Below are 121,237 nucleotides of genomic sequence, written 5' to 3' on the forward strand. Positions count from 1 at the left end.
AACTTGTGTATTATATGGCAACTATGGTAGTAAGGGAGGCATATTTTATGATGTATTTCTTTTTCTAGCAATCCTGACGTATGACGAGCTATAATATAAATGATAAATATATTTTAATTTTAGTTTAAATCAATTTTTAGACAGGTGTTTATCTTGTTTATATACTAATCTGTCATGGAGTCTTAAGCCTATCATGTTAAATGTAAATAAGATAAACATTAGATAATTTTCTATTGACGATTGGCAAATCGGCTAATTCGAACGCTATTTTTGCATTGTCTTTAGGAAACTTTTTCATAAATAACTATGTCTACTTATAATAAACCTTATATGGCTTGAGAAGCTCAGCATTCCATCATAATGAGTATATGTCATATCATTACATTTCTGTATGGCTCGTTTATTATAACTACACATAGTCCAGTAAAGATATCACTTTTAAATCAACCATTCTATAGGTATACCAACAAAGTTTTTTTACTTATTAGAAACAAAATTCGTATGGATATGATTAGATTCAAAACTAAAATGTTGTGATGCAGGTATTTACAGCACGATTTTAGGTATTATAACTCTAATTTTAGTGATAGATATCTTTACTGTTTGGCTGTACTGCCAATGTATATAAATACGTGAACGTATGAAATGTATAGCTGCACTAGGCGGTATGAGTGGCGGATATTGGTATGCCTGTGTTTGTATAGATTAGTCAAATATGTATGACACTCGCGTTCCCGAGACGGCTCTTTAGGATACAAAATCTCATGTTGTAATGTTTGTAAATATATAAAAAATAACGGGAACGTCCGGGCACTCAATATGTCTTTCTTCAAGTGTGACGTACGGCCTTGCCTGTTCATGAAAGTAAGCTTCTACCTAACGGTATCGTACGTATCGGACCAAACAGATTTTCATCAATGTATGAAGAGACGGCGTCGGCAATGCCGATGAAGTGGACGCACTTATGTTAATTTCTATACAAAGAATACTGAATGCGATGCGTCCGTTGCGTAAGATGCCAAAAGGTGGTACGCTTACCTTAAATCAGATTTCAGTAATATAACAACTGCCTTTTGAGGCCATGAATATTTACACTAGTTTGTATTTGGAAACCATTGAAGATACTGAAATCTGTTGTTGCCTAGCATATTCTGTTTCGAAGCTGTTTTGTTACTGTTTTGCTTGTTGAGGCCATATATTCTACATACTATTGTATTCATGACAATTTCATGTGTCGATATAATGCTTTGGAAATACTACGAATAGGTGATGCAATAAGGATGAGACTCGTCTGTGGATTTCTACAGGTGTTGCAAAAGTGGTGTACTAAGCTAAAAGGACGTGACTCAGGGGGTTATTGTTAACAATTTTGCAACACCCTGCCAGTGTAGTACAGGGCGCTATTAAGACGTGACAAAAGTTCTCCGTCGCGCTCGCTCTTGAGGCTGCGCGATGTGAGTGAGCGCGATGCAAAACTCTTGTCACGTCTTAAATACGCCCCGTACTAGCCCTTCTGTATATGTCTATCTGTTGCACTTCCAGTTACGTGACTCTTCATCTTTATTGAATAACCTAATTCAAGCATCGGAGTGGCTTTAACATCAATAATATACGTATAAAATGTATGAATATCGAATGTTTAGAACATTGTTGGTAAACTGCAGGGACAGTTCCACCACTAGAGGGCGCCACTCCGCGACGACACACTATACAAACAAAATTGTACATATTAAATAAATATTTTTACATAAAACTTAGTTTTTTTGACTGTACCTTCTCATAAATATCTAAGACAACTTAGACTTACATGCTTTCACTTCCTGCTATGATCGTCAGTTAGCTTTTTGGTGACTATTGATGGGGTGCATGAAGCACCTATTCCGTATAATATTTATTTACAAAATGTACCTACCTGCCTATACGCAGGCCTGTGTCACTCCGCGCGTGGGCGGCGCTGGCGCCAGCCTGGCGCCTGCCGCTTCGAGTGGGCAAATCTAGTCGGCTGCCGCAAGCGGAAGACGATACACGCGCGCGCGAATTATGAATAGAAAAATGGACATAAAAAGAAAAAAAGCAGCAAAAAGATACTGTGCCGTATTTAATTGCTTAAATACGGATCGTGATCCAAATTTAATTTTTTTTACATTACCAAAAGATGCTGACAGGTAAAACTAATCTAAGTATTTTATTGATTTCTTCTACGTTCCTTATTTGAAATGAAATTAATCCGAACTACAAACCCTTTTTTTCTCCATGTTGAACAAAGTCTATTCCAATATTTTTTTCGTTAAATTATTAAATTTACAGACACAACTACCTTCAAAATGTATTAATGAATCGATTATAAAATGTGCGCTGAGTGGGATTAGTGCTTAACGAAACTAACACGTTCTGTATCATAATATAAATTATAACGAAAAAAAACATGTTTTCACAAAATTAAATGTTTTAGGTACTTAGATTCATACATATTTTATGTACTTCAAAATATCTTAACTATGAAATTGTCATTGTTTTTACTGGTTATTTCCAATAGAAAATAAGTTTGGAATAGCTTTGTATTCTAAATTCAAATTATTTTGTTTTAATATCATGACATTCTTTTTACAAACTCAGTCCGTTGCTTAGTAAACGTTGTAGTCTGTGGTGCTGAGGCAACCCTAAGGTGGCTTCTTTTTCAATGCGTATAACCACGTATAACTTATTATGCACCGTAGTCCAGTGAAATAAGGCGCATATTCCCTCAAAAATAAATTGGTAGGTAAGTAAATAAAAACGTGTGCGGCTGGAGCGCGATCTAAATTAGATCTTATTGCTTATGGGATGGAGTCATATTTCTTTGATAGCCATTGCGAAGATGGACTTCTGTACCTGGTACTAGTTATTATTCTGTGCTATACGTCCAGCAAAACCTGGGCAGTTAGCGACTGACGCAAATCTGATTGACCAATTTTCACACCTCGGTAACCCTAGTCTAACTTTATATTTGCCGCCGACATGATTAGTAATAGTATTAATAAGGTAGGCACTCTAAAATAAAATAAAACAAAATATTCCTCGTGTATAATGCACACTGTATTTCTCGCCATTTCCAAGCTCTCATATAAAATCTAACAGTAGCTGTACCAGCAGACATTGAGCCGAGGGCGACTGCAGCGCCACAAGATGGCGTCATTCACGCGGCCAAAATCGGAACTAAAAACAAACCCGTCAGAAATATACAATCAACACGTAAAAGTAAATATTTAACATGGGGGTGTTTTCTAGAAGCCGCCCGTTGCCGTAAATTAACCAATAAATACAAATTAGATCATACATAAACTATACATACAATAGGGCTAACTCTGAAGACACAAATACACTCGCGAGCAACCAAATCGACTCAAGCCTTCACGGCGCACATATACATTGATTTTCCTAAAACGATAAATGGTAAATATAAAAGTGATATGTCATTCGAAAGCTGAAGAATTAGGCTTTCAATTAAGATCAATACCATAAAAAAAAACTAAGCGCAGATTTAATGACGCATTTTAATTGCCCGTCAGTGTTAATTACCTCATTAGGAATCCACGCCTTGCGCTACCTGATCCCGCTATAAAACCTTTCCACATCCGGTGTACCTTATCAGTCGCTTGTTGCAAGTTGACCGGTACACATCTCGTTGCATTGTATTCCTTGTTTTCGCAAACCCATGGATACCACACCAGAAGAAGCTGCTCAAGTTGTTGCCTTGCTGCAACAAGGGTTAAGTCAGCGAGCAGTCGCTGCCCAGCTCCACTTGAGCCAGTCTGCTGTATCCCGAGTATACAGACGGTTCCAAGAGACTGGTGCCTTCAATCGAAGACCAAGAACGGGCCGCCACCGCTGCACTTCAGAGAGAGACGACCGCTTCATTGTCTCAACCTCGCTGCGCAATCGACACCTTACGGGCGTTGATGTGCAGCAAGAACTGAGACGTGTACGACAAGTGGCTGTCAGCGAGTGGACAGTGAGAAGACGCTTGAAGGAAGCCAACTTGACACCAAAAAGACCTGCATCAGGCCCCAAATTGACTGCAGGCCACCGACAAGCGCGTCTTCAGTTTGCTCGAGAGCATCTCGATTGGAGCATTGCGCAATGGCGGTCGGTCCTGTTTACTGATGAGTGCAGAGTGTGTCTGCATGGCAGTGACAGGAGAGGCCGGGTCTACCGGCGTCCGGGGGAACGATTTGCCCAATGTTGTTTCGCTGAAACAGTAGCATATGGCGGCGGTTCCTGCATGATGTGGGCTGGTATTTCTCTAGAGGGAAAAACCGCACTTGTTTTCGTGCCTGGAGGCGGCCGAGGAGGCGGGTTAACAGCTGATCGGTACATCACCGACATTCTACTCGGTCATGTTGTGCCCTATGCAGAATTTGTCGGTGAAGACTTCGTGCTAATGCACGACAATGCCCGCTGCCACACGGCACGAGTCAGTCGGCAGTTTCTGAGAGAGAAGGAATTGCGCACGATGGACTGGCCTGCGCTCAGTCCTGACCTGAATCCCATCGGACACTTATGGGACGAGCTCAAAAGAAGAGTTCGGGCCAGGAATCCAGTCCCTGCAAGCGTGGACGAGCTGAAGACAGCTTTATTAGAGGAGTGGGACGGCATTCCTCAGGAAACTGTCAAAAAGTTGATAAGGTCTATGAGAAACAGGCTGCAGGCTGTAATTAGGGCAAGAGGGGGCAATACAAAGTATTGATTTAAATAAATAAATTTTTATCTTAACATTTTTTGTTTAATTTGTATAATACGATACCCATACCCTTTTTTCCTAAATTCCCGTTTTTCCTACAATTGCGTTCAGACATCATTTATTTCAAAAATGATGAATGGATTTCAATAATAATGATATCAAATTAAAGCTGACATCTTAAGCTTTTAAATGACATATCATTTTTATTATTTCTATTCATAATTTTACTTGTATTAATGTATGTTTGCGCCGTCAAGGCTTGAGTCGATTTGGTTGCTCGCGAGTGTAGTTATTCAATCAAAAACTGTCCAAACGTAATTCTCACCGGCCAATCATAAAAGCGACTACTTTCCAGTTTTGACAGTAAATGTATACTTTTAGATCCTTTCCCGCAAATTAACAGTGAGAGCGGGACATACAATATTTTTTTTTATGTTTCTAATATTTATATTTATAGAATTTCTTCATTCCTAAAATTACATATAAAAGCGTGTCACTCTCAGCGAATTGGAACCATATATTTATTTAGGTATTTGAAGGAATGGATGTATTATTAAAAGGTCCGGCATTCCAAACTTAGAGATTTAAACAGATATCTTAAATCATGTGGCAGTAATATGGTAATTATCGAGTTTAGAAACCAACAGCCACTTATGTCAGTCGCTCATAGAACTGTTGAAATAAAACATGGAACGTTGTAAACTTTTCTGGAGCTATATTATTATTGATTTCAAAACAATTGGTAGTTATGTAAGTATATACGATATTATCGCCTTATCTAAACATGCATAAGGCACACTGCGCTATATGAGGGTACGAAAAAACAATAAAGAAAGCAAAATGCTTCAGCACGCACAAAATGCATTTGGATTGTGACAAGTACAAACTGATATTTTTCAGGAAATAAGATGTGTTTTATAAGTAAAGTTTGAATTCACATTTATGGATTGATAATGATAAATCATATAAGACATTAGGGCAGTTCTTCTTTTTAACCTACATAACTGTGTCTCCACCAGTTGTGAGGAAAATATCATGAGTTTTACAAATATTTATTTATTTATTTATATTTCAACATGCATTGTACTAAAAACACAACGGCTGTGAACGTTTACAAAAATATAAATTTATATTTTTGTATTTAAAATTACGTTACAGAGTGGTAAATCCGCGTGACAGAGGTGTATTTCATACAAATCTTGGCTGTCTCCTGCCACTTCATCCTGCGTATATTTCATAATGTTAGAAAAAAAATATATGACGAGATAAAATATAAAATTTTATTTAAACTCCAGAAGGTATTACTTATTTAGTAAAACAAAATATATATTTTTAAAATATTTCTGAAATATTTAAAAAAATTGTTGAAAAATTGTCTCTCACTACCCAATGTTTTAGTAGTTACACTCTGTCACGTAGGTTGCCATTTAAAATATTTGTTTGAGCCACTCGTCCTTATTGCCATCGATCAGAGTTTAAGATCACCTTTTCCCCCTTGGTAAGATTTCCCCTTAGAGATCCAGACACCGCGTATCGGCCACCCGCAAAGTGTGACAGGAGGTGCGTGTGTTTATTCGGCGACAGCTTCGTCACGTAGATAATTGTTAAAATAAAATATATTTAAATTATTATTTTGTTATTTACTCATTGGTAATAACGATTACTTTGCAATCAACATGTGAATAATACATTTTATGTTACTGTTTAAATACTATTCGACTTTGCAATACATTTTACCCCTCTGTCACACGACAAATCTGTCACATTCTTACCAAACACTCCAACCTGAGGATATTCATCAACGAAAAATTGAAGAGAAACTACACGTTTTGGTTAAAGTACGAAGCGAAAGGAACGTCCAATACACTTGCTCTGCAATAATAAAAAGTTTCGTTAGTGAAAAGGGTGATTTCGTGCTATTGTTCTCAAGAACAGACGATGAATGTGGTAGACTGTTTAATATGGTGGAGATTGATTTATCGGATGTTTGATGATTACACTAAAGTCCTTCCAGCTTCTAAGGTAATTAAAAAAGTAAAAAAAATAGTTTTTCAAGTTCTAAGAGCCACTTCTGTACTTTTGAAATATGGCTGATTAAAACTTTAAGAAATTACGTAATTTTTCGTTATATTACTTAAATTTTAGTTTGTCGAAAATATTATTTGTGCAGATAAACATTAATTTATGTAGTTGGAACAAATTTGTCCTTTAAGTTCCTGAAATACGGATATTTCAGTCTTCAGAGGTTCTCAAGTGTGATTTTAATTAGTTATACTAATTATAAAGATATCTCCAGTTAATTCTTTGACTAAATTGAAACCATAATGATTTATATGTAAGTTACTAAATTATTCTTATTAAATAAAACTGTTTTATTCCAAAACCCTGCCTAATATTTAATAGAATAACAACTCTGTCACATCGTTTACCACTTTGTAACGATTGGTGTCTCCTGGTAGTCAACTTATTTTTGGTCGTTTATATGTTATGTTATAAATAGTACAACTTTGGAAAAATCATATTAAATTTAGTCATTGATGTTAACGTCTATGCTGTTAATTTTTTACTGTAATTAGCAGCGAAAAAATATTTATAACAAAAACAAGCTTCATTTTAGCTGAAATTGTGACAGAGTGGTAATAACTACTTAATAAATATTTTGTTATTACTAAAAATCCATTCCTTCATATGTTTTCTAAAATGGTATTTTGTTTATTAGCGTATCAAAAAAGTTTCATTTCAAACGACGAAGACTATCTCGTTAAAAAAAAATAAAAGATAATGTGACGAAGGTGTAATTTTTTGTGCCTTATCCAGGTATTATGTCCTTAAAATATTGAAAAAATTGGTAAACTACGCGGCCAACCACCTTTTTAGATAGAATAGACATGAAGCTATCATAAAAATGATAAGAGTTCACCAAAAAGCTATAGTTTTTTTTTTCGAATTTGGGATAATTTTTTACTCATTATGTAGGTTAAAAAGAAGAACTGCCCATTATAAAAATTTAAATACCATTAGGGATCACCAAAAAACCTACGATTTTCAGTGGGTATGAATTGTATTCTAATAACAAAAGTGCGTCTCTGTTTCTTACATGAAAATCGGGGGAACTCGATTGCGTCTTTAGGAATCTCTTTTTAGGTATGTTTCGTATAAAATACATAGGTACTGTGACAAATAACTGTTTTCCACAAATATCGACAAGTTTAGAGATCATATTGGCAATATATCCCTCTGAAGTCAAAATAGTTTCCAACAGCAACCGTCACAGAACTCGAGCTATCTGTTGCCAATCATAAAATCATTCTCTGCTGACAAAAATAGTAGTGTGATATTAAATTTTAGTATAAAAAGTCTTGTAGAGTTATAGTCCGTTTTATTCTGCTCACTACTCGGTTCCATAATTAAGCGTTGCCTCTGAAACAAGAAAGAAAACTGTTTAGTACTCTTGTCGTTAGATTTAACCTCCTAAAAACACTAAACGAGATGTTGTTATTAGGTACAGTAGACTGCAAAGAAATCCGGCCACTCTTAATGGGTTTCGCCCATTTTTAATATACTTAAAAGAGTCAAAAGCGTTAATGGTTGTTTCGATGTTACCTAATCTTTATAGCAAAAACGCTCACTTAGTGAACGACTGTAACAGTAAATATTTACATTAATTAAGATATTTACTACTGAACAGTCAGCAAAAGTTTTAAATTGACCACCACAGCGCAAACACTTTAATTTCGTCACCAACTGACGGGTGATACGTGCCATCTATTCATATTAATTTATTCAGTTCAATACATCGTCATACATAATGTATAATAATAATTAATAATAATATAATAAAGTAAATTACTTAAATTAGGCATGTAACAAATCAAATAAAAACAATGTCATATAAATAAATTATTACAGAAACAATGTCATTTAAAGAATTATATAACCATCTAGCGGTCTATACACACCTGGGCAGCGCACACATGTCGCAGTTGTCCCGCTGCGGAGGGTTGTGAAAGGTGCAGTGCGGACACGTCCACACGGCGCCGCCTGATGTCTCCATGCTGCGGACAAATACGAGAGGTTACGAGATGGGTATTTTGCACTGTTGATGACCATATAGTGTAGTGGTTTGTGAACCTTGAAGGTTAGCTGGAAGAGAATGCTGTTAGCATTAAGTTCGCCTATGTACATATTTATTATTGTGCAATAAAGTATTTAATAATAATAACCTTAGTGGTTTCAATCTCCGGCCGGGCAGACGTTTGTTTAATTACAGATAGATATTTGTACTCGGGTCCTCGGTGCCTGTGTAGATTGGCATCTGCCTCGGTATGAGCTGGCACGAAGTTGAAGGCGTGGGAAATGATCGGTCAGAGTGGAAATCTACTTTTTAAGGCCTACGTCCCTTATTAGGGATCCCAGGACCTGATGATGATCTTTGTAGATAATATACCAGTTGTTTGACCCCCATATTTCAGGCTCTGCCAAGCTTGGGGTCGGATGGCCATGTGAGATGTCCCCAAATATTATTAGTACAAACCTGTGGTTCCTCGCATCAACTATAGCGGCCCACGCGTCACAGTTGGCGCGCCACTCGTCGGCCGCGCGGGCGTCGCGCGCCGCCACCGCCGCCAGCAGCGAGTTGAGCTCCGACATCGGCACTTGGAGCTGCTCTATAGCTAGCTAGCTAACTATATGCGCAATATAGTGACGTTTCGTTATCGACGTAGATAAACTCGTTTCATTAATCAAAGCGCCGTATTTATGGCGAATCATATAAAGTGCCGTTTATCTACGTCGTTAACGAACACGTGCAGCGGGAACTAGTATCTAGTAAACGCATGTGGTTCCACGTCTCAACAATGGCGTCCTCCAAGATACACAGCGCGCGCGCTTCTAAATCAAAGATAAATATTGCAAAAAATCGTTCTCTTTTACCTACTTGCTTCCAGTGCGAAGTTACTAAAACACGTTCCAGTAGCTTCCAAAGTCTCTTTTAAGTAAGTCTCTACCCACCTGTGGTTCCGTGCATCAACTATAGCGGCCCACGCGTCACAGTTGGCGCGCCACTCGTCGGCCGCGCGGGCGTCGCGCGCCGCCACCGCCGCCAGCAGCTGCTTGAGCTCCGACATCGGCACTTGGAGCTGCTCTGTAGCTAGGTAGCTATATGCGCAATATAGTGACACCGACGTCGATAAACGTGTTAATGCGAGTTCCTTAAATCACAGCGCCATATTTATGGCGAATCGCTATAAAGTGCCTGGGCTCGCAAGCAACTTGTACCTAGTACACAGGTGTGGTTCTGCGTATCAACAATGGCGTCCCAATCTACGCAGCGCGCGCGCCTCGAAACCAAAGATTAATATTGCAAAAAAACGTCCTTGTTTGCTTTCTTCCAGTGCGAAATCTAGACTGTCAACAATGGCTGCCTCTCATCTCTTCCAGGAAGCTTTAGGCGCCTTTTCCTTTGCGTCTTCTTATCCTATAGACTCCTATAGACCCACCTGTGGTTCCGTGCATCAACTATGGCGGCCCACGCGTCACAGTTGGCGCGCCACTCGTCGGCCGCGCGGGCGTCGCGCGCCGCCACCGCCGCCAGCAGCGAGTTGAGCTCCGACATCGGCACTTGGAGCTGCTCTATATAGCTAGATAGCTAACTATATGGGCAATATAGTGACGTTTTGTTATCGACGTTGATTAATGCGCATCCCATAAATCACAGCGCCGTATTTATAGCGAATTAACAATGGCGTCCCAATCTACGCAGCCAACCTCGAAACCAAATATTAATATTGCAAAAAAAACGTTCTTGTTTGCTTTCTTCCAGTGCGAAATCTATACTATAGAGTATAGTGTCAACAATGGCCGCCTCTCATCTCTTCCAGGAAGTTTTAGGCGCCTTTTCCTTTGTGTCTTCTCATCCTATAGACCCACCTGTGGTTCCTCGCATCAACTATAGCGGCCCACGCGTCACAGTTGGCGCGCCACTCGTCGGCCGCGCGGGCGTCGCGCGCCGCCACCGCCGCCAGCAGCGAGTTGAGCTCCGACATCGGCACTTGGAGCTGCTCTATAGCTATCTAACTAACTATAAGGGCAGTATAGTGACGTTTTGTCATCGACGCGACGTAGATAAACTCGTTCCATAAATCACAGCGCCGTATTTATGGCGATTCGCTATAAAGTGCAGTTTATCTACGTTGTTAACGAACACATGCAGCGGGAACAAGTATCTAATACACACATGTGGTTCCACGTCTCAACAATGGCGTCCCCCAAGATACACAGCGCGCGCGCTTGTAAATCAAAGATATATTGCACAAACTCGTTATAACTAGTGTCTACAACGGCCGCCTCATCTCTCCGTCATCTCTTCCAGGAAGCTTTAGGCGCCTTTTGCTTTCGTCTAATCCTATAAACTTCGTTTCACCCACCTGTGGTTCCGTGCATCAACTATAGCGGCCCACGCGTCACAGTTGGCGCGCCACTCGTCGGCCGCGCGGGCGTCGCGCGCCGCCACCGCCGCCAGCAGCTGCTTGAGCTCCGACATCGGCACTTGGAGCTGCTCGTTGGACGCTAGGTACAGGAGCACGTGGAGGTCTGACATCGCCTGTAGGGATAGAATAGAATAGTTACAATATAGTTGAAACTGATAACATTACATAAAGAAGAGAGATAGGACAATCGGGTATAATTTAACGGTCTTATTCATAAAAAGTTACGGGAGACCTATAGGCCTGCTATAAGCAAATGTCAAAAAAACTTTATTCATAAACGATCAATAGCGCTAAAGAACTCTCCAACTGATTCGTAAAACCTTGATATGCTAAAGTTGGCTGGACCCTACTAGACACCTTCCGTAAACCTCCTCTTGTACAAAAACATGGCGGCCGGTCAACAGCTGTTCTGCTTTATTGACGATTTGACATTTGTTGTTGTTAGGTATTTACATTTTGTTACAAATATAAACGCCGCTTGTGAGAGGACAACCATTTATTGACAACCGTTGCCATGCCAACGCAAGGCAACCATAAATATATAACATTCCTCCCCACCTAAATAATAAGTATAAAAAAACAACAATAACATTATCCCATACTTAACATTAAAAAACCCCTTTAAAACAACTTAACAATTCATCACCCTATTCTTTAACTGAAAACTCATAAAGTTATAAATGAAATAATATGACACTGGAGGAGCAAGGGGGAAGTTTGAAGGAAGAAACTGACCTGGCAGGAACGGTTGTCCGGCTGATCAAATGCGTTTGACCTCTTCGAGTTTCCACCCGTTCTTCTCCAGGTTGATGTGCTGATGTACCGGTGCGCGGCGTAGAGCTACGTGTGTTGTAGTACGCGGCGGATTGTGCTTCTATCGCGGATTGAGTGACGGGAGCGTAAGGTGCGTCGACCGACTCGAATCGCGGCGGTGGTAGAAGTGGACGAGGGTCGGTCGTTGAGGTGGCAGATGACAGCTAGTGTTCATCTACCTGCAGTTTCCGTTAGGATAGGGAAGGTGGGAAGGAGTTACAAACATCTGTGTACCTGTCTGTCAGCTGTTTGTGTGTGTACCCACGAAGTTCCTTGACCCTATGCCTATGGCCCCAACATAAACCGCCCCCCAAAGAGCCACTAAGCTCTTTAACGTGAAATTAAAATAAAAAAGATGCGTTTCCGAAAAAAAATAACCATGTATGGCGTGGCTTGAGTGGAATCCACAAGCCAGCCCGAAACCCACAGCTAATGTGCAGAGCTCGTCCCAAAGACGGAGGCGAGATGCGAGACAGGAGACCTGCTGAGCAAGCCGCCAACACCACAAGTGTAGCGTCGGGGAAAGCGCCGACAGCAGGACCCGGATGCAGAAACCAATTCGATCAACAGTTGCCTGAAAGATAAGTTCCCTGGGGTGAGCCCGTCCAAAACTTTATTCGATCACTCGACAGCCCGATGTCAAACATCGACCCGACCCATAGGACCAGGAGACGACGCGCGGATCCCCAAGTGAGAAAACTTCCCCGGGGCTCTACCCAACACGATCCCTTCGAAGACTTCACTGCTGTGTCGTGTGCGCTTCGCACCACATGCACCTAGAGCAGAGCTCATGTTGCACTGCCCGTACCTCAGTAAGAGGGCACCCAGCACCGAGAATGTCGACCCACACAATCAAAGCCCATCACGACGGTGGTGAGAGCCGCGAAGATGCGCAGGTATCAGTCGGAACCGGCCTAACGACTGGAAGGTAGAGCAGCGGAGAGCAGCTCCGGCAAGCGTAGAGTAAGACGGGACCTCTGCGAAGAACTTCAATACTGGAAAGTTCCTCGAACAGAGGCCGTCGCAGGATGCATTGATGCACCAAAGATGCTGGCCCAAGTAGCCACAGGGAGCCGTACAAAACAAACATTCGGCAAATCTCCCTAGTAGTGCCGAACGGTGAGACCTGATAGATGACTGTCTGGATCAGAGTCCCACTGAAACCTTATCGCTAGCCCCCAGTTGCCGTTTGGACCTCACCACGGTGGGGCTGCCGTGATGAGGTGTGTAGTATCTGTTCATCAGCAGGCGTGGATACAGTTGCAGGCCGCATATGGCGCTGGTTGGCCATGCATGCGCTGCGTGGGGCGTCTCCTCGCTGGTCTGCGACGCGACCGCTGTGGGTGGGGATCACCGACGGACACTTGGATGGACTTGTTGGGAAGCGCCACCTTATCTCGGTCTATTGGTGCTTGACCCATCAAGATCCATCCGAAGATAGACCTATGTGCCGTAGGTAGTCCTTCACCCAGCTGGTACGACGTCCCATCCAGGATTCGACTGTAGAGGTCCACGCCTATCAAGAAATCAATGGGACCCGGAACAGACAGTCTATCATCAGCGAGCTTGATGCTTTTGCACCGCTCTAACACGCTCGGACACAAAGGCGCACTAGGGAGATCCCCCGTGATGTGCTTCAGTACGACGGCTGTGGCTACCAAGGCAGGCTGGGATGCACCCTGAGGGGATGCGATCCTGCACTCTACGCTGCCATTGGAGCGCTGCTTACCTCCCAAGCCGTGAAGAAGCCTAGAGCTAGTGCGGGGAAGCCGCAACTGCTGCGCCAGTTCCTCTGTGATGACAGACACCTGCGAGCCGCTGTCTATCAAGGCTCTCACCTGGTGTATGTGACCATTGTGGTCGTACACCCCCACCATGGCAGTTCCTAACAACATGGTGTTTTGAATTGAACCATGGCAGACCGTGGAGCCGGGCGATGAGTCTGCGGGTCGACCATCCTTAGGTGCTGTAGATGATGATGATGCCAGACTACATGATGATGATGATGATGGTGGCAGGTGTAGTTTTGTGTGATGATGTCCACCACACACTAGACACCTGCACTTGGACGTGCACCTACTTACTGAGTGTGCACGCAAGCAGTTACAACATAAGCCCTGTTGTGCGACAAGCTCCCTGCGCTGAACAGGTGTCAGGGAATTGAACCTGTCGCACCTATAAATGGTGTGATTACCCCGACAAAGGGCACAAGACACAGCCAGTGCAGTGAGAGTCACTGTAGCGTGTGAAGTCCCCGTTTTGACATTGTTAGAGTTGCCTGACCCCCTGGAACCCGAGCCACCAACAGTCTCCAAGACTCTCAACTCTGTTTCCAGAAAGCCAAGCAAGTCTTGGAATGTTGGGATGGTGTTAGGCGAACCCCCTATACCGAGTTCGAACCTACTACGAAGGTCAAAGGGAAGCTTTCTTAAAATTATATGGAGCAACAAGAAACTCCATGCCTTGACCTCAAAACCAAGCACACTCAGAGCCATAGTGTTCTCCTTTAAGGTGTTGACTAGCTTCCGAAGGTTGCCAGTCAACCCTTGTTGACCGAGTGTCACAGCAAGTATGGACTCCAAGTGTGTGTCGGCAATGAGTCTCTTGTTGTCATATCTTTCCTTAAGGAGCTGGTAAGCTATCTCATAGTTCCCATCGGCCAGCTCCAGATGCTTAACTAAACTAAGAGGTTCCTTGTCCAGAACACTCAGAAGGTAGTGCATCTTTTGCACACTGGACAAGTCCCCATTAGTGTGAATCAGACTGTCGAACAATCCAATGAAATTTGGCCAGTCAGTGTAGACCCCAGAGAAACTGCTCAGACTGATCTCAGGCAACTTGAAGTGAGCAGTTGATCTCACTGGCTCCACATCCGCGACGCTATTTGTCGACACTAATCCCTCAGCTATCACCTTAACCGAATAAAAGATCTCATAAAACTTATTATAGCGCTGGTCAGCCTGCTGCAGCACGGTCTCGTCGACGGGCAGACCCTTCAGGTTCAAGTAAGCGTCCTGGTATTGGTCGCGCATCCGCTCCAGATCCTCGAAACGAACCCTGAACATAGATAAACTAGGCGCATCCGATTTTGCCTGAAGTTTACACGCCAACTCGTAGACCCCACTCAAGTACTGCTCCGCAGTGTCCAGCTGGACCATACATATTTTAATAGGGTCGGCTGAGGCACCCTTAACATGTTTAATTTCAGATTTCATCATTATTTCTAATTTGATTTACGACAATAAAAATATAACCTAAACAGTCCCAGTTGAATTAAAAAGTAATGTGTCAGACGTCAAACTTCTACTCTGTGCTATCCTCGGAATACTGATTGAAGTTGAGTAGTGATGGACACTACTCGACTAACCGATTCTTACCGATTGACCATAGACTAAGGGAAAAAAAACTAAGTGACGTCACGATGACACACACAAAACAGCTGGCTAGAAGACTTCAGTAACGTGCTGAAGTTTAGACAAATGTTTGTAAATAATAAACCGGGATGGACTGGAATAGGGAATATCCGGCTCGAAGGACCATGAAATGGAGGAGCAAGGGGGAAGTTTGAAGGAAGAAACTGACCTGGCAGGAACGGTTGTCCGGCTGATCAAATGCGTTTGACCTCTTCGAGTTTCCACCCGTTCTTCTCCAGGTTGATGTGCTGATGTACCGGTGCGCGGCGTAGAGCTACGTGTGTTGTAGTACGCGGCGGATTGTGCTTCTATCGCGGATTGAGTGACGGGAGCGTAAGGTGCGTCGACCGACTCGAATCGCGGCGGTGGTAGAAGTGGACGAGGGTCGGTCGTTGAGGTGGCAGATGACAGCTAGTGTTCATCTACCTGCAGTTTCCGTTAGGATAGGGAAGGTGGGAAGGAGTTACAAACATCTGTGTACCTGTCTGTCAGCTGTTTGTGTGTGTACCCACGAAGTTCCTTGACCCTATGCCTATGGCCCCAACAGACACCCTACGTCCAGACAAATATTTAAGTAAACAACATAATTTCAACTAACCAACACTTCTTAATATCTACTTATACATCCCTCCCCTCTTAACAAAAACCTAAAACAAAATAAAACTACTTATCAAAAATTTGTTAAATATGTAGAAAGTTAAACAATAAGAACATAGCCAAAAGTAAACTAAAGTGTTAAAAATAAACACAAATGTTAACAAAAGTTTGCGCTGAATAGCGCTGCGCACCATATTTTGGCCCGGGCACGCCAACAGCAGGCGCTTCTGTCGCGTCTTTATGTTAGCGCTGTTAGCATGGCCAGGGTGTATACGCGCCGCGCCCGCACAGCCACTTCGCTCTCCTTCTGTCACGCCGCGCGCAGTCATCCCAAGCGTGCGTCACCTACTGCACCTCTGCTGGCTGGCTGACCCGTGCCGGCGCCCGCAGCAGCCGGAGTCCGCCCCGTTGGCCCGGGCACACCTGCCAGGTGTCCCTGCTATATCGCCACGCCACCCACGACGTACACTTCCGCAGCGTCTTGCCGTGCCGCCCGTCGCGAGCGCCTCCGCAGGCATCTCCGCCGCGCCGCCCGCAGCGAGCACGCAAGCACCTCCACCGCGCACCTTAATGACGTTCCTCCCGCGCACCCCATCGGGGCTTCCCGCGCATCTCCTCTCTGCGCACCCCAGCCGGGGCTTCCCGCGCGTCTCCTCTCCGCGCACCCCAGCCGGGGCTTCCCGCGCGTCTCCTCTCCGCGCACCCCAGCCGGGGCTTCCCGCGCGTCTTCCCTGCGCACCCTATCAGGGGCTTCCCGCGCTCCTCTCCCGCGCACCCCTCCAGGGGCTTCCCGCACGTCTTCTCCGCGCACCCCTTCAGGGGCTTCCCGCGCTACTCTCCCGCGCACCCCTTCAAGGGCTTCCCGCGCGTCCTCTCCGCGCACCCCTTCAGGGGCTTCCCGCGCTACTCTCCCGCGCACCCCTTCAGGGGCTTCCCGCGCGTCATACCTACCTCCCGCACACCCTTTCAAGGGCTTCCCGCGCGTCCTCGTCCTCGTGACCTCCGCGCACCCAGTGCGCGTCTTCGCGCCCCGCGCCCGCGAGCCGCGCCGGCCCCTCCCGCTGCGCCGCCCGCCGCGTGTCCCGCGCGCTCCACCCACACTCCTCGCAGGTCTTGCTCTCCACCTCTCCATCACACCCTCGTCTTAGATGGCCCCGTTTTCTGCACCGACTGCATGTCCTTGACTGCTAGTCCTTGTACCGGCGCTGGTCCCAACGGTGGTGGCGGTCCCCGCAGGCCGCGCAGCCGCCGGCGCCGCGCGCGCCCGCACCGTGCAGCGCATGCAGGTGCCCGCGAGCGCGGCCGCCCCGGCTCCTCGCTGACCGCCTCCGCTTCCTCCGCCGCCGCGCCCGGCTCCGCCGTCTCTTACTTAGGCACTTTCCCCGACCTTTGTGATCGTCTTTTTACACAATTTACTTGGGTAAATCCACCTACGTCGCCACTGTTAGGTATTTACATTTTGTTACAAATATAAACGCCGCTTGTGAGAGGACAACCATTTATTGACAACCGTTGCCATGCCAACGCAAGGCAACCATAAATATATAACAGTTGTGAGTTAATATTTGCTGAAAATAAGTTGCCATGGTAACGTAAAAATTTAATTTTTTTTTTGTGGGTTTTGGCTTGGCCAACTGCGCCTTTAAGCCAACGTAAACTTTTTTAAGTGCCGCGCCGTGGCTAACATAGATAATAGAGATTGATAAATGAATGAAAGTTTTCGCTATTTTTGTTTATGGTTTCGTCGGACCGGCAACTTAATAGGGTAAATGTCAAAATGTTTGGTCTGTGAAATCTATTAGCATCACTATAGTTATTGAAGGTCTACGGAACTATTATGAATAGAGATTTTTACGAAACCTCAAATAGGCTTAATGTGTTCCGTAACTATTGAGCTCAGTAAACCTACTTTAAGGTTTTTTTATGAATAAGACCGTAAGTCTCACAGCAGAAGGCCTAGTGGGAGTTGTTAATATTTAGTTAAACCATTCGATAAGCGATAACTCAACGCTAATCTGTATATATCTAATATATAGCATGGCAAGGGAAAGTCGCCAAACGCTAAACAGAAGTGTCTAGTTTTCGTTGCTCTCAAACCTGTACATTTAGATACAGCACACCTAGATGTGTGAAGCCATCAACAATGACAGAATGAGACTTACTTAGGAACATAACCCATAACTCATAAACCAAGACTAACGCTAACCCTATTATAAAATTTTCATTTCATCTCCATTTCTCCTTCTCCTTTTTCTTCATAGTTTTTCACCGTGATGAAAGGATTAGCCAGTCTGAACACGTACACAGGTGCACCTCTCTCTCTCTCTCTCACACACACTCACCTCTAAAAAGCTGTCGCAGTTCTCTATATGCTCATGCAGCGCCTGCAGCGACTGCAAGTGGCTCTGGAGCGGGCGGTGCGCGGGGGGGAAGGCGGCGCGCGGGGAGAACAGCGGGGGGGAGGTCGACGACCCCACCGGCACGTCAACCAAGAGGTAGGCTACGGGGAGACGTTTGGCGGAGACGTTGACTTCGTTTCCGTATGCGTCGCGCTCCTGGGGAAAGAAAAGAAAAGAGTGTTATTTATTTGCATTTGCTAAGCTCAGGAGCGCTCTGTCAAAAAGGAAATGGGCCAGGCGGGGATGTCTTGGGCGGATATCTCTGAGCTGGCCCAAGATCGTAAAGAATGGCGGCGCTTCACTTCGGCCCTTTGCTCCCCAGCGGAGATTGGGAATAAGTAAGTAAGTAAGTAAGCTCAGGAAACTTATTTCTAGTGCGAAAACCAAATTTCTTCTAAAGAATGTAGACAAGTAGGTACCTATATCTAACCCTTAAGATATGGAGGAAGCTAATGTTCAATAGTAGAGATAATGAAAATGAAAACTAAATTTGGCTTATTTCATAACGCGTATAGCCTTAATTGGTTTACATGCAAATGAAACAGGTATTTGGGAGCCGAGAGGCGTGTTTTGAAACTATACAAGGCCAGAACGCAGAGGGTGGGACTACTCACGTATAGTTTCAAATTAAAACGGTGCCATGATTTACTTGAAAGTATACAAGGCCATTACGCACTAATCGCGTATATTTTCAAGTAAGTTGGGCCAAAATTATGACTTGAAAATATACTGCAGCAGTTACCACTGCGTACTAATCGTGTATATTTTCAAGTGCCAAGCGGCAATGCGAGCACTTGAAACTATACGTGATTAGTTACCAGGTAGCCCTCTTGAATTGTTGCTCTCTTTTTCTTTCATGCGAAATAGTAATAAGTCTATTGCTTTCTAAACATTGCATCATCATTCCGCACTCGGCATTGTTTTCGTAACGTGTTTTTTGTTAACATCGTACAGTTAAAAAGTAAATTGATTTAAATTAATCTGTAGAACTGTTGTTAATAGTAAAACTGATCTCAGAAGAGGGTGTGGAACAATTCATAAAAGACAATTACGGTGAATTCAAAACTTCATGAAAAATATGTCTGTAATAAGTCTATAGGGTAATACCTACTCACAAGCAATGAATAAGTCCAAGTAGCAAAAAATCAACACCAAATGACCCCAATTATTTAAAACATTTAATTTAGAATTTGTTAAATGTACTTTATTATTGCCGACAGCGTCATTAAGCTAGTTTTTTCCGTTCAGGAGCTATCGACACTGAAACTTTTTCATTGCTTGTGAGTGTATTTATTTATTTATACACTTTATTGTACACATACACAAGCAAACATAAAAGAGAACAGTTACAAATCAAAAAACACAAAACGTATACAAAGGCGGGCTTATTGCCAAAAAGCAATTTCTTCCAGCCAACCTTCGACTGGATGAAAGATAAATGCCATTAGATCCCTTAACTAATTTGAGTAGGTACAATTATTGAGTGTAGTAGATATTACTCTTAATTCATATAAATAATAAGATATTAGTAAGTATTGTTACTTGCAAGTATGATTGCTATAAATTTATTATAAATTTATCAATCAAATTAGAGCTGGTTCATCTTTATTTATTAACATTCTATAGGTATGACAGGCAGAACAAGTAAATTGTAATCATTTACATTTACTGAAATAGTTAAGTAAATCAGAATCAGCATGTAGGTATAAATTATATGCGACAAGTACGCCAATCAAGCAATGTATATTTTCAAGAACGATTTAGTAAATCCCAACTTGAAAGTATACGCGATTAGTACGCACAAATCGTGTATATTTTCAAGTAGAATATAATTTTTTTCCACTTGAAACTATACAGTGCTAGTACACTATGGGTGCGTTCTGGCCTTGTATAGTTTCAAAACACGCAGCTGAGAGAGTAATTTAGGCTACATTCCTAAAAACCTTTAAAAAAGCCCGCGTCCATAAGCTAGTCAATGTTGTTTTGAACAACAATGTGAGAAAAAATTGATTGTCACGAACAATCATACTATCACACTCGGTCGTATTCACAATGGCCCCCTATCCCTTACATTGACACGTTTACAATAGATGCATCACCCAATACACATCACATTAAGATGAATAAAATTATGATATAGTAGGAATGTTCAATATCACTGTTTTAATATTGGTGCCAAAAACCAACGATAAAATCCTTTACATAATCCCTGATTTATCCGTAAGCACACTTATCTCAGTAAACTTATGTAAGCCTGATGACGTGATGAGGCAGGGAGGAATCAATATTTTCATTATAGATGATTAGGCAACAGATCGCCGATATTTATTACAATCACTCTCTTCCATCCAAAGGTTGTTTTGTCCCGTATTCAACCGCTGGCTAACTTTTTAACGAGTAAAAGTTAAAGAGTTTTCTTTTCCTCAACTTAAGTAAGTATCCGAAATCACATAATTATTTGATGTTGGCACTTCTTTCTGTTGCTAAGTTATCTTTGTCGGACCCTAGCAACATAGTTACAGCGGAAACCGAAAGTTATACAAGTCACATAATATCTGGGTACTGGAGAGTTACTCTATACTGACGAAATACGAACGAACGAGAGCTGTCGAGCAATCGGCACGTTTAATACAATGAGACAGAGTCCGGGCTCTCGCAGTAGCGCTCCGAAACATAGTTTTTCGTTATATAGAGTGACCCACCTGTAACGATCGAGGATTCAACTAGGTGACTGGGTAATAATATAGTTTCGAGCTTTCGAGCTACGACCGTGACCTAACGCAAGCTGACCTATATCCCTAGATGGGTCGGTAAGAGTTATCATTTTATAATATAAGCGGATATACTCTTAGTAACTGGATTCTACATAAATCGTGATTATAATAGTAGAGGCTCCCACATCATTTTAATTCGTTAACAGAAGGGTCGCAACATTCGGGCTATAGTTAAAATACCTTACATGAGACTCTATTATAAGGCGTGAGTGCTTATGTTATCTTGATATCGGGGCCCACATAAAAAAATCATGAGTATTTAAGTGCATTTCGCATAAGTGCCACTAACAATCGTATGGACAATCATTACTGTTTTGTTATCTTATCGTAAGTTTGCAAAACCTAATGGTTGAAAGGCTGAATTTTAGATGTAGGTAGAGTATGAATGTTTATTCCATTCTACCACCCACCGTATACTACATATTTAACTGTGGCTATGGGTTTCTGATCCCTACGAAAAAAGGGGTGTTTGATATGACTGTGTAAGTGCGTATTGGCTACGTTGCCGTCGGCGTCGTGTCAGAAACTGGTTGACCGATTCGAATGGATATTCCCATTTTTTGGGCGATCTCTGCAGGGTTTTTTTTTTAAATAAGCTATTCTAACTATAAGTAATTTTATTATTACTTAATGAATTTAAACCTTAAAGTAGAATACGAAAATATACACGTAAGAACATCTAGCTATAAATATGAAATTTTCTCAATATATTAGCAACACACGTAATTGCGGACGTTCATAATATCTTTAGCCTGTATCTTCGCTCGCGGGATGACGGCAGATCGATAGCGGATGCGTCACATATGCACGACCCATTCTACAATATTTACAGACGCGAAGCATTCGATACCTACTCAGTAGTGAAATATCAGAAGATAACTGGCTACAGAATATATTAAACGAATTATTCTGTAGCTAATTATCGGATATCCAAAGTTTCATCTATTGCAATAGTTATTTGAAGACTGAATTAAAAAATTAATAATCTTTACAGTATTTTCAGAAATACGAACCTGAAACCTTCAACAAAACATACTACCATCATCAATCGCTGCTAAAACTCAACAACAACTACATTCTCTCGTCAACGAAAACATCTCAACTAGATTTCCTGTAGCGCGCAGCAATGTCAAGGTCTAGGCGACCTGGGGCTTAATGAATTGTTAGCAAATATGGGTCCTAGAGGCTTGGAGGTGCGCAGCCCCCCCCCCCCTCGTCCCTCGCAGATAATGATAACGTGGGGAGTGACCGCGCCGATATCAACAGGGCTGAATGTAGCCGCGGCCGCGCGCGGTGGCCTTGTACGGGCGACGCGATCGATAGCTTTAGACGGGGAAATGGAAGTGAAAATGTAAGCGAGTAGTGTGTAAGAATAGGAGATGCACGGGAAATGGTTGGATTGTTAATGATGAAATTCGCAATTACAGTATGATCGCAAGCACGCTTAGAAAGGATTAGGTGGAAAAAAGTCCATGCCGTAGCGATTTCAGCGTAAAATAAGCTGAAATCTTAGAAAACACTTTTAACAATTGCAGTGAAGTTCTATAATTTATTAACTGAAACGCTGAACACAAGAACAACATACGAGTAGAAATACCTATGTCTGTATTATTTATGAAGAATGCATGATGATGTTTTTATTTATCCATGAAGATATAGATGTCACAAGTTCTTGAAATTTCTTTGTTTCAGACCTTCAGGACACAGGACGGCGCCGCTACAAAGCCACGCCGCGCAGAACTAATCTGTTGATCGAGCGGCGTGAAGTGCGGCCGGAGACGAGAAGCAACATGGCGATTGTGTACAAAACGTAAAATGATGTGGCACCGCACATCGATTTTATTTTAACCATTTACGTTAATTAATAGAGTTTAGATCGGTGCTAGCGGTCGGAAAAGTATCGCCCGTGTAGTAGGTATAGTCGGCCGGGTATGATGTGAACTGTCGCCCGGAGACAGAGCGGGCATGTCGCTGGCTAGCTGGTCGCCGGTGGAGGACGAGCTGTGCGCGGGCTGCGGGCGCGGGCTGGCGGGCTGCGGGCGCCCGGCCTGCCGCCGCGCCTGCCCCGCCTGCGCGCTGCCGCCCGACCCGTGCTGCGCGCACTGCTGGTCCCCCGCGCCCCCCGCGGCCCCCGCGGCCCCCGCGGCGCCCGGCGAGGAGGCCGAGCTGCGCGCCGAGCTGCGGCGGCTGGCGGCGCGGCGGCGCGAGGCCGTGCTGCGCGCGCTGGACGCCGCCACCACGCTCAAGGCGCGGCTGGAGGCGGAGCTGGCGGCGCCCGACGGCGGCGACTGGGCGGCGGGAGCGGGCGCGGCGGCGCGGCTGCGGGCGCGGCTGGGCGAGGCCACGCTGCAGGCGCGCGTGGACGAGCTGGTGCGCACGGCGGCCGGGCCCCTGGACGCGGCGGCGGTGCGGCGCGCGCTGGCGGGGGCGGCGGGCGCGGGCGGCGCGGCGCAGGCCGACCCCGCGCTACTGCTGGCCAACCACTGCCTGGCGGGGCTGCTGGTGCGCGCGCTGCGCTCGCCGCCGGCGTCCCCCGCGGCGCCGCCGGCCGCGCTGCCGCGGTACTACTTCGAGCTGGCGGTGGGCGGCGCGGCGGCGGGGCGCGTGGTGGTGGAGGTGCGCGCGGACCTGGCCCCGCGCATGGCGCGCAACTTCGGCGCGCTGGCGGGCGGCGAGCTGGGCGTGGGCTACCGCGGCTGCAGCGTGTTCCAGTGCTGGGAGAACGAGAGCGTCATCACGGGCGACTTCGAGCTGAACAACGGGCGCGGCGGGCGCTCCGTGTTCGCGGAGAGCTACTTCCTGCCGGAGGACACGGGGCTGGCGGCGGTGCGCGGCGCGGTGGGCATGCGGCGCTCGCAGCGGCGGCGCGACACGCTGGGGCTGGTGGGCTCGCAGTTCCGGATCGTGCTGCGCGAGATGCGCGGCTTCACGGCCATCTTCGGCGCCGTGGTGGAGGGGCTGGCGCTGGTGGAGCGCGTGGCGGCGGCGGGCGACGCGGCCGGCAAGCCCACGCAGCCCGTCACCATCGCCGCGTGCGGCCGCCTCTACTAGCCACACACACACACAAACACACAACGACCTGGCTCTCGTCTACATGTACCTAGATCGCGTTTCCAACGGACCAACTATATTTTCCCCTTCCGCATATTTTTGTAAGAATTTCTATGTAGTTATTTACTGTCGTGTCGTCGGTGCGTTTACAGGGTCCGCCCCCGGCTTTGGCGGTCTTTAGATTATCTCGATTCTCGTCGTTAGTAGTAGCGGGCCTAGATGTTTGTTCCGTCGTGTCGGAGTGCGAGGCGCGGCTATACGGTCGCCGGCGGCGGCGATACGGTCGCGGGCGCCGCGTCTCCGTGTCGGTAGCTTAGGGTTAACGTTTTCGATCGTCTTCGTGTGTCGATGTTTGTTGCAGTAGCGGAACGGTAGCGGTCGTTCGTTATCGACGTTAGGTTAAGGCATAGTTATATTTACAATCGACGTTACCTCACGAGAAACGGTATTAACGGAGCGTATAGTTTATATAAAGTAATATATTTTTGCGAACGGAGGGAAGGGAGTAACGAGACTGTGATGTAGGGTGAGTGCCTGACGGAGTATATTTACAGTAGTAGGTTGTATCGAGGCTCGCGCGTGGTAGCGGTAAGAGGCGGACGAGGCGTGATTTTACCATTTTTAAGCGAAAAACATGTATAACGCATAATACTTATTACGATGTAATATGTTAAGTTTATTTTTCTATGTTGGCAGAGATCGGTGTGAGCGTAGAGAATTGTTGTCCTCATCTATTCATATATTCATATTCATTTATTCAGTTTAATACATCGTCATAAATATCATTGTTATTAATAATAATATAATGAAGTACATTACTTAAATTAGGCATGTCACAAATCATATAAAAATAATGTCATATAAAGCATATAAATAAAGTAAACAAGAATACAATGTCACTTAAAAAAAATAAAATAAATAATAATAATATAAAAACAATGTCAGAAAATATGCGTAGCATAATATTTATTAACATTTATCATTAAGATAATCGTCTACTGAGTAGTATGCTTTCTTGCTCAAATATTTTTTTAGCTTACAATTAAAACTAAAGTAGCTTTGCGACTCCCTTATGTCATCCGGGATTTTATTGTAAATTTTAGGACCCATTATATGCACGGTTTTCTCGGTTTTAGCAAGGCGGGCTGTGTTTAGGGTCAGGTCATTCTTCCGCCTATTCTGTAGCCTCGCAGTGGTGGAGAGGGGGGTGAAGTGGGCGAGGTTCTGGCGCACGTATTTGGCCACCTCCAGCACGTACAGGCAGGGCGCGGTGAGCACGCCCAGCTGCAGGAACAGGGCGTTCTAATGTTATAAACGTGTTGAGTACATTCAGATATTTATGGTAGCGTTATAATTTTCTGAGTACAGAGTTTATGTAATCGTGTAGACTAGTAATCGTGGTGGCTTGCTCGGCCTGCCTCACAGGTCACTTGATATGCGCTATATACAAATGTCCTATGTGGAACGTGATAAATATAATAAGTGTATGAAGCATCACATCTATGTTTTATTATTCAAAAACCTATTCCTTACATGACTGTGTTGTCCTTTCAAAATACGATAGCTTGTTGAAAATTTGTCTAAGTGCCAATTTCTCCATAGTCGGCTATCTAACCGACAGCGACAGGGATTGATTTATAAATTCAACGTCAGCTCTATATAAAATTCATGACAGATGTGTCAAAAGTCAACCACTACTCCCTGGTTATGCTCTAAACTCTAACCGGCTATGGAGAAATTGGCACTAAGACTAGGTTTTGGTGGCTAGGCTAACTATGAACTGATGGTTTTCATATTGACACTTTTCAAAATTCAAAAACAAAATATGTTTGCAATCTACCATTGCACATATTTAAACATACATTGGACTGGACAAACTATTACCACATCTGTTTTATTGTAGCGGTTAAGCACGACCGAACTAGAACCGTTATCTCCTGAAATATTTCCTGCATGCATGAATCATTAACATTATGTGCTCAACTACATGTTTCATGACAATACACTGTTATCGGGAATACAGTTCATATAATTTATCAGCATTGTCTGGGTTTCAGTACATATTTAGGCATGCTTTACTTTGTGCAGTTTTTGGGTGGTATGCACACATTTTGTATGCAACAAACAACATAAACGACTATAGGGTATATTATAATAGTTCTAGAGAATGGTGTGCCCTGAGTGGTAGCCGAAAGATGAATCCCAATCGGACAGAATGGACAGGGGTTTATATATTCGGGAGTATGATAAATAGGCCTTTGATTCGATGATAAGATGGTATGTTTAGAAAAACAAAGTCATAAATTAGGTGATAGAAACTTGTTTGTGACAGTTAGAAAAATAATTTAATTGAATGATAGCAACAATGTATTTGAAAAATAGAGTTAATTGAAACAAGGGTTATCATAGGTTACGAATTTCGTAAGATTCTAATGTTTTTCTAGAAATTTGGTAGCGATATGGCTATGATTAGAAATAATAAAGGGCTGAAAAAATAAGGTTAAGATAAATTGGGATCAAAGGGTATGAGGGCAAGATAAAGAATTTGGACAAACAACTAAGATGTCGTAACGTAGTCACGTATGATAGGTACATAACACTATGTACTCTGAACATACCATCTCTACGGGCGTCCATCTTTCGGAATCATAAACATAGCATCAAACGGGTTGTCCGAAATGTAAAGTAAAGTGGCAAAGCCGAAAGGTGAAATATTATTATTTATTTATAAGGAGGTACGTGGATAAGGATAAGTAGAAAACGTAAACGAAAATGTGGGATACATAAGGCTTAAATATCATCCAAATGTGACCCTATAAAACAACAAAACATTATCTGACCTTTGACATTTTCATAACGCTATTTATAGGTTGCCGAGTACCTATCATATGTACGTAGAAAGCAATTTTACGGAGAAATTTCAATGAAAGGGATTCTCAGAAGCGCTCGTGTTTATTGATTGAATATTCTGCTCAGTGAATTATTTTCAGCACTTAAACGAAAAAGGATGTAGATTTAGATGTTATGAATCTGAAAGCCCTAAAATGCATGTCCAATCTAAAGATACTTATTTCATAAATGTATAAATTGCAAGGATTGTTTCTGAATAATCCCATGGATAGAAAATATCCGGGACACTCTGAAAACCGACAAAAAATAGCGAATTTTATTCATTTAAGTATTTATTTTAATAATAAACCGTAATAGCCCCGTTTCGGACCTTTATAAATATGTGCATTAATCCTGCCTGGATACGTCACTGTAATAAATAAAACACAACACAATGCCATCTGTCGTTTGTTTCAGGATTCCTTTGGTGTGCTAAAGATACAGTCTCGAGCAGACCCTAGTTTCCTCGTAGTGACGACAGGTGACGTAGTTTTAGGTTTTCTGTAATTGTACCTATAAAATACTTACAACACTATAGCACCTATAGCTTGGGCGCATTGCTTGTCGCTGGAATCTAGAGAATAGTGGAATAGCGAACTGACCAATAGCATCTACTTATAAAACGGCAGTAGAATTCGTAATAGACAAAGAACGACCGAACGGTATAGCTCCAACACTGACAAAAAGCGAACCGACAAATACTGTCGCTTCGACTCACATTGCCGACACTAATCACTTCGTTCGTCAAAATGCGCACATGCTGAGCGCGGCACCTGTGCAGGACACTCACCGAGTAGTACAAGTCGGGCACGTACTGGCGGTCGCTCGAGTCCCGGATGTAGCCCAGGTCCGGCGCGTCCCGGGTGGGCAGCAGCACCTCGTCCCGGACGAGGGCCTGGCACTGCCCCGACACCTGGTAGCCCTCCATGTGCACTTGCTGGGACTTGTCGCCTGGAGACAAGGAGGGGGTTCAGCATGTTTGTTGAAAAGTCGTAGTGGCATATAGTAAACTGAAAGAGGCTGATTCAGGGGCAAAGGAGGTATACAGGTTATTGTTAAAGTATGTATAGTTATGGTAAGCCGAAAGAGGGTTACTCATTCAGAACAACTTTTGTCCTGCTGCTTTTAGAAATAACATTTTCGAGTGACCCTTCTGGGATTCAGAGCGCGGCCTAACTGTAATAGACGATTATGGCCGAGATTCTAAACATTCTACCAGTTTTGAAACATTCCTACGCCTCACTCTGCGCCTCTAAGGGATCATAAAAAGGTTCTTCTTGGTAAAGTTACATGGTTGATAATTAATTTACTATTTGCCAACTAAGATTTGGCAAGATGCAAATGAGAGACTACTCTCTTGTGTCTCTTATAGCTTTTTAGGAATCTTGTGGTGCTAATATTACACTCACGTGTCTTCTTGGTAACATTAATAATCACACTCATCTTATACATGAAATATCGCGGCTACATAAAACTCAATATACTGACCAGTAATACACACGGTGACGAACTTAGACCCGAAGTGTCCGGACGACGCGAGCCGGCACGGGTTGGGGTGCTGGTTCTGCAGGTGCCCCGCCATTATGCACTCCTGGGCTGACAGGAAATGCGTGTCCATGCCCCTGCGGAGAGAGTGGGGTGTTAGATGTCGGAAATAGTGGGAGAAAATAATAAATAATGGAGATGAACATTCACAATCAAATACCCGTAAAACCTGGCAGACGAAAACGGGATACAAACGACAGAAGTCATATTTTCCTAGCGATAAAAATATTGTTGCCGAAATAAATGTAAGTTGTGATTTATATGACACCAGTTGAATTTTTAGGAGGTTTTCAGAGCGCGCTTCGCATCTAGGGGTTAGCATGTACATTCCGGGATGAAAAGTACCCTGTAGTGGCAAAGTCAAAAAGAAGGTTTACGAGTGTTTGCGTTTATTTGTGGAAAACGTACAAACAAATCTTTTCTACTCATAAAACCAGAAACCTAAGAAAAAGGTGTAAGGAGATCTGGCTAACTCAAATGTTTTTTTTTTTGAGTTTATTATGTATGTGTAAGCTCTCGGGGGTTCACAGCGTTTCTCACCTGACGCACTGCACCTGGTTCCCGCTGCTGTGTATCAGGTCAGTGAAGCACCAGCCGACTCGCCGGAGCCCTAAGGCACTGGCGATGGCCTCCAGAGCCTCTTCCTTGCTGTCCGGTTGCAGCGCGATGTGGTCGCGCGACGATATCTGCGGGGGCTCGTAGATTGCTGCTACTCTTGCGCGGATTCCTGGGGGGTGGGATGTGATATTAATACTTTGCGGATACCGATATTCGTGGAATTCTCTGAATTCGCAACACGCTGACGGTGGCCTATGTATAATATAATATCTATAATAATATCTTTATTAAGTAAAACACATTACACAGTTACTAATAACTAAACTATACTAAGGCTAAAGTAGATGTCTCATAAAAGTTATTGTTTAGCCGTCACTGCCGAACTAGGTAAAAACCTGTATTTCAGCAAGTAGCGCCTCACCCACCAAAAATGTCAAAAATAGCCATAGACAAAGGCAAAACTAGACTTGCTAAGTCTGTTTATGTAACTTAAAAAAAATGTGAAGAGGTGGAATTATACAAATACGAGTTGGATTCTAACGAGGCCTAGCCTAGCCGTCGTAGCCATAATGTTTAATCATAATGCTTGATGCATGAAAGCATAATGCTTGAAGCATTACTCTCACTGTTTATCTATAAATAGAGCTATTAAATCCTCTGGTGCCTCTTGCATAATAGGCTAGGAAGCGTCCTACTCAGGGTCTATCTTCACAAACCACTACATAAATAATATATTGTGTAAGCTGCGTAAATTAAATAACGGTAAAAATGGCGGTTCTATCACAATAGGTACACATTTTCTGTAAATCTGGTTTGCAAGATTACGATTACGTATGAGGGAATGTTTTCGTGATTTTCAACTCGTCACAATAATTATATGTAACTATACTAGAAATACATCACTCACCAAGAGGCACAGTAGGATGAGGCTCATACTGCCCATAAAGATATCCAATCCTTTGATGCCCTGTAGCCCTCCAATAAGCTAGGAAGCGTTCTACCAGGGCAGCATGTTCTATGACGACGTTGTCGTCGTGACGGTGCGGCTGGCGGGATAGTGAAACTATGTACTAGGAAAGCATGACTTACCAAGAGGCACAGTAGGATGAGGCTCGTACTGCCCATAAAGATATCCAATTCGCTGATGCCCTGTAGCCCTCCAGTAAGCTAGGAAGCGTTCTACCAGGGCGGCATGTTCTATGACGACGTTGTCGACGTGCCGGTACGGCTGGCGGGTCAGGGTCACCGCGCCGGGCTGACATTTGGAGCAGATGCCGCGCGGCCATGGCGGGTGTTCCGCGCAGCCTGGAAGGAAATTTAGGGTGTGAGTAAACTGGATACGGGGATTGGAGGTTAATTGGGTAATAACAGGGAATTCTAATCATTGTATAGCAGCAAAATTTATGAAATCCTGCTATACTTCCTAAGCCTAAAACGCTTTTACAACTGATTGCAAATGGAACTTAATTGGCAAGGTTAAACTGCTCTTGCTAACACTGATGGAAATTTTTCATGCATAAATTGAATTATTGCTGTACACTACAAATCATGCATCTTGACTATTCTTGATCAAAATGAGCACTTTTGAACGAATGAGAGTCTTACTATACTGAAAGATGATTTTGATATGGGAAACAGACAGTTATAGACAGAACATGAGTAGAACTTACCAGGTTTAATCTTAAGTGAGAGTTCATCGAGTGAGATGAACTGGCCTGAGGTAAGTTTGCGGAGGTACGCGTGGAATGACATGTGCTTTATATTGTGTGCCTTCAAATACTCCTCGTCCCAGGGCTCTATGGGCGAGCAGTGGACGCAGCACCCTCGCGAGTTGTGGCGGCATCTACAAAAGTTTTTAAGTATACATAGATTATACTATAAACTAGTACTTATATTGTGTACCAGTTTATGGAGATTTAGTGCATATCTGGGCAAAGTATACATAAAATAAATAGCTCAAAAGAATGAGAGCTTCCAAACTTCTTTCACATACATTTATGAAACTTATCTTACAGATAGAAAACCACACACTTATCTAGATTTTGTGAGCAGAATCTATGTATAATTGCTACAATTTAAGTCATTACAACTAGTTTACTCACAATTTATCATCTCTTTCCCTTTGTATTTTTCCATCTAATTTGGACAGTTCCACATCTATATCATCTTCTTTGATTTGTGCTTTGCTACTTAGACGAGGAGTGGAAGTGCTGGGGCGCACTGCCGTGGAGGGACCTGCCTCCACCACTGGCTCTCCAAAGGGTTTACTGTCCTGAAATAACATTGCGAAATATTAAAAACAGATTAGTGCAGATCCTGATATGCCAGTTTAGTTTTATTTGGGATGAAGTAAATTGACTGCTTGAAATATGTAATTAACAGCTCTATTTGTTGGAACAGCATTTGATAAACCCAAAATTCATCACTAATCTGTGTAAAAAGTGACTCAAACTAACCGCTGAGCTGGTGGATGGCTGGTCAAACAGCACGGCTCCATTAATTGGGCTGAGATACAGCATGTCGCCGTGTCGCAGGCCGTAGTCACGCAGCAGCCGGGACTTGCTGGAGGTGATCTCCTGCTGCCGCTGGCGGTCCCGGTGCAGAGCGAACCCGAAGGAGGCCAGCCCCAGCGCCTCGTACACGGCCTCAAACAGCCGCGCCGTGGCCTCCTCCTCCGCCACCTCCACGCGCGCCGTGCCCTCCGCCGACTGCACCCTCAGCGTCTGACACAAAACACAACCTACAAAAACTGCACCGTCATCGGACGAGACGCTGACCTAGCACGCATCGCTGACCCCTCTACAACTACTTTTACTGTTGGGTAAATTATCCTTGTTAGCTCAAAATTCCCTCAAACAACATAGAAACCAATTAAAATTCAAAAAGTTACTACGAAAACAACTCTTCGAAAATTGGCTATTGGGGACTTTTGAGAGGCAGAATTTATATGATAGCGGGGGCATAGGATACTGTTGCAGAATGTGAGCTATTATAGACCAATAAATAATGAGTAAATACAAATAAAAACATTTAAATACCATTTTCTTAGGTCCTGACATTTTGACATAACAAATCACATAAAAAATTACATGACAGCAATGACAAGCCAAATGAAAGAAGACTTCGTTCAGAAACTAATCTAGAACATAAAACGTTTTCAGTGCGAGTGCGCAGACCTCGAAGCCGTTATTATCCTGAGGTTAAACGAAAACTAATCAAAATCATTTATTAATGAAATATGACTCGTAAAAAAAGAGAACGAAAAAGGTGGGGAAAACTAAACCATTCTAGTACGAGTGTGTGTGAGTGGGACTCGTACGGTCAGGTGCAGAAAAACCTGACCCCCCTCTCATAGTAACTATGTTTCTGGGGGGGGTCAGGTTTCTCTACACCTTACTGTACATGAGGGTCCATACGAGGTCCATACTATAGCATTATTTATTCACTACAGCACATTATTTTGAGCATCACTACTACCGACTCTATTCGTCATTGAGCGACCCGGTGCTCCTGTGTCTCCTGTGTAGTCTCTGACCAACAATCAAAGGGTTCCTTTTTCTGAGTGTGTAGTGGAGCCTAGAGCTGTCAGCTGTCACTGTCAGTTCAGTAATTCAGTTGTCAAAAGCTCATGTCATCTCATTCTTCGATTCCCTTTCTTCCTGACAGGGCGCGTGAAGTGGAACGTGGTATTTAATTGTAAATATTTTTAATTCTGTAATTATTTAAGGATATTTCAATTATAAATAGGTAGTATAAAGTGCAGATTTTAGCGTTTTATTACGTGGTTCTTGTTAATTTTGCAGTGACAATAATAAAATTAGTGTGCGACTTGTTTTTGCAAAAATTACAAAAGGTACTAAAGTGCAGTGCATCACTCATTGTGGTGGAAATTAATCCTTATGCGTCCCCGTACTCGTACGTATTCTGGTTTCTGGTAAGTGAGTCATACAAACTTTCTAATTGTATGATACGACCTTGCCATGGCAGTTTTGGGAAAAACACTTAGAAATGGAAGTTATGTTTTTTTTATTGTCAGCGCTTGTAGGGGGTTCCTTACTGATGTTCATAGCTACTAAATCATACTAAAGGGTTTCTTGTGATGTCCCTTTATACAGGGTATTGCAAAAAGGGTATTCTAAACCAAAACCTTTTTGCAACACTGTATATTGTTCTTCTCTGTTTGTTTCAGGTATTAACCTTGAAAACAACTCTAAAGCACCCCCATTAAGACAACTATCAATATTGTGTGTCACTTAAAACATATCATAATTGGTGGAATTTGCTGTGTTAGTCCCACAAAATAAAGGCACAACCAAAGATTGAGGGTTTTGGACAATAAAGTTAAAAGGTAATATTTTTTACAGTAGTGAATTATACCATTGTGTGAGTAGTGAAAAGAATAATTTTAGGAATTCAGTTTACCATACAATACAATCCTCTTTATTTGCACCAAAAAAACAGAAACAATACAAAATAAAACTTAAAAATAAGAACAGTACAAAAAGGTGGCCTTATTGCTTATAGCAATATGTACCAGACAACCTTTTCACAGTTTAAATAATAGTACCTATTTAAGTATAGTGTAAGTGTTTTGTTAGTGCCCAAACTGTATAATCTTCTTCTTTGGGTACCATCACCTATCGGAGGTCGGCAATCATCTGGCTTATATTGTTAAACCATTTACACAGTGTTTGTAACTGATCTTGAACAACTTTACAGATTCTTATGAAAACAAAAATAGGCTTCACACCATTGAAGCTAGGGACTTTTATATACATACAAATATTAATAACCATGGGTATTAGGTATTCCTACACTAAAATGCCCATTGACTTTCCTGGAAAGCATTTTGAGCTAATCTAGATATTTTATAAAAAAATATATTTGCAGCTCCTGCATTGGATCTAGAAAAACAGCATCACAAATCACAAGTGGTCTGTTGAACTAGAAAATAAATTTGGCAAATATGAATCAATGGAGGAACAAGCATGAAGTTCTCCGGGACCTTGCCGAGGTCTCCGACTACGGTCCACGATGCACACTGAACTTGAACCCAGTTACTGACAAACCACACATATATGCCACTGAGGATACAGGTAATACTTTCGTTCACTTGCACGTTTAATACTAGTTTTTTCCTTCTTATTATTATAAAACGAAGAATAAGGATAGTTCTGGTATAGAACTGGCTATAGTCTCTAGATAGAGTATAAAGCTTTCATGCAAATCAGTAGCCTAAACCTAGGTTTAAACTAAAACTATCTTTCGTCTTTGTTTTTTTCGCCCCGCAGGTCATGAAAAGAAGTTTCAGTTTTATGTTTTAAGATTAAATATAAGACATGAAGGTAATTATAATATGTATTATTATACATAACTAGTTGTTCCCGCGAGCTTCGCTTCACCTTTAAAAGGTTCCCTGTGGGAACTTCGGGATAAAAGGTAGCCTATGTGTTAATGCAGGGTATAAGCTAACTCCATACCAAATTTCATTTAAATCGGTTCAGCCGATTTAACTTGAAGAAGTAACAAACTTACAGACACATACATACTCACAAACTTTCGCATTTATAATATTAGGAGGAAGGATATAGTTATTGATATAATATGTAGGTTTTAAGTATTTTTTAATGTAGGTATTTACATATTTTGTATGCCGTTTATATCCTATCATAATAAGTCCAATCCAGAAAGATAAATTATGTCAGTTTGTACAATAAAACATTTATTTACAGATTTGAATGAAATAGCAGACTACTATGGTTTCCCGAAAAATACTTCATCAGAAAGATATGTGAAGCCTAATCTTCGTTGCATCACACAGATGATAGATATGGTATGTACCTATTGACTTGTATATATTACTAGCGTAAGGACAGGCCCAACCGCACTAGAAAATGACACCCTCGCGTTGGCCCTAAAATCTCACAAATCGGTCATAATTTGTATGAATTAGGGCCAGCGCCCGGGTATACTTTTCTTTGACAAAAAGTTCTGACGGGCATATCCTTCCTTTTGAAATCATTAATTTGTATTGTTTCCAATATTGTCGGTGATGTCGGTTGGGTTTTTTGGGTCATGTTACTACGTGCCACTGGCATCCTTTATTATTATTACTTAGGTACCTACATCTCAGAATGTATTGCATTGAGTTGCTTAGTCACAATATTTAACGGAAACATAAACAATAAACATGTCTCTTTTATTTAAGACTCTATCGTCTTTTTATTTTTGTATTGCACATTTCCGATATCGACTGAGATGGGTCATTCTTAGAACCAATAGCAACGTTGTAATAAATAGCAACGCAAAAAAAAACAATTTCAGTACTCGTTAGTAAAAAAAATGTGACTAATGCTATTGTTACATAGCACTAGCCAGATTTTACTATTTATTGATTGTTTATACCGCAGGTACGGGAGGAGGGTGACCTGCCAGACTACTCGTGTGATAGACGATCGAGGCCGCAGCAACCAACTCAGATAGTAGAAATTAGTAAGCTCAACCCTAATGTGACTGAGTTTGTACCGAAAGTAGCCTCTAACAGTACCGATTCTGACAATAGTAATGCAAGTACCCCTAGCTGTAGTAATGCTAAGACTGACGTTCTAGTACCTAAGGAAAATGTTGACTTGGCCAAAAATACGGATGCAGTCCATAATGAGGCCGAAAAAGTAAAAACTTTAGATTTGGATATAAACAAAAGAATTGACGTGTCAACACTGGATCCGACCGAGGCCGAAGTATTGGCAGAGAAAATCAAGTCACAGATTGACAAAATCCCGGCCGCAGCCTCGTTTGAGAGCCGGTTTCTGAAGAATGCCGCCTTGTCGTCGCTGATGAAGGTGTACTCGGTGGCTGCTCCTCCCCCAGCGGAGAGCTGCACGAAGCTGTTGACACCCGATTACTTCATGAAAGCTAATGACGCAGATAACACCGTATCGAAAGAGACTAAAGAAAGTGCAACAGACTTCGAGAAAGCCACTGAGTGCGACATCACTGTCGACGAAATCAAGGCGTCTATTCAGAAGGTGAAAAATTGGCAAGACTCAATCACAGAAATTGAAATTGCCAAAGACGTTGAGATTCCTGCCAAGGAGGTGATACAAACTCCTCCAAAAGTGTTCAAACCGGTGGTTCAGCTGGCTCCCCCCACTTACAGAAGGAAAGAGAAGGCCACAAAGAGCCCACAGACTACACTCCAGACCACATCAAGCAGTGGCACGACGTCCAGAAGCTCAGTTTACTCTCAGCCAGCAGTATCGCCGGTTTTACCAAAGACCTACGTTCCTTCGCAAAAGGCCACGGAACTTTATGAAAAGTTTTCGAAAAACGCCGAAATGGCGCAGAAGCCGAAAGTGGGATCAATGTGGGATCAACTGGAGAAACAGTTGAAGGAGAAAGACGCGGCTTTGAAAAAAAAGCAAATGCAAAGTTCGGAGTAGGTTTGCGGAGCCTGTGAAGGAGGAGTAATCAGGCTCTTACAGTGAAGGAAAACATCTTGAACCAACCTTCGGCTGTTAACCTAGTATATTTTATTTCGATAAGAATTAAACTAAGATTTAGCAGATTTTGCACAGCAATATGCGGATGTTAGAGTATAAGGGTCACTTTTACCAAACGCTAAACGTATTTATTTAAGTCAAATTTTAAATACATTTTGTACCAACAACTGACAAACGTTTGACATACTACTTAATACGTTTGGTGAAATTCCATATTATGGCATGTGTAGTTACAGTAGTAATACGACAGGTAGCCATTATCTAGACATTTTGAAACAGAATATGAACTTTGCCTCATTCTAATGTGGTCCTACTTAAATTTTTACGGACCAAAACGACGAATTACTCTTTAATTTATTTAAGAATGATGATTATTCATTTATTATTTTGACTATCGCTTAACCTACATTAGATTTTAATAAATTTTAAGTAAGTAACTACTTACATTCCGAAATTCGTCGACTCAAAGACACATAATTGTGATAATTTGATGATATTTGATGATTCAAGCTTTAAATTTAATGTGATATAAGCTCATACGCTTCGTTTGATGTGTAGAGCAAATACCATTTGAATGGATTAGAAACATAATATATTTTTGTATGAAGGGTAAAGTCATATATGAATTAGTTAAATGCTCGTAAAATTAATATATTAAGTATATTCTATTCTAAAAAAGTGACGGGGCCTACAAATTGGTTACTTATTGAATAGGTATGTACCTATCGCAAAATGTATCCTTATAAACAAACCTTTCCTAGTTTTCAAGTTTCTTAGTAAGTACTTCTTAAGTCAGTGCTAAAATCTACGACTTTTTAACCTACATCCTATTTCTATCCTTTTCTCGGTGCCTCTCCACCACTGCTGGTTCACAGCCAGCCTGCAATACTCCTTATGTTTTTCGTCAAGCGCATTAGCTGTTCTACGCTATGTATACGAGTATTATATGTATTTGAAAAGGTTACATTTTGAGATAGGTGCATTTTACCAACGGTTCGTTTTGCAATTGGATGCTAAAAAAAAGTCCGCGGTGGATTTTACGATAGGTCTGCCTTCCGACTTTGAGTTTACTAAGAACGGTTCGTGATAATGATAAGTTGTTAGTACCTAGTCATATTACTAATATTAAATTCCAGTAACTGCAGAAACTGGATCCGTGTTGTCAGTTGAAATCCGAGCTAATTTCAAATACTTACGAATATTCGTATTATGAATAATCTTCAAAATACCTACAAAGTAGGTATTACGTCAAAAGTTGAGGCAAGTGAGTTTATTGTTAATTGTGCTAATCTACCTTAACGCCCATATCGCCCAGTTTCTGAATTTCCAACTCGTGAACTTACATCGCTCTGTGCAGCGATCACAGGATTCGAATTGATTCGATACTATTTTCGTAACTACACAAACACATGGAAAAAGAACAGTATCGTCAACTGTCACTGTCAAAATATGTGGCAAATTGGTCAGTTCCAAAAGTGACATTTGTTTTTTCCATATGTTTGTGTAGATTCGAAAATAGTATCGAATCCTGTGATCGCTGCACTGTATAAAAAATTAAAGAACCGAACTAAACTCAAGTGTTTAAAACATCAACACCAATTTCGTCATTGAATAGTTCTGAGAAACCGTCACGTTAATACTTAAACGTGGAGTGATTCATACATTTTGTTACACTCTGTTATTGTTATAATATAGGTTTAACTTTACATAGTTGCATTAGGTATAGCGTGGGATCCATAAGCTTCTCTCATCATTCTATCTTTCTCTCAGGTAACGTTGTCACTCAAAAGAGGGGTCAGATTTCTTTGACCAAGACTGTTCAATAGTTAATATTGTAAAATCATCGTAATTTCTCGTCTGTTTTCATTTAATATTGTATAAATTCCAGCATATTGTGTTGTGTGAATTTTAGTAAATTTTCTTATCATAAGTTCATTCGTTGCCTGAAATTTTATTGTAATAACATCAGATGCCTTATTTTTTAAAAAATATGTGTAGCTATTGATGTCGATTCTGAAGGCACAATTCTTATTTTAGTAATGGTAAAACCTTACTTATTATTTTTTTATTATTTGAGTCAGTAAGCGTATTATTTCATTTTCCACCGGAAACATTTTATTGTTTGACAATCCTAAAATAATTGTATGTGCCTTCATAATTGACATCCTTATGTACGGGCAGCTGCATAAGTAGCTATACACTTTAGTACCTTGTGAAACTACCTACATAACGAACCTTCAATGTTTGAATAGGCAGTTTGTGAGTTTGACAAGGTACAAAAGTGTACAGTTACTTATGCAGCTGACTGTACCTATTTAGTTAATTGTGAAATTTTAATTTGTTTCTTAGAATAATTAATAGATTTTTATTTTATGATTTTTAGTTGAAAAATATTTTAATGCATTGATAATCATTATTTACTTGTGAGTAATTATATTGTAAGGTCAAGTGGGGCAAGAAAAACTAGATACACCATAAATTAATAAAAAAATATGGGTGGGTGCCTTATATATTATTGTATAATAATGCCTTTTTTATACACAGTCTTATGCTACTATATTGATTCTCGTCCCCAAGTGTTTATTTACCCCTCTTGACCTGAAGTAACTATGTAGGTACTTAGCCATATTAAACTTTGTATCAACAAGCGTATGACTAAACTAAATTATTTTAGTAACCATGTTTTGTACTGTTATGTACGGTCGCCTGCGCCTAAAAGTATACAGGCGGAGTTTTTAAAATAGCGATCCCTGATGATGAAGGGACCAGCTACATCTGTTATAAATCCGGGGACGTGTTGTGTGTGATGTGTGTAGCAGTGGTGTTTATGTGGATGTGCTTGAGCAGCATGTGAGCTTGAGATCGCTATTTTAAAAACTCCGTTAGCGTCCTCCGTAACTCCGTAGGCGACCGTACAATTATGATTTTATCAATAAGACAAACATCAATATTACAAATATGTAGCCCACATATCATTCTTAAAATGATAAAAAATCCTGGTGCTAATTTAACTTTGTACAAGTAGAGGTACAGTTGTTTATAATTACTTAAAGTTACCTAGGATTTATATTTAGTATTTAGAAGGTATTTAGTTATAAGTAAGTGTTCTAAATGTCAAAATAAGCGTACGGCTTTGACGCAGGTTGTTTTTTACCAAGTGTAAAAATTGTGTTTCGAACGCCATTTGTTCTCTCGTATGTTTATTTTGAATTCACCTTTTATATAGAACAGGTTAAACCAGAGACCTAAAAACGTAGATGCCATAACTATTGAAATCTCAGTGTGGTTTGCTTAAATAAATAAGTATAAATATATTGTGATCTGGTAAACTTTTTCTTGAATAAGGTGCGAACAAAAATTGATATTTTTAAGACGAATAAACTTTCTCATTGTGCCTGTTTCACCTTCCTGTACAAGTTTATATCTACATAGCGAAGTCGCGCCAAAAATTTGGAGAAATAATACTACCTACCTACTTTCTATGCTGTAGGCTATTGGTAGTTCGTAAAACTCCAATCATTCATTAGGTACATTTTTATTTAGATTTCACCATTGAAAAATAAGGGTATTCCGAGATTAGCTTATTCAATTTATTCATCAATGGTAAAATCGGGCTTAAACAAATTACTTTAACAAAACTTCGGGATTACCGCTACAGATAAAATTTTGAGATAAATACATTTCTATGGTTTTTTTTTCTTGAATAAAATTACCTATTGCATAATTTGCATAATGCTTCAGTCGATAATGTGAAACAGGCACATCTTAAATAAAATAGAAAATAGTGTTTATTTTTTTATATTATCTAGTAGGTATTAAATTGGGATTTACCTACTTGTATCGGTGTCCAAGTGAATATAAGGAACAGTTGTTAACTGACTAAACGTTTTTTATTTCATTCCTATTCATCATCCTCATCACAGTCACAGCACTCACAGCCCATCACTTGTCCACTGCTGGGGCACGGGTCCTCCAATGAAGGAAGGGGTTTTCGTTCCTGCTTAATTTTATTAGTGCGTTAGTAGTATACATACAGTCAGCTTCATAAATTGATACAATTTACAGCATAATAAGTAAATGTTATAAGTAGGTACTTAGTAGTTTTTAAGTAAGTTTTTTTATAGTAGGTAGGTACCTTTTCTAAGTCACTATTGCCTTTTCAAGTAGGTCACGCTATCTAACGAAAAATAAAGTTTCAGGGCTTTGCTGCGCTAACATTGCGCTAGGTAGGTACTATGTATCCAAAATCGTGCGGTGCATGATGGAAGCCCTTATGTTTTTTACTTACAGAGACTAATACAATAACAAAAAGTTATGCCTAAACAAACACGCTCTCACGACAAAGAAGAGGTGTACCCTACTTAGGTAGGTAGGCATATTGTTTTCAAATCGGGCCAGCATGCATTTTTCTCGATGGTGTTGGCCAAATCGAGTTTATGAGTTCGTTAGGTTTACGTTACAAAATTAAAGGTACCCTATTCAGAAGTGCTTAACTACTTACAATTAGGGAATACAATCCCGGCCTTTATTTGGGATCCCGGGATTTCGGGACTGGATGAAGACAATCCCGGGATCCCGGGTATAGTCCCGGGATTAAGGTCACAAACAAAAACACGTCTAACGAATCAACGTTTTTAGTTTTATTGGAGACACAGTATTTATAATTTAACTTTGTCAGACCATACTTAGTTGAAAAAAATATATAATTCTTAAAAAAGATAAACAATAGGCTACTTGACTCTTTTTTAAAGTAGGTCTAATATGATTATTAATTTCTCTATTAGACCAAACAAAATAATCTATTATTTTTTTGGACCTAAGGTGGGTCTACGCTAGACGAACCGAGCATGAGCGGAGCCATTCAAGGTTTCGTCGTTCACGGTGTCAGGTGTGGACTTATGTACAACAAACCTACAACGATCACTGTCCTCGAACACTGCGAGCGCGAAGCAAAACCCTTTGTGTTCGTCAAAAAACCGACAACAGGCGGAACGCAGCCGAGCAACGAACGAAATGTTCGCAGTGCGTTCGTTCGAGGCTTGTAGGTCGGTCCACACTATACAAATTGTGTTCGGCTCGTGCTCCGCTCGTGCTCGGTTCGTCTAGCGTAGACCCACCTTTGCCAATTGCAAAACTTTAACTTAAAAGTTCTATTTATTCATAAACATGCGAAAACGGTGTCAGCCATATTTGTTTATAAATTATCACATCTGTGACGTCACACGGGTAGAAAACAATCATTTGACATTTAACTAATGACAACAAAGCTACGAGAATACCCTTACATACTACTTTACCCTTTTTTGTCAATCCCGAAAATCCCGGGATTGGCAAATTTTAATCCCAAAAATTTCGGGACTGGAAAATGGCCGGGATCCCGGGATCCCGGGGAGCGGGATCCCGGGCTTGTATTCCCTACTTACAATGTAAATGTACCTATTAAGTGAGTACGTGCGTGTGCGTGTGGGACAATGCGTCGTTATTCCATTCAAATCTGTTATCATTACAAAAGTAGGTAGGTAAGTACTTAGGTACCTACACTTTTGAACCTTGCCATAGCGATATCGCGGTGTTTATGTCTTTTATCAACAAGTTTCCGCGAAAAATCAATTATATAGAGTCTTTATTAGTATAATACCTACTTAACTAATTGTGTAAGTATTACTACCTACAACATTAACTAATGAAAGGCCTAAGGAACATGAACACTAAGCAGACTTGTCGCACGTGAATGCAACCAAAATACACTGCCGGGCAATAATGAAAAAGTTTCACTCAGAAAATGCCGACAACAAACGAAATTTGAACAAAATATATTACAGATTTTAGTTGGTAATATCCTGATGCTCTGTTAAAGGTACTGCAATCTTGCAGAAGACGGCATTAAACTAGCCTTTTCCATTTAGAAGTAATTTGGTGCTTTTCTCAGTGGAACCTTTTCATTGCCCGTGAGTGTATTATCAGCAGCCCTAATCTGCCTCTTTTCGCGATGGCTAAAACTGTTAGATTCAGACCATATTGGGCAATTTTGTAGATTCAAGAATAATAACGTAATATGTTGAACACGATTATTTTTCGGATGATATATACGAAAAAGCTTCCTAATAAGCACAATAAAAACCGAAGCTCCCCATATGGCGCTACCTAACTATTTATATACTTAAAATAGTTTTTTTTTACATATGATAATAATAAATTAAATTAACATTATGGTAATAAAAATCAAAGCTATAAATTTTTTGATATCTAATCTACATATATTCATTTCAAGTAGTGAATTTACTGAAAAGTAGGTCTGTTTATTACCATAAAAATACATATAATAAACCCGAACCTACAATAATGATTGTGGCTGGTGCCACACAGTGTAGACTTGGAGAACTTGCTACACGAAATATAATCACGACGATGATGTGATTAGGTAAGTACTTACTTTCACATTGGTGACAGCGTTACGTTAGAATCGTAGAAGTAATAAAATTAAATAGAAAAAACCGGCCAAGTGCGAGTCGGGCTCGCGCACAAAGGGTTCCGTAGCAGCAAATATAATATTACAGTTAAATCAACCTATCTCAAAAACTATAAGAGATACTTTGATCAAACCAAAAATCGTTGAAAGAGTTAATTAGCATGCATCACCTCTATTTTTTTTAGAATTTTATACCCCGTAGTTATAAAAATAGAGGGGGGGGGGCATACTTTTTACGACTTTGAGAGCCGATATCTCAAAAACCGTTCACTTTAAGAAAAATGTTTTTTAGAAAACTTTATATCATTTTAAAAGACCTTTCCATTGATACCCCACACGGGTATGTACATCGAAAAAAAAAATTTCATCCCTCAGTTACATGTATGGGGGGCCCCACCCCCAATTCTTTTTTTTACTATTTAGTGTCATATTTTTGTAGCGGTTCATACAACACATATTCCCATCAAATTTCATCACTGTAGTACTTATAGTTTCCGAGTAAATCGGCTGTGACAGACGGACAGACGGACAGACGGACATGACGAAACTATAAGGGTTCCGTTTTTGCCATTTTGGCTACGGAACCCTAAAAAATGCTATAAGGATTTGCATAATTTAATATAACGGTTCTTGTCAAAATTCGTAATAAAATTTGATAGTTTATAAGTTTGTTTTGACACTTAGCGAAGGTTAATTCGATAGGCAATATAGTAATAGATAGCAGGTATGCAGCTATATGCATCGTAGGTTTTTGACACTACTCCTAGGTACCTAAGTATGTGTTTAATTTGACTATCTATAATCATAGGAATAATAATAGGATTCAATACGTTCCTACTCATATCTCTTCAAATGCACGGAAAGACAAAATTGCTGTGCTATGGCTCGTTTAGAATATATTATAGGAATACCTACATTACCTACTATATAAGGAACACACTTTACGAAAATCTGAGTGTGTACTTATGTATGTATATAACCATGCGTGCGTAACCTAATTCTACATAATTTGTAGAATGAAGACACCTTATGTTAGGTGAGTACTTACAGGTTTGTTTACACAGCTTCGGACAAGATCTAGATAATTCAGCGAAATAGTCACGTAGGTACTAGGTAATAATTTCGCACAAATTTAATATAAATACTTATGCGAAAGATATTTAAATAAATACCATAGGTAAGTACATATTGCTTTAAAAAAAATTTTTATTTTCAGTAAGTAATTATTAACATATAAGTAACTACACTCCCGGGGAATGAAAAAGTTCCACTCACAAAATATCTACTTATACGAAACGACCCCAATTTTTTCAAAGATTTAATTTAAAATTGAAACAAAATATTATTGTTTTTAGTTGGCAATATCCTGATGCCCTGTTAAATGTAATGCAATGTTGCAGAATACGTCATTACCTAAGCTAGCCTTTCCCGCTTAGAAGTAATTTGGTGTTTTTCTCAGTGGAACCTTTTCATTGCCCGTGAGTGTATATGTATAGTAGTTTATCTTCATGTGGCATAATGGGATTCCCTGGATCATAATCACGACCAATTTTGTTTTCACGTCCCCACTGCTGGGGCACGGGTGTCCTTCCACTTAACCCTTTAACTGATGATGGCAATATACGTGCCACCATCTTATAGGCCTGAGAATTCTAAAAGTTTATTCGATCTTGCTACTGGAAACGTCACTAATACATAGCTGAATGCACATCACTATTTTTTTTCTTCAATCAAATCAATTAATAGTGCCAACATTAAAAAAAAAATGTCACTTGAAAAAAATTTGCCTCATTTCAAAAGTACAAAGTTTATTTAAAAATATCTCATCAATCCTGCAGATAAAAATGTGAGTAACCTTCTTTTTTTATATAAACATGTAGTATAGAAGACGATATGATACTATTTATAAAAAAAATCGACATTTTTTATTCGAATTTCCATTTTTTTGTGGTGGCCATATATATGCCACTATCAACTTGTAGGTACCTACATGGTGGCAATATAATGTACACCGCCAGTCCAAACCCCGGCAAAGCTCCGCTCCCTCCCTGCTTCCTCCAGACAACGATCCACAATGAAGCGGAACAAAGTCCCACCAGATGATGCCAGCCGCCCATGAGCCGGAAGACATGCCCGGCACTCCAGATGGCACGACTTCCGAAGATGACCCGGAAGAACCGGACCCAGAACAAGCTTCCACCCAAAACGATTCGGTGAGGGCACCCACAGGTGACGACGCTCCACCCAGCTCGACGGCACCACCGTCCCCACCCACACCAGCCTGCCAATCTCCCCCACCCACCAGACCCCCAAGCACCTCAAGACCAACACCAGAGACTCCACACCGAAGTCCCCCAGCCACAAGACCTCAAAGTACCTCAACATCTGCACCAACATCTCACCAACATCAAAGCCGCCCAGATGCAAGAGCACCAAGCGACGCAGAACCAACAGCATCCCCCAACACACCAGACAGGCCAGACGAAAATGAACCCCCGGACCCCCCGTCACCAGACCCAGACTGGGACGAAGGTGAGACCAACTGGAAAAAACAAGAATGGACCCAGAAACCAGATCCCAGCCACCCTGACACTCCGAAAGTTCAATCCCCAAAACAGCCTCCAAACAGAACGAAACCTCCGACCCACCCCTCTCCACTCTTCAGCGATGACGCACCAAACACCACTGTGTACCAAACCAATTTATACCAAGCCATGATTTCTTCTTTAGTGGTGGTGTATAATTTCTCGATCCTACTTGTACAGCGTATAAATTAGTTTGGTCCACAACCAATGTCCAGCACGTCATCACCAAAGAACAAAGCAAAGCAGGTCAGAGGCCCCGCTCCGCCCGGAAGCCGCTCCGAAGACCGAACCCTTGGAGCACCAAAGCAGCCGAGATCTGGCCCCCGGGTCCACTCCTGCTCCCCCCAACCAGTTCCATCCCCACCCGAATCCGAATCCGAAGACGAGAAATCCGAAAGCTCACCCCCATCCAACCCATCCGGCATGCTAGAGGATGCAACCGGCTCCGCGCCACCCGGTACTCCCGCAGCCGAGCGGCCCCGACGCCGGGGAGACACCGGTGCAGACACCGAAGCACCCCGAGGTCCTGCAGCCGAAAGACCTCGACACAGAGCCTCCGGTGCCGATCCCGAAGCGCCCGGAAGTCCAGCGAGTGAAGGAGACCGACAAGCTGATGAGGACGGAGACGACAGCGCCGCCGAACCAAGCAGAACGCCACCACCTGCAAGCACCCTCACCAAACCACCCCGGGCAGAAACCCGTTCCGAATCCGACTCCCCCAAACCATCCCCAGAAACCGCACCATCCCGGAACACCAAACACGTCCCCCAACTCATGGGCAACAGCATCATCCGACAAGACCCCCCTCCGCTCCGCCTCATTGCAGATCACTATCCAAAAGAAACAAAGAAAAAACAAAACTCCACCAAAGTTCAAACCGGCAGTGTACATTATATTGCCACCATGTTTTTTTCATATAAAATATATATGTTTTAAAAAAAAAATCGATTTTTAATAAAGCTTTACATATATAACCCATACCCAAAGTTTCATTTTTCTGCTACACTTGGATCTTTCTGCTGGTTGGTTAGGAACGGATTAGGCCTAGTCCATGACCCTTGCCTAGCGCGGCTTGGTCCTGGACCCCAACACAAGCAAGCTTGAGCTGAGAGAGTTGTCGGGTAAGTGGGCAATCCGACTGTCAGATGTTTGCAAGGTGCCCGAAGCTTCGAAGCTTAGGCCTCTGATTAGGCTTAACGACTGCTGCCGACACAGCATCCGAGACCCACGGCTTAACGTGCCGTCCGAAGCACGCAAGCGTACAGAAAACAACCACTTGAAATCGGTCACCCATCCAATGTCTGACCGTGCCCGTGCCATGTGTTGCTTAACTTCAGTGATCAGTAACGATTTCTGAAGCTAGCTCGACTACAGATGCTTCCCTGGATGGCGCTGTTAAATCTCAAAATGCCGTTTTTTCCCGTAATTAAACTTGTAGAATGATAGGTTGTGCTAAAGTACCTATATATTTATTTTTGCAAGTCAGTCAATCACTGCACTCAGATTCACATTTATTTTAGATAGTACACTACATTATATGATAAGATAGTAGGTACATCATATTTCATGGTCCTTCTATTGGTATGGCAATCAAGATAAGGATGATATACGGTATGAAATTAAATCACTTTGTTTTTTTATTATGCAGTGAAACCTCGATGACTGGGACCGGTGGATAAGGAATAAGGATGGACCCTTGAAATTTAATAATCCATTTGTTGGCTTCAGGATAAGAGTATTCTCGGTACTAGTGGTACTAGGTAACTACTAGTTATTGAGATTTTATTTTACTGAGACGGTACTCACACTGTCACGCATCACACACGCTGCATGTTGGGTGAATGCGTGTCCGAAAAATGCTTGTTAGTATAGTCGTAATTACCAGCATTTGTATAGAAAACACGCACAGTCGAACAGTTCACGCACACGCAACACGCTGCGTGATGTGGAGCAATGTGAGAACCGCTGGTATATTTACATAGCTAACTATTACTACAATAGCACAGTGACATATGTATGATTTATTACGAGGGGTTTTAAAGGTAAAATATACAAAACACCCATTAATGTAATCCCCTAATGGATAGAAAGTAAGTGGATGATTAGGTTCACCTTACACCACAGGAGTAATGGTGTGCCTATGTATAAAATTAAGTCCTTGCTATAGGTAAGTATATAATCTATGCGATAGACAGTAGACAGGGCCTATGTGGGCAGGGCCAGGGTATTATAGAGCAGTCAAAGATAATTCGCCGTGGTGGCACTTCGTTTTTGATACACCCTGTATTTAATTGCTATCAACTCAATCTCAGTATCGATCGATCAAAATTTGGTTAGAGGTAGGTAGGTACTTGCTTAGTCTAATTTACTGTTAGTGAAAAAAAAACAGTCATCAAATTTACGCAGACCAAACGGACGGCAGAGTTCGGATATTTGATCTAACTTTAGTCTGTATTGTTGTATCGGCCTTGAAGGAGTAATCGGTTCATCTATAGCTACACACGTGGTCCAAAAAACATTGGAAGTGCACAAATCTGATGCCAAAATGGCAAAAACGCCGCGACTTCGGCAAGACAATGAAAACAAAATCGAAATTAATCCCGCAGAGCTGACTCCGCTAAATAAAAAGGTAAGTTTATTTCATCATTAATATGTGAAACAAGTGTGAATGTTTAAATCAGCAATTTAGCATTTTAAATTTTGTTATTTAAAAGTTTGATTTAATGATTAGAGACATCTAGTAGTGATTGAAAGAATTAGTTTCTATCCATGGTTCTTACAAGCTTGTTGTAGTTTATAAATAGCTAAGTTTCAAGCGCCTTTGCAGCAGTTAGGTTCAGTTTCTTGTTCATAGATGGAGATAGTCTTCAGTTTTGTGTTTTTTTTCACCGTATAAGAACCCTGTGTTTCGTAAAGTTTTTGTTAAGTAAATTCAGGGTGTTGCAAAATGGTATAAGTACAAGACGTCGTTAGTGGTAAGTAGGTATTAGATCAAGGGGTAATTCCAAAATACAAACCGAATTTTGACATTCTGATTTCATTTTCGGGCATAGAATTAACATGCTGCACACATAGGTTTCGGCTTAGTATATATACCTTTTTTGCAACACCCTGTATAAGTACATTTAGGAAACAGTTTTTTTTTGCATTTCCCCCTGCACTTATTCTTACTGTGTTCTTTTGTGTCATATTTTATTTAATTGAGTAATTATAATTACCCTCAGAGGTTATGGATACAGGAATTGACCCACTGGACGCCGTAGCAGTAGGTAGTTTAAGTTATTCTATGGGAGGCAAACTGCTTAGTTTATTTACATTTTTGTCTACGGTTTACCTTAATCATACCTTAACTTTCAATAGAAACTCCTCATCCTCGGCATTCCTACCCCTACCACTACTTTGATGAAAGATTTAATTGACAACAAACTTATATTGCTCGCAACTTTGACAACTAATACATACATACCGATCAACTATCACAAATCATAACAACATCTTGAACAACGAATATAGTCAGTATATAGTTGTTACTGTTTTGAGTGTGTGCGCTAATTAACTAGACAACTATATGGAGTAGTTATGTTGTTGTGTCAATTTGTAGGTGTTATTGGTGTTCTACTTAGGTCTTAAGATTAAAGCCTTTAGTAAAAAAGATCTTTAGTCAACAAAACTTAAATTAAGCTGCAGATAGTTATAATAAATTTAGGCAGCCAACGAAAAAGAACACGAGAGCTAGACTTGGGTTAGTTTCACCGTGGTGAAAGGATTGGCCAGTCTGATTAGTGTCAGTTGCTGACTGGTGACTGCCTAGGGTGCGCTGGACTCGTATAAGAAACAGGCTCAAGGTGGCTTCTGAACTTCTAATGCAGTCAGTTTAATAGTGGTAAGGTTACTACCAGCCCGCTCCTAATCCGATCATCCATAAACTTTACAGTCTGTAGATAAACACAAGATAAACAGTACTTATACTTACTAAGAATACGAGTATTGTCACAAATATGAAGAGTCAACTCTAACGTTTCCTTGTGCTAATTGTCACTCAAACAGTCCGCATGAGTAGTGGTTCTGATTGGCCGTTTAGTTGAGATCTATAGATCTTCGGACCGCGTTGCGCGCGCGCTTCTTTTGAGGATTTTTCATCTTGAAATGAATCTGTGATATTATTTTTAATTTTCTGGTTGAGTGTTATACAAAGTTAAGTGGTTAATTATAAGGATACCCAGGTAAGTGTCTTGGCAATATTAAACATAGGTATAAATATTTGTTTCAGTAAAAGCCTCGACTTTTAGTTTCTGTAAATGATATAAATTCAGGTTTTTAATGTAATCCTAATTTCATACACCGTATAAACTTCTTAATTTATCTTAATTTCTATCTATAACTACACATCTACATATAATTAAGTAAGGATAGGTATACCTATATGGATATTTTTCATGGTTTTTCAGGCTGACTTTCAGAAATGGTTCACAATATCCAGATTGGATTGGACAATATAGTTCGGGACTTGGTAACTTTATTTTCATTACACTTACATAATATTTTATTATATAATATTATTATTTATATGTAGGTATATTAATAAATACTATTACATACTTACCTTATCATAGATAAATTATAATAACACCAACAATTTAACAATGATGACCTTTTTTTTAATTAATATACACACTAAATTATATTAATATACACCATCTATTTTACTTTTACTCATTCCAACATGACTTACCCTTAATAAATTCAGTCAGATAAATTTCCTTCAAACAATTTTACATCGAGGTCGTTTTGTACTAAAATAGCAATAACTTTTTTGTTAATTGAAACAATAGCAACGTTTCATACCATTTTTGAAACTGCATTAAATGAGCAATCTTTTCAAATAAGGTGCCAGGTTTGCGTGGTATATTTTTTTTACAGTATGTAGAGTCAAAGGTGTTTATAAAAAAATACGATTACCTTTTATGACTTTGAAAACCGTGTTTTTTTAAAACATACAGCATTACTCGATATTTTTTTTGACTGCGATCAATAGCAGGGCTATACAGGGTGATGCAACACCAAACAAATTCTAATAATATGGATCTTTGTACCGGCGGCACGCAAAAAACTGATCCAAGGTGTCGATTTTCAGCAAATTTATAAAAGTGTCAATATCTCGAAAATTATCGAGTTTTTACTAAGGTCATATTGTGATATTCTGGCCTCTCATGAGCTAACCTATCAGCCCTTTAAGGGATGACGTTGACTTTTGGGACACCCTGTATATTAACCCTGGACACACGGTATTACCTCTAAAACTGGATTCAGGTTTAACAGATGTTTACAATCACGACAATCTTACAAAAATATATTTAAAAAAAAATGTAAAAGTTTGTGAGTAAGTTTGTTTGTTACTCTTTCACTTTGCAAATGCCTGAAAAATACCCACAGAACCTCTATACAAATAACTAGCCACTAACTGACATCGGTGAGGAGTGGGTGCAGCAATACACCACTGCTTACCCCAATACAATAATAATATACAACACCCTCCCCAAGGTAAATGACACGACCGAGCTACCAGGCAAGCAGGATGGCGACGGAGCTCGCAGCAGCAACGTCACGTATGGCATCGACGACACGCCGCCGTGGTACCTCTGCATATTCATGGCTCTGCAGGTGGGTGAACTGCATACGTTTATGCGCTCCTCGATCAGAAAACTCAAGCCAGTCCTTTCAAAAACGCTATTATTTGAACGTTGGTTTTTTTCATAGCTTCAAGGACCCATACACTATTTTTATGAGGCATTTAATTATTATCATAGAATCCATTATAAATTTACTTATCAATCACAACAATAATTAGTAAGCATAAATTTGTTTAAAAACTCGACTCAAAGCTTAACAGACGGACAAAGTGAGCCTACAAGGGTCCAGCTTTTACTTTCAAGGTTTCATGCCTAAAAAACTTAACCTTCCATGCTTCCTGCCAATATTCACCACTAAACTGCCACTTCCAGCACTACCTGACGATGATAGGAGCTATCGTGGCGATCCCGTTCATCCTGTGCCCGGCTCTGTGCATGCAGGAGACCGACCCTGACCGCTCCAACATCATCTCTACTATGATCTTCGTCACTGGTGAGTACCAGGGCAGCAGCGGTTGCTGGAGGTGATATTTCTAGCATTGGTTGCATGGTGGTTGCATGAGTTTTTTTATGCAGGCGCCACCACCAACAGATGGTGACTCAGGGGGTCATAGGTACTAAAAACTGTTGTTCAACTACTTTAATAATTAATTACATATTTTGCTTTTCGTAATTTTTATTAATTTCGGACAGTGATTATTATAGAGCCTTTAAAATAGCATGTTACAAAAATTTTATCGTCTGTTGTCAGGTTAATGTGGCTTACAATCCAAAGTAAATAAGAGTTTCGTTAACTCATTCGCTATGTCAACATTCTTATCTAATTACAACGCGGAAATGTACATAAGCACTAGAAGATAATTTAAATCTGTGATTAACTTATCTAGTCGGTGTAAATTACATGGATGGAGTGCATGAAAGGAACTTCCATGAGAGACGTATCAATTGTACTTATAGTGCGACAAACTTATATATTCCGGTGAGAGCGAACTAAATTGATCCATATCTCATTACTTACTAATGAATTGTATATTGTTAAAGATTAGATGGGTTTATTAACACCGCAAGAGCGAATTAACAATACGAGCAAACAAAAAATCTTATAGAGTGAAGAAATATTACACATTTATGTGAACTCTCACCAGAACAGATAAGTTTGTGGCACTGTATAGCGACTGACAAGTAGTCTGACTGGGAATGGAAAATCCTTCACCATTTTGATAAATAGACCAGTCTCACTCAGGACTCTCACGAGCAAAACGTAAAAGATCCAGAGACAAATAACTATCAGCGAATCAGAATATTACGAACTAAAAACGTAAATAATGTGTTCTTTAAAATTAAATGTGGTGCCATCAATATTGGTACTTATCGGCATTTTGTGAGTGGAACTAACTTTTTTACTTCTAACTACTAGGTTACTACTACGCTAATCTGACTGCTCAAATCTTTCACCACGAAGACAAACCTTAGTGAAGCTCTTTCGTTGGCCACTTGCACTATTAGAAAAAGAAGACAATAAACAATCTATTAAGCAGTTGGTGTGTCTGTAGTGTCCACAACAAGGCTTTGTTTCTGTCCACTGCTGCGCGATAATTCAGAGGCTATCAAAACTGCAGACTGTCTTTATTGGGCTATAAAGTAACATTGGTTTTATTGAGCTACACCGGCCTATTCTGTATCAGGTTCTCATTCTCACATGATTCTGAACCTATGAGGCTTTTCGGAAATGGATAATGATTTGAAGCGATATCTATTTCTTATCTGGTAATTTCATTATACGTTTTCTATGTGTAAATGAAGATACTTACGAAAAACGTTCGGACAAGCAGGCTCCCAACATGCAGCGTATAGCATGGCGGTGTGTAAATGTAATTTCTAATTTGTTAGCTTTATTATTTTGTTTGTGTACAAATAAAGACATAATAAATCTCTGACTAAACAAGCTTCATAATTATCACTAATCAAGATTTACAGAAAACTTATCCCTCTTCTGATAATACCAGAATAGCATTACATACCACTTCTATCTCTCTTTAACTGTTTATATAATTTACTATACATAATATAGTGTGTCCTCGTACTCCTCGTCGCTCTCAATCGAAGGATTTACAGCCAGATAATGTACGGAACGATTCAAGCGCAATTTTATTGCAACTGTTCTTTGTTTTATAGCGGCCTATCTCCTATGTGTGTGAGGGATAGTGCCTACTGAATCTTAGTACCACTATGTAAAACATACTTAATATACACTTCATCATTAATTCCTCTAACTCCACGAGGAGCATAGGGCCTCCACAGTTCTTCTCCAGACGTTCCTGTCCTGGGCTCTTTCTTTGGCTTCGTCCCAGGAGATTCCGACGGCATTGAGGTCGCTGAGAATGGATCGCCTCCAAGTTATTGCAGGTCGCCCTTTGCGCCGTCTGCCCTGCGGCGGATTCCAATCTAACGCCATTTTGGCGATATTCCCCTCTGGTCTTCTGAGGCAGTGTCCAATCCAACTCCACTTTCTTCTGAGGATCTCTTTATTTATGGGTTCCTGTCGCGTTTCCTTCCAGAGGTCTTCATTGGATATGGTTTCAGGCCAGAACACTCGCAGAATTTGCCGCAGATGTTTATTGACGCAAACTTGTAACTTAGTGGAGATTGATTTGGTCACTTTCCACGTCTCGCAACCATACAGCAGGACTGATTTGACATTGCTGACAAATATACGGAGCTTGAGGTCTCGTGATATGATGTTTGACCGCCATATCGGTGTCAGCTGGGCAAATGCGCCTTTTGCCTTTTTAATCCTGCCTTCCACATCGTCATCTGTTCCGCCAGTAGGTGTGAGAACACTTCCCAGATAGCAGAAATAGGGCACATCTACCACCTGTTTATCCCCGATTTTAATAAGGTCACGGTTCGGGGTCACCACCCTCATCGCTACAGTTTTTTGCGCATTTATATACACTTATACACAATATACATAATATATACATAATATACACTTACGGGCAATGAAATAGTTCCACTCACAAAATGTCAACACCAAACAACCCCAATTTTTTCAAACATTTATTTTGAATTTGTGCAAAATATTATGGTTTTTGGTTGGTAATATCCTGATGCTCTGTTAAATGTACTTCAATGATGCAGAAGGCGTCATTAAGCTAGCCTTTTCCGTTTAGAAGATATTTGGTGCTTTTTTCAGTGGAACTTTTTCATTGCCCGTGAGTGTATAACTGAAGTCGGTATGCTGTTATATGCGAGGGTATAAGTATACCTTCTTCTGCCTACTGTAAAAATGAAACACTTATTTCTCATGTTATTATGCACATTGCACAGTAGGTATTACTAAAACACAGATAAAAACCTATTACTCTTCGATATTTTACTACTTACCCGTACAAAATCTTAGTGACAGATAGACATATTAAAAACCGAACCCTAAAATTAACATGCATATTACTACCAGCGTCATACAAATAATAATATAATTCGAGTCAATAATAATGTTCTTTCATACTTAAACATAATTAGTTCCGCTGCCGTCTTACACAAGTTTAACTGAAAGAGATCAACAATTGTTCATTTTTTAACCTACTTGAAACTCTTGAAAGTGAATAAATTCATTTACTTACTTACTGAACTAATACTTTACATAGTCACACGGGTCAAAAAATTACCGATGCTGATGGACATTATACCCTTCCAAGGAATAATAATATGCACTCCCAAGCAACTTGACCCTATCCTCGGCCTTCCTCAACCTCCAGCCTGTTAGTGAGTTCCACTCCAGATTATGACTACCCCAGGAGTCGTCGTTCTACGGCAGTTATGACCGGTCCACAGCCATTTTAGCTGCCAGATTTTACTATCTACCTTTACAGTATTCCTTTTTAAAAAGCAGATAATAGGTTATCCCGACGAAAAAGAGAGGTGTTATAATGTTTATCGTGTCTGTGTTTTTTTGGCCCATAGGTTATGTTACCTCGAGTTAGCCGTTCAAAAGTTATGCCGCTGCCGGGGGTTTTTAAAGGTTAGGTTATCTTTCTCTAACACCTCGTAATTCCCCGCCAGGTCTAATAACCTGGCTGCAGGCGACGTACGGGTGCCGGCTGCCCATCGTGCAGGGAGGCACCATCTCCTTCCTGGTGCCCACTCTCGCCATCCTCGGCCTGCCCGCCTGGAAGTGTCCTGCTGGTACGTTATGTTGTCCTGGTACTTCGTCATGTCGAATATGAGTTAATAAGTTATCGGAGGATAGGTATAATTATTGCAAGTACCTACATCTAGTATCTATCTAGTATAAGCGAGTTTATTTTAAGCAATTTTTATGGATTAAATCTGCTTTTAAACTTTTTTTCTTGCAATTTTCACTGTTTATTTATTCATAAATTATTAATCAACCGTTTTTATTTTAAGTTCAGTCCAGCGGCGCTGGATGTCACTGGTTTTATATATCTCAACACAAGTTCTAAACCACATCCATCATCTCTTTCTACCACCAGATGCAGTCCTGGATGCCATGGGAGATGAAGAGAGACGGGAGGTGTGGATGAGCAGAATGCGAGAGCTGAGCGGAGCCATCGCTGTCTCCGCGCTGGCTCAGCTGTTCTTAGGTAAGTTCCATCCATAGCATGGGTAAAATATATATAATAAGCAAATAAATTCCTTACATAATCCGTTGTTTTTACTTTCATCATAATCATTATCAGCCAATAATTATCCACTGCTGGACATGGCCTCTCCCAAGGAACGCCACAATACTCTGTCCTCGACCTTTCTCATCTCGCGTTTGCCTGTTTGTAGTCTCCACTCGAGAACTCGTGTTTTCACTTAGTAATGTTATAATATTACTATTATATTCTATTTTATTATCTGCGGGGGTGTTGTCCCTGCGCTTAGCTCTCTCGAACGGAACCTTTGTGCATACCTACTTATTATTATAAGGTCTAAACTGCCCTCCTAAGCTTTAACCATTTCCCACCACGCTAGTCCACTGCGGGTTGGTGGATTTATGCATCAAGATGCGCTAAGTATATTTATTGATGGTTTCCTCACGATTTTTCCTTCACATAGAGCACGTTGTATTTATATAAAGATGACAGTGTGATTTTTAAATTAATTTTCCACAAGGCAAAGCATACTACTATTTACCGCATTTATACCGCTGTGCAATTAAAAAAACACCCCATTCCATAAACCTGGTTTTAAATCAAGTATTTCTGTCCACATTCACGTACTTTTCCTATATCTAGTCTATTGAACGATGAATTTATGCTCAACCCACGCTGGAACAATGGATGCCGACTGAAGGGCTCTTCAACATTGAACTCTATGAAAAATCAAGTGAGCAGGTTTTTCTAACCTGAAAGGAGAAATACCGTGCGATTTTTCCAATACATATTCATACAAAGCACCAGAGCCTCCGGGCATTGCATAGATTTTTTCAAATTGTTTTGAAAATTCTATTGTTCTATTTGATGCCGCGTATTTTTTTAGCTGTTTTTCCTTCGGTGAGGTTATTCTTCTGCTGGCAAAAATATTCACCAATAGTGAGGAAAATAAATAGCAATCCAAAGTTTTATTAATGTATTGTACCTATGTTTCATTGGTCGTGTAATAAAGTCTCGCACTGTGATGGCAGTGGTGGTCACTGGTCACATATGTACCTATATTAATAACAAGAAACCTATACTGCTGATTGATGGTTCATCTCCTTCAAATTAGTAAATTATTCCAGATTCCAGTGGTAACCATACCTTTTTAATACAAAAACACAATCAAATCCTTGCTACAACTATACATATAACTGCGCAACGTAACTCTTTTCCATCCCTAAACACACTCACACATCCTCATCCCCTGCAGGCTACTTCGGCGTGATCGGCTCCCTACTCCGCTTCGTGACGCCGCTGACCATCGTGCCCACCGTCGCGCTGGTGGGCCTCACGCTGTTCGACCACGCCGCAGAAGCCGCCGCGCAGCAGTGGGGCGTCGCCGCCGGGTGAGACTCCTTCTGTACTAGTCACGAGCAATTAAAAGGATCCAGTGATCATCGTCATCACGACCCATAACGTCTCCACTGCTGGTGCACGGGTCTCCTTCAAAAGAAGGAAGGGTTTAGGCCTAGGCCACCATTCGATAGTGCGGGTTGGTGGACCCCAACACAAGCAAGCTTGCGCTGAGAGAGTTGTCGGGTGTCGCTAATAATTAATAATATACCATTGATAAAGTGATTCTGCACCATTATATCGATGCACATTGTAACATTATTTGAGTTGGAAGTCCTTAGAAAAACGGGATCGGGAAAAATTGCGACATTTTAAGGCCGCTTTCCCACCAGCACCCAGGAAAATAAGCTACCTACCTAGTAGTAGGTAAGTACCTATAGTCTTTCCACTTCACCAGAGTGTACTCGTATTTTACACCCCTATTAGTCTCCGGGGATTAAGGCAATAAATAGTTTAAGTACTTTTACAGTTACCTTCTTACCTGTGAGTATATTTTGTGTCCCTTTTACCCCAGTTCCAGCGACGAGGTAGATCCTCCTCCGTTATCGATTTCTGGCATCACATCATGTTATAAATACTACATACATTTAAAAACTGGGCCTCTAGTACGGGATTTGTTATTTTTGAAAACTAAAAAGTTTACGTTTTCTCCTGTCATCTGCATACATTATCTATCAAAAGTTTCATGATACATAGTTTCCGCAAGAGGCGCCACTATATTTTCTTACATTTGCTATAAAAACAGGACGAGATGAGTTCTGATATAATACCCGAAATAAACCGCTAAAAAGTAAAAATATAACCGACAAATTTATGCTTACATAAATAGGTACATACTGGGTCCCCTTCCCAGGTGTCTGTGTAGATTTTCCCCCAGGAGTGCAAAAAAAAAATACAATAATATTTTATATATATATAAGATAAAATATATATATAATAAGCTTCCACATTGAGTAGTGAGTAGTTAAAAGATGAAGATAAAAAACAACCAAACTCGCACAGTATATTGATCTCTCAAAAAGGCACGGACATAAAGTCTGTGGAGTGATAATAAAATCTTTAAAAAATATTAAAAAAAATAGGTACATTCTTAGATTTTCCTAAGATGAGAATACCGTCAAGTAGTTTTTTCTCAAATAGGCACAACAGAGGACACTCGGCCATTCATGGCAGACTTTCAGACCACGTGATACTGGAATTCTATTGCAGCTTAGTCCACTTTCCCCAACAGTAAACCATCCCCACTCCCCTGTACACACACTGGTCACTCGAGCCAACACAAACATGGAAGGCTTTAATTAAGTGACTTTCAAAGCTCGTCTGTGCTATATCAAAGCGCCATTACGTAGGTACTAAATAAACTCCACCTGCCATGTTTTTAAATTTACTGCATTTTCAACTGTAAGTCTGAGCAAATAAGTTTCAGGGGAAACAATGGTGAAATTAAAAATTATGTCATTTTTCCGATCCGAGGTGTAAAGAGGCAATTGATAATATAATTTTGTTATTTTACATTTCCTCTTGGGCTTGCGTTTGAAATTTGAATAAAAGTAATTATATTTTTTAAATATAGCATGAGCCCCCAGGGCTGTCAATTCGGTACATTGTAATTGTCGTAATTTTTGTTCGTTATTTAAATAAGGAACACCAGCAGTTAACACAATAGACATAATAGTAAATTTTACATAATATAAGTAAATATACCCCCTTATTCATAAAAAAAGTTAGTGGACGCTTTAGCTATTGAACTGTTCTGGAGGGACAAAACAGTTCAATAGCTAAAGCGTTCACTAATTTTTTTTATGAATAAGGGGGTTAGTTTTGAAGAAAAACTTACTTTATTTACCAGAAATAAGAATCTGTCAATCAAACGTCATGCTATATTTTACTACTTCTTGTTGTTTGCCTCTATGTACTTTGAAAGTACTATGTAGAGGCAACCTATAGGTATAAGTATATCACCATTTTGTTGATTACTTTTTGTCAGCCTTTTTGTACATTACGTTGTTATTGCCGTATTTTTTTTCTGTTTGATATTGAGTATTAACGTTACATATTTAATTAGGTCAAAGTACCTATAAAATTTCTGAAATACTTACCTACCTTAGTAGAACACTGAAAATTTTACTTTTATAATATGTAGTGAAAAACAAAACCGATTAATTTATACAAAACAACTGTTCTGTCGGCAGATAGTCGGAAAATCATTTTATATTCGTTTCACAAAATCATTTTATTTGTTTCACGTGCAGTAAATTGGATTGAATGTTAAAGGTTTACTAACGAGGTGGAACAGACGCGGGGAATGATGAAAACATTAAATTCCCATTTAATTGTAGATATTTATTTCGTTGGTTTGCTGTAGACGGATGAAATACGATAATTACTTACCTACAATACTACCTCTTATTAATAATGTAAATTTTTCACAAAATCTAACCACTTTATCATATGTAAGTACTGCTAATTAAATTCTGATTATAAACTCACGAGCAATGAAACAGTTCCACTTACAAGATGACAATATCAAATGACCCATTTAAAAAATAATCATTTTCTTTGAATTTTATCATAATACAGGGTGTTGCAAAAAGGGTATACTAAGCCGAAACCAGCATGTGCAGCATGTTATATGTAAGCCCGAAACTGATATCAGAATTTCAATATCCGTGAAAAAAATTCATTTTCCATAGAAACTTAGTTGTTCACATGATTTTTTTAAGTGACTGCATATCCTTTGTAGTTTGTTATATTTACTTAAAAATGTTTACTCAGTTACATTGTTTAAAATTGAAGAAAAGTAAAATAGGTACATTTAATTACACTGAGCGTAGACGCTCCCGTCGATTAGGGAGATACGAGTAAAGGACCCTTTTGTTGAAGATAACATTTAGAAGGAAAGAGAGCTACTTGTAAAATGAACATGCAGATTGATTAGTTCTCCTCTTGTGGCGGCGCCACTGTCTTCAGAGCGGATCATTATTCTTAAACGAATTCATTCCATGTGTCCAGAGAACCTATTATATTACAGGGTACCTATTATAGTTCGCTTAATGCAGCAAACAGCCTGCTAAAAGATATATACAGTCGTAATAACAAATACCTAGGTGTAGGTCTTTTCATTTATCTTAGTCACTTAGTCAGCCATGCAGCGGACTAAGAGTAAAATGAAAAGACCTAGACTTAGGTATTTGTGAACTACACTACACCACACTGCGCTTTGGTATAGACGTGCGCAAGTCTGAAGGTTTTTGAATAAGTAATATTTTCAGCCTGTTGTGGGATAGCTTTAAAAAGCCAGAGGCGTAAAAGCTTCAATCAGTGTTTATCGAATTTCCCTTTTTCATTCGTTCCCATCGAGTTTTATTTTTGCTGTATCGCCTCCAAAAAGCGATGTACGAATTTAATACCCTTTTCATTTTATGATCCCCAATTTTCTTGAATCTTTTCTAAAATGTGGTCAGCCTGTACTTAAGTTCGTCGTCTTCACCCCAGCCACTAAACTGACGGTTTTGCGGCTCAATTCTCAAGATACAATTTAGTTCTGCTGATAACATCGCGAGCTCTCCGTCTGAGATTTTGAGTCAACTTCGGTTCGCAACATGGAAACTAATTGAGTTGCTCTTAATGTCGCTTGACACAAAAAAATTACATACAATACACAAACTACTGCCTGCTGAATGCCTGAAAGGCCAGTGAGAAAGTCAGAAGTACCTCGCGAGCGCAAGCGAGCCATTCATTTTTCGCTGTATTTTTGTTTGTACTCACGTGATAGGTCTCGAGCCGTATCGCCGTTTTGGAATGAGAACAATGTTGTTGTTATGGTACACCTTCAGAATGTGTATATTTGTTGCTTCACAGCACGTGGAATTAAGTATACATATTTAAATTCCTTAATTGAAAAGGATTAATTGGTACATGCAAGTAATTGAACCCACAGCCGTGCCTTAGGATGAGGCCTTATCCATTTCGCCACCACGTCCGAAAATTGTATCGTCAAAGTATTTTACAGCTTAATTCGTGGGTGGAAAGGTGTATATTGCGATCGATACAGCGACTTGTTGCAGGGTGGTGACCCCGTTGCCACGGCGACGGCTCAGCTCCAGGAGGGTTACTCTATACTGACGAAAAACGAACGAACGAGAGCTGTCGTGCAACCGGCACGTTTAATACAACGAGATAGAGTCGTGACTCGCACAGCAGCGGTACGAAACTTGGTTTTCCGTTATATAGAGAGCGCTACGAAGCTTCATTTTTCGTCATATAAAGTGACCCCCAGCTACCAGGACCTCACGGGAATCAGGAGGTTGCCGCCCCATTTGTTACAGGGAAATTGAAGGAAAATTAGTAGCGAAATGATTACCTTTACTCAAGTACGCCCTTGTGTATTTTTTATTATTGTTTTCCTTGTTTACAGCTCCGTTTTAAGGGTTCACCTGATCCGGAGGGTAGGGTTGCAAAATATTTCCTTTTTCTCATAGACAAGTCTTTTTCTGTACATCAAGTGGTATATTAACTTCTTTAATTACTTATAATACTATAAGAGAAGCATAATGAATATAAGATCTGTAGAATCCTATAGAAAACCCTGAGTGAGATATTTATAAACATTCAGTAAATTGAATCTATCCCTGCATCCTTACTAACAAGGAGATAATGATAGTTATCCTACGGCAAAAATATGAAAGACGACGTAGACGTAGCGGACAAAATTGCCTCCACACTTCATTAACTACATACCTCCTGTTTTCCCGGTAGTTCCTTCCTACGCAACAAGTATTATTATTAGTAGAGGGGTTCCAAGACATGATTAAATAAAGCCTTGTTATTTCATAGCTCAACCGGTTTCATCAACTTTATGTTATGAAAGTGTACATCTTTTTCCTGGTGGCTGAAAAAAACAAACAGTATTTTACTTGGATGTTGGATGCCGAATAGAGTTGGTACAATATAAAAATCAATACAGCCTTGCAGTGGGGGCAGGTAAATGAACTTTGTGCAAATTGCGAACTAGCCGGGCACTGTTAGTACTGTTACAGTTTTATAAAGATTTATGTTGCAATATTCGGCCAGGAGAACTTAAATCCAAGAAGCTTTGATTGTAAATAGCTAGTGAGTACTTTTCTAAAATGGCACCTGCGAAACTTACACCCAGTTTCTACCTGAACCTTAGAGTATGACCTGAACGAAGTTAAGTTCTGCCACATAATAATAAATATGGTTCTGCACAACAATAAATAAGTCAGCAAATTACAGCAGTGCCTTTCTGTCAATTTAAGTTCTGATTAATCTGTAGCTGTCAAAAGGAATCGGTGGGAAATCGTGGGTCATACTATTTTAACTATATTTTATAAGCACGGTATACTGACTGACAGCGGTACAAAAGTAAAAGTAACCAATATAGACTCCTCAGAGTCCGGCTTTGATAGTTTTTTACTGGAAACTACTAAAGTTACAGTTTCCTTCCTGCAAAATGGATGGAGGCTGACGTATCAAAGAGGATCGGATGCAGCCTGCCGTAACATAACGTCAACGGCAGAATTTTATGAACAGTCAATTTCCTGAAGGCATATCAAATTATCAATGTACCTGCTGGCATAGATGTATGTATCTTGTTACTTGCTAGCTAATAAAGACTGTGGATAAGGCTACTTGGAAAAGGCAAAATTTACTGCAAGGAAAGATTGTTGGCTGAAAGAAAAGGAACACTACACTCTATTTCAAAACCAATGATATTGGTGACGCTTGGGGGACGTTTTGAGTTTGACAGTTCTAGGCTGTCCCCTTGGATGTGCGGGGTGAGGCGCGGGTGAAATGTATCAAAAACGCGCGACGCCATTGGTGCGCGCTATGCCGCTATTGGTCTATTGTGACAAAGATACAAAGATGCGTTCCAAAACCATTCTCTCTCTCTCTCTCTCAGCCTTCCGTAGTCCACTGTTGGACATAGGCCTCTCCTAACGATCGCCACCCCAAACGGTCACCCGCCATCTGCATCCAGCGGCTTCCCGCTACCTTCCGCAGATCATCAGACCAACGGGTTGGGGGGCGACCGACACGCCGTTTGCCGACACGGGGTCTCCACTCCAGAACCTTTCTACTCCAGCGGTCGTCGGCTCTGCGGGCTACGTGGCCAGCCCATTGCCACTTCAGCGTGCTAATCCTTTTGGCTATGTCGGTAACTTTAGTTCTCCTGCGGATTTCTTCATTACGAATCCTATCTCGCAGGGACACGCCTAACATAGCCCTTTCCATAGCACGCTGAGCAACTCTGAGCTTGTGGATAAGCCCTTTGGTGAAGCACCACGTCTCGGCTCCGTAAGTCATCACTGGCAACACGCACTGATTGAAAACTTTTGTTTTCAGACACTGAGGTATGTTTTCAGTGAAGATGTGTCGTAATTTCCCGAACGCTGCCCATCCGAGTTGGATTCTACGAGCTACCTCTTTATCGAAGTTGGATTTTCCTAATCGGATCACTTGTCCTAGGTAGGGATACTGATCAACAACTTCGATGGTGACACCTCCTACAGTTACGGGCGATGATGAAACATGTTCGTTCGACATGACCTTTGTCTTGTCCATGTTCATTTTCAGCCCAACTTGTTTAGAGGCATCATTGAGGTCTGTGAGCATTTCGCCTAACTCCTCCAGCGTTTCCGCCATAATAACTATGTCATCAGCAAATCGTAGATGAGAGATATATTCGCCATTGACGTTAATGCCCAGTCTTTTCCACTCTACAAGCTTAAAAACATCTTCCAGTGCACAGGTGAACAGTTTCGGAGAAATAACATCTCCCTGTCTCACGCCCCTTTGCAACTGGATCAGTTTTGTGCTATGTTCGTGTAATCGAACTGACATTGTGGCAGCATTGTACATACATCTCAACACCTCGATATAGCGATAGTCTATATGGCACCGCTGAAGGGATTGAAGCATCGCCCAGAGCTCAATAGAATCAAAGGCTTTCTCATAGTCCACAAACGCTAGACATAAAGGTAGATTATACTCCTCGGTCTTCTGTATAACCTGCCGAAGCGTGTGTATGTGATCTATGGTACTATAGCCTTTTCGGAACCCGGCTTGTTCGGGTGGCTGGAAGTCGTCGAGTCTTTGCTCGAGACGATTCGTAATAACTCTCGAAAACAGCTTGTACACATGGCTCAGAAGTGCAATGGGTCTATAATTCTTCAATAGGGCTTTGTTGCCTTTCTTGAAGAACAAAGTCACTACACTTCTGCTCCATGCCTCCGGGCTTGTGCCTTCGAGTATGACGGAATTAAACAGCCTCCGAAGTGCTATTAAAATCGGTCTACCGCCGGCTTTCAGAAGTTCTGTCGTTATTCCATCATCTCCCGGAGCTTTGTTGTTTTTTAGCTGTTTGAGAGCTATACTAATCTCGTCTAGACTGACGTCCGGAATATCTTCGGTATAGTGTCGGGTGAGTGGCGCTCGGCTGTCGTGAGCACCGCTGGTAATAGGGTTTTGTGTTGTGGTGTATAACTGTCCGTAGAATCTCTCAATTTCTCCCAGAATTTCGGGCACTGATGAAACGGTGTTGCCAGTGTCGGTCTTCAGTTGGGTCAACAGAGTCTGCCGAACAGATCGATCTCTAGCAAAGACTTTGGAGCCCTTGTTTTGCTCTATTGCGTCTTGAATGCGCTTGCAATTGTAGCGTCTCATATCGCAACGTCTTGCTTTGGCGATCTGTCTGTTTAGACGTCTGTATTCGACCATATCAACTGAAGACTGCAACCTCATTTCTCTCCGTTCTCTTATGAGACTCAGAGTCCCATCTGAGAGTTTTTGAGGTCCTCGGTTGGTTCGGGACGAAAAATATTTCGATCCTACCTCTCGGACAGTTTCCACAAACCTATTATTTAAATCGTCAACTGTAACGCAATTCTCTAAACATATCAGGCGGTCGCAAAGCTCAGACTGAAAGCTTTCGGGATCCTGGATTTGAGCAGGAGTAGGACGGAGCGTGGACTTCATTAGACGGGAGCGTTCTATTTTGCAGTTTATATTCAAAGTGCCTCTTACGAGTCGGTGATCGCTGCCGGTCTTAACCCTACTGATCAGTGAGACATCATTGAATATGTGCTTCTTATCCGTCAATATGAAGTCGATCTCGTTTTTAGTCTTCCCATCGGGGCTAATCCACGTCCACTTCCTTTGTGGCTTCTTCTTGTAGAAGGAGTTCATCATATAGAGGCCCTCCTTCTCCAAGAAGTCAGCCAGCATTTGCCCACGATGGTTCCTGACTCCATATCCATGTGACCCCACTTTCGTCTCGCCGCCTTCTTGTTTTCCGAGTTTCGCGTTAAAGTCTCCCATCACCACCGTGAAATGAGTAGTGAACTTACGCAGGGCAGACGATACGTCTTCATACGCAAGTTCGACCTCATCATCGGTGTGCTTAGATGTGGGTGCGTAAACCTGTATGACCTTCATTGAGTATCGTTTAGATATTCTCAGGATGAGGTACGCAACCCTGAAACCATTATCATTCGATAATAAATAGAATATGGCCGACATTTTGCACTCTGGTAATGATAACGTCTATTCCCTTCACAGCACCTTCACCCTGCTGACGATATTCTCCCAGTGCATGGGCGGGGTTACCGTGCCCACTCTCTCCTGGAAGCGAGGCAAGGGGTGCTCCATCACCTGGTTCCCACTCTTCAAGCTGTTCCCTGTAAGTATTATTTTTCTGGGTTTGCATGACAAGATCCTCCCCGATGCCGAGTAGCAGAAAGGGACTTTAAGGTAATTTCGGGAATACATCTATGTCTGTCTCTTCCTTTCCTACTGTGTATTGTGTATATACTCAAAGCAAGGCAGAAATACAGGTTGAGTCTTTCGTAGGTGCATATCAGCAAGTATGTTACAGGGCTCTTCATACTGAACAACTTTTGTTATAATGACCTTGGGATACTGCAGCGCTGCTGCGGCGCTGCAGTCGCGCATCTTTTAAATTACAAAATTTATATGGATTTTGACAGCAGCGCGGCTGCAACGCTGCAGCAGCGCTGCAGCCGCGCGACACTTAGCGACTAATTTGAAGGCGCCCTTATGTATACACGTTCAATGCATCAAGGGTTACTTGGTAAGTGATATTTATCCGTCGCCGTCTAGTACTCGTATTAGTGACGCCACAGAATTAGTTATTTACTATTATATTATTAACATCAGTTAGGTTAGACGCTAAGATTTTTCTGATGAACGTGTGACCTTACGACGCCGACGAGAGACCATACCTCCAATTTGGCATAGCCGCTATTTAAATCTATGGTATTTCTTTACTGATCATTATTACTAAGACAACATTTGCCATTTAAGTTAAACTGTTAAAAGGAAGTATAATCTTCAATCTACAAACTACAGGTGCTAATTAGGATGTCATTTTATCCAAACAATCTAAGTTACGCAAACAATCCTTAAATAGAACATGTGCAAGCATTACTTAGTATCATGTTAAACTAAACTCACGCTACTAGGACAACAGATGACATAGCAGGTTGCTTGTTATACAAAGTTTCAAATAACAACGCGTTGGTCCCTGCCCTACTCAGTTTGTTTGTGAGTGGTCCTCGGGGGAGTTAGTTGGCGCAGGTTGGCCCACATAGGGACATAATCACATAAGACAGATGCGACCGTATAAGTTTTACTTTACTTTGTTGTTGGGAAAGCTTCAGGAAGAGAATACAAAGAAAGTAAAACGTTTATTCAGTGTCGTGCACACGTAAAGATGATTTTACTATCGGACGTAAAATAGTTGATATGTATTTATTTGACAAAATATGCAAGGTTTTCAGCGCCTAGTTGGCGTAGTACGGAAAGACACACGTCAAACTTACAAGTCCATTTTTTTGTTGGGGGCTAACACAGGCTAACACCTAGGTACTTAGGTATATATATAAAAATATTAGGCGAGTGACGGGACAGGGAAAATATACCGTGAAAGAACCTTTCTATGTTTTATTGGTTTAGTTAGAAGATTGAGCCATTTTCTGCCTTACTGAGGTTGACATAGGGCAATTCCTACAAATGGCGAGGTAAGTCAATAACAGTGAGCGCAGGATAAGATGAGGAAACGACATGTTTGTTTACCTGAGACCAGTCCGAGGTCACACACAAATTGTTGACCCAATCAATTATTATGTACGAGACGTGAAATTGTCTTGCTTAGGTATTAGGAGACCTATATCTAACAGTGTGGTGTCCTGACCTGAAGTAAAAATCGTTGAGAAATATTTTATTTATCTAGATATTTATTTAATACTTTTACACAAAGAACACAAAGTTTGTTTTAAAACATTATTCCGTTGGATTACTGAACCCATTTGTACTACAGAGATGACTTTTTGTGTTCACAATCGGAACATATTTAGGGTCAGTTTTACCAAACGCTAAATGTATTTAAAATTGTATTTAAGTCAAATTTTGAATACATTTTGTACCAACTGACACACGTTTGACAGGCTACTATACCTCATTCGGGGAAACGACGTAGTACTAAGAATATACGAAAGCATATGATTGGTCAAAGATAAGACGCTAAGGCGCGTTTACACTGTAGGTCATAATTAGTCTGTCGTTGCTCTCTGTACCGTTCGGACGTCTCCCGTGTATCCTCTCGCTCTCACCCTCGTCAAAAACGGACCACAACTTTGAAAATTTTAATGAATCATTTATTATAAATGTAAATGATAGGAGTGATGAGTCGTCAGTAAGAGATTAATAAAAAATATTATTATGAACATACACAATTTTATTTCCTACTCCATACTTTAATTCAGAAGTGTAGACACGGCTTTACAATTTTAGGTAATCACGTGGCCAAATGGGCGTGGCTAACTCATTTGTCATCTTTGTCTTTTGTATGGAAATGTGGGACAAAGAGGGCGCTTTGCTACGTCGTTTCCCCGAATGAGATATAAATACGTTTAGCGTTTGGCGAAATTCCACCTTAGCCGAACAATTCGCCGGCTCCAGAATCAATAGGTCGTAAAGCGTTAATCCCGGATTTGTGCTGAATCATTGTTCGTGACGCTCGGCTTTTCAGCGCGATTAACAGATTTCATCCGCAAATTGGAAAATGTTTCCGTAAAGCTGCGTACAGACCGGGCCAACAAACGGCCAACGAACGCCCAACGATGGATATTTATCATCCTAATCCTAACTAATATTATAAATGCGAAAGTAACTGTGTCTGTCTGTCTGTCTGTTACTCTTTCACGCCAAAACTACTGAACGGATTTGAATTAAATTTGGTATACATACGTTCTAGACCCTGGGAAAGAACATAGGCTACTTTTTATCCCGGAATTCCCACGGGAAAACTTTTTAAGGCGAAGCGAAGCGCGCGGGAACAGCTAGTACATAATACAGGGCAGATTGCAGCAACGAAGGTCAACGAAACCCGTTCGTTGGTGTTCGTTTGGCCGGTCTGTTCGCAGCTTAAAGCGAATTCACACGCCTATCTACCACGGGGAGATAAAAGGCAGCTTTGTAAGCGTGTGGCTGTTTATTGAAAGATGCAAGCAAATAAATAGGTTATTTATATGAGTTACCGTACCACATAACAGGGAAACTTCCAGTGTACCTATACCTAATATTATATGAATTTGCACCATGCCTCACTAGGATGCCCTAGCGACGACGCCAACGACGTATAACGGTTAGTAATGAAATGCAACGGTGTGGTAATGTCGTGAAGCATAGCGTTGTCGCCATCACAAGTAAGGAGTTATATTGAAGTACAACGGTGTGCGCTGCGTACCATACATGTCAATACTACTTAACTGCTTGAATACCGTCGGTCGTCGCCATGTCGTCCTAGAGAGGCAGGTCCCTTATGGCCTGTTTCACAATGTCTGGGTAATGGCTACCTGTGGTATTAAAGACATGCTATCACCGTCTAAAACATAAAATATCAGAGAATGACAGCATGTCCTTTATCCAACAGGTAGCCATTATCCAGAAATTGTGAAACAAGACCCTTTAGTCCACGGAAATAACATAACTCCATTTACCTCCACAGGTGCTGCTGACAATAATGATAATGTGGGGCATCTGTGGCATCCTGACGCTGACCGGGACCCTGGCTCCGGGCCACCCAGCCCGGACGGACCTCAAGCTACGCATCATTGAGGACGCGCCCTGGTTCCGGATACCTTACCCTGGTACGAGCCTCCTCTTCTTAGCCTATTGGTGACAATCACTAAAGCTGAACTAAGGTCTGTTTGTTATATCTCAGGACTCAGATACTAAATTTCTGAACGGTTCGATTGTCCCGTTATTAAGTAACGTATCGTTCTATTGCCGTGACAATCGCCTGAATGGTTCATCAACAACAGACATTAGGATTTTTCACCGCCAGAATTTGCCAGTCAAATTAGGGTCAGTAGCTATGTAACTCCCAAGGGTTTGCCGAATGTTAATAAGAAACAACAGGTCACTTAAAGCGGCTGATTTCGTGTAATGCAGAAAGTGCGATATTTTATGTCGCCCTTGTTCGCAAGGTGGTAGCATTGAAAGAGTAAGTCAAGGAGCTACATCTGTGCATGTTAAGCTCATAGCATACAGAGTAACCAGAATAGTTATTGAAGAAAAAACTGTAAGGATCTTATTCAATGCCTTGTTTTGAGAATAGAAGGGTATTAACTACGAGTACATAATATGTGTCTCGAAATCTTGAGTTCAAACATCTACATCATCATTATCCCTTCACCCAGGACAATGGGGCATGCCGACGGTGAGCGTGGCGGGCGTGCTGGGCATGCTGGCCGGGGTCATCGCCTGCACCGTGGAGTCCATCAGCTACTACCCGACCACGGCTAGGATGTGTGGTGAGTCCCACGTGATGTATGATAAGCTGACTTTTAAATTCTGCCCAACTTCCTGAAGGATATTGAACTATCAGCTGACTACTTACGCCACTACCGCTGCATTAAGATTATGTTTCTAAGTATTTCCCAGATAATCTATAACAGTAGGTTTGCCCATCCTTTCCTATTCAATATCTTCCGGCTACCCGTATACTGCTATCGGTCCAATGCCAGTTACTAATATCATGAATCAACACGCGATACCAATTCGTCAAATTGACATATTGTCTCAACCAAACAGTAGCGGATTCTTCGGCATTTACTCTGACCCGATACGCCTTCAGCTTGCAGTCCATCTTCAATTACTTACTAACGTTATTAGCTATTAAGACCTTGCAGTCTTCATCTTCAGTAGCTGACCCTATTTCTCGCCCCCAGCGGCGCCCCCGCCCCCACTGCACGCCATCAACCGGGGCCTCGGCACGGAGGGGCTCGGCACCGTGCTGGCCGGCCTCTGGGGCTCCGGCAACGGGACCAACACCTTCGGAGAGAATGTTGGCGCTATTGGGGTTACTAAGGTGAGTTGAGGAAAGTTGGGCCCACTGGGACGGTTTGTTAAGTTAAGTAATTACGTAAAGCTATTAATTATAAAGGAAAAAGTTCCAGTTACATAATGGAACGTCAATGGCAAGTGGAAATTTTTCATTGCTCGTGAGTGTATTAACTGCAAAAGCCCTTGAAAAAGTGTTTGTGATTAATAAAATTTGTTTTCTAGGTAAAGCGACTACAATTATCATTTAACTATCACATTCATCATTTGCATGACCATGTATCGTATCTTAGGTATTCTTTGCATAAAATAGCAATGATTACTTTCGGTAAACTGTTATTAAGTAGTTCTAGTTAGTCAGTTACATTTTGTTTGGTACCTAGTTTGCTATCTTTTCGTACTTTGTACATAGATACAGTTTATTTATAAAATATGCTTATTTATAAAAGTTTAACCTAATTAGCTTAAGAGGGAGACTAGAAAATGAAGTAAAGCTGCAGCCTCAGTGGACTAAACCCTTAATGCATGAGGATTAGGCCAAGCGCCCGGAACAGGATTAAATAAGAATATATTAAAATTAAACAACTAGGAAAAACTTCACTGTAAATTTTCGTAACGCTTTGCTTATTACAGTTCAGTTCTTCAGTTCAGTTCTTTATTCAGTAAACAATTAACTTATTGTATTTGAATTTAACATTAAAAATAACCTAAATATCTATCATTTTTAAATATGTCTCATATACCTACCTGCTTGTGTATATTAAGTTTATATTTATACTTAAATAAAAAAAATTAAATCAAGAAATCAACATAAATATTCATTGAAGAGCATCCTAATAGCTAGACCCTTCAGAAACTAGAAGAACTGCTGAGCTGTAGACGATTAGACATAAACATTTTGGTTACAATTACAATAGACCATTTATAAGAAATAATGTTTTTTACATAAGAACACTGAAATATTTTTACGCAATTACTGTAAAAACGTTAAGTACAATGTTAAAGATTCATTTGTTTTCTTTTACTCAACTTCGTCATTTGAGTGTGTTTGTAATGAACACGATCCTACATCCCAACAATTCCGACTCCTGTACATCATAGCAAACCTTCATACCACCAACTACCCACCCCCTCATACACCTCATACAGGTGGGCTACCAAGCGCTCATGGTGGTGCAGGAAGTGGGGGGAACCTTGCGCGTTATTCATCATCATACCGCAGCAAGGTAGGATCCCAACGCGGTGGGCAAGCTTTTCATCATCCCACCGTCTTATCGTATCTGCTACTGTCTGACCCCCTTGAGGCGACTGAATGGCGTAGTGGTTAGTGACCCTGACTACTAAGCCGAAGGTCCCGGGTTCGATTCCCGGCTGGGGCAGATATTTGTTTAAACACAGATATTTGTTCTCGGGTCTTGGGTGTTGATATTTATATTAAGTATCTATCTATATATGTATTTGTGTAGATATATCAGCTGTCCGACACCCATAACACAGGTTCTACCTAGCTTGGGGTCGGATGGCCGTGTGTGAGATGTCCCCACATATTTAGCAAAACCTTTAGCAAACCCTTCTATCCCCTCACAGGTGGGCTCCCGGCGCGTGGTGCAGTGGGCGGCAGGCCTTATGGTGCTGCAGGGCGTGGTGGGCAAGCTGGGCGGCGTGTTCATCATCATACCGCAACCTAAGACGATAGTCTTATCGTGTCTGTTAATGACCTCCTTATACCCCCTCACAGCTGACCAACCTCCCGGCGCTCATGGTACTGGCTCGCTGTTCTACCACAGCCCACCGTCTTATCATATCTTTTAGTTTGTAACGCCCCCTCTAACCCCTCCAGGTGGGCTCCCGGCGCGTGGTGCAGTGGGCTACCAGGCGCTCATGACACTGCAGGCGCGCTGTTCTACCGCAGTCTAATATGTTATCGTATCTGCTACTGTCTAACCCCCTCTATCCCCTCCAGGTAGGCTCCCGGCGCGTGGTGCAGTGGGCAGCGGGCCTCATGGTGCTGCAGGGCGTGGTGGGCAAGCTGGGCGCCGTGTTCATCATCATCCCGCAGCCGATCGTCGGCGGACTGTTCTGTGTCATGTTCGGCATGATATCTGCTTTTGGTGAGATTGGGTTACGTTGCATACTAAACTTACTCAACCAATATTTAATGAGCAAATTTTTTTGGAGTACTTTCGACTTTTTTTTTCGTCCCCTTTGTGTTGAGCTACGTTCCATAATTCCATCATATCGCCAATGATGTACAAAATAAAAAATAATGACGAAGCTGCGACAATGCAGCGCAACGAACTGATAAGGCCTAGCACTTGGCGCATGAAAGTTGTAGCTGCCTAAATTTTCGGGTGAATTTACTGACTCCGAGACGCTCACTAATAAAATTGTAATAGCAACACTGTAAAACCACTGCTTCAGACTAAAAATAATGTTTGTATCTTCTGAGAAACACGGATTTCACCCAAGGGCGTACCCAGGTAGGGGCAGGGGGGGGCAGCTGCCCCCCCCTAGAAGATAAAATAAACGTAAATTTCCCTGCCAAGTCGGAATTAAAAACGTGTTATCTACTCTTACCTACCTACCTATTTTGTTTTGTATCTTAATCAAACTAATTAAGGTCAACTGGGGTTACGTTGTATTTTTAGATCACTAAAAGTTTTCGGAATAATGGGAGCAAAGGTATGAAAAATTTAATGTAAAAGTGACTTTAAGAAACTAACGACTATTGAACAACTATTTCTTAACAAATTTAAAGCATTGATTTCTTTGCTGGAATCTTATAAAAGTTTCTTATTTAGTGTCTTAAAAAAATCGTGATTGAACGCATTTTCCAGGTTTGAGGCAAATGTGTTTTTAGTATGTAACTATTCAATAGGTAAGCTTTCCGTGAAATAATTCCAGACCAGCAGAGGGTTCACCATTTAGCTGAATGTGACATAGATAGGACCTTGTGTGGCGGTCAAGTTGGTCCTCGCCTGCGATACTTTCCATTAACATTGGGGCTTGTTTTCATCTTTTTAGCGTGCAGTCAGGTTTTTTGTTTGTTTATAATTATATTTTTTTATTTGTAACTTTTTAGTTGTTTTTATTTTATGAAATTGTATGTTAGTAGTCACGTTTTAGTTTATTAACATTTTTTATTTCAATAATTTTGATTTTGTGATTTAAATACTACCATATGCATATTTTTGTAATGTGCTAATCAAGCCCTTTCATTTGATACCCCACACAGCATAGTTGGAAAAATATTATTTTTTCTATCATCACTTTATGTCCTCTAGAGGGCGCTTCATACATTTTAATATAACGTCACATAGCCTATAACTATCGCGCAATTAATACGCTTCTAACGATACCTCATACATCAAAATCTATCAAGCCGTTTAGGCTACAGGAGGGAACAAAGAAACAGACATACATACATACAAACATACAATCGAAAAACATTGCCCTCCTCCTTCGGCAGTCGGGTAAAAAATAAGAGACGTTATCCAGTTAATTTTTTTGTGCAATAGTATGGCAGTTAATTTAGCCAAAAGAAACTATTGACGAATTCACAGATGATTTGGGTATTTCTTAAAAAAACCAAAAAAAATTTATTTTTTTTAAACTTTTTTTTTATTTTTTTTTATTAATGTTATTGGAAAGTGTATTGAAAATAATGAATTTTAATATCTTCAATCAAGCTTAACACGCTTTGCAAGGGGTAGAAAATGAGGTGTGAAAGTATGGTTGTGACAAATTAAATTCCTTGTTTAAAATTCGACTTTATGACAGATGGCGTGAATCTCATTTTCAATATTCCAAATCAAAGTTTTCACAGAAATAAAATTAAAGTTTGTGCCTTCAGAATAACTATATTTTTTATTTTTTTGGTAGTTAAGTCACATCCATGTTTGACATGGATGTGACATGTTAAAAAATGTCACGACCATGGCCTCAGAAAGCTATGGCTGTGACTGCCATGGTTGTGACATTTTCGCACCGTGCCTGACATTATTTTAAAATTCGTCATTATTTTTGCAATTTGTTACTTTTATCTGTAAGTACATTGTTTAAGTTATAAATTACGAAAAACAAACTGACAATACAGTTGAGCTTACCTTATATAACTTGAACACGGTCTGGACAGGTTAAGAGTGTTAATTTATAAAAAAAAAAACATAAAAATTATTATTAATTTACACTCCACCATTCATGCCGGCCAAGAAAGGGTAGGTCATACAGTGTTGATATAGCAGAAAAATATATAGTTATAGCAGATACGTGTCGCAAACTTCTACCCTTTTTTCAAGTGTAAATATTTCGAGCCACGGCTGTGACAAAAAAACATCAGACAAAGTTTACGAAAGGTTTTGGTTTAAACTTACTTAGCTAAACAACATGAAATATATGTATTGTGATAAGTTAATTGCATATAAAATGATTATATAATGATTTTTTGTCTGAAAAAGCACCAATTAATTCCAGAAAAATATTTTGTTGAGTAATTCGGTGAGCGGACATCGCACGGCTGTGACATTTTGGGGGGGATATTGATATCTATAATACAAGGCTTATGTATTTTAATTTATAATTAACTTGCCTGTATGATAAAAAATATGATTTAGTTTTTTAATTCATACCTAACAACTATGAGTGCTTCCAGCTAACCGATTCTTACGTAAGACAGTATTTTTTATAAGAATAAGAAATACCCATTTAGTAGAAATCAGGAAAATGCGTCTAATTTTCATGGACGCATTTACTCCATGATAAATCCTAATAACATTTTATGAAAAAATATCTACCTATGTACTCCTGTAAAGTGAGTTAGAATGTAGATTTAACAGTGGTGAATGACAGTTGTGAATAAAATAAAGTAACATCCATACATCCTCTCATTTATATTCTTGAGAAAAATAATAAGATTGGATCAAATACGGGTATTAAACTTAGATATCAATTAAAATATGTGCATGGCAAAACCCATACTCTTCAATAAGTTTAGTGTTCATAAATAGTAAAAATCCTTATCGAGCTGGTTTCAGTGATCGTAACTGATCACTGAGGTTAACACATGTTACGGTCAGCCTTGGATGGATGACCGATTTCAAATGGTTATTTTCTGGACGCTTCCGTGCTTTGGATGGCACGTTAAGCCGTGGGTCCCGGTTGCTGCTTCGGCAGCAGTTGTTAAGCCTAGTCAGAGGCCTTCGGGCAGTTTAAAAAAATCTGACAGTCGGGTTGTACACTTACACTTACCCGACAACTTTAGTGCATTGTACTCAATAAAAAACGGCGATACAAATTTACAGCGAAAAGCGGGTGACTACAGTCGTGAGCATAATTATGTATGTATTAAAAGGTTGACGATTTCTGTTTTGAGGCAATGCGTTGCAACAATCGCAATAGCCCCATTACGCCTAACGCATTTACCCCAAGACTTTTATAAAAAAATTAACATCATTAATTCATCAAATAAAGCTATTTCATTGAAAATGTGTGTCTATATAAGTAGCCCAATGACTATTGTTTAGAATACCTACTGAATAAAATCAATTGATAAAGAAAACTTTAGATTCACATTTTCAATCACCTGTCACAGTACCATACTTTCAAAAAAATGTGCAAATCACAAAATGACTGAATACTTGGATAATATTATGTTGACTACAACACCATCTGTCTGCAGTTCATGTAAAGTATTTAGTTTAAGCCACCGTAACTAGAAGGCATTTTTCAATATTGATAAAGCCCTTTTCAAATAGGATCGAAAAGATTAATTTGGCCCGTAGACGCAATTGGCCTAGTTGACCTTAATAAAAGACAATTTTCATGATTTTTGTTTCAATATACCCGGCCGACCATCATCTCAAGAGCTGCCCCCCCCTAGCTGAAATCCTGGGTACGCCCTTGATTTCACCAGACCCTTTTATTTAAGTTCCGTTCCACAAGTACAATGACGAAGCGCCTTTTGCATTTACATTAGCAGGGCCATTTAACACGATGGCTTCCTACATTTATCTCTTTTGCGTTATTGCTGCCCTGGTACTTCAAGCTGTAATGAGATGTCGTTTTACGGACACTAAAAACGGGATTTAAAATGTAAAAAAAATATGATGAGAGAATTTTACGATATCTTATTAGATTAGAGAGCACTTCTGCGTCAACGAGAGTGTGTGAGGATCCATTATGTGTGTGTGATTAAAGTTAAAAAAAAAACATATGTATGTATGTATAAACGTATGGAGTTAAAACAGTAAAATATAGGTTTATCGTCATCATCATCGGCATAGCCGGTCCAGATGAAAGATTATGTTGAAGCAGCGTCACTCGCCTGACAAATATCTGTCAGATCCATACAAGTTCCGTCAGATTTGGCGAGCGACGCTGCTTAAGGATTGTTAATTGCTAATGCTCGGTGGCAGTAACCCCACAGTGCCCATTCACATCAACGCAACCCATCTCCGCAGGTCTCTCAGCCCTCCAGTACGTGGACCTGAACAGCTCCCGGAACCTGTACATCATCGGCTTCAGCCTGTTCTTCCCGCTGGTGCTGACTCGCTGGATGGCGGCCCACAGCGGGGTCATTGACACCGGGGTGGAGGCGCTGGATGCCGTGCTGCAAGTGCTGCTGTCCACCTCTATCCTGGTTGGAGGAGTTGTGGGGTGCCTGCTTGACAACCTGATTCCTGGTAAGTTTTTCTTTCTAGAAGATTCGATTAGAATCTGTAAAATAGCTAGTCGCTCTGTGAACAACCAGCTGCTTGTACCAGGCAAACATAAATAGGAGGAGTAGTCCCTTACCGGTTTTGCTCGGCCTCAATATGCTGGTGCTGACTCGCTGGATGGCGGCCCACAGCGGGGTCATCGACACCGGGGTCGAGGCGCTGGATTCCGTGCTGCAAGTGCTGCTGTCTACGTCTATTCTGGTTGGAGGAGTTGTGGGGTGCCTGCTTGATAACCTGATTCCTGGTAAGATTTGATTTCTTTAAGTTTCGATTAAGTACGTCTATAAAATACAAGCTAGCTGCTCTGTGAGCAACAAGCTAGTACCAGGCTAGCATAAACAGGAAGAGTAGTTATGATGCTCACGCGCTGGATGGCGGCCCACAGCGGGGTCATCGACACCGGCGTCGAGGCGCTGGATGCCGTGCTGCAAGTGCTGCTGTCTACGTCTATTCTGGTTGGAGGGGTAGTGGGATGTCTACTTGATAACCTGATTCCTGGTAAAATTTATTATATTCTTTCTAGATGTTGCTATTGTTTCTATGATGGCTAGCCACCGTGATCAGGCTGCTTGTACCAGGCTAACATAAACAGGAAGAGTAGAGCCTTACCGGTTTTGATCGGTCTCCCTCTTCTGATGATGACGCGCTGGATGGTGGCCCACAGCGGGGTCATTTGCATTGAAGTTGAAGCCTTAGATCCTGTACTGCACGTTTAAAAGTCCTATTTTGTGTAAACTACATGAATGATCTTCCACGTAAGAAACCTAACAGTGCCATGTCGCCATCGAAGAAGACCCTCGCTTTAAAGAAGAAGCCCTGGCATCCGTGATCATGATGAAACCAACTAACCTTTGGAAATCTTCTAAGCATGTCGTTGACAATATACTTTTGCATTTGTCGCTATGATGACTGACTTTGTCAGTGAGTTGTACTAGTTGTACCCAGGGTGCACTGTATGTTAGTAACATGGGGGTCACACTATAAGACCAGAAACTAAGTTTCGGAGCGCTGCTCTCTCGCTGTATTAAATATGCCGAGTGCACGACAGCTGCTCTCACTCGTTCATTTTTGTCAGTTTAGCGTCCCTCCCCTCCCTTCTGTTCGTGAGGCTCCTCTCACGCTGCTCCCCTTGTCTCCAGGCACAGTGGAGGAGCGCGGGCTGGCGGCGTGGGCCCAGGAGATGGCGCTGGACGCGGCGGGCGCCACCGAGGGCGGGGACACGTATGACTTCCCCTACGGCATGTCCTATATACATAGGTATGATGGTTGATCTTTGCGATTTAAACAAATTATTAGAAGGGCTAGCATGGGTCGCAAGACCGGCAGGTCAAGACGTGACAAAAGTTTCGCGATGCGCTCACTCATATCGCGCAGCCTGGGGAGCGAGCGCGACGGATAACTTTTGACATGTCTTGACATGCGCGTCTTGTGCCCCATGCTAGGCTAGCAGAAATAAATATTATTAGAAGGGAGAGCTTTTATTGTACTGTATGGGCAATTGTCAATTCACTGGTGGATGTAGCAGAACGTAAGACTTGAATTTGATAAAAGCTTTTCCAAACCTTTCTTCTTTATAACTATACTTACACATTTTGGATGAGCATTGCTGTGCCCGTTATAACAATGTGGTCAATATAAATATATTGATTCGCTTTAGATATATTAAATTTTTGATGGGATTATAGTCGTAAAATATTTTGATAATAATAGTGATGATCATAATTATATCCCGTATATTAATTTAATAATCGCATCAATATTGCGAAACGAAACTATGTTGTGGCAAATCATTAATTTATTAACAAAATCTACAATTTGCAATGTAGAAATTTTAATAATCCATTTCCAATAACGAGATTATGATACCAGAGCAGCAGAGTACTGCGAAATCAAATTGCAATGATTCCACGAAACACTAATTAATTTTGCAACACAAAATTTTACCAGAGTGTTCTGTTGTATTACGTACATTAATTATGCTTTTACCCCAATTTATTTATTTATTTAATCCTTTATTGCACAAATATAAAAATAAGTGTACAAAGGGTGGACTTAATGCTACAAGCATTTTCTACCAGTCAACCCACAGGAGGTGCAAGAAAATTTTATTATAAGGTGTGCAAAAAGAAAACAACACTATTACTACAAAATTAAAACAAGTCACTTAATATTAATTACCAAATATAATATAAAATACGTAACTATACAGGGTGTTAACTTAATTGCGTTGGAGCGGGAAATGGTAGATACAGCTGATGATACTGAACACGATAAGACATTAAAAAACGTATTTTATTTGATTTAAGCTGACCAACATAAAACAGTTTTATTTAGTACATTTTAAAACTTCATAGTCACCCTATTCAGGTTTAGGTACGTTTGACAGAATGACCATGAACTTGAAAGCCAAGATCAAGGCCAAACAATTCAAAGCCAAGGTCAATAAAAAAGTATGCGTGCATCTGCACCCCACACTCGTGGAGCCACATCGTCAAGGTACCTACCGAGATTTTGGGTACTCAAAGTACCCAATCCATTGTAGACATTTCATTTTACTCCATAAGTATCACTTTATTGATACACAATTATCTTTTATGAATACAGAACATTTTCATTTTATGCTTCATAACATAGGTCACAGCACAGCACAACATAAAACGAAATGAGGAACAAGGCTTGGTAATCAAAAGATAGAATTGTAGGTAGTTAGGTACCTTTTCCCTTTTAGGTAATAATTGTAAAAAATGATTGTAAACAAGTAAAAAACAATGACTGACTGACAGACTAGATCCACAGAGAAGGTAATGACTATCATAAATACTCGATGGTTATGATACGCGAGATTGTTATTATTCTACTGGTATTTTTTTTTTTTTTTTTTTTTTTTTTTTTTTTAAAGATTTTATTATCACTCCACAGACTTTATGTCCGTGCCTTTTTGAGAGATCAATGTATTGTGAGAGTTTGGTTGTTTTTTGTCTTCATCTTTTAACTACTCACTACTCAATGTGGAAGCTTATAATATATATATTTTATCTTTTATATATATATACCTATATATTATTAATATTTTTTTTTTTGCACTCCTGGAGGAAAATCTACACAGACACCTGGGAAGGGGACCCAGGTAGTGTCGGCCTTTAACCGACTAAAAACCCCCAGTTGTGCATTTCTTGTTTTTTTTTTTTTTTTTCTTTGTTTCACACAGTCACACTTACAATTATAATGGCAACAAACATTTGAAGGGTAGGGCCAGTGTCAGCTGTCTTCAGAGAACTTAACAGACGCCTGTCAGTGGCCACACACTCCTTTTGTCATCGCTGTTGTTTTGCCTGGTGTTAATGTGTGACAGTGTTCTTAAAACTATCTTAATTTTATTGGTTAGTTCTTATACAGATAATATTAATTCATGAAATACTATACAATACCTACATATCAAAACTATACAATACATGCTATATACTATACATAACAAAACTATAAAATACATGCAATACGGTTTGGCCGTCAATATAAAATTAAAATCAAAATTCTCCTATTCCGCTCCATTTTGCGTTGCCAAAAGCCTTGATTGCTGGGCAACGACCTCTTTGTCCCGATTTTTTATTGCCATCTTTAGGTTGTACTCGAGGATCCGTTTCTTCGGTGCTGTTATTGCCGTTCTAGCGAGGTTGCCGATAGCGTCCTCGGTGTCATCCGCATAGTAGGTGCAGGCGGAGGTGTGCCTCGACAGCGCCACTACTGCGTGAGGTATGCTATCGTGCAACTTTATTTTATCTTTTGTTTTTATGATAATGACGGATTCGTACGTCAATCCCTGTGCTTCGTGTATGGTTAAGACGCGTGATCCCGTTCCTTCTCCAAACCCTTGGCTGGTCAGGGTCTCTTTTTCTTCCTGTGTATGCGTCAGGAATAGAGTGTTGGTTTGGGATTTTGGAATTGCTGCGTCTGTAAACCTTTTCAGCTGCAGGGATTGGATACGCGTTGTGGCTGCGTATATGCCTGAGTATACTTCTCTTAGGGCGTATGCAACATCCATGGGGTTTCTGTATGAGCACAACAGCTCCTGGGTGATGTTTGCTACCAGTGTTGGGCGACTGTACCTTAGTTCGAATAGGTTCTCTCTGTCTATGTACGGTAGCTGGTTGATGTCTCCGATTAGAGCAATATCACTGGCACGGGACAGGCGGGCGGCAATTACGATTGCCCCGAAATGGTTCATCAGGGCCTCGTCAATTATCAGGCGTTGGCATCCGACATGTTCTCTAAAGCCGTTTACTAGGACTGATGCCATCGTACGTACCCTAGTTCTAACCATGTCCCCGATCCTATGCGCTAGCCTGTTTCGTATATCGACGGCCGCCTCAGTTGTCGTGGTGATAATGGTGTCTTTGCTCACATCGAAGTTATTTACCACCCAGGTTGTCTTCCCACATCCAGGTACCCCGTTCACCCAAGCGATGGTGGGCATCGTCCAGCTATTCCAGGTAGCGTTAATGGTTTCCGCTTTTGCTAGGATTTTGTCCTCTAGCATAATCCTGGTACACTGAGCTACGACCACCATTTGGTTGTTGTGTGGGAGAGTGAGTTTCGGGATGTTGCGTTCCCAGGGCACGAATCCGCATTCCTCGCTATAAGCCGCCATATACGCTCCAGACATTTTGCCTCTGAGGACTTGGCAACTACTGTTATCGTATATGCAGGCTTCGGCCTCCTCGAGTAAAACTTTTAGCCGGCTTTCGTTCTCTTGCCTGTAGGTCTGCATGATCGTTTTGCAGGACAAGAGATTTACCTGCTTTGTGGCGGTTGTAATTGCCATAAATTCGATGGCGGCATTCTCTAGATGGTCGTTTGAGGTGGTAGCTGTTTTCAGCTTCGGTGGGACCACCTGGCCCATATCCGCTCGAGTAATTTTCCTCTGGGCAAGCCTTTTTCCAGTTTTAGGTTCTCTGGAGATTTGGCGCCTCTCGGGTGTCCTCTGTGGTTTTCCTATAAGGCTTGAGGCAGCTGCTTTAAAAGCCTGGAGGAACCCTTGGACACGCCCTTGCGATGTTAAATTGTGCATCCTCCTTTCCATGTTCTGTTGTTCTGAAGCGGCGACAGCCCCAGCGGTCATCCTCTCCTGTAGGCGTTCAGATCCGGTGACCAAGTATTCGGCTTGTTGGTGGCAGTTGTCAATGCCCCTCGCAAGTATATGACCTTTGAGAAAGCTTAGATCTTCGCCTCTGTCCTCGTACACCACTATTTCATGATGTTTTGAGGCTTTTAGGCAACCCAGCTGGTCAACAATTTCGCCTTTCCTATACTCGATCACCATTGCGTCTACGCTTATTATCCTGGGGACGTTACTGTCTAGCGCTATCTCTCCAAGCTTACTGAGCCATGAGCATGCCTGAACGAACGGGGTGTCGTCGGCCCACTCGAATAGTGCGATGGTCTTGTTACGCCATCGCACTAGTCTGCAGGGCTGATTTCCCACTAGGGTTACTGGCAATGCGTCGTAGGCTTTACGCTTCATGGTAGCCTTCGATGTGCTCCCATTTAGGAGAGAGGCTAGGCCGGGTGATATGGCCACGCTCTTTCGCGCCCCTGAGATACAGAAGCTGATGCCGAGTCTTTCACTGCTTCCGTCCATGAACAGAGCCACGCTTCGGAGTCTTAGTCTAGCTTCTCCTTTTTCTCCACAATCCAACAGCTGATGTGTTGCTGTTTCTTTAGGAGTTGCTTGTGGTGGTGCTGTGATGGTTGTGACTGAGGCTTGATATACTGGTATTGATTGCGGGTCGGGGCGGGGTATGGTGCTGTTTCTCCTGGCTGCTACTCTGAAGACACGATCTGAATAAGATAGAAAATGAGGTCTATGCTTGGTGTCTGCCAGAATATCTTTTAATTCTGACTCCACCAAATTCCTGTCTATCAATGTCTCCAGATCTTGTCTTGCAGCAAGGAAACGGGGGCAGTCGAGAATTATATGCCAGACCGATTCAATGATGTTGGGGTCGCATTCACATTCTGGGCTTTCTTTGAGTTTAAATCTGTACAAATACTCTCCCATCCCCCCATGTCCAGTCAGCATTTGTACGTGAGCAGGGGTCAGTTTGGCACTTCGCGTAATCCGGTAAGCTTGGTTGACATCCGGTAAGAATTTACGCGTGACTGCTCCTGTACTGGATGTCGCATATCGGTCTTGCCATTTCCGGACCGATTCCTCTCTGATCTTTTTCCTGACATAGGACAGGGGGACTTTGTCATAGTCGTGGGAGGTGCTTTGTAGAGCTGCCGTTTTGGCGAGCTCATCGGCTCTTTCGTTCCCGGCAGTTCCAATGTGTGCCCTCAGCCAGAACATTTTTATCTCCCTGCCCTCGCACACGACCCTCGCAATGTTTTCCTTTATGCTTCTTGCCAGGGGGTGGCTCAGTTTCGGATTTCGGAGCAGATCGAGTGATGATCTCGAGTCGCTCAAGATGTTCACTTTGTTATCCGTACTAGAGCTCACCAGTCTTGTTGCCCTGTGAAGGGCATAAAGTTCCGATTGGAAGACCGTGCACGACGGGTGGAGACCAAAAGTCTCGGACAGTTTTTCATTTCCATCCTCCCACCAACTTAGGGCGGCGCCGACTTTGCCCTCTATCTTGCTTCCATCCGTGAAGATTTGGGAACCGGTATGCAACGGGTTGGTGTTTTCAAAGAACTCGTAGTTGGTAGAGGTAAGTGTGGACGGATGTGGTAAGTCCAGGTACCCTACTTTCCGTTCGAGCTCTTTGCCTGGCGGGAGGTAGTCGGTTAACAAAAGTTTTTTGGATTTGTACAGATTTGCTGCCTCCTGTATTCTGAGATCGAGAGGCAGCAATCCCGATAGTGCCAGTGCAGATGTGAGCGACACTGTTCGGTAGGCTTTGCATATTTTCTGCGCGAAACCTCTTTGCAGCCAGAACAGTTGTTTTTTGTTCATTTCCAGTTCAACGGCTTCCGACCAGACGCTTGCGGCGTATGTCATGATGGGCTCCACTACTGCGATGTATATTGTCCTCACAATTTCACCGTTAAGTCCCCAGGTTACTTTCGCCGCTCGCGCTAGCTGTTTGTAAATATCCGCTGCCTTTTTACACTGAGCGGTAATATGAGCTTTAAAAGTTAACCTGCGGTCTATGATGAGGCCCAGCAGTTTTATTTCCTCTACGAGATTAATTTTTGTGCCAGCCATGGTTCTACTGGTATTTAAAGTGAGGCCATACTTATTATGAGGATTTCCGTACTATTCGTCATCAAAGACGTCTCAATCGCAAGTACACAACACAAATCGAGATGAGCGAGTGTAAGTAAACCAATTCGTCATTGAAGTAGACCCTGTTATCATCCTGTTATGCATTGTGGTCTTTTATCTTTAGCTGCATACAGACCGGCCAAACGAACGCCAACGAACGGGTTTTGTTGCCCGTCGTTGCTCAATCTGCCCCTGTATTATGTATCATAAATGTCCATCGGTGGGCGTTCGTTGGGCCGGTCTGTACCCATCTTTAGGTAATAAAAGAAAAATAAAATGTGGTGAGTATCAAGGGTGAATACTAAACGCTTACCTTATTCTGAGTAAAAAGGTTTAATTATTGTTCTGAGCTCCTAGAAAGTCATAAATTATATTCTGTACGATCTATCAAACTTTATGACAATCAGCTGTTTAATTGTTGATTAGTATGTCATTAATCACCATGAATAATTTCAATTTTATTTAATAATTGTTATTACCTACTGTGTAATTAATTACAATCATAGTTACATCAAATAAATTATGAAAAGTGAAGTTGATAACAAATTTACAGTGTGTGTTCTTTTGCAATCGAATGTCTCATTGGTTATGTGTTTGTGTAGGGTGACCATGTTTTTGATTAAGGTAAAACTTTCCACTTTACTTTAGACTTTAAACATAAATATTCGAGATTCTGATGTTTTTTTTCTTAGAAACGTGCTTGGTTAGACTAATACTCACCCCCATTTCCCGCTCAAACGCATTCTAGTTAACACCCTGTATATAAGTTATGAATATATAAATAAACATAATATAAATAATATATACCTATATATATATATATATAAACTATAATATATATTATTATGTAAATATTAATATTATATAACAATAATTAATTTAGAGGTTCAAGAAAGAGCTATCAACTAACTATCTTACTCAGGTAGTGAGTTCGAGTAAGACGCTTAAAAACGTTGCGAGACGGAGCTTTCCTAATGGAATCAGGGAGATCGTTCCATAGACGCACAGCCGTGACCGCGAAAGAGTCAGACATAAAACCAGAGTGAAAGGAGGGTAGGGCTAAAATTGAATTATGAGAAGAACGTAAGTCTCTGGTATGAGTGTCAGATAGAAATTGGAACATAGACTTTAGATAAGGTGGGGTATTGGGCTCGTGGAGGATAGAGAAGAGAAGACAGAGGATACGCAGGTTCCTACGGTCACGGATGGGGAGCCATTTCAATTGAGCGCGGTACTGTGAAACGTGATCATATTTACGCAGCCCAAAAACGAAACGAATGCACGTGTTCAATAAGCGTTCAAGCTTATTGAGCAAAGCTTCAGTTAGGTCCAGATAGCACACATCCGCATAGTCTAAAATGGGAAGAAGAAGAGAATTAACAAGGGCAAGTTTAGTGTGCTGGGGAAGGAAATTTTTTAAGCGAAGCAAGGAGTGGAGTGATGCGTAAATTTTACGGGATACTTTATCAAGTTGCTGATCCCAACTTAGGTTTTGATCAATGATCAGGCCAAGATCATTCACAGTTGCAGAAAAAGGAACAACACGACCATCAAATATGACTGGTGGCACCGCAGCATAGTCGAGACCCGATAACAGCCTTGAACCACCCACAATGATGGCTTGACACTTACTAGGGTTAACGGAGATGCCAAAGCTACGAGACCATCTTAATATCTCCTCGAGATCACTATTGACCCTAGCAATGCCAGCATCTAAATCGTCTAATTTGACCTGGTTGTAGATCTGCAGGTCATCGGCATACAAGTGGTAGGAACATTTACTCTTTCAATATATAATATGTTAGGTACCTATCCTTCGTTTCAAGTCGTCATCATACTTACCTTAGTAGATTAATACAGGGTGTTTGGTTCATGTACCGACCATTTGTTTTGTGCTGAACACCCTAAGTACTGGGTATTGGGAGGTAGTTTTCTAAAAGTTTGAATTAGCATGAAGGCCCTCTTCTTCTTCTTTCTGTGAAACGGTTTCAAACGGAATTTATGTTTTTTTTTCAATGGGGAGAAAAACTAAAAGCTAATTACAGATGGCGCCTAAGGCGACTGTGCCTAATTCCCGAGTTCTAATTGGTTGGTTCAGTCGCCATTTCTTCTCCCCAGCAATGTAATTGTTCAGAACCAGAAAGGCACACTCGCGTGCTGCAAAAGTTTCACTTGGTTTTCTTCCCCATTGACGGCGGCGCTTATTAGCTATTATAGCTTATAACACACTTATTTATTAACGAAGTATTATTCTATGATTCCAGGTGGAAATGGACCTCATACCTTCCCTTCATGCCGACATATGAGTCTGGCAAGTTCACAGCACTGTTCAAGAAGAAGGAGAGGTGATGATTATGATGATGTACAGCATCCTCGACGGCCAGGCCTCCAACCCCCGGGCTCTTTGGTGAAACGATTGGTGGTTAAAAATCTTCATCATCTTCGAATGGTATATTTGAAATATCAATGATTACTGTAAAGCCATCTATTTTTTCGCCTCCGGAGTAAACAAATGCCGAATAGTGAGGCCTCCTGAAAAACTTAATCGTTTAGTTTAGTACCTAATGTGAAAATTTGTGATTCTGTAATAAATTCATCAGGTAATCAATAACAATATTTCTATGAAAAGACATAATTTTATGTTTTAATGAATTTACGGAATCCTAGCTATAGTTACTGAATACAAATTCACATTGTATGTCTTGTTTTTTTTTCAACTCATAATCTCCCCAAATCTAAATAAGAACGTTTGAATTCTGCTTATTTTGTAAAGCAGACTAATTCCCATTGCACTCAATAGGTATACCTAAATCGAACACAGAGATCGAAAGATAAACATGGTCAGGAGTTTAAAGACAAAAATAAACGCACAATGACGTAACGTCATATGCTTAGATTAACAATATACGAACAAGATGATGTGTCACCAGTGTCACATACAAAAAGCAAAGCAAATAACTGTCCGCATTTTGGTAACTGTCAAACCGTTTTAAGTTCAATCTAATGACAACCACTGTACCAATTAATAAAGTCCCAAATCTTGCAACCGAACTACCTCAAATAAAAGCTCTTCATTGGTAAAAGTGGGACGTTATTAGCCGAGACATTTCTTTTGCACTGACACTCCATCTAGTTCGTATAAAAATATCGTTGGTCAAAGGTGAAAAGGGTAAAGTGATACATATTTATGAGAATTTACGTGTTGCCGCCATCATAGTATTGCTGTAAATGTGTCCTCCAGGGCTCACTATAGACAGCACACAGGTGGTTCCTAAAGAGCATTAGCAAAATAACTTATAGTTTACTTTATTAATTTAATGTGGCACGTGTTATTCGATTCTTTATGGCACCAATAGGTTTTATATGTAAAAGCGCAAAAACTGTAAACACACTTAGTTACCTTAGATCGTAAACATCGTACTTAACTCCATTTTTGGCGAAGATGACTTTCTTACTTACTTGTAGAACTTAACGAAGAAAAACTATAAGTTACTACTGAATCAACAATATTTTTAACAGTCTGGTTTTTATATTATATTATTATGTAAGTAAGTAGGGAAATATAGCTATCATTGTACTACATTTTTTGTAGGACCGCTATACAACTAAGTGCAATGTTCGTCCGCAACGCATCGTTAAACTCAATCACTCGCCATCACACGTCATACAACCTGCGGGCCCCGAGTCACGTGTCAGCCCTCGTGTCCTTCTCGATCAACCGACACATACACACACACAAACACATACACATTCTGGACTGTAATCACTGAAGGGGTAGTCAGAGACGACTCGCAAGCGATCCACACGTTTTTCGTTGTATGTTTGCACTCATGTTATAGGTCGCGAGTCGTAACGCCGATTTTGTATGACTACAATGCACCTAGATAGACATCTAGAACCTATATATTACCTTACCATCTTTTTCTTCATCGCGAGAGATCGTGGTATACCTTATTGTACTTAAATTCCTTATTTCAAAATTTTCTATTCATTCGGTTAATGCCAGCATTTGAACCTTATGAAAAAATTCAGTGATTGTTAATTAGGTATGGTTATGGACAAAATGGTTTACATTCTAGAATACGAACATATATTATTACATTCGCGAGCAATGAAAAAGTTCCACTTGTCATTGCCGTTCCATATATGACTGGAACTTTTTCATTGCTCGGAAGATTATTTAAAGATTTTCTGACGAACACATTTACTTCATTAAAAACTAATACCTAATCTCATCCTGCTATACAGACGGTATATCAGTACCGGTCATAAAAGTATTTAGTTCAAGTTCTAGTTCCTTGCAAGAACTTGCCAGTTTTACGACAGAATAATTGCTTGTTATGATCGCCGACAGAAGTTTGTTGTTGTTGGGGCAATAATATCACGCCTGCTGAAACTTTCATCATTTTTATATTCGTAGTAAACTGAACGTAAGATAAAAAAATAAGATGTTCGTTCTGCTTTCGGATTACGAAATTTAATTGAAATCTTAATCAAATTATAGTCAGGTACATTTTCTACCACAGTGTGCTGCAGGTAAGGTTTAAATAAATAAGAACTAGGATTATTTTACCTATGTAACTTAAATAAATACCTACCACAGAATCGCAAAACATAACGTAAAGGACCTATTTCTATTAGACCATCCTACATCATGATTTATCCGAAACTCTAAATAAAAAATTCTGCCTCTGAAATCCTGAAAATGCGCCACGTGACATGCATGTCTCTGACATTTGCATCGTTCCCTAGAAGCCATCGACCAATGAGGGGGCTCCAGACCTCGACCCGTCATCCTGGAGCTCCTGAAGCAATGTTTACTGAAAGCAGCGCACGCATAACCTGTTGGGGCGGCGGCGGGGCGGGGGCGGGCGGCGGGGCGGGCGGGGCGCGCTATCGACCGGGGCGGCGGCAGTCCGAGTCTGGCCGTTCGAGCCGCCACACGTGTCCATAGAATAGCTAGACCAGTGCTCCGCTACACCGAGTGCCCTCGCAATGTTGCCCCCAGCCAGTGCTGCCGGCTCACAGTAAAAACAAACAAACTTCAGGTAAGACATTTTCTTAAATTATTTTTTTCATAAAAAAAATATAAGTTGTTTATGTGATGGCGTCGGCTCGTGCGCTTTGTTTGTTGTCGGTTCGCGTTCGAATTTTAAACTGGCGGTTTTAAATGGAACGGAATTTCATCGCCTGATTGCCGAAACGGTATTAAATTTCGGGCCGTCATTACGTGAAATAACTAGCCATTATTAAATTTTAATGACCGTAATTATGTTGAGTTAAAACACCCTTGTTGACTTTTAAGTGCGAGGCGGAGCTGTCAGAATAGCTTGCAGCTACAAAACATTTTACAACTACCCACATATCATTAAAATTAGACAGAGACATTTTGAGTTGCGGTTGACATTTGACCTTTATGAAATCTAGTTCAAATGTGGGAGACCTGTCATGCAATCCCTATTTGCTTTCCCTTTAGAAGACTTGCTGTTTCAGAATTGGCTATTTATAACCCCATCATACATATACCTACTAGTGAAATTATTCCTTATTAAATATAATTTAAGCGCTTCTCACGAACGTCGTAAGTCGTAACTAAGACAGTAGACAAGTCACATCGATTTTTCAATAAACGTTTAGATATTCAATGTCCCGCGACTGTCACGGCAGACGTAAGCAAGTAGGATATAATAAAATAATTTGTTAAAAAACCGTTACGTACGTAAAATATGTTAATAATGTTTTACCTAAAGGTGGAAACTTGTTAGACCTAAGTTATCTTTAGTTTATTTTTATATAGTTAGTTAAGTTTTCCTAAAAAAAAATAATAAAAAAAAAAATAATACACTCGCGAGCAATGAAAATGTTCCACTTACAAAACGCGGACTCTAAATTTCTCAATATTTTTAAAACATCTAAGTTGCTTGTTAGCCTGTTTCATTTAGAAGTAAGTTGGTACTAAATTGTCACTGGAACTTTTTAATTGCTCGTGAGGGTACTATAAAATGTCAATAAAAAGAGGCGGCTATAAAGTTCGCATCTATAAAGTATACAAAATTTTATCTATTATGTGAAATCTCATAAAGAATATTACCCCATTCAGAACTATATCGACTTTAACACAATAACTAGACATAAGTTTAACATATATGTTTAGAACTACCTTGTTGAAACCGCCTTATTGAAAACTAGTTGTACCTAGTTTAACACTATTATTTAACACGCACAAAATACGAGACGCCTTTTGTCAAAGTGACTCAGCTCATAGTGACAAAAAAGGCAAGAGCAAGCCTATTCAACCATAGCAGACAACCCACACACATGCAACTCCCCAAAATGATGATTCAATATGTATTTTCTATTGCACCACCCTGTATAATGAATCATTTGTCGTGAAATTGCTAGCATACCTACTCCACCCATAGGTACAGAATTAAAGTAATTTTCTAGAAAGTCTATTACAGCGATGAGTAATCCGTTAGAAAGGCTACGTAAGTACTTAATCGCTTAAAAGCGCACTTTAAAATAGACGAGACTTGGGGATAATCCTGCTACACCAATAAACTTTATTAACTAATATGTTTTACAATACGATTTAATATTGGCTGCAAAAGGGGTCACTATAAGTTCTACGTCTGTGTGTGTGTGTGTATTTCAGTGATTTATATTAGCTGTAAAGAGCATTAAAATTTCATTTCTTACAAATACTTATAATATATATTCTACCCTTTTCTGATTGCATCAGGTGTTAAATAGATAACTATTTTATATGTTGACGAGCGAAAATTTACCTCATCACGAAATCGATTGAATATTTTATTGGAATGGCATGGCTGCGTAGGAACTCTGCAAGTATTTGACCTTTCATCGATGATCGAGGAAAAGGTCGAACAATTTTCAGAAATTATAAAAGTTTTGACCAAACAGATAATACTTTAGTAATACTTCTGTCGTGTTTTGTAAAAGTTTTGGTTGCTAAAGGTTCCATCTGGCGGCGTGCGACATAGGTAGCAGCAGAAGGGGTGATGCCGTCAACTGTCACTATATAAAGTCTGTTTCTTATCTTATGTAGATACTAAATTGGCAGATTTTACCGCCAACAGAACGATACGTCGATGAACCGTTCAGAATCAGTCAATGTAGTATCTAAGATTACAAAACAAACTTTAAGTGCCAGAGATATTTCTAGATGTCCGATGAATTCAGTTATCCTTTGAAAAACGTTATATTATTAAATTTGTTTCATCTGTTCCTGGCATGGCGGCGCAGACCGGTCAAACTAATACTATAACATGGTATTATTCTTATGGGAGGGTTAAATCGGAAGCGTGGACAGTCCGAGATAGGGACAACAGTGCACAATAAATACTAAGTACGGTAGGGGGTAGGGATCACTCTCCGTACACATACACGTACGGTCAGCTGCATAAGTAGCTATACACTTTTGTACCTTGTCAAACTGACGAACCGTCAATGTTTCAATGAATTGATAGGCGGTTTCAGAATGACAAGGTACAAAAATGTATAGCTACTTATGCAGCTGACTGTACATACACACACACGGGTGGAGAAAAAAGAAAAGATTAAAATTTTAACGTCTTACTTCTTTCGTCCATACAGATAATCGTCATTCGCTAACAAGACTCGGTAGTATAGGAAACCACTAGATTTCACCCGAAGCTTAATGAATCTCGACTGTTCCACGTTGAGTTAGAGTCAGTGTCGGCATGGCAGAGTATCCGAAAACTGGGATGGCCCTAATGTCAGGATATGTTGGGACACGCCCGGGTATGGCCAGGGTATGATGTCCGAACGTATAAAGTTACAGGGTAAGACATTGACCGATCGGCTGGAGGTTTTTCTCAATCTTATACAACGTGACACTTTTATTTATTAGTTTAGGAAAAGGTTGCTGGCCAGTGACATCAGTTTTTGTGAATTTTATGAAGAAAAATGCGTAAATTTCGTGTTTGAATGAGACAGCGTTTTTTTTTCACTTTGTCGCGTTAAATCTGATATGAACAGAAGTATCTGCATTTGACTAATAGATAGGTTTAGTCTAGAAATATACAGATATTTCAATATTTGTACTTTTATTTGTAATATTTGTACAATAAAAAGTTAAATAAATAAATAAATATAAGTACTTAGGTTAGTACTTATTAGTTATCAGAATTCAGAAATGATAAAATTTACACCAAAAATAACACGAACTTTAGCCTTAAACGGTAATTTTATTAAACTGAGGGAAATCTGATAGTCGCTAATTGAGTTTACTTAGTAGCTAAAACAAACCTCGCTGTAAGGAAAATCGTTATCGAAAAATCCAACTATGTAATACAGACTTTACAGGAAAATTTCTACGCAAAAACTTATTTTCGTAGCAAATGTAATACGCAATATTTGCTACGGCGTAGCAGCTACGCAGTTTCGTAGACCCCAACAAAAGCGTTTGAATTTAGCCTGTTTTGGTGTTTTACATTGGCTTTAATTTCAATCAATGGGATGTAGTGCCTGGAATCGTTTATATTCTTTGTATAAGATGAATGTATCCTAACTAATATTATAAATGAGAAAGTAACTATGTCTGTCTGTCTGTCTGTCTGTTGCTCTTTCACGCTAAAACTACTGAACGGATTTGAATGAAATTTGGTATACATATGGTCTAGACCCTGAGAAAGAACATAGCCTACTTTTTCAACTCCCACGGGAAAACTTTTTAAGGCGATGTGAAGCGCGCGGGAACAGCTAGTTTGTAATAAAGCCACGTGTACTTGTGTAAGAAGTTTCTTCCGCCATTTTCCTCTGTTGTTTATTGGGTACGCTTCGTAAATCTGTTGTCTTAGACATATATATACAGGGTGTCTCACCACGTTGCCAGATGAAAGGAAGTACATTACATACAGGCATTCTACTGAAATTTGTATTTTAAAAAAACAATACCATTGCGATAATAACTTTTTGATATAATAAAGTATAATGGTGTCGTTTAGGAATCGGACTCATTGAATGACATTAGTCAACCACGGCGACGTTATTATGTCAAATTCTTTGAATGTAGGTACGTTGTATTGTTTTTAAATTAAAATAAAGTATGCATTCAGTAAAATGTCTTTCCCTGGACACTCTGTATACAGAGAGTGCGTCATCAAACCGGGAGATTGGATCCTATCTCATTGTGCCAGTGGCTGAGATAGAATTGGTTGGAATTAAATTACTCACAGTTTTTGTAATGTGACTGATAAATAATAGCAAAGAAGTTTGAAGAGGGTACACCAATAAGAAAATATTCCTTAACATAGAATCTTTATGTTTTATTCAATAAATGTTTTTTTTTTCTTCCTGAATTTTTTTATTACTATTCAGATAATATCGAGTTTTATGGAACCCCAGACTAATAAGTTACTTAAGTTGAAAAAGATACCTTCTAATTTTCCCGATTATTAATAAGTAATGATTGACCCATACATTGTTCCCCCGATTTCAAGTAATGATTGACCCAAACATTAAGAAAGAAATAAATACCATAGCACGATTTTCGCGTTTAATTATAACCGTTTACTGAGTTCTTGGTAACAGCGTTAATGAAAAAGCACTATTAACTTTTATTGTGACCACTTCAATTAATTGTTTTTTTTTTACGAAAGGAGTTGGACAGGGAAAAATGGCGGCTTTGTTTATCATCTCGCGATTAGAGAAGCTTTGTCTGAAAGGTTTTGAAATTAAACTGTTGTTTATCTTAAAGATTATCTATACATTTTTTAATTTAACTTGCAAATTTGCTTAAATTAATATAATTTAATGGTGAAAAGTTTCTGTGTCTGAGTTCTTTAATTCATTCGCTAAGTCAAGTTGAATAATTAAACCGTGCTTATTTTGTTTATGATAATTAAACTGTTTAGTTTGTTGAGTGATATACACTTGGCCGAAATACGTAGTTATTTTTAGGCTGTAGGCTGATGATGATGATGATGAAGCATCCACCCGCATTTTAACTTCCTCCCGTCATGACGTATCCCGTGTGAACGGGCCTTAAGTGATATAAACATGCCACCGTCAAATAATCGCTTTCATAAAGATAAACACGGTTAAAAGGCAATTATCTATGGGGAACTTTTTGTGTGTACAAGCCGCCAGCTCTCGAGCTGAGTGGGCTTTGATTGACCACTCCATGTCGAGTGGGCCGAGGAGTAACAAGCTAGTTATAAAATAAGCTTTTAATTCACCAGTAGCTGATCATTCTGATTGAGGACTTACAGGTTGGTAGAAAAAAATGGGCCATTTCGTGAAGTTTAATTTATACCAAGGCAAAAAAATATTTTTATAATAGAAAGATAGGCATAAGATAATTCTTTTTACACTTATGCGAAAGCTAAAATATGTACCCAGACCACAGACTAAGGCTCAATCCTGGTATCCGAGATTTTTAAGTTTCATCGTCGCCTAATTTTAAATTCTTAATTCCCAAACGGCAGAAGAACAAGGATCAAACTCACATTGCTTCATTATTTTAAGGGAAACTCTTGTGTAGTTCAGACTTTCGTAATAAATTAGCAAAATTAATTTATTATTTCCCAAACTTTTCCCAACTTTGGCCAGCGTAAAGTGCCCCAGGACTTTCAGGGATCAGACACAACATTGTTCAGTGTAAGCGCGAAATTCTGCCTATTTATGCCTCTATACAACATAAGTTTTCTAGGAAAAAATATAATTATGAAATTAATATTTAGCTAGCAGCTGATTCATTCATTTTCGCTGATTATAGTATTCACTATACAACAAAGTCAAAGTCAAATATTTTTATTCATCGTATAAATATAAAATTTTCTGATGAACGTCAATTTTTATAAACTACTCTCCATTCGGATAAGGGGGGGCTCTTTCTGATTACAACATTATTTCTTACATAATATATATTTTTTATGTCTTAAACTTTACCGAAAACCGTTGTACATCCGGAAAAGTTATAACAAAGAAAAACGTTACTACTTACATAATCAATTTAAGCATTTTCCTGTACGTTTATATTCTTTTCTCCTCGATCATACACGTTTCCCCTATGCATACGAGTACTGGATTGGGTCAACGACCTCAACAATGTTCTTTGTTTCATGAATAACGCCCGGCATGTACTGAAATGAGTCCCTGAAGTGATGAGCTTACTGAAAGCTTGTTATCTTTTCAGATTGGATTGTAGTTCAGGAAAGCCGCGGGAAAGCTCGCGCGTGATGGAAGCGCTAAGCTTATTTACATATCACGGGCTCCATTCTAAAGCTTGTTTACCCGGGACTATGTGGAACACCATTATTTATCTTTCAATATTACCAATCTCTTGTAAAAGCTTTTGTATTGGCATAAGTTCGTTTTCCTCTCAACTTTTTTTTCACTCTTTTTGATTGGTGATGATTTATTGCATTGTAACCGTCATTACCTTGACCTAGTGAACTTGACAAGTCCGCATGTTGCCCCACTTAGGCGCCATTCCACGGGGAAAGTTTGCAATAATGATTCATGGGTTTCATGACCCCACCCCTAGCTCTGTAGTTCCTGAAAGCGTCTTTCAAAACATCATTAATCACCATTTCACTCGGTACTAATAGACGGAACTTGACGACTCGTGAACTTAATATGAAATGTATCTTCTTCTTCTTCTTACTAATATTATAACGGATAAAGTGAGGATTTATTTGTGTGTGTGTTTCTTATTCAAAAAACTTCAAATTTTACTAAATGTTTCACCTATAATGTGTAGTGAAACATGCTACATTTTCGTAAAATATATCGCGCGATATCAACTACTAGCTGTCCCGCGAGCTTCGCTTCGCCTTAAAAAGTTTTCCCGTGGGAATTCCGGGATAAAAAGTAGCCTATGTTCTTTCCCAGGATCTATACCATATGTATACCAAATTTCATTCAAATCCGTTCTATAGTTTTGGCGTGAAAGAGTAACAGACAGACAGACAGACAGACAGACACAGTTACTTTCGCATTTATAATATTAGGTAGGATTGTTTAGCGATTCGCGCTACGAACATGAATCATATCATTATTACTAGTTTAATTTAAACGTGAACGAGTAAAAATATATTTAGTATAACATTCTTGTGTTTAACGACGGTACGGCTGCCAACACAAATTGTCTTGTAAGGGTTGCTCGTGTAGCCATTAAACTTATAATGATGTTGTAATAACACCTGTTATGATGCTGACATGCTCGTAATATGAGTACAATGTAATATGCATTATAAAAGCTCACACACTCTTCGTGAATGAGTCTATTTCTTTTAACCGTTTTTTAATGTTCGGAATACATAATAAATGGCTGGTTATGATTGAATGCGGAAAGCTAAAGATCGCATCCAGTGGCTTGCTTTGGGAGAGGCCTACGTCCAGCAGTCCAGCAGTGGACTGCTATAGGCTAATGATGATACATAATAAAAATAGTATTGTGGCATTCTAATGTTTAACGCTGATGCGATTTTAGATGTAAATAACGTTGCTTTTAAAAACAAAACGTATGTAAGAAAACTTAAGTAGCATACTTGTAAAATGCAGAAATACGATGCTATTTCGAAAATGTTTCTTAGGTCACCGTTCCCATCGTTGGTCTTAGCAGTAGTTTTTACTAGTGCCTTATTTATAGTAGTGTCTTTGTTGTTTAAATCATCGTTTAGTTTACAACTGCGTTCCAACTTCCATTGCATTCAAAGTTAAAACAATCTCCAGTGATCTGGTGCCAAGTGCCGGCAACAGGACGTACTGGCTTTATAGGGTGGACATTTATCAGTGAACAGCCTGCAGGCAGATTCACATAAACAAATTCAGTTCAATATCAATATACAAAAGTATGGTTATAACAATATACAAAAGTACTGTTTGTATTATACAGGTTGTTAGCTGAATAAAAAAAGGGAAACGGCCAGTAGTGTTTGTCTAAAAAAACAGATTCTTATAGATACTATGTAGATACTATATAGAGCGGTGGTAGCTCAGTCGGGTGAGCGCCCGCTTCTCAATCAAGAGATGCGGGTTCGAATCCCGGCGCTGACATGTACCAATGAGTTCTTTTAACTTAAGTACAATGTATACCATCGCTCTTACGGTGAAGGAAAACATCGTGAGGAAACCTGCATATCTAGATCTAGCACATCTAGATATGTGAACCCACCAACCCGCAGTGGACCAGCGTGGTGGGAAATGGTCCAAGCTTAGGAAGGCAGTTTAGGCCTTGGGGATATGCACAAAGGTTCCACTCGAGAGAGCCAGGTGCAGGTACTTACACCCCCACAGAGAATAGAATAGAATAGAATAGAATAGATACTATATATATTTTTTTGTACCTATGGGTAAATCACTTATAAAATTCCACCCTGTATAATCCGTGGCGGCGGCCGCAGCCCCCGTGGCGCTGCCAAGAACAATTTATAGTGAATAAAACCCGGGATTCTTGTTGCATCTGCCATCCGCGCCAGATAAACGATCCTTCCCAACTGAGATGGGAGAACTTGCATGATTTATCAAAACTATAGCATTAGCGGTCCTGGGCTTTATACGTTTTTTATTGATATCAGTGTTGTTTTATGCCTAAGTGTTCTCAAGCATTATAATGTATTATGGTTTGTGTTTTAGTTAAGTAGCTTTTGTCCGCAAACTTCGCTTCACATTACAAGCACAATTTCATAAAATTGCGTCATTGAATGTCAAACTCGGGAAAAGCTATTGGTCAAATTGTTCAATTTTCAAAAAAATAATATCTGAGGAATAAAATAGTTGCTGTCACTGTCCAATACAAAAATTCAGACGCGACTGCATCAGAATTATACCATATTCGGCGACTTTGGGTTCTAATTTGATTATAATACTTAAACAGTATCAGTTAAGTTCGACGTAGGTGTACCTCAGATTACCTACGTAATACAAAACGCCGGATGTGATCCGACAGAACTGCAAAGCGTGTTAAATCGGGTACTGACAGTTCAGTTCTGACAGCCTTTGTTCTTCTGACAGGGCGGGCTTACCAACTTTAGTCAGCGGCAGCGGTTGCTATACAGGGTGTGGTTTTATCACTGTGCTACCTGTTGGCACGTCAGTGTACCCAACATACTTCAATTTAACTTTTATACTCATATAGAATCCAATTCGACTGTAACACAAAACACAAATAATATTTATTTATTTATTTATTTATTTATTTTTAGAAAATTAACAGCGTTAAATATGCAGTTACAAGATAAATGTATAAATAGTAAGGCCAATAACAAATTTTCCTTAATTTAACATACAATACAGGTGCACAAAATATGAACTTAAATTAAGTAGTAACTTTAAAAACTTAAACAACTTAAAAAACAGTTAGGTAATCATTTAACACTTATTTTATATTTGTTTACATCTCCTATACCATATCCTTACGTATACCTACCTACTATAAGAAAAACAGTCAAGGGTATGGGTGGATATTATATTCAGACTAATATATTATACATGTTTAGGTACTAAAAAAAATACATATAAATACTAATATTCACAATAAATACGAAATATACTATATATACAGTTACGTTATACTGACAAAATATATTATTAAGTGATACTAGTTATATATTTTTATAAATATATTTACACTATACTTTTCTAAATTTACAATACGGTCTATTAATTTAGAGGGCTGTAGTATGAATATCCCGACCTAGTTACAGTAAAGAAATTTTTTTTTTATAATTTATTAACAAAAACAAAATTACACAAAATGCTGAGTATCTTCTACCTTTATAGTTCACTAATTTTATGCAGTACCTTGTTTCTAAATGCTGACTTAGTACAATGGATGATATCAATGTCACTGAACAGTTTATTGTATGTCCTGGATAGTCGCGTTAAGGTTTCGTTGCTGTTGCTTTATATTCCAATTTAAATGTTTGTATTGGTATTAACTTCATTACACTTCTAAAAATAGGGCGGAAACATATAAAATGATTATTAAGTGTTATACTAATTACTAATGAAAACAAACATGTTTAAATATTATAATATTTTGGTCTTTATTACCAGTTTAAATCACTTCTTGATGGCGCTATAACTCGTAAGTTGTTGTTAATATGTCGTAATATTCGATGAATCTACATGAATCTACAAAGCTATTTATATGCAAAATCAATATGGTAAAGTTAATCACGTTTATGGGTACTGGCTAGTAGGTATCACTATCTACTGGCTGACATAATATACAGGGTGTTAAAAAAGGTATAGTAAGCAAGCAAATAACTTTGTACCTATCTAAAACATTCGAAAATGTGCCTTACCATAGAAACTGTGTTTTGTTGGTCACGTCAAGTCAACACTTTTTACTATGGTGGGTTCAATTACATTTTTACCAATGACTGTCTCCTTGGGTTACCTCTTTTTGGCTTACATTCATTAATGCGAGAGTAAAAAGTTAGTGCAAATTATTATATTAAACTGTAATATTTTTTACGACGGTATTAAATCAAAAAATCGTTGGTCGTTTATAAAGTTGATAAATAAACACAGCATGGAGTAATGGGTTTGTGCTATTAATTACTAAAATTGGCACTAAACGGTCGATTACTTCAGCTATAATATAGTAGAATGATTTCGATTAGGGTCAAGCAACGATTTATGTACTATTTTAATTGAAATGTGGATGCTTATTTTTTATAAATGTTTTTTAACGGTCTAATAGTTAATACAGTTTTCTTAATGTCTTTCTTCCTTCTAACTTTACTAACTTAAGTACTTATGGGAAGCAATTTAAGTATTTAAGATTTATTTGTTTAAGTATAAGGCGGTCTTATCTTAATAACAAAATTAAAAGTAGCGGAAAGCATTAAGGCATTATTCAAATAAAATGTCAGTAAAAGAAATGAACTGTATAGATCTTAACTATTACAACAACAATAATAATAATCTGAACAAAAAAACTTTTACCGGTCCGGAACCGATGCCGAGACCGGCGAGTCACCCGGCGGGCTTATCGCACCCGGCCGGATATCCGGAACAGGCCTCCGAGTTAACCAGATAGTGCCGGATCGGTTCCGAGCAATCACAGTAATAGTTATTGTTCTGATAAAAGTTACGACTTCATGGTAGGTGAATTGTGGTGTGTTGATATCATGTACTTACCATAATTCAGTGTCTACCACTTTTGTACAATGTAGAAGAAAGAAGAAGAAGAAAGAAAGAAAACGAAGTTGAGTTTTATTAACCGTATATCATTTGAAGATTTTTTATAACTTGAAAAAACTGAAAACGCCTCTTTACTAATAAAATTAAGGATATTTAAATAGAGTTCAGTTTTTATTACAGGGGCCATAAAGATCACAATCACACGTAGCGTGTGCCTAATGAGTTCATTTCTTTCGTCACCATTTTTATTGCTTATTTACTGATTACGATCTTTGTGTATGGGATCTATAACTTTTAATTAAGTAAGTTAAAGTTTTAACAAGAAAATAAGTACTCATCTACCTAATTATTTTAAGCTGGTAGCTGGCTCGTACCTACCAATAAAACGAACCTGTATGTAATACACCATTTTGAATCAATTGAAGGCTCATTTCACTAAGCCCATTCATGAGTCGTGAAGAGAAAGATAACAAAACAACATACCACAACGTCTACTCATAGAAATAGAAAAGTTCGATTCGATTGAAAAGATGCTACGCAGCTACGCCGTAGCGGCTACGACGCTACGAGACCTGCATGCTACAGCTGAGGAGCTTTTTTCGTTTTCAAAAAGTATGGTAATAGTTGTGATAACGGTTTAGAGTTTCCACAAAATTTGATCATACTGTATAGTGTATACCATTATTTTGAAATGTAAAAAGATACTACGGGTCTACTGTCGAGAAGGGAGTACTCGTAAATTACGTTTTTTATAGTCATGGGATCATGGTGTCAAATCATCAGTTACGGGTTGAAATTATATCTCACCAACTTACCGGTTATAAGTATGTGTTTATTAAGAATTCTGTGTAAAATACGTACTTAATTATAAAACAAAGGGCTCATCAACCCCCACACGGATATCGTTACAGCAGTGGCTTTGATCAATCGATTTGCCGAGTATTTCCAGCTACCCCGCTCACAGATTAGTGCCCATTGTTCTTGCACCGGCATTGAGTGCGGCTGTGTGGGACTATCGGAGAAATTGCTGACCTAGCTTAGGCCTAGTTGCACCATACTCTGTTAGACCATCATCACACCTGTTAAATTATAAGAAGAAATCAGTTGTTGACTTTTGACACATCTGACAAGAATTCGATATGAAAATTTTATTTTAGATGACACTTACAATGTAACAGGGGTGTTAATGATCTAACATACTATGGCGATACTCTCGACCTTCATCATCATCATCAGAGTCGCTAAAAGGTAAGCGTCCACCTTTCGACATCCTACGCAACGGACGCCACGCATTCCGTATTCTTTGTATACATAGATATTCACACAAATGCAATAATAATGTACAGGCGTCCGGCAGAGCTGACGCTGTTTCTCCATATATTTATTAAGATCTGATAAGATAAAGATAAGATAAAAGATAAAAATTCTTTATTCGGTGTCCAGCACCACACACCAAATAAAAATACACACAAAAAACATCTGTTTGGTGTGTATTTTACGCTTACCTTGAAGCCTGTCCGCGTACTCACTACAAACACACGCACGTCACACATGCACGACAACGAATAGTGCACGGGTGATGTTTGAAAATCGAGTAAGCATGGATTTCCCTGATGGTACCTACGTTTCATTAAAATTCTGCGGTCACACGTTTCGTACGATGTCTATCTACTTAAATTACGTTCGGAAACGGGTACAATGCACGCTGTGATTTGTCGTACACGTATAAAAATAATTAACTATTAATAATAAAACTGCAAAAAGAAAGTTGCAGGTATTAAACCACTAGTACATCTATTACAGGTTTGGTAGTTTGTCGAAAACTGTGAAAGTTTACGTTATCTCGCGTAAAAAGTAGCGATTCTAGTGGAAACATTTGACACATAATGTATGCAGATGATGTAACCTAACATTTTTCATTTTCGTCAATTGAAAACCCGTAGTAGAGGCACAGCAGAAGTAAATAGCAGTACAGTATAAAACAGTAGGTCAAGTGGCGGGAGCGACAGTAAATATTAGCGCGCCACTTCAAACATCGCTACTCTAGCGATGAAATACTGTGCCAATAATGAATTTTTGTTTTCATCTGAAATAAAATTTTGTAAATACTTCCTTGTTACATGAATAAATACGTTAACAGGGCATGGATGTCTGTATTTACTAATACATAATGATATACTGTGTGACGTAGTCGTATGACTATATTGATGTCTATCTGAAAGCACATTCTAATTTTGGAGCTGTCCTCGATCAATGTCCAAATCAAACCTTAGATTATTTGGTTAAAATTCGATTCTTTTTTTTAGTTTTACAGTTAAAATTAAATTTTGTGCCTTCAGTTTTTATAATGAACTTATGTTTTTAAGTTTACTCGAGTGAGTTGTACAGCGCAATACCTCAACTTTTATAACATGATTATCATTTACAACTCATGCCTTGTAGTGTAGAGTGGGAACTGTTGGATTAATTCACACGTTTATTTCGGTTTATATCGTCACCATGTCACTAATTTTATAATTGATAGTTAACACCGACGGTTGCAATTACTTAATAATTATGTATTTTATTATTATATTCATATTTCTTTATTTATCAAATGACCAAATATAAAGATAAAAAATAAACCGTTTACGCTTACACCCAACATTTTGTGTAACAATTGATCTTTATAGTTAAAACGCTACATAACAGTTTATACAAAGTTTCCTACAAACATAGCTAACCTTTTCAACATGACACGATACCTCGCACATAACAATGGACTAGCTAAAAGCTTTCTTTGTTTAGACTTCCCAGCAGTGTATGGGTTGGATAGCTGTTTTAGTTACGTCATTTTGAAGATGTTCTGCGAATATTGTATAAATTATACATGTTGCTGAAAGATATTTTGGGTTTTCCAGATTGCTTTACCTTTATTTAAAAATGTTTGTTATTTATGCTGAAATGTTCTTTTGTAAGATAACAATTAATTAGAAAATCTATGGAAGAACCTATTATAAAATGTATTCTGCAATGAAGTGAAGACACAACACAACAACTCTAATGCAGGGAAAAGGGAATTTTATACACTCTGTATATGAGAAGGTACAATTTCTGTAAAGAGTACACTAGAAAAGTTATCGATTGAAATATTTTTCTGCAACATCAGGTCTGTTGAGTTAGGTCAAAAAGGCTGCAGTCCAAATTTAAGTCTTCTAGAACTTGTGACCCGTGAAGTAGAAGTCTTTAACGGTTTTACTAACCCAGCGAGTTCAGTGTGTTTTATCAAGTTTTATCGTCTTTTGTTTGCTCACTATTCACTATACAAGGTTGGAAAGGGGTTTATGTTATGGTTTATTTTAGGTTTTATTATGTTTGTTTTGTGTTTTCTTGTAACTTCACCAACTCACAGAAAATGATTACGATGGGGTGCAGCGCAAAAACCCGGGTTGTGGACTTCCTTGGATTAGCCCTCCAGCCTTGAATTAATAAGTCATCTGATGTGTAGTCAATGTAAGTATTTATTGTTGCTAGGAGATTTGAAGAAAACATCAAATCTCCTAACATAGCATCTAAATAATTAAGTACATTGGTTCACAGCACAAATGCTCGGACCAAAAACAGCCTCAAATTAGACCAGCTTTTAGTTTTCTAAAAAACAAACTGTCAACCTTTCTCGAATGAATTCATAATCCAACTCTGTACCCGCAATCCCATCACGTTTGACTATCACCAAGATGGCTCAGAGATTAGCTTGGATTTAGGACTTTTCATGGAAAATCTTCTTTCGTAAAACTTCGGCACAGTTCGGGAACCTTCGGCAAACAGCTCCGGTTGGAGTTAATTAGTCTGGTTGCTAAGCACTTACCTACGTTCGGTTCCATTGTTTCTCGTCTTGCGAATGTCGTGTTGCTTGATGGATCTGTTATACTTATAAATATTATATTCTTCGTAAGACATTAACATTCTCTTTTCATTTCTTCTTCATTTTCTATGAAGTACTTCACTGGTCCAAAGTCCTTAAGTCAAGTGATTTTGATTTTCATGCCATGAAGACAACCCTATTGCCTCATCAAGTCTGTAGTCGCAGTAGCGAGTCTTGCGACCTAACCGAATTTCTATATTATTATGACTTTTATCCACGCGGTTAAAATCGTGCGGCTTTAGTCCCCAGTGTATACGACCCATCACTCATATCCATGACTGAATTCATGTTCATTGTTTTAACTTATAAGTACTTACGTAAGAAATAAGCATTTATACTTTCATTTTCTTTTAAACAATCGATCAATAAAACTATTATTAACATTGGCCTACAGCAAACTATTTAAAGCCTTAAACTGTTATCGAAATACAAACGAAGAATATATCGACCCACAGTTCCATTGAGCTCTTCAAAACTAATCCGAAAGAAGCCTAGCTTATCACGGCAATCTGTGACTTAAATCGTCTGTCATTGATGCTGAAATAGATTGTGAACTTGGGCCCCTATTCACGAAGACGAAGTGGGCCACTCGAATGGGTGAGGCGCTTAAAGTTTCAATGGCCGTTCAGGCATGGATACAAGTTAATAGGCTCTGTCGTATACGTCCTTTTCACATCGGGCACGAGCAGTGAAAATGTTCCACTTACAAAATGTTGACACCAAATTACACAATTTTTTTAAACATTTAGAATTTGAACAAAATATTTACGTTTTCAGTTAGCAATATTCTGATGCGTAATTTAAATGTACTTCTACAGGGTTATTGGTAAGTAGACCTGATCCTTTCAGGTGATAGAGGAAGGTACGAGTATAATGCAGTCTCGTCCGTTTAGGAGCAATTTGGAGTTATGTCACTGGAACTTTTTCATTGCTCGTGTGTGTTTTGATGAGCAAAGCGAGGCAGATAGTGTTAGGTGCAAACGTAGGTACCTACATACGTCAATAGCAAAGCAGGGTTTAAGATACTTTAGTCGCTACATAAAATTTTCAAATTTACATACCTTACATCGCAATTTTGATAACCAAAGTTCAGTAGCTGAGTCAGCACTTGGTACGCTTATCACAGCACAGCATTTACTAGCCGTTCAAGTCCAAGACTCTCCAACCGTTTAAAGTTTAATTGAATTAAACTCTATCGCTAAGAGATAGGAGTCAAGCTAAACATATTTTAAAGGTCAACTTCACTGAACAGGCAGCTGGCAAGAACAGAGATAGCCTTCGTTTTCTTCTTGAAAGTTGAAAGCAAACTTCTGAAACTTCGTAAATATTTTATGATTTAAACTCAAAATAAGATAAATTTAAACTTAAAATACGCCAAAACACCGTAGGTAAATACGAGTGTAAACTCAAACAGAGAGGAAGGCTTTTATTTGCTTTCTAATTGGTTTTTAATTTCCCACGGAGGTTCATTATCCGCGCGCTCGCGGTTCGCTTTGAATTCCTAAGCGTTTCTGCGCTCCTGGTATTTTAATCCTATTTACTTTTTAATCCGGTACTTTTTCATAATTTTTGAGTTATGATTTAGTGGGAAAACCATGAATATTTTGTTTATCTGTACACCCTCCTGAAATATTTTAATTTGCTTGTACAGCTTATATTAATACATCTATGTAGGTACTTATTTAGAGTTCTTTACCATAATATTAATATGTCCTCCTACATAGTGGGTATATTGGTGATAGCACATATGTATGGTTGTATGAAGTAGCAGGAAAAGCTACGTTTAAAGCCAATATCCGTAGTCCCTTGTGAAGCCGCAGCGTGCCAATTTCCGCCCGTAAACTTGTTACTATTTATTTCTCTTTATTGGCTCACTATATCCAAGCCATAAGTTTATTTTAATAAAATTATACATCTTAGTGTATACCTATTCGTTTTTTTATATGAATAAGCCACTGATAACACTACATAAAACAAAGTCGCTTTCCAACGTCCGTCCATGTTCTTATTTTAACTACACAATTCATTTTTCATAGGTACCTACATTATTTGATAAGGTATGTAGGCTACGTACCTAGCTATACACATAGGGCTTGAACGGCATTTTAAGCTGTATTTTGATAAAATATTCATTGCGTTTTTTTATCACTCTCACTCACTAGTCTAGTCTCACAACAGACAACTTCATACTCCAAAATTATCTTCCTTTAGTAACATGTTTACTTCGACCACAAATAGGTTATGGATAGATTGTTCCAGTGAACCAAATGTGTTTCTTTATTATATCTATTGATAAAAGATCTGTAATGGACTTCTCATGTTGACCTAGAAGGCCCAACATACTGATGTGTTGGTGAATACTGAATAGGAAAATTCTATTTTCATTTGGTTCTGCCCTTTAACTTGTTTTATTATACAAGCGAAATCTGTAGCTGCTATTATTTAGGTATATTTAGAGTTGAATTAGGGAGTTCCCCCAACTATACAGATTGACTATTTGATGTGCCATACAAAATTCTACAGTGGGTTTCAAACTTGGTGTTATAGAAAAGGTACATTTGGACATTTGGTGGTGGTTTATTGGACAAACGAGATTAATAATTTAAGGGAAATATCACTTGTACTATACAAATTTCACACCGTGTTTACTTACTCTTACTTTAGTCGCACAGAAAGAGCTACATTGAAACAGTAAGGGTTCTGTTAAGAAATACTGTCTTTGAAATGGGGGGTCACACTCACTCTCTAAAGACGGGCCCAGACTAGTGTAACGTTAAATGTAACATTCGTGTAATTTAGCGTCAACAGTGTGGACGGCACGCGAACTCAACCAAACGAGCACTGCGCGCGCTTTTGTGTTCGCGCGAAAAACCGACAGCCGATGGATTAACCGCGAGCGTTACATGTAATGCTCGTCGTGACGTCCACACGTAAAATTCGTGTTACATTACACGGTAAATTACATTTCACGTTACACTCGTCTGGACCGGGCTTAAGACGAAAAACTAAGTTTCGGAGCGCTGCTGCGAGCCACGACTCTTGCTCGTTGTTTTCGTGCCAATTGCACGAAAACTCTCGTTCGTTCGTTTTTTGTCAGTAAAGAGTATTCTCCTGTACCGTTAATTGCAACAATGGCAGCCACCGGTCGTCACATGCCAGCGTTTGTTTATGAAACCAAAATAGTTTTATTGAAACTGGCGGCGCCCGCGCAGCCCCGTATGTCTATCGACAGTAAGTTCATTTTTGCATCGCTCGTTTGGTCTATATCTTAGTTTATATTGAATATTGGGTATTTTATAAATAACTTAGCTTCAAATAAATATTACGTAAAAAAAACTTATTCACCAGTTATTTCCAACTGCCGATCCGCACAACAAAAAGAAGCTATCCCCAACAATGTCTCAATTACAGAAAATAGTTTATTACTTCCTTCCTGTCTTCATCTGTAAGCTATAAAGACTGAAGTTTTATTAGGCAACCAGCGGCAGTGTAACAAAGTAACTGATATATAAATTCCCTGATGACCCTGCTAAAGGTGATTCTGTAAGAAATTCATCGTAGCCTCATCGATGAAAACTATGTTCTCATATAACATTCTATGAGCTTGCGATTGGTTGCAAAAAAAATACTAAGGTACCTACTATGTACTATTCAATTTATTTAATTTAGAATTACTTTTTTATTTATCTTACACTCTTACCCCCTTATTCATGACATAGTTACAGAACGTTTTAGGTATTTAACTCTTTTGTCCCTCTCTGAGTAGACGACCGAATGGCGTAGTGGTTAGTGACCCTGACTACTGAGCCGATGGTCCCGGGTTCGATTCCCGGCTGGGGCAGATATTTGTTTAAACACAGATATTTGTTCCCGGGTCTTGGATGTGCCCGTAAAATGGCAATAGGCCCGCCCCCTATTACATTGGGACTAACATAACACTCTGGCGAAAAGTGGGTGTAGCAATGCACCTCTGCCTACCCCGCAAGGGAGTACATTAGTACAAGGCGTGAGTGCGTGTTTTTTTTTTGTGTGTTTTTTTGTCCCTGTCTGTCGGGAAACAATTTTTTATTTGACCGAGCGGGACAAAACATTTAATCAGCTAAAACGTTCTGTAACTTTTCTATGAAAAAGGGACTTAATTTGTGTGTTGTATTTAAATTGAACTAGGTATGTAATATCTATTAAGTCATGCAAATAAAGATGAGGTACGATTAATTTAATAATTCGATTAAACTTACATCTTACAACGTGTGTAATGCATCATTTTCAATCGAGAAATTTATTTACTTAGGTATTTAAAAATATACAATAATCACACTGCAGCTACCAGGCTGTAAGGAAATGCAGGAGTCATGCTGTGCCGCATTTCCGCTGAGTTGTTCTAGATTCCAACTGGGGCGTGCCTTATATCGCATCCATACGTTCTACTTAATCCGTATATCCGTCCTATGTTGCCTTAGTACCCGTTATATCACATTAAGTCCTGTATTTGCAACTGGTTGAAGATTTTTTACTCTTTACCGAAACATAACCGAAACTCTTTTTTTTTCAGGTAATTAAGATCATATCACTGTTGAAAATTTCTCCATCGGAAGAAAGGCACAAAGTAAGGTTTTCGCATGGTGCATACTGAAATACTGATACCATATTAGACACATTAATTTTATTATAGATCAAATAACATTAGATATTCGGCTAAAAATAATTTAAATATACTGTGTCGATTGACCTGATCATGATACTTCTGAGAGTAGTCAAAGAGTACTTCATAACCATTTAGAATGTGAATTAATCTCATTTCCTTTACAACTTCCCGTGTGCAAACAAACAGAACACTCGATAACTCATACACACGCCGCCGTATCAATATTAAAAGTAAAAGCAAATAGGTACTCTGAATCAGTTAGTGTGCGTTGACCCAGGCAGGGTTGCCACTACACACACAATACTTACTAATATTACAAATGCGAAAGTAACTGTGTCTGTCTGTCTCTTTCTTCTTACTCTTTCACGCTAAAACTACTGAACGGATTTAAATGAAATTTAGTACACATATGGTCTAGACCCTGAGAATGAACATAGGCTACTTTATATCCCGGAATTCCCACGGGAAAACTTTTTAATGCGAAGTGAAGCTCGCGGGAACATCTAGTTATAAATATAATTCTCGGTGCAACATTAATTAGGTCGCACATGTTTCCATTTGATGCTTAATTTGTTTATTTGTGCACCAAACACAGGTGCAATCTAAAATTTCGTTTTAATGTGGTGATTATTAATTCAAAAATGACAATTCATTTAACTAAATGTGTCTGTACCTATGTATATGTGATGTATTAAACTGTAACTTGTTATTGTACTTTAATCTTCTCCTATTGGATCATCGGAATAAAAAGTATAGTTGCTATAGGATTCACGCCAAGATAAAGATTTTTGTGGGAATTCCTAAATAAAAGTATAATTCTCGGTGCATCATTATTATTCCTACTTATTATCAGAACTCCTAAATCCTAACTAATATTATAAATGCGAAAGTAACTGTGTCTGTCTGTCTGTCACTCTTTAACGCCAAAACTACTCAACAGATTTGAATGAAATTTGGTATGCATATGTTTTAGTTTAGACTCTAGACCCTGAGAAAGAACATAGGCTAGTTTTTATCCCGGAATTCCTACGGGAAAACTTTTTAAGTCGAAGCGAAGCTCGCGGGAACAGCTAGTATACGATAATTTCCAAAGAATCGGGACAGTAAGTCATTTAATAAAATAAGGTCAAAGGTCTGTTCTAGTTCTATTCTAACACTCATCATCAGCATACACTACACCCAGGTACCCAGGTAGGGTACTAGTTACAGGTACCTACCTAGGTAGGTGTCACCCCTATCAACATGCACTTTTATGTTGTTGGCAGTCGTCCAGCGGTCTTGTTTAGCCCGCAGTACTGTCGGACTCATGTCAATATTCACCGCTTCTGCATCTTAAGACTTAGTCCGTCTGGACATAAGATCCAACAGGATGTAAATGACTTGTGTCCGAGTGTACAAGACTTGTTGATGCATGGTGAGGGACAGTGGGGCACATGCGGTGAGGAGTCGGCCACGAGTCTTGCTAAATCGGATATTACTGAAAGATAACTGTTTGGGAATAGATTGATCGTTTCATGATGCAATATTGTTAGTCGCAATAAAATGGCTTCCAATTATAAGAGCGTCCAATTATGAAAAGTCTGTATTGAGTAAAAATAGAGTCCTTCCCTTATTAGCTTCAAAGCCGTAGGGACTTCTAAGCTTTCTTTACTTTTCCTTTATACTTACCAACGGACTGATCTCCCAGGAAAATAAGAAGGAATTCTTAGTTCGTAACAAATTTATACTTAATTTAATAATAAATCGGAACAATGCCCACGTGCTGAAAGTCTCTTTGAAAGTTTTACAATAGGGACAAAAGCTTGCAGCCCTGCACAGCTCACAAAGAGGCCTTTGATGCACTTCACAAACCACCAAGTACTTGAAACGTCAAATTCGTTTTAGTATAATTTATTTTTGGCGTAGTTTATACTCGTGAAGAGTGTTTGACTTATTGAGGGTATAGATAAGGTTCTCGACTCGAAAACCCTCTAACGGTTGGAGTGTTGCTCCCGCTTTACGAAAAAAACGATATTTCGGAGCGCTCCTGCGCTAATTACAACTCTATTTCGTTGCCTTAAACATACCGATTGCATGAAAACTCTCTTCGTATTTAGTTAACCAAGAGTTCGTGGGGTTACTCTTGACCACTTCAGACAAAACGCTGTTTACCTCCTCGGTTTCTTCTTCTTGTAGAGCTTTCATGTCTAATGGGTTATTAATTGTTGTACGGCTATAAATTAAGCTTTGCTAATTTTTACTACGTTCCCAGTAGGCAAACTAGACGCTCATAACTCTGCGAATTGCTTAGAATGAGCGCAAAACTAGCAAACTGTAAAAAAAAACACCAGAAAACTGTTTGCCTACCGGAAATGCAGTTCTATGACCCTTTAAACCAATTTAATAGACACTGAATGAAGAGATGAAAATCGTAGATGCTATAAGAGGGTCCATATTTGACACAACAGCCTTTACTTACTTAAGTGCGCATAAAAGTGATCCAAGAAAATAAAATATTTACGATTTGCGATACGAACGTATTTTTATGAAAGTATATTTCTCGGAATTGTTATTGAATAAAAATGTAAATAGCGAATTATCATACTTTACGGAACGGACTTAATTGTGTTTTCTGAATAAATAATATATTTTTCTCTTCCTTTGTCATTGATTTCTTTCCGTAGTAACAACAAGCTTAAATACTGAAGCTATATAAAGATATTACTAAGCCCATTGTGATGAATTCGACGAAATTAAGTCCGTTTCACTTCCAACACCAGTGAACACATACTAGTTAAGATATGGCCATATGTTTGTACCTAAATCTATAGAATACCAAGTGTAACTTTAGATAGTCTACGCAAGTACGCAACATTGCAGAAACTACCAAAAATTATAATTTACATTTAATTACGTATACGTACCTAGCTAATATCAATGAACAACACTACGCAATGCGAATGACACTATAATGGAAAAACCAACCAAATTTATGTGTTCCTGGTGTTGATACTGAGGGGCAACTCTCAACCACCCGCCTTGAAGTCGCTAGTCAGTGGCGCCCAAATGGCGCCTCATAATATAATGATAATTGTGACAATTTTGCGATGTCTTCTAAGGGTGTTTTTAATATGATGCGGGATTCATCACGCATGCGGGATTGCCCCGCACGCGGTCATACGTATGACAGAATACGAATTACGAATATGCTCGCGAAAAGCGGGAAAATGGCGGCCATCCCGCGTGCGTGATGAAATCCGCATGCTGTTAAAAACAGCCTAACGCTGAGCTCGCAAGGCTGGTGGTTGAGCTTGTCCAGCGCGTGCGGCACGGCACGCGGGCACGGGTCGGTGCCGCGCCGCCCGCTGACCCGTGCTCGTGTTGCAGGATGCACGCGGTGGGGCTGCACTCGGCGCTCGCCATCCGGCGCGAGCGCAAGCGCCGTGCCGAGGCGCAGCGCGCGCGCGAGCGCCGCCACTCCGTGCAGTCCAGCGAGTCCGGGGTCACCTCCCCGCACTGCAGCACCGGCAGCCTCGAGCGCCGCCGCCCGCGCGCCCCGCGCTCCGCCGACCAGGAGGTCGTCTCCTCCGTGGGCATGCTGCACCTCGGCGTCGTGTTCCTCGTGCTCGGCCTCTTCCTGCTCGCGTCCGGCCTGCTGCCCGACAACGTCACCTCCTGGAGCAGCATCGGCTCCGTCAGCTGGTTCAACGAGCTGGTCTGCTCGGGCATGTTCGCGCTCGCCATCGGCGTGTTCCTGATCGCGCTGCACAAGTACCTGACGAAGAGCGAGGAGGACGCGCTGGAGGACTACGTGCAGCGGCAGCTGACGCGCTCGCGCTCGGGGCACCGGCTGGAGCGCGACGCGGAGACGGGGGGCATGCACACCAAGAACGCGCGGCGGGTGAAGGCGGAGGCGGGCGCGGGGGGCGGCGCGGGGCGGGGGGAGGAGGCGGAGCGCGCGCACGGGTTCGTGAACGCGCTGGCGCTGAACGGCGACGCGCTGCGCGAGGGGCCACTGGAGCAGATCGCGGAGGAGGAGGTGCTGGGGGAGCCGGAGCGCCGCTACGCAAGGTTCAACAAGGACACGTACTCCACGCCGTCCGTGGCGCCGAGCCTGAGCCCCGGCTCGCCCTCCGACACGCGCGAGCTGCTGGCCGACGGCCGCTACCTCGTCATGTCGCGCATGTGAGCCCCCCACGCTCCTGCTGCGGCCGCCCTGTCGCACCAACCCTGATCGTATACGGCTCTGTCCTCTCCCCTAGCTTTCATTTCACAAGTGAGTCGAGGAGATCCGTTGAAACGATCCTTCGCTTCGCGTAAACTGTCTGAAGTATCCCTGCGGTCGCGGCAGAGTAGACTTAATCAATTCGGGGAAATATCGAAGTCTGCATGCATAATGCATAAATGGCTCGAAGATATCCAGCTGCAGAAGTGTAGTCGATATTAAATTTGATCTCTATGTTTTACGAATTTAAGTGTAATTTACGGCGTCACTTCATCTGCTAGTGCACGGTGGATATGCTTCTAAGCTTACCAGCATTTTGTGTCGATTAATTACTTGGATATAACTAGCTTCTGTATATTTGACCAGACGGACCAACACTGTAGCTGTAGAGATAAGTCTGGCGATAGATCGTCAAGTTGGGAACATGGCATTGGCATATCCGGAATTAAGTAGGTACCTATCTATTTGGCAAGAAGCCAGCAATAAACTTTGTTGGACTGGAGTCTGATTACCACCGGATATTAGCAGAATATTCAGAGCCATTTCCTGCGATGTTCCCAACAAAGGCTCTAGTCAAGCGGTTCCCGATTTATGTTTCGCAGAAACCATGGGTTCCGTAAGAGGCCCTGAGGGTTCCGTGGAAGTTCAGAAGACCTACTGAAACAAAAGTATAAGCACAAATGAAGTGTGGTAAATGGTATCCTAGAGCTAGAGTTTCGCAAAAAAAAACAACAAAAAGGGTTCCGTCGGTAAAGTATTTGGGAACCGCTGCTCTAGTCTTGTGTAGACGAATTATGGTCTGCATTCATATTATGTATTTATGCTTGAGACTGATTGTTAATATTCTTCTTATATAAGTACTTACTTGAAAGTTTTATAGATAGTATTTATTCATTTAAAATCTCGATGTATTGCACGCGTTTTGATGTGAATAGTTTTTTTTTCTATTAAATACGAGGTTATAATAATTAAATAGGACTTATAAACGCAATTAAAACAATTAAGTTTTATGAGCACATAAATTAATTAGTGTTTATTTATAAAATACTCTATTTTAATCTTTAAAAACCTTGTAGGTACAACAGTACCTTAGTAGCGGTCGTAAATTAACTAAACACAAATTTATAAAATTAACTTTTTGTCAAATTAATGTAGATGTTTTTTTACTTACTGATTGTACCTAAACTGCAACTAAAATTGATCAAGATCCATCATTACTACTTTAGTAAAAAATTAATAAGTACTTTACTTTTTTTTCCTAAAATCAGATGATATAATTATGAATGCAGTGTCGTGCCAAAAATGAGGCAATAATAAATTTTTACTCTTTCTATCAAAAGAAAAACAACCAAAAAAACTGTTTGAAAAATTATACCTAATACATAATTACATACATAGCATTATTTTTTATTTTTAAAATAATATAGGTATTTACCATTTACCTTTATGCACTTTTATCCTATCTATGAGCAAATCATATTTAGTTTTGTATAATGAGGCTGTGATTGATCTTATTATGTGCAATTATTGAGTACCACTTTTATCACAAACCTTAGTGCGTGATTCACAATGTATGAATAAAGTTCATGTGTCACACAGGTCTTTTTTACACATTGTGAAACAGGCTCTTTGATTTTTACTGTTAATTTATAGTTCAAAATGTTTTCTATATTATTATATTTTTTAAGTAAGTTAATAACACCTCGAGCTTAGCTTAGTAATGCTCAGACTTAATTATATATTTAAAAATCTCTCTTTCCTCTAAATACATATACCTAATTATTACCTTTCCATTTCATATAAGATTCGTTTCACACCTTACTTACCTATTCAAAATTACTTAGTGTTCGTAAATGTTCTATATACTTTTATATAAATTTGAAAATTTATTTTAAATCTTGGTTTTAGCTACTATTTTAACTCTTCCCTCCTAGCTATATCTGTAAGAGCTGTGTAAAAACATTGCCTTATTAATATATTGATACACAACTGTGTATATTGTATAAGCACAATTTTACTATTACTTAGTATTATTGTATATAGCTATCAGCTGTCTGAGGAACTAACCATACTACATATTGTTTACATTTTACAATATACACTCTTGAGCAACGAAAAAGTTTCACTGACAAAATGTCGACACCAAATGAACAACATTTAATTGTGAATAACGTTTACAAAACCTTAAATAACTTGATTATAATTACCTACCTACTAACTAAATAATTACCACTAAATTTAATTTGAATTTGATCAAAATATTCACGTTTTTAGTTGGTAATAATAATATTCTGATCCGTTGTTAAAATGTAAGCTAGCCTTTTCCGTTTAGGAGTAATTTGGCGCAATCTTTAGTCACTGCAAGCTTTTCATTGCTCATGAGTGTATTAAAAATTATTTCGGTTGATCAGGATACATTTATATTATATACCTATAATAAACCTTCATAATGACCATAAGTCAGTAAAAATTCGTAACAGCTCATATATTTTCTTTTTACTTGGATTTTCTTCTCAGACGCTTTACTATTTATAAATAATCTAAATATTATCATAGTGTATTTATGCGAATGTCATCGATGTTTAGTATGGGCTAGCTGTGTTTGTCGTGTCTTGTTGATATTATATACTTACTAAATTAACTGATCAAAATTCCCAAATTTTCTGAGAGGCCATTCAAAGTCGAATGAATATTAGATAGCAATTTGATATTCAAATTACTGAAGATTACAAATTAAACTACCTATAAATACTGTAATTATTTCTTACATTAATATATTCTTCATTTAATAACTAAAGTATTTAAAATTTTAGCTCCATTTTTATTTGGGCCGCCGTCGGGCGTTATTTTACAAATACCTGATTTAAATACTATATTGTTGTTAACTACTAATATTTTATTTTTTATTTAAATATACATATTCACATTATACTTATCAATTTACAAATAAATGACAATTTAGTTATTGTATGTGCACCAAAATAGCATTTCACTATATTATAGCGAATGCACAACTTTATGATATTTCTTGTGCCTATATTTAGAAACATTTTATACTATTTAGATTTTGTAATAGAAAAAATCGATCATCATCACTGTAAAAATATTTTCATAAATATTTTATTTATTTCTCTCATTGCAAACATTCCTTTAACCTCTTGGGTCCCGAGGTCGCGATATCGCGCAGGACACAAGACAATATTTATAGTCTGTCTAATTTCACGGGATCAACCGGTTAATTCAAATATACTATACCAGGCTAGCAAATGATACCTCCTTACTTTATACTGAAAGCGAGACATTTTCAAAGCTCATTGTTCCTGAAAACAGCACCTTAAGTTATGAATTAACGTTTAGAAAGGAAGAAAGAAAGAAAGAAACATTTATTTGACAACAAATGTTTATTTGACAACATTTGTTTACAAATGAGAAACCAAGGGAATTATTTACAGAACCGCAATTTTTTTTAACTACGGTGGTATTCAATCCAGTTTTAAACAATAATCAAACCCAAACATGAAAAATTAAATGTTCTAACATTCCTTCAATGAGTCTGATTCTAAAGTTAACTATACGAATGTATGAGAATCGCACATTTTTATTTAAATAAAAAACTAAATGTTGTGCTCAAATGTTCGGTGTGATTTTGTTTTAAAATTTCGGTGTCGTGAATTTTTTAACGCTTTTGCGCTATTTTACTGACAAAGTAACGATTTATATACACTATCATTGTCATGATTATGGAATATCAAACTGTTGTTTTCTTAGTAAAAATTGTGTAGCCAAATTATTTTACACTAATTGTATAAAGCTGCGTACAGACCGGCCAAACGAACGCCAACGAACGGGTTTCGTTGACCTTCGTTGCTGCAATCTGCCCTGTATTATGTATGATAAATATCCATCGTTAAGCGTTCGTTGGGCCGGTCTATACGCAGCTTAAGTAGTAGGTACATTAATTACAAAACTTTTAATGAAAATTCTTAGTAAAATGTTCACAGAGCACCTTTCATATAGTTTTAATTCAGTCGTATATACACCGATATATATTGTATGTTGTTGTTATTAGGTTTTATTGTTAACTTACCACCATATTTTATGTCGCATATTATATATCTGTGTCTTGATTTTTATATTTATAAACTTCTCTCCTCTCAGCCTATCGCACTACCAATCACTTTCACGACATCACCAAAGGTTTATGTGCAATAAAAAAATTAAAGTAATATCGGCTGATGTTCAAGAAATACAAATGAAGGCAAGATCTCAAAGATAATTACTGTTTATTTAGTATTAATTTATGTCCAAGTAACAGTTACTTTGTATATTTATAGGATACTGTAAATATACTATACTATAAACTGGATCATAAGGCATGGTGGTACGTTTTACGCATTATTATCTTTATATAAATTCTACGTTTTATATGTATACAATTTCAAGCACAATTTCTTATGATAAATTTATGAATTATAATGTTCAAACATTCCTATTTAATATCTATATTTTACAAACTGTACAAATAGTTAAACAAAACACAAAATTGAATATTTTTGTTCTGTATTTATAAGTACCTATGTATGATTGATTAAATTAAAATTTTCTTGGATCACGCGCGTCATAATAATTATTATAACACTTTAGATAAAAATAATATGTTCACCTCTGATTAACACTTAATTCAAATTAAATAAAAAAAAAATCATTAAACTTATTGTTTGCTTTTATTAATCCTAAAAATATACAACCTATTATTAGTTACAATGGTGTCTAGTAGGTCAGACAGCCACCTACAGGAAAAGACGAGCGACGTATCAACCGTACTAAACTTTATAAACACTCGCAAGCAATAAAAAGGTTCCAATTACAAATATCCGACGATAAATGGCCTCAATGGCCTCAATGAAGCTATTCTGACAGGCTAATCCTTTCACCACGATGACAAATCCTAGACTATCTCTAACGTTTGTCACCAACACGCTACATAAAGAAGAAGGTTGATCTGGCTACGGGAACGGCGCTGATAAACTTCTAACCTGCATATAAGCTAAGCTAAAAGTAACTAAATATAGGGTCTGTTTCACAATGTCTGGTTAGTGGCTACCTGACGGATAAAATACATGCTGTCACTCTCTGTTATTATTTTTTAGACAGTGACAGCATGTATTTTTAACCGACTTCGAAAAAGGAGGAGGTTCTCAATTCGTCTGTATGTATTTTTTTTTTTTTTTTTTATGTATGTTCATCGATTACTCAGCCATTTATGGACCGATTTTGAAAATTCTTTTTTTGATGTATTGGGTTGAGCTCAGGGGTGGTCCCATTTTTTTTTCAGAATTTTAGTTCACCCCCAAGGGTGGGTAAAGGGGTAAAAACTGGGGTATAAATTTCCATTTTGGGCACTTATTAACCGATTCTTATGAAATTTATAACGTAAATATTGTTATTATAACAAAAAGATATGATGGTGACCTTGAGCTGATCTGATGATGGAAACGGAAGGCAGTCAAGGGAACTCCTCAACGGTATATAGCAACTACCTCGTGTTTGGGCTTGAATGATTCGTATTAACGAGTAGGACATATTGGTATCATTTGCATCTTACTTTTGATTGATAATTATTGCAAATAAACTAAAAATAATAAAATAAAATAATAATTTAAAAAAATTAAAAACCGACTTCAAAAAACCACTAAAACGTAAGAAATAATTTAAGGTTTAGACAAATCCTAGGTCACAGTATAAATATACCTAAGCAGGTACTGTTCTTTTTTGAAGTTGGTGCCATATTTCTTCAGATTAACTACTTTGTCACCGCACCAACATCAAAAAAGAACAGTACCTGCTTAGGTATATTTATACTGTGACCTAGGATTTGTCTAAACCTTAAATTATTTCTTACGTTTTAGTGGTTTTTTGAAGTCGGTTTTTAATTTTTTTAAATTATTATTTTATATCCGACAGGTAGCGACTAACCAGACATTGTGAAACAGGGGCTCAGACTAACAATATATGTACGAAAAAGATGGAGTCACTGCAATAGAAACGTCTCGAAAAATAACATCCCTCTTCTACCTCTGAGCTCTTATTTAAAGTTAGTTCGGTTAAAGATTTGTGACCTTATTTATTGGTCCAATGGTTGTCATTAGTTTGAACATACACTCACGGGCAATGAAAAGGTTCCATTGAGAAAAACACCAATATATTCGTAAACGGAAAAGGCTAGCTTAATTATGCCTTCTACAACATTGAAATACATTTATCAGAGCATCAGGATATGACCGACATAAAACCGTAATATTTTGTACACATTTTAAATTTAATGGTTGAAAAAATTGGGGTCGTTTGGTGTCGGCATTTTGTGAGTGGAACTTTTTCATTACCCGTGAGTGTATAACGGTTTGTCAGTAAACAAAATGCGGACAGTTTATTGTTTTATTTTTGTATGTGGCACATCTGGTTCGTTTATTATTAATCTAAGTTAAATATGAGTAAGTAATGTGCGATCGGATGACCTGTCGGAGGTGCAGGAGGGCTAGTACAGGGAGCATTTAAGACGTGACAAGAGTTTTGCATCTCGCTCACTCACATCGCGCAGCCTCAAGAGCGAGCGCGACGGAGGACTCTTGTCACGTCTTAATAGCGCCCTGTGCTACAGGGCCAGGTGTGAAAATTTCAGTAGTAATGTGACCCAGTTCCGTAAGTGCTTTAGCATGCAACGAACGGACGAATTCAAAGCGAAATTTATAGTAGCCTGGCTGGTCACAGGTAAACCTAGCTTAGTGCTTTTGGTGATTAAAATGGCTCAGGTAAGATTAAAGTGTTTTCAATATTATGAAATTATACTTATGGCTCGGTTTATTTTTCGAACAAAATATTTAAAAAGGTACTTACGGCAAACAGGCTGATCACATTATAACTTCTTTTTCAGAAGGTGATCTGGTAATGTGGTGAAAGAAGGGAAAAAAATTGGTATTGCATATTAAAAATCATGCTGTGTTAAGCGGGAGACACAGAAACTTTATAAATCAGGGCAGTACATTGTGAAACAGGCTCTGAATCTCAAAACACTATATTTATCTGTTTCATCATGTAGAAATCCGGAATCCATATTGGGAACTGAACATTATTTATTACAAACAAACAAATGCACTCACGACTCTAATCCCCGTACGGGTAGTCAGAGGAGGCTCACAAGTGGGCCCCCGCTTTTTGCAGCACATTTGTACTCACGTGATAGGTTGCGAACCATATCGCCGTTTTGAAATAAGTACAATGCACTTAAGGATACACATCTAGAATCTAGATGTGCAGGTTTCCTCACGATGTTTTCCATCACCGTAAGAGCACGTGGTATTATTGTACTTAAACTCCTTAATTGAAAACACAATTGAAAGAATTCATTGGTACAGGCCAGGATTTGAACCCACGGCCTCTCGATTGAGAGGAGGAGGCCTTATCTATTCCGCCACCAACGCTCCTTCACATTGTTTATTGCATATAGGTTTCTGAGAATGCGACCTCTGCGAAATCCATTACG

The 121,237-nt window shown here is 39.7% G+C and overlaps 5 protein-coding genes across 6 annotated transcripts; 4 read left to right on the plus strand and 1 right to left on the minus strand.

The window, feature by feature from the left end:
• Positions 1-8,001: 8,001 nt before the first annotated feature.
• LOC105392152 (nuclear protein localization protein 4 homolog) lies at positions 8,002-32,445 on the minus strand. The gene is made up of 15 exons (XM_048626872.1): positions 32,286-32,445; positions 31,704-31,970; positions 31,350-31,519; positions 30,918-31,090; positions 30,337-30,552; positions 29,230-29,416; positions 28,633-28,766; positions 27,935-28,095; positions 18,374-18,586; positions 11,142-11,321; positions 10,649-10,791; positions 10,219-10,359; positions 9,731-9,877; positions 8,680-8,775; positions 8,002-8,140 (listed from the first exon to the last, which is right to left on the minus strand). The coding sequence occupies exons 1-15, from the start codon at positions 32,304-32,306 to the stop codon at positions 8,128-8,130; spliced, it is 2,262 nt and encodes a 753-aa protein (XP_048482829.1). The 5' UTR covers positions 32,307-32,445; the 3' UTR covers positions 8,002-8,127.
• On the plus strand, positions 22,911-24,984 carry LOC119691427 (peptidyl-prolyl cis-trans isomerase F, mitochondrial). The gene has a single exon (XM_038108759.2). It carries the CDS (start codon positions 23,170-23,172, stop codon positions 24,253-24,255), a length of 1,086 nt encoding a protein of 361 aa, XP_037964687.2. The 5' UTR covers positions 22,911-23,169; the 3' UTR covers positions 24,256-24,984.
• Positions 32,446-32,881: 436 nt separating the features above from the next.
• On the plus strand, positions 32,882-37,079 carry LOC105392153. 2 transcript variants are annotated; one of them, XM_048626939.1, is made up of 6 exons: positions 32,893-32,943; positions 33,051-33,181; positions 33,437-33,595; positions 34,138-34,343; positions 34,980-35,080; positions 35,658-37,079. In XM_048626939.1, exons 4-6 carry the CDS (start codon positions 34,214-34,216, stop codon positions 36,687-36,689), a joined length of 1,263 nt encoding a protein of 420 aa, XP_048482896.1. In that variant the 5' UTR covers positions 32,893-32,943; positions 33,051-33,181; positions 33,437-33,595; positions 34,138-34,213; the 3' UTR covers positions 36,690-37,079. The 2 variants fall into 2 exon arrangements, with proteins under 2 accessions (XP_037964933.2, XP_048482896.1); XM_038109005.2 differs by lacking the exon at positions 33,437-33,595 and having other exon boundaries at positions 32,882-33,181.
• Positions 37,080-49,820: 12,741 nt separating this feature from the next.
• LOC105384860 (solute carrier family 23 member 2) lies at positions 49,821-87,499 on the plus strand. Its single transcript, XM_048626770.1, has 15 exons — positions 49,821-50,026; positions 50,252-50,313; positions 51,345-51,464; positions 51,806-51,926; positions 55,499-55,621; positions 55,930-56,040; positions 57,293-57,428; positions 66,016-66,136; positions 69,485-69,626; positions 70,179-70,292; positions 70,710-70,849; positions 72,785-72,932; positions 77,280-77,501; positions 78,677-78,794; positions 87,066-87,499. Exons 2-15 carry the CDS (start codon positions 50,266-50,268, stop codon positions 87,148-87,150), a joined length of 1,749 nt encoding a protein of 582 aa, XP_048482727.1. The 5' UTR covers positions 49,821-50,026; positions 50,252-50,265; the 3' UTR covers positions 87,151-87,499.
• Positions 87,500-89,701: 2,202 nt separating this feature from the next.
• On the plus strand, positions 89,702-115,495 carry LOC119691445. The gene is made up of 2 exons (XM_038108872.2): positions 89,702-89,849; positions 112,860-115,495. Exon 2 carries the CDS (start codon positions 112,861-112,863, stop codon positions 113,659-113,661), a length of 801 nt encoding a protein of 266 aa, XP_037964800.2. The 5' UTR covers positions 89,702-89,849; position 112,860; the 3' UTR covers positions 113,662-115,495.
• The last annotated feature ends 5,742 nt before the right edge of the window (positions 115,496-121,237 follow it).

Source organism: Plutella xylostella, chromosome 17 (assembly GCF_932276165.1).
Source record: "Plutella xylostella chromosome 17, ilPluXylo3.1, whole genome shotgun sequence".
Lineage (NCBI taxonomy): Eukaryota > Metazoa > Arthropoda > Insecta > Lepidoptera > Plutellidae > Plutella > Plutella xylostella.

Coding starts and splice junctions, on each gene's coding strand:
- LOC119691427 (XM_038108759.2), top strand. CDS start 23,170: ATGTCGCTGGCTAGCTGGTCGCCGGTGGAGGACGAGCTGTGCGCGGGC.
- LOC105392152 (XM_048626872.1), bottom strand. CDS start 32,306: ATGTCAGGACCTAAGAAAATG. Junction 29,417..30,336: donor TCATCCTACTGTGCCTCTTG/GTAAGTCATGCT, acceptor CCCACCCCCCAG/GAATCCGCGCAAGAGTAGCA. Junction 28,767..29,229: donor AACCAGGTGCAGTGCGTCAG/GTGAGAAACGCT, acceptor CTCTCTCCGCAG/GGGCATGGACACGCATTTCC.
- LOC105384860 (XM_048626770.1), top strand. CDS start 50,266: ATGGTTCACAATATCCAGATTGGATTGGACAATATAGTTCGGGACTTG. Junction 57,429..66,015: donor CAGTGGGGCGTCGCCGCCGG/GTGAGACTCCTT, acceptor TTCCCTTCACAG/CACCTTCACCCTGCTGACGA. Junction 66,137..69,484: donor CACTCTTCAAGCTGTTCCCT/GTAAGTATTATT, acceptor TTACCTCCACAG/GTGCTGCTGACAATAATGAT.
- LOC119691445 (XM_038108872.2), top strand. CDS start 112,861: ATGCACGCGGTGGGGCTGCACTCGGCGCTCGCCATCCGGCGCGAGCGC.
- LOC105392153 (XM_038109005.2), top strand. CDS start 34,214: ATGAATCAATGGAGGAACAAGCATGAAGTTCTCCGGGACCTTGCCGAG. Junction 34,344..34,979: donor ATATGCCACTGAGGATACAG/GTAATACTTTCG, acceptor ATTTATTTACAG/ATTTGAATGAAATAGCAGAC. Junction 35,081..35,657: donor TCACACAGATGATAGATATG/GTATGTACCTAT, acceptor TTTATACCGCAG/GTACGGGAGGAGGGTGACCT.